General features: G+C 32.2%; 5 protein-coding genes across 8 annotated transcripts in view; 1 reads left to right on the forward strand and 4 right to left on the reverse strand.

The window, feature by feature from the left end:
• Positions 1-5,776, reverse strand: part of LOC100741956 (UBA-like domain-containing protein 2) — a 90,003-nt gene extending 84,227 nt beyond the window's left edge. Inside the window, exon 1 of one of the 3 annotated variants that reach the window (XR_004462690.1) lies at positions 5,438-5,776. Coding sequence is in view for 2 of the 3 variants with exons in the window: in XM_003493495.4 (XP_003493543.1) it covers positions 5,438-5,545 (108 nt within the window). In the remaining variant the exon portion in view is untranslated. The remainder of the gene's footprint in view (positions 1-5,437) is intronic. The other 2 variants (XM_003493495.4, XM_024371171.2) reach the window with 2 other exon arrangements.
• A 1,399-nt stretch (positions 5,777-7,175) lies between these two features.
• Positions 7,176-9,101, reverse strand: LOC100742077 (DTW domain-containing protein 1). The gene is made up of 4 exons (XM_003493496.4): positions 8,603-9,101; positions 8,172-8,312; positions 7,917-8,100; positions 7,176-7,545 (listed from the first exon to the last, which is right to left on the reverse strand). The coding sequence occupies exons 1-4, from the start codon at positions 8,834-8,836 to the stop codon at positions 7,202-7,204; spliced, it is 903 nt and encodes a 300-aa protein (XP_003493544.1). The 5' UTR covers positions 8,837-9,101; the 3' UTR covers positions 7,176-7,201.
• Positions 9,102-32,783: 23,682 nt separating this feature from the next.
• On the forward strand, positions 32,784-111,791 carry LOC100742199 (diuretic hormone 44). Of its 2 annotated transcripts, XM_003493497.4 has the most exons (4): positions 32,784-33,165; positions 100,577-100,753; positions 109,288-109,695; positions 110,759-111,791. In XM_003493497.4, the coding sequence occupies exons 2-4, from the start codon at positions 100,607-100,609 to the stop codon at positions 110,786-110,788; spliced, it is 585 nt and encodes a 194-aa protein (XP_003493545.1). In that variant the 5' UTR covers positions 32,784-33,165; positions 100,577-100,606; the 3' UTR covers positions 110,789-111,791. The 2 variants fall into 2 exon arrangements, with proteins under 2 accessions (XP_003493545.1, XP_012247162.1); XM_012391739.3 differs by lacking the exons at positions 32,784-33,165; positions 100,577-100,753 and adding an exon at positions 106,810-106,962.
• An 854-nt stretch (positions 111,792-112,645) lies between these two features.
• Positions 112,646-116,119, reverse strand: LOC100742324 (F-box-like/WD repeat-containing protein TBL1XR1). Its single transcript, XM_003493498.4, has 6 exons — positions 115,919-116,119; positions 115,312-115,599; positions 114,252-114,598; positions 113,835-114,179; positions 113,370-113,738; positions 112,646-113,285 (listed from the first exon to the last, which is right to left on the reverse strand). The coding sequence occupies exons 1-6, from the start codon at positions 115,974-115,976 to the stop codon at positions 113,154-113,156; spliced, it is 1,539 nt and encodes a 512-aa protein (XP_003493546.1). The 5' UTR covers positions 115,977-116,119; the 3' UTR covers positions 112,646-113,153.
• Positions 116,120-116,736: 617 nt separating this feature from the next.
• Positions 116,737-120,723, reverse strand: LOC100742449 (protein crooked neck). Its single transcript, XM_003493499.4, has 14 exons — positions 120,492-120,723; positions 120,291-120,380; positions 119,973-120,133; positions 119,646-119,842; positions 119,275-119,576; positions 119,091-119,205; positions 118,825-119,000; positions 118,641-118,741; positions 118,461-118,572; positions 118,245-118,391; positions 118,049-118,125; positions 117,860-117,977; positions 117,524-117,784; positions 116,737-117,447 (listed from the first exon to the last, which is right to left on the reverse strand). The coding sequence occupies exons 1-14, from the start codon at positions 120,525-120,527 to the stop codon at positions 117,292-117,294; spliced, it is 2,049 nt and encodes a 682-aa protein (XP_003493547.1). The 5' UTR covers positions 120,528-120,723; the 3' UTR covers positions 116,737-117,291.
• Positions 120,724-124,328: the final 3,605 nt, after the last annotated feature.

Below are 124,328 nucleotides of genomic sequence, written 5' to 3' on the forward strand. Positions count from 1 at the left end.
AATATTTACTTAATCGTACATTACCAAAACTGCTAAAAATGGATATACAATAGTTGTGCAGTTATCTATATATTCATTTATCTACATTTCGTGTATTATTGTATTTTATTATCTTACCATATTTAAACCAAAATCAGATATAATAAAAAAAATGTCATTACAGCACGATCAAATTTTAAATATTGTCAGTCGATAATTCATGCTATATAATATTATAGATTATTTTCTTTTGTCATATAATAACCCAAACCATATAATAAGACCTAATTGAAACCAAAGTCATTAATAATAAAGAATCTAATTACCTGACACAGTCAGATTTTAGATATGATAACTAGATAATTCTGCTGATTTCATAAATTATTTACATTTGTCATATAATCACAAAAAGCTTTTTAGAATTGTTACATAAAGTATATATTTACAGTATAGTATAGCAATTATTTGTTACAAAAAGAATGATTTTACAAGAATAAATTTCAAGCTCGAAATATAAAAGTGAATTTTTCCATACCAGACGTCATTTACGAGAAAATTGGCTTTAAATAATTGTCTGATAAGTGTCATTTAATCCCGTTGTAAACCGGTATTTTACTTGTGTTTAAGTTTATTCTATCGGATAATGGAGAACATGCAATAAAAGATGATAAGAAATTTTATTACTTTGTAAGAAGGGAAATTTCATTTCATAACAATTTAATTCGAAGGATGCAGTTGTGTATTTAACAGTGCGAGGAACAGTTTCGAAAATAATAGAATTTATTCTCTATCAATGTCCTGCTTCATCGTATGTCCTCGGTTACTTAATATGTACGTAGTAGAAAACAAATATAAGTTAAGATGTCACGACATAGCAATATCCGGTAGCATTTAGCAGTTAAATATTTGAAGTCAATTTTTTTGAAAACAGAATTTCCTGTAAAAACATTTCATTCTATATCTTCACCATTTCTCTTCTTGTAAAGAGATAAAATATCAACTAGAAAATAATAACCCTGGATGCTAGTCATTCTGACTGTTTTCATTTTTGTCTTCTGTATTGTTTTGATATTCTTAGCCTTACGTTTCTGATGTTCAATGACTGTTCTTATTTTTGCAGAAATATTATGTATAAGTAATATAAAAATTTCGTATGGCTCTTTATAATACTGTGTAACTCTGAAGTTATGTGTCCATATGTAATTTATGTTCTTTCTTAGGTTTATTTTATATGTTTATTATTGTTACATTATATTTGATTGGTATAGTATTATTACACACATCCAAATTAAAATGAAAAAGCCGTAATTAACATATATGGCAATTTCTTTCCTCATAAGCATGCAATATTCTGGCTTGTTAAGAAGTTTTGGAGAATTAAGAGATTATAAAACAATTATGGACAAATTTTTATTTGTGTATAATGCAAATTAAAAAGCACATTGTATCCATATATTTTATCGTAGGTTCTCCTTATTAACATATAGTCATCTTTCTTGTAATTTAATATAAACTTTCTACATATGCAATTCTAAATAAGGCTCATTTATTATTTCAATCCCTGAAAATTATGTAACTGAAAATGATTTATTATTCATACTGTTCATTCGATACTTCAATAAAAAAAAATAGTTACTCTTCTATAACTGGGAATGTTTTAAATTGACTATTTACAGTTACATCAATTATTTATAATAGTTAATTGTCATTATATATATATATATATATATATATCATAGTTAATAGATAATTATTAATATTATTTTGTTTGCTTATGAAAGAAACACGAATAGCTTTTGTCTCTCTGTATAAAATCAGAATTAGGTAATAAATAAATTATTTAATAATAGTACAACGGTATGATAGTAGATTATAAAAATATACTGACAAATAAATAAGATAAAATTTAAAAATCATGAATACGTACTTCTACTATACACGACATTTTAAAGTGTTAATTAATTAAAAACTATCGAAAACAAAACATCGAGCGCGATATTTAACAAAAACACGCGCGTTTAAAATCAAGAAAATCGGTTAAAATTACTGACAACGAGAAGAATAAAATTCACGAGATTCTAACGTTAAATGGATCTGAAATGCAGAAAGCTTTTAGCAAAGAAGTACTCTGCTAATGCTCACTACGGATAAGATACTAATTGCTGAAAGTCTATCCTATCGTACTTCCTCGTATTATATATTGATCGTGTGAAAGTATGAGAAACGCACCAACTAAACACAACGAGATATTGACAGCATGTTTTACATTATCAAAGTATACAGACATCTTTTCTATCTTGTCTCGTCAAAACATACTATAAAGTTTTTCCTTAATCCCACAAAATTTACAACGATGGCTTCACCGAGTATCATTTTTATCAGATTTCTCTATTATCGAGAATAATTGTGTAACCTTAAAACACAAGTCATATTAATCCGTACCGCTAGAACACGGATGAAGGGTAATAGACAATTGATGCTAAATAAGATATAATGCTGTAGTAATATACACGGTGTTCTAGATTTTTCCGGTTAATACGACGAATAGCACGCAAATTTTATATATTTTGTCCTGGCAGCCGCAATAGATTAAAATATACTTACTACACCATAAAAATTAATTTTTGCAAAATATTATATTATGCTTGTGCAGGTTTTTCCTAACAATGTTACATTGTTGAACATATTGTTAGGCCATGAAATTTATTTTATTCTATTGAAAATTAAAATTTATTAATTAATTAAAATTCTAAAAATTTAGTAAACGTAGCTCACCGATGATCACCGTGACAATTGACGTCCATATGTTCTATAAATATAAACGAAAGTCACTGGAAAAATACATGGCGAGTCACATTTTCAGTGTTCTGCGATGGAGCGAAATCAAAATTATTATTCAAATGTCATGTTGTAAAATCTCTTTTTTATTTTCGGATTAAATATGTACATGAAAACTATAGAAAACAATTACAGAAAGCCTACAGAATCATAAATGATAAATGATAAGACACATTTTTGGTATTTTATAACGAAGCAATTACAAAATTCCATTATTCTCTAATCTTATTATTCAAAATTCATATAACAAAATCTACTTTTTTTTTTGTTGATTTTGGAATTAAATACGTATATGTAAACTACAAGGAACGTGGAAGCAATTTTAAAATTCAGTTTATTGTTAATCAAACTCATGTTATTAAAATTGTCTGTTTTTTTTGTTTTGAAACTAAACGTGTGTGTTTTCCATCCACCTAAAAATTTTCAAAATATCGCTCGTCGTAATAATACAGGAATTGAAGATATTACAATGTTTCTTGCCTTAAAAAATATATCTTTGGCTCCTAGAAAAGTTCGTCGACTTATCAGCTATGTTTAAAAGATTTACATTTTTCAATTTAACAGGTTGAGTTTATTTCCAGTCAGATAAAAAAAAATCATTGTTAATACGTATGATTTTTCATTTCAATTTTATGTTAAAATTCTTCTCGAGATATTAATTCTTTTTATTTGTTGAACAAACAGCAAGGTTAGGATATAAAAATTCAAAATGGAAGGGAATAATAACCAGTTTCCGCCTGCTGTGATATTTTCATCTTCGAATCATACACGATTTTTTATTTCAATACGTAAAGAACTTTGGAAGAAAATGTATGTCAAATAGGGATTAATACGTGCGATAAACTGATTGGTAGAATTGGTGTCTCATTTATTGAGATGAAACAAAATTAAAACGAACTTCGTACGGTAATAAATATATACAATTTTTCAGCTCTGACAATCGTACACACATACAAATAGTGAATATTTTAAAACCGACTATTAATAGATAATGATTACATTTAATATCAACTTATTCTTCTCTTTATGTTTCCTTGATATTTCGTATTTTTGCGAATTGATGTTACATTTTACAAATGTATTACGTAATTTATTTAAAAAAATAAAACATGTGTAATAAATAGAAGATTCTTAAATAATAAAATTATTATATCCAAAAGAATTAATCGTCAAAATTTTTAAGAAAAATTTTAATATGAAATTGGTATGAGACCACATGAATATTAAGAATGATTTTTTAATATTTTCTTCAACATATAAACTTCCTCGCAGTACAAAAGCTTCGAAATATTTATATTTGTATAAAATATTTTTATTCGCTATGCTCACACAGCACACTGACGAAGGTTGCCCGGTAAAATCTGGAGTAGAATCACCCCCATCTTATTTGTACCATCGATATTGGTACACCCTATATTTATGTTATATCTATATACCACATGAAAGTTAATGTAGATTTTTTATTGCAACGAACGACGAACGAAAGAATTAATCTACAAGTATATTTACAGTTAAAACACATATAGGTTGCGTTATGCTTGTAAACCTTACGTATAAAGGTCGTTAACACAGTATACAAAGCATATACATAGTAAATGCATAGATAGGTTAAATGTAATCTAATTTCCATAAATCGAAGGAGGCTTTTAGTACAAACGAATAGCTCGTAAATCGATAGACCTGGAAAGGTTGTACTGAAAAGATAATTATTGTTCGCGATCGCCACACGCGATGTCAGCATTGTTCTCATTGTTAATGGCCAAGTCCGTTTACAGAGTCGGTTTGAAGAAATCGAGTGTGATATAGATACATGACCCTATTTTAAACCAGCGAAAACTTTACGTATGATGAATGCGCGGTTGCAACGATGTTCAATGAATAAAAGCCAAGTCTAAAACTAGATTCGTACCTGAATACAGTTTACGATAGCGTACATCCGTAAATGAAAACAAACAAACATATTAGAAAAGCGTTAACCCTCTATAACACCATGTAACTTTCAATATAGCAATAATTTCATTTTTAACTATATTTGTAACTAATTTGCGACTTCAAAATTACAAATTGTTTTCTCCATAATAAACTCTTTGAAAATTGTAAAATCATTGCTTATGTATATCTGGAGGCTGATATTTATTGGCTCCCGTTTACATAAATTTTGTTACACTCACGAAAAAGATTCGAATTATAGTCAGTTAACCTAAAAATATCGTGCGCATAACCTTGACAGGGTTTCAGAGCAATCTCATCACAACAATAACGAACAAAACCTCTTAGCAACATCGTATGATTTTTATGAATGGACTTCATCCTGTGTGATAGTAAATGTGCTCACTGACTCACTCCACTCGCTGATCCTTGTGTATTATTGAACAAATGTTAACGCGACGATACGCGAGAGTCAACAACGGAGCATCGTTCGATCAGATTCGATCGACATTTTTAATCGAATGCATGTTAATACGTAATAGTTACGGATGAAATGAACGTTAGTGCCGCTTGTACGATCGGCCATTTTCGCTGCTTTGTTTACGTAGGAAGTATCGAGCCGCGATGGGCATAAATATGGTGAAGTTCAGAATGTTTCTCGTAAAAATGATGCGGAAGCTGGTTCCCTTACCTCAAATTGCCAATGCGCCGCTTGTAGCAACTGTTTCGCTTGCTCCCTGGCACAACCTGCAGCCAGCACAAATTGATTGATCATCACCTGCTCGCGTAGGGTGTCCATTTTTTCGTCACGTTTTAAACCAGAAGACGGGAAATACCGAAAGAAAAGAAGACCGCTCGCGAGACACTATGCTACGGTACAGCCTTCCGTGTTAGCAGGTTTTGACTCCGGCTCTCCCGAGCTTTTCGTTTAAACGCGAGTGCGGCCTACGAGCGGCAACCAGAGTCTTGTTTTGAAAACTAAACTCATCGCAGACGGGTGACGGGCACCGCGGGTTGCGAAACGTAAGAGACGAGGATGCTGTGACGTCACTAGCAGCTATTCAAGAGTCAGCGTGCTGCCTCCCGTGTGTTTGGGAGCATTCTCTTTCTCGTACATACTCCCTGTTTTCATTGTTTATTTTCAAACATAATAAACAATTCAACACGCCACAGGCTCGATGAACAGATTCTTATATTTGCAGCTCGTTTCGCATTTTTCCGATATTATTGCATTTGCCTCGAGATAAAAAGCGTGCGCGTATTTTCAAATTTTTCAGGGAAGCTTTAACGCAGAAATAGATAACATAATTTTATGTTTGATTTGCTGGAAATACCTGTAGGTCACCCACCTCTTTGTTCGAGAAATATCATTTCCTTAATGTTTTGAATGCCGTTTGCCATGTTTTTGGATTTACCACGATTGTTTATTAAGGACATATTTTAACAATAATATATATATGCATTTGTTATCTAATTTGTCGAAAGTTATCAAGTAGTATTTTCCAAAAAAGGGAATACATTTGTTCAATAATATCAGTACGAAAAAATTTAAAAATTCGATATAACCTAAAGTAATTTAAAAAATTTACATACGTTATTTTATATTTGCATTTTTAATTTAAATAATTGCAGTGTTTGACTTTCAAAAATAAATTATATAATTAATGTTTGTTCACATTGCATGGGATTTTAAATAGTTCTAAATGGTTAATGATATATATATATATATATTTTGCAATATATTACTTTACTATTTTATATAACAGTTTGTATTATATATATGTATATATATGTATATATATATATATATATATATATATATATATATATATATATATATATATATATATATATATATATATATATATATATATATATATATATATATATATATATATATATATATATATATATATATATATATATATATATATATATATATATATATATATATATATATATATATATATATATATATATATATATATATATATATATATATATATATATATATATATATATATATATATATATATATATATATATATATATATATATATATATATATATATATATATATATATATATATATATATATATATATATATATATATATATATATATATATATATATATATATATATATATATATATATATATATATATATATATATATATATATATATATATATATATATATATATATATATATATATATATATATATATATATATATATATATATATATATATATATATATATATATATATGATCATTAGTTTATTAACCTGTAATCTCACATTATAAAACCAGTTATTGTAAAGGACTGATTCATTTAATGATTATGTTTTTAAGGTTGAAAATAAAGATCATGGAAATGATGCTAATCTTTTTTATTAATAGAGTTATGAGATATTTAATATTTTTCCTTATAAAAATTTTTATTATCACAGAATTATATTAATGATCTCTTATATGCCAATAATTTATCATGATCATACATAGTATGAATTTTCTCATACATATATTTAAAAAAATATAAAAGATCATCGTATTGACCTATATATCTTTGATCTATTTCAGGTAACTCGTTCACATTTTGATATATTGTATTATTTGTGGAATTTTCTTCAGTATGTTTTACGTTAGCATATCCTTGTATTGCACCAAATGCACATATATGCAATTCTACTAAAAACTGATGAATTGCCTCAATTGTGGCTAAATACCATCGTGGACTCTTTTTTTGATGACGCCAAAATTGTGATATTCTTGATTTTAAAATGATACATTTCAAATCTGTAAATTAATAATACATATCATGTGAAATATTATTTTAATTTTTTTATATTCTTAACATGATAGAAAAGAAATACATATAAATTAACTCAATTTCACAAATTATCAGCTTTGTTACTTCTGAGAATGAAGTGTTATGAGTAACATTCCTAAATATTTTTTATTTTGAGAGGAATACTAAAAATAACAAAAATGTAAATTGTTATATATATCATTCAAAAGTTATAGAAATATATATGGTTGCGTTTGTCTTAATGTTTTGTTATGTATAATATTATATAGACCCTGATAATTTTACCTATTATTTTATGCACCTAAATGATAGGATTATTGATAATAATGAGATGATTATTACTTATTTATTTATTTACCTCGTAATCGTTGATCATTATAAATAATTTTTGTTTGATGCCACGTGCTATCAATAAAGATAGCTTTTTTTATAGGAAATGCATTCTTTATTGTCTTCGTAATTGTTTTATTATCCTCTTCAACTTTCTTTATGAATAAGGAATCCACAGGTATACCCGTAGGGCTAGGAAAAATTAAAACAGTCTAAGGGGTAATATTATTTAGACTTATTAGTAAAAAATAAGACGATTCAAAATACAATATTGTTATCATACCTCTTCTTTGTTTAATATTTCTGGAAAATTAGGATATGTAAAAATTCTCACATCTTCTGGAGCAAGTATAGCTGCATGAATTGCAGTACTTTTTCCATCAATTTCACGTGCATGTTTAATGATATCGATTTTAATAGGTAACTGAAAATAGAATATTGTCTATCCATATTTAGATAATTTAAATGCATATTAAATAGATTACAAGTTGAAAATTATAATGGTATATATTAAGTTTTAGATAATTTGGATTTAGCCATTAAAAGAATCATCTCTTTAATTCCATAATTAATTTATTCTCAGCTACAATATGTTTTCATGATGTAAAAGAATATAATGAATTTTTTATAATTATAAATATAGAGTACTTTATGAAAAATAGCAGTGAACTCATTTACACCATTATGATTCTCAACCTGCCAAATAATTAATACCTTTATTGTTGGAAAATACTCCTTGCTAATAACAGGTATGTAACATGAATAACAAAAAAATTTTCTTGATCTATTACAACGTTCACATATCTTCCTACCTTCTATTGTATTCAAAATTTGCGCATTAGTAATTTTTAGATGATGAAAAGGTGCCTTATCAATTACTTTCTGCTCTTCCTCTAAAGTTAAAGTCTTTTTGATATTATCTGTATCGGCTACATTAGTTTTTTCCATATTCTCAATGACACGAGTAATTCTAATTCAAATTACACTTGATGTTGTTATTCTAAAACTCGACATAACTATTGATATAAACTAATGGCAGTTAGGTTACTAAGCACAGATTGTGTGTTCATGTATTAGAAATGAATTAATTTCTGATTACTAACTATATGGTCCATCTATTGTACAAAGTTTGTATCGCTTTGGTTCACTGGGTAACTACAGTTGTTGACAGATCACAGACGAGGTAATAGACACAGATTGGGTAGAGAATAGACCTGACATGCGATGATACAATTTGTAATGTTTTTTCGTACCCTACGTTCTAAAGGATCAGTGTTTGAGAGTCATCTTACCGTTCTTGTGTCACATGCGGCATTATCGATTAAGTATAGTAGTGGCTTGAATCACAGATGAGTTTAAATTAAATCTAAATTGTAAATTAATACACATCAATCATTAGATATCAAACTTTAAAAATTCGTTGCTTAAATCAAATTCCTTGGCATACAATATTTTAATTTTGCGCGCGTCTTTAAACGATAGCGAAACTATTTCGTTCTAGCCAATTAAGTCATTGTATTGTTGACTTTTATCGAATATTATCAGGCTCGTTTAACTAATATATTCTTGTTCGTACTTTGTTAGGTATTGTTATATCGAAATTCTATAGTTTATAGAAATTCCTGTGTTCGTTGGTTGCCGACTGTCCCTTTAGATTAAGTGTTAGTGTTACCAGTAGCAATTGTAGTGTAAGCTTCTGGGACAGAATTTAAGCTTAATTATCCTTTTATTTTGACAGAATTGGTTCAATTTTATGGATTAATTCTAAAGTTTTGGTTATGTTTTGCACTCATTACTGGTTAAGTATGGAGATGATTTCGAGAAAATAGAGATGTATAGATGGTAACAATTCGATGACATTTCCTGTAAAACATTTGGTAACGTTTGATTTATTTTAACAAAGATGGAGGTATGTATATGATTATATTTACGTATAATACATATCTAATTAATACGTTCACTGCGTACGACGACGTGCATTCGCATCACATTAAAGTTGTTCGAGAAAGCGATCCAAGATATATTCGATTTGGATAATAATAATTTATTATTATTGCTTACTATCAACCCGATCTGAAAGAACTGAGCGGCTTGAAAGAATCGGGTAGCTCATACGATCTGAGTAGGTCGTTCGTCTTTCATAGCAGTTCTTAACCTGTAGTCCGCGCATCCCCATCCGCGCATCCTCGCTTATTACTACATTATTGGAATAAAAAATATTTATATTATTTTATAGTATATGTATTTATTTATTAAATACATCTACATATTTTGTCACATTGTGAATTTAAATTTTGAGTTACGTCTTGGGGATCCGTGACAATACAAAATTATTATTTGGAATTCGTGATAAACAAGAGGCTAAGAATACAGTCGGAACGCAATAAAACTGGAAAACATTAAGAGTACAGAAATTAGAATTCTATACTAATTACTGTAATATTGCAATTATAATACAAGATGTCTTATTTTATCCCTTGTACTACCGACCTTAGTCATTGCTCGTATACAATTTCATAGAAAAATTTAGTTTTAATTCAAACCATTACTTAATCGATAATGTCGCAAGTGATACGATAATGGTAAAAGAATCAGGCGACTTTCAAAATGTAGGACACGAATAAGCATTGCATATCGTATGTCAGGTCTATTTTGTACCTCGAAAAACAATTTGAGACTCTGAGTTTCTCGAGATACAAAGTTCCATATAATTTCCTACTTATTTTGTATCTAGTCAATGCAGATACCTCCTTTAATGATTATTGTCACAAGATGGCGCGCCAGTATCAAACCATGCTTGCAGAAACAAGTCGTTTCTTTTAACTTTATATAAAAGTTTATATATTCTGTATATAGGGCTTTTATATAAGAATACTTGTTAGTATGTAGGAATATTTGTTATATATAATATGTAAATTCTTATATATTGTATGTATTGTATAAAATATTTTGAAATTTTATTACTAGTACATGCAATGAAATACGATTATCACGATCATATGGGGTAGATTTGAAGTTATAAATGTTTGCACCAAATATTTTGTATTTTTATATATATATATATATATATATATATATACACATATATATATATATATTCAGACTTGTTTTAAACTTTATGAATCAACTAAACTTTCAAGTTGCGATATGATTCATATAACACACATAATAGGTATATTTATGAAAGGTTTCTACAAGTCCTCGAATACTTTCGTGCGCAACTGTATGTAAAAACGGTTTACAATTAAACTTTTTAATTATTACATAACATCGATCCCCATATTTATGAATTTTACATCTTTTATCTGTCACGGAATTATTTTAGGTACCTATGTTTTATAAAGTTTGTAATTTGCACGTCTGCAAAATAAATAGTAGAAAACGAATAATAGCGGCCTTAATGAATATATGGAAATGAATAGAAGAATCGATTTTAATTAAAGATTGAAGATTGACGTAAGAAAGTTAATTGTATATAGATTTCTATAAACGTATCTCAAGTTGTAATTTGTAAATTCTTTCATTTTGTATTTATCTTCTAATTGAAATCTTTTCGTTGATGCACGTGTACATATATATATTGGCGTTTGATGAAATGGAAAGCCAATTATTATCTTCGTTTTTCAATAATTAGCTAATGAGAAAATGGATTTCTAAGAAAAGGTGGAAATGGGCGTCATCGCTGTTCCCTTCTAATTTAACTTTTCTTTGATCCGCAAAATTAATTGAATTATTCTTTAGTCTCTCATTACTCCATATTCTTCACTGATAAAATCACGTAGTTACTCGATCTACTGTTAATGAAATGGAGAAACTTCGATTGAATTGCAAAAACTTTTATATGTCCTTGTCATAGGCTTGCACGTTCTAAATATAGGATTTTTATAATACAAGTGTACAATTTCATTGTGTCATGTAGGTACAATTGCATCATTCATTTACATGTAATTGCATCATATATGTATATGTATATGTACTTATATACAACGATTGAACAAAATAATGGAAACACGTGTTACGTTTCATATATGTCATATATGTGTATATATATGTATGTGATATATAAGAGGTGTTTCCACTATTTTTTCCAACCTTTGTACATAGCTACGTACATAATACGATTTAGAGTTACATAATATTAGAGAATACATAATGTTATATTATAATATGTATATATATTATTTATTATAGATATATTATATTATATAGTTTATATATATAAATTATTATTGTATATATTATTATATAATTATAATAATTAATTATAATTATAATATATAATTATAATAATAAATAGTATGAGCGGTATTGTGTCGCGAAATATCTCATCGGTAGTTGCAAAAGGTAGTTAAAGGTTAGAGAATACTTGAAATAAATAATTCAAAATTAAATTAAATCGTGCGTTGAATTAAACTGTGAAGCTACGTTTTGTTTCTCTATTGCAAGTCTCGTTTCTTATTTTATTATTATTTGCTACCTTACAAAATTACCACGTAAAATCATTCTTTTTATGTGCATTCTTATACGTATGATGTAAATAATATCTAAGAAAGAAATATATAAAAGTATGTATATATGAGGAATAAGGAATGAAACTTTCTCATACGTTTAATAAAATGCACACAATTAATTCGCTTTGTACTATAACAAGAAGCAGATCTTAGTCAGCGTAGTATGCAAAGCCTTATATTATTAACACTGATTAATAATATTCTCCTTCATTAATTTTGCCATAGTAGGAAAATCTGAAATCATTTATAAAGCTTATCGTTGCACCTAAATTTAGCAAATCGTACAATTTAACTTTTATACTAACGTATAAAACGTGCAAATAACTTTTTTCGTAAATCATGGTATATCGCCGTTTTATTTAAAACAATTAAAACACACGAAGAAAAGCAATATGCAATATGTATAGAATAATAGCCAAAAGATAATTAAATATCTATTTCATTTAGGAAAATAAAACGATGCCTGCGTAAAATGAAAGTCGTAGATATGTATTAAACCTGTGTATAAATTCTAAGATATGAAATCTGAACATAACTCCTCTGTTTACGATCATTTTTATACGATCGTATTTCTTGAATTATTTCTTGAATATTAAGGTCAATAATTTCCTTTTTTTTCTTTGTATAATTAAACTATCAACTTCTTATCACTTTTTAACGAAAACAAGATCAGAAGACCATGCACATTTTTAATTTAGAAAGTTTAGGAACAAACCTGCTTTGAATATGATAATACATAGACGTGACATATAATTTATTTTCAAACGGACTTTACAAATGTTTATATCGATGATAAATACGACTGATTATATATCGCGTTTGCAAGCTATAATGACAATAAATAAACTGTAATAAGTGTAATAACAAAATATGTAATAAGCGAAATTATTCGTCGTAAATAGCCTCATCAAAAGAATGATGATAATTTTTCAGATCCTTTGTCTTGCTCAATGAACTTCATTGGATTTTCCGTGGAATATAATGTAATATCGGGGAAACTCTTTCTTTCATGCACAAAATTACGATAACAAAAGTGGAATTAATAAAAATTTGTCTGAACAATGAGTGATTGTAAATGGGAAAAATCTGTGCGGATGTGTGCGACACAGATATCAATTAGAATTTTTTGACAGTCGTTGCATTTAATTAAACGAGTCCAATTTATTTTTATATTGTTTGCAGATTCGCATTAGACCCAGTTCGTTTCTATCGCGTCTCTTTTTTTTTTGTCACCAGTTATCGTTCTAACTAACTGCAGTATCGCAAATTGATATTTCAGTTATTAAACTCGGATTGGGATTATATAAACAAAAACGAATAACAGAAACAAATATTTTGTTAATAGTACACTTTGTTCCACTTTTTCATAGCAAATAAATAGTTTCTTTGTCTCTTTTACTTTTCTATGGTTTAAAAAATCGTTATAACAACATGCGTAATATCATCGAGATAATAAAAATTTATACATATTTGACAATAGATATAATGAAACAAACAAACATAATAGAATAATGAAACAACTCGACTATATTGTGATATTCTATTATTTTATATTATAAATTAATTTTTTCGTTATACGACCGGTACGTTAGTCGATTGGCACGTTCCTCAAATTTCATCTTTTGGTAATCTCCTTTGCTTATTTCGCAATTAGTCCAGTAAACGAAATGCGATAGATTTTGAATATTTGTAAAATAATATCGTTTTTTATAATTTTTTATTTTTATATTGCCCTACGTGTAACATGCGTAGCAGTAGCGTCAAAGAAAGTGGCTGTAAGTGGGGATTGAACTTGGTCCAAATTCTTCTGATGCCACCCAGCTAAAATTCAACATTAGTATGCTAATAACGTCACTAGGACAACAAGCCCACGCAGTGTACCTGTTTCGCGTAAAAACAAGCGTTCGTAGGCAGATCGTTTGAGAGTCACGCAAATTTCTGGAGCGGCGACCTAACAAGTGTTATTCGTGATATCCACCGAATAAATTAACATCGGAATTCGTATCATTGACAATAGATGGATTTCGCGATCATTTAACTCTCATGCTTCGGAGAATATAAGATCTTTGTAAGATCTATTTCGCTATTAAAATACAGAAATTTCATAATCGTCCGTACATCATCGTTCATAAATACTCGGACATTGGTCCGGTTGATGGATCGTAACAGTATTTATATTTCACCAAAGTGTAAAAATTGGTAAATCAACCCACTCATATTTCTTGGAAGAATTATGTGATATACGTAAATACGAAAGCTACTGTAAATCATTTCATCCTACACGGCGATAAATTTTCTGCTGCTAGATCATACTTCAATATTAACCCCTTTTCTAAAAGATGCTTTGAAAAAACTGCCATCCAACGTAACGATTGCTATGATTTTTCAAACCAATCTTCGCGGCCAGTCTCTGCGAAAAATTAAAAAACTTGAAATAAGTTGCTAATAGTAATCTATCGTAGTAGTAGTGTATTGTTGCTGATGCGACTTCAAGCAATTAATTTAAAAAATTAACGATATATTTTACTATTTATTATATGGTTTTCTATGTTGAAAATAAGATTTACATGTATCTACAAACATGTACAATATATGGGTGGAGAAAATAATATGCGATTCATTAAACGCATACACTACTAAATACGTTTATTATTTGCATTAATTAGCATTAATTGCTTTAATTGCATTAATTTCGAAAGTCCTCCTACCAGTTTTGGTCGTATAATTCAGAGACAAAAGAACCTCGTGATAAATAGCAAAATAATTTTACGAAATTTGACAGTTACAAAAATTACGTTGGTCGTACTATTGCATATCTGTGGCGGCTCTCGACATATCGGTTGTTAAGAATCTACCTGATCATACGTGATATTTTACGTAACTATATTGCTTATGAAGGATAAAATCGTTGCAATTTTATTTATTCGTAATTTCTTAATTAATATACGTTTCGTTAAAAATAAATCAGTGTTCAGATAATTTTGAACGATACTGTAAGTATAATACCTCTACTAACTACAACATTTTCAAAAGACAGATTTGAAAGAAACGTGTTTAGTTTCTCACCATTGACGAGATTTCTTGTTTTTGATTATTCACTTAAATAGATAGATGAGAGTTATAGAATAAGAGTTAAATAATTATAGTTGGATGGATAAACAGTAGGTCGATATTTAAATAAATGTATATATCGATAGGATGTATGATTGTGAGTGCAAGACAAAATAAGAATAAATAACTGCTTAAACGAATAATACTATTATTACAAGTTTTTCAAATATTTCTCAAATCTCAAATCGATAGTGTACATGCAGAAAGGATTTTACATGCAAAAAGCTGTATGAATGTGAAAATACATATATACAAATGTTATACATAAATGAAAATACATGTGTTGTCAAAAATAAGCAAATATCCGAATGCAATAGTACCTATGTACGTGTGATATATCGACATATATGTGAAAGGTGTAGTCGGATGATTTTCGATTCTCATACTTTGAGTGCACATGACATAGAATAAAGAAGAGTTTTGCGAACAGGGATTAAATACCGAATACATTGAACATGGAATTCTAAAAGAACGCGAGATACCTACGTCAAGGAGGTAGGCTATGTGAGTAATTATCCTCGTCCGAGTTAATTACATCAATCAATCAAATATTATCCAAAGTTCTGATTAATATCTCCTATATTTGAGCAATGCCTCCGGCTGAATGCTACCACCGTCATTACGTCTTCGACTGGATATTAATTAACTCTAAACTTAAGTGTAATTAAAATTTTCTCATTATAATTGTTTCGAATAAATTGTTTCGAAACGAGGAAACTGAAAAAGCCGCGTTAAAGCAACGAAATTAGAGGAAGAATTAGAAGTTCTTAAAATCTTGCATGTTAATGAAATAAAAATTCAGATTTTCCTTAAAAACGAGTAATTCGTCGCTAAAAATTATTCAAATTAAATACAATCTAATTAAAATACATAATATGTTGAAGAAATTACGCTCGAGTAAAGTTTCATTTTAGGAAAGATGTTTCCTATGCACACATTGTAAATATAAAATATTATAATAAATACCGTAATATTAGAGATGCATCGTGCATATTGTTTTAAACTTCTATAAAACTTTGTTTTAAAGTTCTATAAAAATGTTCACTTTATTTACTTTCTGCTGAACATCAAACACGCCTCAACATAAACGATATATTTTAACTTTTTGACAATAATCGATCAACGCAACATTATCTTGTAGTTTTTCCAAAGCGTGTAGACACTCTCTGTCACTGCTGAAGAAGAAATTCTCGCCTCGAAGCAGAACGAGCCGAGTGATCGATCCCTTTTGTTCCAACGTTCTCTCGATAAAGTTCACGGAATAACGGGAATACAGTTAGAGCACAGATTTATTCAACCATACTTCTATTGCAAGCCTCCTTAATTTATTTTGTCTTGGCATTTATGTAGAATTTTATCGTTAGCGTTAGCGTTCATTCAACGACAAATTAAAGTAGCTGTATATTTTACAATTTAACGGAAGATAGTACAATGCGATACAACACAACACGACACGGTACAACTCAGCACGGTTTAATAAGATTCAACGCGTTTTAAAACAACTCTGTGAAATGTGTCTCATTGTAGCGACTCTTCATTTACAGCTAACTGTTATATACACGTTAAAATGTATACAGAGATTACAAGTTATTTAGTAAATATATATATTCAGTAAATATATATTGCAGAGATCATAAAAGTCTTAAAATCAAAAAGACGATTATCCACGATATTAACCCTTTGCACTCCTATGTCGAGTGTGACTCGACATCAGTTTTTATCTCAAGACCTCCTTTGTCGCGTCCCACTCGACATTCTTTCACGTCCATCTTTTTTTGCGAAACGTGCGGAAGAAAACCAGGATTACATCCTGCAAATTGCTTCATGATATATCATACACTTAACAATTACAAAATACAACAATAGTGTGAATAAAACTGGTATTTAAGTGAATTTGTTTCTTCCTATATGTATTTAAATTGTCTTATTTTTAGTTAAAGTAAATTTCAAATGAAACACTTAAAAGCGTTAGGAGCTGCTGGTAACGAAATTGAAATAAAATTCGGAGTGAAAAGGGTCAAGATAAAAAAGCTAGTTACAAGTAAAATAGAAATTTTGTTGCGACAATTATTTGGATAAAAAGTCATTTCGACAATGCCAACAATTCTGCCAAGGGGTACAATTATTTAAATCTATGCTGTGGTGTTAATGTTTAAAGAAATGTTATCCGAATACGTAAAAAATATAGAACTTCATTAAAATAAATACCATTTATAATTATCAATTAATAATACGTTAGGGCTACTAGAGATCAAATTTGCGAGTTTCAAAATTTCTTGTATTCTTCAACCGTTAAAAATATATACGTGCTTTTGACAAAATTGTGTGGCAAAAAGTGACTGATCTGCTGCATTTGCTTTGAAAATCTTTAATACTCATTGTGTGCTTAAAGCGATTGTTCACACCGTACACTAACTTTACGAATATTGTTATTGTATGCGGAATGCCCAGCACGATACGCATGCTGCTTCCACTGAAAAAATCGAATACAGGGTTTTATACACGGGAGATATATCGAGCTGGGTTTTGACCGACTGACCGATTGGGCAGCTCTCAAGAAGCCGACCTCCGAACGACTTTGAAAGTGGCCACAAACGACTAGGATACTTGGTTTCCCTCCTCGAAATTGTGAAACTTTTGTTTCAAATATTCATTCCTAAAATGTCTAGTTTTCTAGAGATAATCGAATTTTTCAAACGAATATCACGTATATGTACGTCATACATGCTTTGAGTTAAGTCTATCGAGTTTATCGTTGAGTTGAGCCCAGTTTCGTACGTGTTTGAGCAATTTTCAGTTATTCGGTTAAAGCTAGTGCGCAAATTCCGCAGATTCTTCCGTGCGTGTTCATGGCGGGTTCAGCTTCGATTTTCATCCTCACGCTTTTGTTCAACTGTATCCCTTTAATGAAAGTCGATGCTTCCAACGAAATCTTTCATTTTATCGATTTTCGGCTAACAACTCTAATTACGTTTATTATTTTTAATCGGGCTTTATTTCAGGGGGGAACTTCAATTGCGCCGAAGTCGACCTCTCGAGTAATTTAACGTAATCTAGGAGCTCAGACGTACATTATTGTTTACGGCGTAACCTCTTAAACGTTTCTCCGATAATTCATTTTTGCATAATTTAGTCGTTGCTAATGCTTTTTGTTGAGAACAAAGGGCTCGTTCAGGCTGGACGACTTACTCGTATTAGTTGAACGAACGAGTCGAAATCGTTCTACCAGCGTGAATTTATTATCTCGAAATGTTGAACATGTTCGAATAAAATTTTATACACTGACGAATAAATCGAATTCGATCGAATAAGTGTTTGTCCGAACGAGGATTTATTCGAATGAGGAATTATTCGTGTAAGAATTAACCTTAACAAAAATTTCATCGAATAATTTATTCAGATAAAAATTTATTCGGATAAAATTATATATTATGCATAAATATTTTTGTGTTACACGGAGGATTTTGATTGCAAGATATTGAAAGTGAAATACATATTCGAGCTTCGTTAGCCAATTGTTGTAATATTGCCTTTTGTAATTAACTTTTTACAAATGCCACAGTAGAAAGTTCCCGTTTCTTGGTAAAATAATCATTTGGTAAATTAATACTATAAATTGCACCGGTTTAGTGTGTACTTGTACAAAATTAAATGGAAAGAACAATTATTCGTATTATTATTCGAATGATTCTACGAACAATTATTCGAATAAATATAGAAAATAATTTGTTACCAGTAACGAATGATCATTGCCCAGATAACATATTAAACTAACATGAATTTATTCGCACGATTATCTCAGATAGATCGTCGCCTTAGTTCTTAACTTCTCTAACTCCACTGTTCAAAAAAATTAATTACTCAATAATTTATTATTTAAATACAAAATATTATTAAAAAAATTAAATATTTCAATTAACTAACTCGCATATGTCTCGTTGGCATAAAGAATGTAAAATCATAATATCATGAAAATTCTTTTTTCATTTCAACTCCATACAATAATATCAATGTTCATAAATTTTTAATTCACATCGCGATCAGTTTAATCAGAACCAATGCAGGTGGAGCAGTCACGAACTACGGCGACGAAATATTCATTCGAGTCAATTCGAATAACATCCAAGTCCGAGTGCTGGTATATTTGTTCGCAATGTTTTTTAATCAAATAACACTCTAATTCTATCGTAGCACGATCATAATCGTATCGTGCTAAAATTCTCAAGTGTAAATACACTTAATGATGGATAATCGTTCGCTAGAACACCTCCATTTCACCCAAGATCCCCCGATGTCAAGATGAAATCGATGGCCATAGAGCATCATCCAATAACCCGAGGACATCGTTCGAACGGCTCGCTTCCATCGGGTAGTTCGACGAACGAATTCGCGCATTGATTACGCTTGATCAACCCGATCGAGATTAAGGGAAAGCGTCGTTGTGTACAGAAGTAAGTGCTAAAATTGCAATTTTCGTTTACAGGGTACTTGAACGCGATTGAAGAAACGTCGATTAATACGATCCTTGGTCTTGGAAAAAAAAGGAAGAAGAAGACAAGACAAGGAGAAGAGAACACAAGTAGAATAAGGGGAGTCGTTTGTTCGTATGACCCTTCGGTTATGTGTTTTTCTCGTGTCTGGACACTTTCCATTTATGTAGTTACGAGTGACATAACATTTTGTATCTACAGTTGGGTGGTAAGGTATGTTTGTACTTTGGAAAAAACAGCGTAAAATATAAAGAAAGATAGAGAGGAAATTGTCGTTTAGGAGGTTAGAAGGAAAAATCAGAAAAAAATATTTTTGTATCTGCAGAAAGAGAAAACGATCAAAGGTTCAGATATATTTCAGATATATTGTAATCTTTTATAATTTGTAGTGATTATGATGTGCAAATTCATACTTTCATGAGTACAATTAAAAAGATGGGACCTAGACGGAGATTTGTCTGGCAGATATGTGCGAGTAAAAATACTATACTTTGGATATTTTATATATTGTGTACATTATGTAATATGTTCCACGGGCTTTCGCACTTTCAAATTTCGCATAAATGCATAAACGTCCGTGTTCTGGATACGTTATAGTTCCCAAGCCCATCTTTGACTTTCAATCGTCTTTTGCCTTGAAATCTATAGTGAGATACAAAAATATCGTAACATGGTTTAAATTTATTATTGTATTTACATACTGATTAAACAGGCCCAATTATATCAAATTTCGTATCATTCTATTATCTTCATATGCTCACGAAAATGTTATACCGTGGAAATGTGTTTGTCTGTTTTCAGTGAGTTGGCAAACATATTTTTTATTTCAAGAGATCGGAAAACATTTGCAGAAAGTGTTAGTTCATGATCGATAGATATAACAAAACTGACAGAAGTGTTCTTCGGTCTGAACGTGTCTTTCGAGATAGGAAACTTCACCTATTTTGTTCCTTTCGTCGTCTTTCGTCACACGAGTATTTCGAGAATCTTTTTACAATCTACAGTGGATACGAAAAGTATTTGCGCGCGATTGTATTTATATGTGCGTTATAATAAAACTTTTTGGAATTTCAATTGTATTTTAAGGCGCATGAATATCTGTTTTTCGTCATCAAGGCACCAGTACTCTAATGCCTTAGTACTCGCCCAGTGAATAACAATGATCTTTGGTTCAATCGGAGGACGATTATTTTTCAAATCACACGAAACTTCACATACTTGCACTGGGTTAATTAGTATTAAATATAGATTGCATGATAAATGATGTAGAAATACATTCTGTACTTTCACGTGACTACAAGAATGCGACGCTGCGAAACTGCAGTGTATAGAAACTGACAAGAAGACTTCATTGGAAAATAAAGTTACACGCCGATGATTCTCGTATCCACCGTATACAACAGCATGTCCAGACGTAACGCTTAGATGCACGGGCATCTACTTTCTCTAATAAGCTTGGCATCTTACATCGCACCCTACCATCCAATAACGTTCAAAGTGCCCAGTGGCCAGCTATAGCATAGCTGTCGTTACGTTCAAGTAAAGTCGTTATTTTCCATTTTCTTAATTGCTAAGTAGGCAATCGTTGGCCTTTAACACGACACACGAGCTCGTCGCCCAGAGTACAGCAGAATCGAAATTTGTTTTACGCCTTTTCCAGAGGAATTCCCTCTCGTATCCAGGGGCCATTAAAACGATACAGGCGCACAGAAACGGCAACAGGCGTCGGCTCGGTCGAATAGTCGCTCTACCGAGGCCGGGAATTAGTTGACAGACCGGGGTCTAGACGTTAAGAGCACTATTAGCAGCAGTGACGGTTGAGATGGTGTCGCCACAACGACAAAGTCGCACATTGATGACGAGCTCTAATTGCTTTAGGATGGAATTTCTCGGTGGACCTGCGGGTAAAAACGTTGACGATACAGCGGTACCGAGTAGATTTTATCGTCCCTTCATTGGATTACAGTGGAATTAGCCACCTCATCGACCACCAAACGCGTATTTCTACGAATCGATCTCAGTTCCTGTTTACTGATTTTCACGTGGCCCGCTCATTTCTCCGAGTGAGCCCCAGTTGTTGTTTGTCCTTCGTTGGGAAATCTGTTAGTTGCTCGTAATCTGGTTTGGAGTTGATACAAGACGTAGAAGCTAATACGCAGATAATATTTTACTTCTTCTCCAATTCAACGTACGGCCAGTGAAAAGAACTCACATATACCAGACGTGAAACTTTTCGATATAATCTTTTAGGATATAGCTATTAAGTATTTCGATCGCTTATATATTATTTCTATCGTTTTCATCGATATGTACTGACTGTAGGGTTTGGTTTGCGTTGGAAGATTTCAATTGTTATCTCCACTATTGAAGTTATTAATTAAATGTTACAGCAAAAACGATAACGATTTTCGATGACACATTAAGACACGTATTGTTAAGACGTTACAGTTTATTCGCTTTCATATTTATTAAGAAAAAAGAAGTGGAAAAATATAAAATAGAATGTCACGAAAATTACATACATCTGTCACATTTACATAAAGCCATAAAAGTAATAGGTTTAATATTAATATCTTATAGGCTCACCATTGCATAAGTATCAATAACGTTGTCAAGCTTTTGTTATTTCCTTAACAGAAATGAATTTTTCATAGAAGAAATGAAAGATTTTGTATTTTCTGATATAATTTTGTGCCAAGATTTTTCTCAATTAAATGTTTCGATTCTCCGAAACTCCCTGAAATTGTAAACAGACTTTGGAATAATCGATGCAGACGAATGGTTACGCATCTGGTAGCCTATGAATGCGCTAGGTTGATGACAATCGAATAATAAAATGGAGTGTAGAATATTATATTATGTTGTCCGAAAAGTTTCTTTCGTTTCATATAATAGATGATGATAATAGATGATAATAGATAATAGATAGTGATAATAGATGACAAAAAATTTCTGTTTTATATTATTTTATTGAATTAAGTATGATCCATTTCGTTCTATTTCTATTATTATGTTCGTGCATAATTCAATAAACTAATATAAAACAAAAAATGTTGTGCGTCTATTATTTCCTTATAAAAGGAAAGAAACATTTCCAACAACCTAATACCTTCGTATCAACTCTCAAATGAAATTACCACGCGTGTTTCAGAGAAATTTCAATCAGATCTAGCGAGTTTATAATCTGATGTATACACGTGTACTGATAAGTAGACTGCGGATTATTATGCATTCATAGAGAAAGTGCAGAATTGCACAGAATGCGCGTGATATAAAAAGTGTATAAAATATCCAAGCGTAGCGCTTCCTACAGTACTTTGTAGCCAAAGCAATTTCCTAACAAGGTTTTGCTTTTCAAATTATACTTTTAAAAATATGAATTTATATAAAAATCTACAGTCTACCAATAACAAATTCTTTAATCAAATATTCGCAGTGTTCGTTTCTTTCTCATTATTATCAATTATAAACAATATTTATCCATATTATTAGTTTTGCAACATTGCAACTAACGCGAATAACGACTGTGTAATATTTCTCAAGATGAAAATAGAAAAGTGAATGAACTTTACGCTGTGCGATTTAGTTTTACCAATGACAAGCTTTAAGAAATTTGTCCATTTATTTTTAATCTATTACTAATAAAACCTACACAAAATCCTTTCTACCTTTAGCAAAACGAAATCCTTTCAGCAAAATTTACCTACAAACATTCGCAAAAAGCTCTATTGACCTGTAAACAGCTGTGTACGTTGAACGAAGTTTGTAAACAATCTCTTTGAGCAAAAATGTGGGCTGTAATTGCATTTTTTTCTTGCTTTTCTTTTTGCGAAAATAAGTGCATTGCTGTGGCTCGTAAACTCTTACGTATTTTCGACGAAGCCTGCGATCAATATTTTTGAGTGAAATTATGCTTTGGTAATTGAATCCTTCTCGTAATTGTGAAACGAAATGTTTTATTTACGATTTAGTAGATTCATATCATAAACAGTTATGCGCGTCGAACGAAATTTGTAAACATTCGTTTTGAAGAAAAATATGGGCTATAATACAACTTCCTCTTTAAATCAATTGCTATGGCCCGGAAATGCTTACGTATTCTTGACGAAGTCTACGTATGCATCTTTGATGATATAGACACAGCGATACACGAAAATATTATGTTTGTGTGTTTAGCGCAGAAAACTTCTGTGTATATATTTTATGTGCCAAATAAAACATTTCGAAATTTTATTAGCACCGTAAAGAGACACAATTGTCACGATCACACTGATGAAAATTGTAACTAACTTGAGAATGTGTTTATACGCAGTAGGAAAATTACATATACGTAGTAGGACTTTTTTCATATTCTTCGTAGATTTTTTATTTTTAACGGAAAGAAAAGAAGAAGGGAAAATTGTATTTCGAATTAAAACTTCAAATAAACGTTATCTCTAAAAGAAGTCAATGTCTTTAAAGTCGACGATAGAGAAAAACTAAAGCTATTCAAATGTCACAAAAATCAATTGGTCTTTTGTTTCTGTGAAACGATAGATGAATTTTCGTTCTGCGTTCGTGTCCGATAAAAATGTCTAACTTTGCATTATTTTACGATATTTCTAAATATGATTTATGAAACTGTTATACACGTGCTCCATTTTGAACGATAAAAAAATTTATTTGAGAACTATATTTATTTTTGCCAGGAAAACATCTAAAAAATTGCAAGAATCTATAAATGTACGTTCTTCTACCATTTTTAAATAAAATTTATGGGATCGTTAGACTTATACATACATTTGAATGGTAAAAAACATGTATGTTATATTTGTATTTGTCGAAAGAAGCTTTATCAAAAGACTATTTCGCAAATAGATATATCTTCTGACATCTTTAGATGTATGTAAAATTCAACAAAATGAATTGAACGATCTTGAATATTTATTTGCTTTCAAGTTATACAAATTTGAATATAAGTTTCATATTAATGTATCTGTATACGTATAAAACTAATTACTATTGTATAAATGTCGCGTCTTAAATGTTATTGTAGATAGTATGACTATTAACATTTATCTTCTGCGAAAATTTCAAGGTACGTTTCTTCCTTGCATCTAATAACATATTGTTGATAATATATCTGAAAATTGATTTTCTGCAAAAGACGAAAAATTTGACTTATTGTGCTAATGTATACCCACTTTTCTTAGTATTAATCATTTATATTATATCATTCGTACATCGTTTATATGTTTGTAGAGGATGTTTGGTTAAGTTATTGTTTAAATGATGAGATAACTCGCTGTTGTAACCGTCAAATATATCTGAAAAATGAGAAATAAATTAATACAGACAATAATCGCTCGTACTAACGGATTCGCTAAAGACAGTGTATAATCGCTAATATAATCGCTGATAACTCGTTGGTAAGTGATAGATACTCGTTGATAACTCTAGCTCATATGCCGCTACATGTTAATCATTTAAAGAACATCTCTTGTAATCGCCGAGAAAAATTAAAGAAACAAATAACTGTTATTAAAAAAAAAAAAAAGAGGATCAATTGCATCAATAAAAATGGCAAATATCTTGAGTAACGTCTCAAATATTTCAAAATTGGTTGAAAGAATCTCGAGATTAAATTGCTCGGTTCTAATTTGTTAAAAATCTCGTCTCAAATTTTGATTTGCGTTCTGCGTTTGACGCGAATCGATGTAGCGTGCATATCATAAAGCTACATGTCAATTCCTATCCGAGACACATTGAACATGTTAAACTTCGTTTCGCTTCTATATGAAATTTCAAATCGCTCACTTCCTTCCATGCGGTTAATAGTAGAACTGTGATAAAATTGATTTATTATTAACAATACGTTTTCCATTCAATTATTGGAAATCCATATTTCTTTATCGAAATAAAGCGTACGATTTTTGAATGCACATTGCCGCACACTTTAGTCGATTAACTGTGAAACGAGATGCTTTACATACTATCACTATGATTTATTACCGCAACGGATTAGTGCTAAAAATAGTATCCGCTCTTCGTTCATTTTTGCACGATAAGCTGAATTCATAAAATAGATGTTACAACATCATTCGTCATCTTAGCGTGTTGACGTATTTTCTGATCTTCATTTCACGGTGCAGATGACTAACCAACGTGACAAGTACCGTGCGTATATAATCGGATTTATTCAGAGGAATTTATTGTTCCTACGCGTATGATTATTAAGAATAATGATTTTTTCTAAGCACTGTTCGACGACTGAAAGCCGCAGCTGAGTAACAACTGACAATGAAACATAGGTGTGACTGCAGAGTGTTTGTGATTTCGCCTAATTTATTTTCTCCAATTATAAACACACTACATTGGCACCTATCCAAAAGAAAAGAAAAAAAAAGAAGAAAGCGAAGTCCATTCACTCGTACTAACATCGCAATTAACGTAAATAACATAATTTAAAAAGCTCAGCGACGCAATTGAAACTATTTAATAAAATAGTTTTTAAAGCAGAATACGTTTCTTTCGAGATTTTCTGACGCTTTCACGCAGCCCCACTTGCGTAAGGCAACTCCTTAACTATGCAAAATAAAAAAAACATTCCTTAGATGAAATTTGTTAAGTTTGATAACCTTTGTGGAGTATTGAAAAATTAATATGCCATCCATAACAAAAAATGTCATCTCTAAGAATTTCACCCCTATAACGTCTTACAACCTACAATGTTAGCTCCTCTGCACCATACAACATCTGAAAATTTCAATGTGATATTTCCAGTGACCTCGAAGAGAACAGCTTCTGACACTTTATCTGCTCCACCCTGTACACTGTCCACTCTGAATTAGCGAAGTCGAATTGACATAAAAATTAAAGCATTGTATTGTATTATATTTGTTTACTGTATTATTAGCTTTATCTGGAGCCTATACCTGTTACGATTTCTCGAGTATCTGCGCTATTGTGCACCTTTGATACATTTTGCATAGTATACATAGTACACTAGTACTTGGTATACTTGGTCTATTCCTTAAAGCTGAATCTTAACCCTTCGTTTGCAATCTTATTTTTATCACAGATTTTTGTAGGTTTTTGTGCTTTAAAAAGACCCGAAAAATTTTCCTACGTTCTTCCAAGTTTTTAGAATATCATCCAACGTTGCTACATGTTACCGTAGGTTTTTTTCAAGCAAAGCAAAATTTAGATAAAAATATGGAAGGAATGAAAAATTGCTTCAAATTGCTGGTCGAAAACTATAGCTATGCAGTTTATTACATAGCTGGTATGTATGAGTCTTTGATATTTCGTTCTTCTACTTGTCCAAGCGGAAAGCTCTCAACTTTGTGCTTCCCTTTGCGAGGTCCGTCAGTTGCATATTTGTTTCTCGATTTTTATCGTTATTATCTCTTTCCTTTCCTTGTTTCTCAATGCAATTGATCCGAGTTCCATGTACATTGTGTCGTCGCTTAGTATGTGTTCTTTATTTTCTGTTTCTCCGATGCATAATTGACATGCTACGCTCCCTTCTATTTTACATTTCAGTGCATGTTCCACCGTCGTTGTCCAACCTAATTTCTTTTTAGCTAATTTTCCCTGTGCACTCTTTCTATCGACAGTGGAATATTTCAAGTTGGGTATTTTGTTGTTTCTATGGATGCTATAGCCTCAATTTTTTCGTCGTCTCTCTGTATGGAAACTTCGTTGCTCCATTTTTGTCGTCTTCTCATAGTTTTTTTATGGTTTGCTGTGCGTATAAAAATTAAAGTAACGTTATTCGTTTCTTACGAAACACCGTAGATCCATCTACTACTACTAAATTACGAATTTTTATGCATTTGAAGGAGAAATTTAAAGATACGAAAGTGCACAGAAAGCACACAATACGCAAGAACATATAAAATGACGAAGGTAGTCGTTGCAATATTTAGCGAGTGAAATAAATAAAAAATAAAATTAGATTTCCTTTCTTTAGAAATCTTCGTGAAAATACGAATTTGAATAAATACAAAGTTTTGGAAGAAGAGATACACGATAAATAAATATAACCTTTGGTTACTACGAAAAATCGACGTCTGGAAATACGAGGATGAAAAATGTTAAATGACTAAAAGGATGACGATCAACTGGAAGCTTTAATAGTAATTGCGTCTGATACACGTTAAAGTATATGGGATGTGCATAAATTAAATCCGCATCATACAGCAGTTTGTTCTGTCAATTAAAACGTACAGGCGAAATTAAAAGTTGCATAAATTATCCACAAACCTACGAAACGTACTATTTAAATGTTCATTACGGGCAACGATAAAGAGAAAAGTTGTAAAAGACGACCTTCGCTATTTTCTTCGCTATTCCGACCATCTGCAATTTTTTTTCAACATTTTTTTCGTCCAGCGAAATAATCCTTCTAACTTCTGGAAAAAACTCAAGTCGTTTGGTCCAATTTTAAAAAAGTTTCTTGGTGTCTATATGGTGTCCAACTATTACTGTCATTGTCTGTTATCATCACAACGGTATATCTATAGTAATATGCAATGATACAGTAAAATTGATTTCCTTTTTAACTACAGTAAAAACTGTTTGGTAGAAATTCTTTTAAATTGGATTGAAATTATTTTGCAATGACGAAATTAGAATCTCTAAGAGTTACGTTAGATAAGGAAGATTGTTAAAAAGCAGTAACGAAACTGCCACGGTTAATTTAAACAATGGTACATTTAAAATCGATGCATTAAATTTTGTAATGACTTGTTGACATAAAGAGACGACTAGTGCTGGTTTTAATTCAGTATCAATTACAGCCACTATGAATCGATCAAAGCATGGAGATTCTCGAAAACGGTGTAACACCAATGTATTTTGATTGTGAATCGTTGTACAAGATCTTGGTAAATATCGGTAATATTTCATACGTTTCAGAGACTCTGAATTCCCATACGTGTTTGATATAACTCTAAATGAATCTCTTTTTCAGATATAATTAATCGGTTATCCTGTAATAGGCGAGACTTCTCAATTAACTTCATTAGCGAAAGTTCCATGCCAGGACAGATGTTGGATTTTCATAATAAGCGCTACCGGTTAATGTGTACAGCGTGCAAATAGTTAAATTACAGATTCGTCATGCGTAACGTGATTTAGAAATTACGTGAAATTAAAGTTAGACGCCCGTTTACTGTCACGATAGATTATGTCAGTCGTGAGTACTGTTGCAACAGGAATATGTTCGATTGGGTTCAACATATTCCGAAACGTTTCAATTACGTATAGATTTTTATGAACGGTACTAAGTGTTTTATGCACGTGATCTTTGAAAAGTCGAATTTTCATTCGAGTATTCTGTTCATTCTGTTACGTATGATATTTCATATATTTTCATTCAAGAGAATGTGCAGCATATTAAAACCAATCTACAAAAATTAAGTTTGACATTATAGGAAGTTTGTTACACTTTCATAAGAATTTACAAGTCTACGTATATCGTACTATTACATTGAACTGTAGTAGAAAAATGTAAGCTATCTTTTTACATTTATAAATTACTATTTATATACTAATTACTGATCGATAACAAGTGCTTCGTACTCTCTAAATTACGTTTAACAGTTATTTTATCGAATAAAATAACCGATCGGTACCATAGTGTAACGATAAACCGCGAGTTTGTGTAACCATGCGAAATGGAATACAGGTAAATGTGGAACGGTAAACAAACAATCGAAATTTGCTATTGGCCATCTCCGATAGAATCGAGAAATAATGTGCTAATGAGATCAATGACAAATAAAAGCATTTGCACAAAAGGATTGCGCAGTGAAACTTCATTAAACTTCGTTCAAACAGTTTGTAACAGAGGCAAACACTTTTATAAAAAAACAAATGAGAAGGTTAAACCTCGTTAGAGCGCAAAGATTTTTTATCGATTTCTGTACTTGACGATAGATAGAACTCGAATTTCCAGGTTTGAATACTTTCAAAAAAGTTATCCTTTCGGTCAAAAAATTGTACAATGTTTCTCGTAAAGTGTTAACATTTATATAGCGATTTATTAATTCTTCTGTTATTATCGATACGCATATCTAACAAAGTAAAGTGAACAGTGACTTCTTAACATTTTTAGCTAATAAATAGATACACGGTTCTTCGAGAAAAAGGAAGATTGGGGATAATTTAATCCATTAAGGACGAAACAGCAAAGTAGTGCGTGGAAGTGGCGTAAAAGTTGCGCGAAGGGAAAATTGTTGAAAAACACGGATAAAGTAACGCATAACGTTTCATCAAAACATGAAAACTCTATTAGTATAATAGACATCTTGTACAAGTCCACCGCGCGAAAAACAGAATTAAAACAGAAGATTCAATTCTGTACAGTGATTGAGAGATAATTGCAAACGAAATATTCTAATCGCATTTCACTCGTAATATCTGTTGAAAATCTTCGAGTTTGAAGATATTTGAAAATTGGTAGAACGATTCGAAGAATATGTGACTCGTTTATTGGAGAAGTACAAACCACTAAATAAAGTAAAAGCATGGACAAATGTCTACAATTTGAAAGAAAAAAAGTGTTATAAATATTTCATTTTCTCTAAAATTCACGAAGATGTGCCATCCAGATGAAGAACTAAATAGTAACGAAAAATATTAAAAGATATTAAATATATCTTTGGAGTGGGGATAGATAAACGACCATAATTTAAGAAACTTGTTAAACAAATCATGAACGCAAAAAAGTTTCTGTAATTAAAAATAATTATGTATTATGTATTGCTACAAATACTTCGATTTCTTTAAAAAAGAATAATATTTTTAGTGGAGGAAGAAGTAATGACAAATGTGACAAATGAAATTGCAACTAAACTTGCAATTCTTCCCTCACAATAATAAAACAGAATTGAAAAAACGAAACTCAATAATGTAATAAACAATTATAAATCCAAATTTAATTGTGTAATAAATAATTGCAAATGAAGCGTTCGAGTCGAATCAGAATTTTGTATATTCGTTATAAATCTTCAAGTTTGAAAATACTCGAACATTGGTAGGAAGATCGAAAAAATGTCTGTTTTTATGTTTGTAAATTTTACGTTCGCCGTCATTCAAAAATATAATATTTAGACACTTGCTCGTTTTTAATAGAAGGTATGACAATAGCAAATATATTATAATTTAATAAAAAAGAAAAGAATATCCGTTCATAGGCGCTATGAAACAAATTTAAAAAATAAAAAATTCGACAGCATGCAGTTATGCTAAATACAATACAATACAATACAAATAATACAAATAAATACAATACAAATTCAAATGCAGCACCATCTCTGTATTTGTTACTTTCTGTAAGAAAGAAGATACGTAAACAATTTCTTCATAGCAATAATATTTAATTTTACAAAAGATTTTTAACAAAGAGTTGTCCTATTTTCACGTAACACTAATATTCGAACACTTGTCCACGTTCGTCAATCTAGCGATTCTTGAAAACAATATGCGCTATGAAATAGATTTATTTCGTATAATTATTTAGTATAATTAACGGCAGAAGAGAAATTGGCTTCAATATCTTTATATTGTACCAAGAAATTTAACACGTCGAGAAAAGGAAAGAATACTGGTTTTGGTAAAAGACAATTTCGGACTTATCGTGGAAAAAGGGTAGAAGTTATTATGAAATTGCTAAATTATTGCTATTAATCATAGAAATATTAGAAGAAAAGTAAAAGTCCACATGGAATTTAAGAAACAAAGACAATATCCTTTTCGTTAAAACGAATTATACAATTAATTGTTATTATTAGGAAGGAATTGTTTACGCATTTTCGAGTTACAACATTCTCGTAGAATAAGCAACGCGATATTTAAATCACCCTTTTTGTATACGAAACAACAAACACAGAGATTGTGCTGTGTCCGAATATTAATCCGATTGATTGTGCATCGACTTTCACGTAAAAACTTGAAATAAGAATAAATGCAAAAATTGATAGAAGCAATTATTCTGATCTTAATAAAAATTGGGAAGTTAAGAACTACAAAGCTTAATTACAATTGCTAGACAGCGAGTGTTTACGCGAATTTACATTTCTATGAACGCAATCGAAGAAAAAGAACCAAAGCAAAAATTTGTCTGACTCGTTAGATGTCACGTTGCAATCGATAATATATTTTGAATACTTTGCACGCTTACTTTGCACATTACAGTGACTGCAAAAAGCGTCTCTCCACCACTCTACTTATCGTTGCACCTTATACTTAATTAGATGCTATATAATAAATTCATGCAGCTATAATAAATTCTCTATTGTTTAACAATATTTCCGTACGATCGGAGAAATTTGACGCTGCACGAGTGAAACAATAGAACCTAATAAAAAAGCGTTTCATTGCAAAAAAGGAATGCTCACTTACAGATACTTTTTCACTATGATACAATCAGTCTAAGTACGCGTGTTTTCCACATTCTCATAACGTTAGATTTGCCATAAATACGTAAATATCTAGCGGTCGATTGTTTCTATAATTGTGCTACAATTATATCGAAATGAAATGTTAATATGGAAATATCGCGTGGGCGAGACGTCGACCATTTAACAAGTCAATTATCATCGAGCGGCTGTTAATTTCAGCACCGGGTCCTTAATCCTGATCGAAGAGGATCAAGGGTCATAGGGGAGGTGAGTGTGGAAACGGGCGAAGGGACAAATCGGTTTGTAGGGCCAACAGCTCCTCTCTATGGCAAGCCGTGTCGAGCGTAGTCGAGCCGAGCCGGCACGGTCGGCTATAAAAGCCCTCTCGCACCGAGCCCTCAACGTCACACGTCGTTAGCACTCTGCACGGTGAGGAACTCCTGCGTACCACCTGTTATCCGTGGAAGAAACAGTTCGGTTATCTTCCACCCGAGTATAATCGTAATCGAGCTGCGTTGCAGCAAACATCGTACATTATCGGCTGTTTGCAAAGGATCGGAACTCGCTTTGTCAGGATCAAGCAAATCGATAAACGAAAATCTCCCCCGTAGCCGCTGTCGACTAAAACGCCTGTTTACTTGGAGTCATTCCTTCGATTTTCTTCTTCTTCTTTTTCTTCTTCGTCGCCTCTGTCTCCGGCAGAAGATTTTTATCTGTGACGAGAGGACCTTGGACCCATCGGACAGGAATTGCACGATCGCTTTCTAATTTTCGAGGTAAGCGTTCAATTTTATCTTTCTCATATCCGCCTCTCTTTATCGTGTTCTCGGTTGGCGCTCGTTTTGGCGGGACAAGGACGGTGAAAATCGACAGACGCGATAGGAGAAGTGAGTGTTGTCGTTCGTTGCGGTTACGAGTGTTTTGCGGTGGTTGCCTCCATAATCTCTGTCTCGTCCTTCGCCGCGTTCGTTAGTCGGGTCCTCCAGCAATTACCACGTTACGAATATTACGCACGCCTCGCCGTGGGGTTGAAGATTACAGTGTGATACGCGATCTCCAGATTAGTAGGAGATTACGGGCAAACGATACCATTCGAAGTTACGTTATTCTTTCCGCGTGGTTAGGGTTAGATAGTGATTCGTTGGAACGGGGATTTGGCGATGTCTCGCTCCACGGAACAGATAAGTGCGGCAATAAAGTGACAGATGCGGAAAATAAGAAGATTGATAAGGCTGATTAAGGAATTAAAGAGATTGGAAAGTTATAGTTCGGCTGAACTGGCAGAGAAGTGTTCGCGGGATACAGGCGTTTAATCCTTCTCGATGATAACGACATTGCAAAGAACGACGATCAATTATGCAGTTTCGAGTCGTGGCGGTCAAGTAAATCGATAGCATATAAGGTAAACGCAAAAGCGAAAGTATCGAAGGTATCGTGTTCCTCCTCTTCTCTTCTTTTCCTTTTTTTTCTTCCGAATCGCTTCGTCGAAAACGCATTATTTTTGACCTTTGAGAATTTACTTTGCTTCACTGTTGCTCACGGTCAAACTGTACGCTCAAACAGTGATTCATACACCGAAAACGTCACATTTCGTCACAATTTACGTATTAACGTAGCAATTCTTCAAACAAGCGAAGATCATGCGTACCGAAATAGTTCGACTATCCGTTTTCCGCATCTTACGAACGTCTCGCTTCTCCCGTACCTGTTAAGTTAACGTCAGAGGTTAACGATCAACCGTGCACCATTCGCGTGATATCGCGTTGCGTTGCGTGTTTGGAATAAACCATTCTTGCTGCAACGTGGGTAATACCGCGCACCGCCAACTCGTCACATTAATTAGCTCATTCCTTCGCTGTCAAAATGAAATACGGAAGCCGAAAATGATCCACGGAACGCCGCATTCGGCTTTTAATTTTCTCTTCTTAACCGTTTTTCAGGAAATTCTGAAACTATTCGTTGAACGTGTACGTCGCGAAGTGAACGAAATGCGCTGTTCCATCCATTAATCGTAGGAAACGGGTATGACTTTTCGCGTTCCTGCGATTTTCCAGGTTTCGCTTATTGATCGTTTAATTGTGTATTGAACGCGACACGAAGTAACACGTTTGAGATTATGCTTTCTCTTCTATTAGAAATTGGTAGGCTGAAACTAATTGGAAAATAGACTGCTTTTTATTTTTCCACTTTTACTATTGTTCGTTGTGGTTGTTGAATAAGCAGATCTTATATTATTATATTAATGTATATTTTAATGATTTATTTAGTTACTTTGTACATTTTAATTTGTACTTACATATTTTAAAATAATATTACACAAAAATAGTATTAAATATGTTATAAAGTGTATTAAAATATAAGTAAATATTAAAAAATACATATGTTTCGATACTTTCGTATTTTAACGATTATTTTATTTTTTTGAATTTATGTTCTAATATAATTCGTCACACATTTGGAACGATTTTTGCACGGCATATCTTAAAACGTGGAATGAATAATCCAGTGTTGAAAACACCATGGAAATTGTTAAAGAATAAAAAAATGTTAGTCCTTCAATCAACGATAAAATTTTCTTCGTAATGCACGTAGGTCCGTGTTCGCAAATAAATAATTGATATATGTATGTCGACGGTTCATTATTCATGCTTAATTATGATGACAATTGTTGATAATTTTTAATGATTTGTATACTGTGAGAAAAATTACAGAATAGCGTGGCACAGTTGGTTTTGTATATTTTTACATAAATTTGTAGGCAGCTGTAGAATTTTTCTAAGAATAACAATAACGTTCGTACTCGGGTAACAAAAATTTCCTACAACTTAATTAAATAGAAATATGATTTCACCACGTCGTGTTCGTTGCTCAAACTTATTTCCTACTATTTCTATGCAATCGGGAGTAGAAACTGTTGCACAAACAACAAGAATTATAGTCATTCGAATTTCTATTTATTAATTCGACAATATCGTAATTTTATTAAACTTTGTTATGGTTCTCAGTTTTTTTTATTCATCAATTCTTCCATCGGCTTTTATTTATTTAAAAACTACTATAATTTACAAACAAAATAATTTATAAAAACTTAGTAATATCTATATTATTTTATACATAATTCATATCGATATTTCCTTTAACGTTATATTTAAAGTCTCCAAAATTCTTTAGTCTCGTATGGCGAATTGAGAATAAAAATTATTGTTAAATTGCCGATTTTTGTGGAAATTCGTATTTTTATAAAGCCTGGAAGATAAGTAAAAATTCTGTATCGTTCTCTAAATATTGCAACGAGAAATTTATTCTGGAATTTTGATATATTTTTACATTCTACGTACACTTTGCATATCATTGTGCATCTAACTTATTATGAATGCATAAAGATCTGTAGCCTAATTATTATACACGAAGCCCTCAGATTATTTTCGGCACGGCGTAAAGAAAATACATACTGCAAAACGTTGAAAATCGATCACAGATAAGATTTTAAAAATAAGATCGCAAACAAGATATACAATTTGCACTATTAGAATAAAATAAAAAAGTACAAGTGACATAGAATGACTAAAGTACACTTGTTAATATCAACAAAGTGAATCATTGCACCATAATATCCGAATTTTAGTACAGTTTTATTTCGTACAATTTAGTGCAGTTACTATCTTTGATGTTGTCCAGTAACTGAAAGTATCCATACACACGTCGACATCCTTTATGAACGTATTACGTATATTATACGAAACATTTTGAAATTTTATTAGTAAGCTACAACTATCATGATTATATTGTTTCGAAATTTTAAACGATTCTGAAAATGTACAAAAAAGAGTTCTGGAAAATTGCAAAAAATTGCAATTTTGCAAATCTGCAAAAATAGAAAAGTACAAGTATCTATATATATTTTGCAGAGACTACAAAAGTATTCGACGAACACATATAGCAGAATTTTTTTATTGATATATTAATAATTGTTTCGGAACGTTTTAAAATATTATTTGCAGTATACGAAACATTTTGAAATATTATTTGCATTGTACAAAATATTTTGAAGTTTCATTAACGCTGTAATGACGACTATCGTGACTATATCGATCGAATTTTAAACGATTCTGGAAATGTATACGGTAGTTGTAAGATATTTGGAACAAATATACGTAGTGAAATATGCGTTAAGAAGAAATGGAAATATAAAATTCTTAATTATTGATTGCAACAAGTGTACAACAGCGAAATTACATCAGTACCTGCATTTTGCAAAGATCACAAAACTGTTTAAACAGGCAATCCGCGATATTAATAAACCTCGCGGTATTCAGTGCGATCATTTTTCACGCTTGTTGTGTACTTAAAGCGATTATTCACACTGTACATCAATTTTGTACTAAATATCAAGCTCGTAATAAATATCTTGCAACTTGCGTGTATACTTTCGGACTGGCTACAAATTTTGCCAACATAATCGTGAAAGTCTCGTTACAGCGCTAATGAAATTTCAAATTTTTTTACATAACACGATATAAATATAAGAATGTTTTAATAAACGTACGAATACTTTTGCCAGCCACCGTATGCGAGAAACAACGTAAGACTTTCTAGAATATTGCAAATATCTCTATACGCATATTTTTTTCCATTTTGTAAATAATTTCTTATCGGTAAAGACAACATATTAGCGAACTGTAAATTCTTATCGCTAAATCCTTAGTTATTCGTAGACTTTTCTCTCCTTTTTTTTTTTTTTTTTTAATATCTGTCCTGAACAAATTTAATATCTGTCCTAAACTTAAACGAGAATTGAATTTTTCAACGTGGAACGTTCTGTATTCTCATGTGCAATAAGTTTAGAAATTCTATCACGATGTAAGACTACGTTTTGATAGTAATCGAAGGAAAGACGATTCGCCCAAGTAAATACAAGAATTATATAAACCGTGTTTATCATAAATAGTCGCGATTCCTTCTTTCTTTTTGCGATTGCATTTAGACCCGACGGGACTAGGGACCTAGCTTTGATTCCTGTGGGTATCGAGGATATTGGATTTCCTCCATATTGCACCGCGAAACTATTCGTGCCGCCTTCGTGCGTTGCTTGACGCGTGCACGCAGCTCTGTTATTTTACGTTGATTCGTTGCCCCATTTAAATGTCAATTCAAAGATCTGTGACATACGGATGAATCCGAATGACGAAATAAAAATATCATTTTTCCTGCATGAGTGGTCTTTCTATCGAGATACGACTTCGACGATGACGCCTTCTAAAAGTGGAAAAAGCGTAGCTTTTATTTATATTTTTTTTACACCCTACCAATGATATGCTTATACTGTTTTTGGTTTAGTATTAAAAATATGGTATAAAATGTTTTTCAAATAAGAAAATGCTTTTGCGAATGTTTATAACGAAACAGTTAACGATAGCTTTTAGGTAAACTCTTGATTTAGTGTAGGAAATATTGTGTGTAGGGACTATTTCGTACGTTTTGTTTTTTGTTTTTATATTGTCACTTTTATGAATATTTAGAATAAGATAGTTAAAAATTGGATAAAAAGATGTAGTTCTCACTTTTTACATCTACATGGCATGAAAAATTTCGTATAACGTGGGATATTTCGTATATTTTTTTAAATGGGTGCACAATTTTACAAAAACTTTTATCAGTGTTTTTATAAACATTTCTTTAAACGTGAGTTAGTATGATCGTGTTAAGAAAATATCAGAAAAATAAGTTTATCACACTTCAACAGGTTATTGTTCGTGTAAATACATATCACCTTTAAACATCGAAGGTTAATAATTTCTACTTGCTACTATTCTCAATTATTGCTATGATACGATGAATCAGTATAATAAAATTTCTCGTGAGAAATTGCAGATGAATCAAATTGCAATGATCTTATTCTTCAGAATCACCATAATTACGTTTGAAAGTGTATTATAATTAATTCATTTAATTAAAGTAATTTAATCTGATCAAATAGATTTTTGGAAGGCAATATGCAATAATAAAACTGATCCTAGGAAATGAAATCTAAACTCCAAAGGACTATGTTGCATACAAATATAACTATTTACTATACATACATTTCTACAAATACATATTTATGTATTGAAAGTACACAAACATTGGCATTATCGATAATATCCGAATATATTTAATGATAATATTGATCGTTTCGTTTCTACATTCCAACCATTCGTAGCGTTTCTTACAGTTACTAATTTATCATTAATTTCTACACTTTGGTTAAATTTACATGCTGTAAATCTGCAGCGTCTGACCAAAGTGTCCAGACATTTCTAACTAATTACGTGTCAGTAATTGATCCGTTACATATATTCCTGGTCATTTCTCCATTAACTTCTTTATTGGGTTGGCAACTAGTGATTGCGGAATTTGTCATTAGGTGGTAATGACAAAGAAATGGCGAGGAAAATATGTAACCGATCAATTACTGACACATAATTAGTTAGAAATGTCTGGACACTTTGGACATTAGGTGGTAATGACAAAATCCGCAATCACTTAGTTGCCAACCCAATATTTCTTTTTTTCCTATAAAACCACTGTCGTAATCCATTGTCTGAAACACTCAAAAGGCGATAATTTATGAAACGACATAACGTTATTCGTTTTAGAAGATTTGTAAGGTTTTAGAACGCGGCCTAACATTGTACCTTTCACTTTACTCGAGCAGATTAAAATAAAACGCAGTGCATTTGGTGCAAAAGCTCCATTTTTATTACATCGCGTATACACCGTTAAACCAGGGATAAACGTCTCTCGTGTACTAAAATTGCTCTATTCAGGCAACAAAACGATCAACCAGATAGAATTTCTTACGTGTCAGAGCAGCAATGGCTATCTTATGTTATTTCTGTCGGTCATAAAAGCAAAGTTGGAAGAAAAGCGTTAAGGATTTACAAGGATCAGGTATTCTTCTTTCATCCCTGTCCCCTTGTTCCTCGTCCAAGGGATACACATAACTATCGATCTGCTGGAGCTCTTAATATGCCACAACGAGTTCAGAACTCGTCGTGTTCAGAACTTCGCTAAATCTACCGTCAGCGACCATATGAAAAACAATTATCGTTCTCTTCCAATCTACAAATCAAATTCATCTCCTGGCTGGTTGAGGGTGAAACTTCAATTTCGAGGCTCCTGTTACGCTCGGGTATTTAAAAAACGAACGGAGGAGAAGCAAATGAAACGACGGGGTATTCAAGCGGAAAAACTTACGCTATACTTGCACCGCGATTCGGAGCGCGTAATTGGAAATTCAACTCTGTTCGACGTAATACGTCAACCGGAAATTAAGAGATTCTTCGGACGAACGTAAAGGTAAAGATGCGGGCAAACTCGAGCTTTCCTCCCTCGAGTTGCGTCGTTCTGTCTTCTTCCTGGAAGCGCAGCGATATGGCTCTGGGGACGGTGCATTTCGATCTTGCAGTTCCGCTCACGAATTACAAGCTTCCTTTCGTTGAACTTGATTGAAAGTTTTGAACGCGACGCGATGAGTCGGCTATATATAGACTATATATATTCCTATATATTCGTTTTAAGCCTCTCAGTGCAGCGTTTCCGGCGCCGCGCATCCGATCGGCTGATCGTTAATTCAATTTCTTTCGTATCTCAATCCGGTTGATCGCCGGCAATCGAGAACCCGTCGAAAGTTTCGAACGGTACGTCAGCCATCGATTTTCCATCGGAAACGCTTCTCGAGATCGGCTATAGAATATCGCCGATTGTTTCGCGTCGACAATGGCGAGCCGTTGACAGCTCTTGCCTTAACAAAATTATCGCTATCTGTATTGCCGTAAACTAGATTAAACGCTTTCATTAATATTGCGTCCTGGGTCAACGGGCTGTCGTTAAATTCACACCAATCGTTCCGTTTGTAAGTACAATGGCTGGAAAAAGTGCTCGCACCTGTTCTTACTTTTTGATGAATTTTTTTCCACCTGTTTGATATATAAGCGTGGAACTGAACACTTGAAAGAGACTTATACAGGCTGTTTCATAACACGTGGGACCAACGATATCGGGAGTGAGCAAAGGATACAAAAATGGAAAGATGGAAAATGTTCGTGCGAATATGTGTCGTGTTTGACGTTGTTTCAAAGTTACAGACACTTTTGCGTTACAATAACCCGACAACTTATCTTCATTGAAGGTGTTCGAAATGGCTAGAACATCATTCCATGCACAATGAAATTTTTGCAAAATTCTTTGCGAAATTCTTGTAATGGTCGTTTGGAGCATCTTCCGTGAAGATAAGAAGTTGCGCGTTATCGAAACACAAAAGTGGCCATAAGTTTGAAGCAGGGTCAGATAAGACGCGTATTTGTGATATGAATTTTGTTCATTGTTTTTGTGTTGCCTGAAGCGGCTGCCACGTGTTATGAAATAGCCTGTACAAAGAGGAGAGACGCCGAGGAAGATTAATCACGAGATGAAGATGAGCGGAAAGCATCCTTAAGCGAAATTTTGGGAGAATCAGGAGAAGCGATTAAAATGATTTTTCTGAATGTTTCCAGACGAAAAGCAAATACTGGGGTCATGGGTGAGTATAAAAATAATTTTTAATCGTCTTCTAATTAAACAAATTTAAGTTAAATTCGACTCGTGGTTTATTGATGTAAAAAAAAGAGGACAAATACACCGAATTGACTAACATTAAGTGGCGTTTCTTCATCGTCAGATATAAATACTCTGTTCATGTTGAAAATCAGCTTCATCTTTGACCTCGGTGGATTGTATTTGACTTTTTTATCAGGCTCTACATATACATATACATATTTTCGTATTATCAAATTTTTGGAGCCATATGAAATTAGGTACACTGGCATCTAATGATATGGGATTTAATAAACTTGGACATAATTAATTAGATAATATGTGAATGTTATGATACGTTATAATATATAAATATTAAATATAATTATACATTCGACTACTACATTAATCCTTTGGCTTCAAACAAGTCCGAATCTGACTCGCCTGGCTGACTATAATTTAAATAAATAATGGTAATAATTAATCTCAATTAAATCGCACATCAAGGGCTTGATATATTAAATGTTACGATACAATATGTTATAATATAACGTGTAAATACTTTTTCTAACCACTGCAGTTCGCGTAAAATTAACGTGCTAACAATTAACAAATTGTTGATTTCGGAAAAGAAGGACGGTATCTCGGTTCGATTTTTTCGATATTTTTTTTTTTCACAATCGAATAAAGAAATTTTTTTGAACTTTCACGATGTCTTTTGGATAAAATATTTGTGGTTCCTCAGATTTCGATGGTATTTTTGATAACACGTGGCACTTCGTTCTGACATTTCGTGAACACAAAACACAGCATACTATCAAGAACACTGAACAAAAGAATTTAGTTTCGACATTTCACTCAACTTTGTGTTAGTTTCCCAATAAATGTAATTGGCAATGTACTTGTCAATGTATTATATCACTTGCCATTGCACTATAACGATATTGCAATTTCTATATATATAGAATATATAGCTAATATCGTTATATGCTTAAATAGATATAGATATTATATAGATTTTATTCGTACGATACGCTATTCTGGTATTATTTTTGCAAGCACCAGGTAATTGCGTGAAACTTCTTGCGTGATCTTTATCGCGAAAGCTAAAATAAAACAACTGTTCATGACAAGTTTGAGTAACGTATTGTATAACGTATTGTAACGGCTATAATAAAGCTGTGCGGGATTTATGATAAGGGTAAAACGTGGAAGCATTAAAGGTACAGTTTGTGTTATCCAGTGAATTCAGAATGAAGAGAATCTTTTTCGCAGTTATTTTAAATATGATACTTACAATAAACTGTATAAAAAGGAAATGTATAAAAAAAGGAACGAAATATCTTCTCGTGGAAGAGCAATCGTGTACAACGTTTTAAATTTTGCTTGAAAATATTTGTCACATTTGTCCATTTACCTTTAACTTTCTTGTATATTCACCGGATTTTTGGAAATTAACACGCGTTCCTCTAGTTCTTTTTCGAACGTATCCTTTGTTCCTTTGATTGGTATATTGTTCGATGAAATTTTAATTCCTTTGATGCAACAAGTACAGCGCTGTGGTTTAGTTTTTCGTTTGCAGCAGGTTGTAGCGAATATCGTGGAATAGCATTGCCACTATTGTTATTCGTATTGGATTTTTCGCTCTTTTTCATGCATTCTTGTGACTTTTTAAGTTATTTTACAACAACAGTGGATCAACTTCTGAAAATTTCTCTTTTTCCTACTATCGTGTGCAAGCTCGCTTTAGTAAACACAATGTGCAATTTTTAGCGTAAACAAAGTGCAATTTTTTTAATTGATCCGTAGCGCAAACGTAAAAAGTGTTCGTTAATCCAAACTGAAAAACAATTTCGATAGAAAGCATCAAAAATCGTGTCGAAAACAGAAATTTTTAAACACACGTTATACGAAAGTTTTTTAAACTTCATTAGTATCGTGATCGCTATCATGACTATATCAGCAAAATTTGTGACAAATCAGAAAATATAAGCTTTAAAATATTTATCACCGAGATATCTACGCTTTTATATATTCAAAACGATTCATTTTTTATTTTCCTATACCATTCGTATACAATTTTTTACAAGCTATTTGCAGCAAACGATTTACAATTTCTACGTACGTTTTCAGATTGGTTTCGAACCAATTCGAACAAATTTTACAAAACGCAAATAATATATTGATGAAAGTTCTTTAATAACTGTAGAAATTTAACTGTAGAAACACTAATAACATTTGGTAATATGTAACGATGTCAACAGTAACAAAGAATGTATCATCAAGTTGTAACATGAAAATTTAAAAATGTCGAAATATAAATAATGCACAGATTCCAAAATATCGCGGTAGAATCAATAAGAAATATCGAAACGTTACGTGTAAATTGAAACGTAAAACTGGGATCCAATTTAAATAGATTTTGCACATTTATTTCGAAATTCTAACCAGTAAATAAAATACGAAACAGTTAGATGGTTAATAATTTAGGTTCCAGCGAACGTAACTGAAAAATATAACAAAAGGAAGCAGGTGCAAGCGATACCGTTCGTTAATATTATCCAATGATATCTAGTAACCAGTGGCTCGTAAGAATCTACAACGGTGCGGCTGTAGCAACGAAAGTATTAGGTTGTCCGGAAAGTGTCTTTCTCTTCCAGACACGTCTTTTACAACGACGCATCTTTATACAAACATGAAACCTAATCTGTCGAACGTTGTGATCTTTATTTTGATAAAATAAAATGGATCATACGTAATTCGATAAAATTATTATTTTATTATTATTATTAAAATTAATTATTAAAATTATTATTATATAAAATTGTCATTATTAAAACAGAAAATATTGTGAATCCATTTCCTTATAAAACGAAAGAAACTTTTCGGACGACCTAATAGAAAAGATCAATACGGTTTGAAAAAGTAATATCATTAATAAGGGTAATTATTATATAAAACTCTATCGATCGGTATTGTATTGCAAACGAGAAAATGACGGTTTCCAGATAAATATATATAAATTTAATATCGGCGATAATAAAGCGAGGGCTTTTAAGGGCAAACCGCCACTTCCAGTAACATTATTACCAATAACAACCGATATCCAGTGACACCTGCTAACATCATAACCGATAATAACGCATTATCGAGCTTTAGCGTTCAAAATATTAGAATACGAATAATATTAATATCCACAAACATTAAAATATAAATGGTACAAAAAAACAAAAAAAAAGAAATCCAGAAATAGCAAAACATAAACAAAGATGGAAACGTTGCGCCTAAGTTAAAGCGCGAAGCTACGCTGAAAATCAAACAGGTTTCAGCGATTCTGGAATTCTAGCTCGCAAATAGATCACGAAACGAGTAGACGATTAATAATTTGGGCGATACGCGTGTAGCGCGCGCCGGTAACAGCCAGACAGAAGAGAGAAACGTTATCGAGCTACCAGTTATTATGCTTAATAATGGAATAGGAATAGCCATGTTACGATCGGCTAACTGGTTCTCGAGATAGGCCGGTAATTAGTCTTGCGAGAGGCGATCGCGCGTTCCGTGTCTGGGAATTTATCATTACGTTGGACGTGTAAAGTATAAATCACGCAGCGTGTCTGCAGATTCGCGTTCAATGAGCAGAGAAAGAATCGCGGCGACAACGATCGTCGATAAATCCGCGTAAAATTAGAAGCAATTACGCGGCTACTGGCAAAAATCGCTCGGTTATCGCGGTGACCGGCGCCGAAGAGCTGAAATCGTTATCGTGGTGTTCGTCGTGGAAACGCACTTGGTCGCCGCGGCCCGTTGTAATTTTCAGTCGCGGCATTGCTCTCTGCGATAAAACCGTGCAGTTCAATACGAAACGACAACTATGATTGAAGGTCGGGACAGCAGCTCTCGATAACGAGTTGAAGAACTCGGAAAAAGAAAGATTACTGCGTGCCACGTGACTGGGTCAACGTTTCGCACACGGTGTCGAGAAGAAATTGGGCCGCAATATTCGAGCTGCTTTTATTTGTGGGATCGGTCAACTAGACGAAACAAAGAGTAGAGGAAATTGATGAAATGACAGTGGTTCGTGAACGTATTCGAACGCTTATCGCAGTATTTTTTATTATATTTTATACAGGATGGTTGGTAACTGGTGGTACAAGCGGAAAGGGGGTGATTCTACGCGAAAAAAGAAGTCGAAAATATAGAATAAAAATTTTTCGTTTGAGGCTTTGTTTTCGAGAAAATCGACTTTGAATTTTCGCTCGGTACGCGTGCACTTTATCACGTCTCGTTATAACGGATCTCACTGTAGATCGTTGTCTCGATGGAAAAATTAAAAAAAAATTTTTTTTTAATTTTTATTCTATATTTTCTATATATTCTATATTTCGCGTAGAATCACACCCTTTCCGCTTGTACCACCAGTTACCAACCACCCTGTATATTATTATATTTACATGCGTTACACGAAACGTTTTGAAATGTTATTTTCTGTGCCAGTACTTTTGCCAGCCACAGCATCTGCTAGATATATTCATGTAATCGGAAATAAATTTTTATCGAGGTTGCAAATGCTCTAATTACTGGGAAAATATTTCTGCTACAATGCAACCTTGATTAATGGAAGGATCGATTATCGGAATGTTGATTAGTGGGAAAATTAAGAATAAGTGTGCGCGAGAAAGAGGAAAATGAGAGTAGAAATAAACAGAGATCGTTAAATCCTTATTCAAAAACCTGTCGTTCCTGTGTGTCTAATATTAATATTTGTAAAATAGTTAGAAAGAGTAAAGGATTTGAATGAAAGAAATGGGAACTATGAGAACAAAGTTTCAGCATGCGTGATAATTAGCTCGGACAATCAAGGTTCTCGATTGAGCGCTATACTGCACTCTAATCAATCATTAATGAAAGAAACAGTGTAAACAAAATATTACGTGGTTCCTCCTGCATAATTGAACTTCATCTATCAGTAGCGATCTTACACGATGGAAAGAAAGTTGATAGTGACATTGAAAAAATTCTGCAGGTAAATTTTGTAGATTAAGTATCATCCAGTTATCCTATTTAACGTAAAATTGTACAATTATTAAAAAATGTATAAAAAAGATCTATAATCTACGATCTATCATTTGTCAACTAATTAATTTTTATTGCTAGACTGCGGATACTCACGGAAATTTGTATCTTTCGGAATATATAATAATACAAAATTGAACCTAGAAATTGGTTTGCTTATTACATAAATATTACAAGTAGCTTGGATATTTCGTATATTTTGACGTATTATACGCATTTCTACGTGTTCAAATTTCCTTTCATTTAAATGCATAAAAGTCTGCAATCTAATTACATCTTAGTAAATTATCATGCAAGAGAACCCTGAAATACTTACTCTGATAAATCCAGAAAGCGACACATTAAAACAACTGCCAGATGACTAAATTCCTTTAGAATTTAGTGCTTATCTTTCAACCGCGTAAATTTAAATCCAGCTTTTATTGTACATTATGCAAAGTAACGAGTAGATCTCGTTACAATGCAGAGTACTAAATGAATTATTCATCGGAGACGTTATCAAATACCTTCTGAAGAATTAAGATCTCCTTGAAGATTCGTTGCTTAAGATCGTAAAGGGTGTGAACAATTTCCCTCAAAAATTCCCCTGCCCCTTTCAGCCAAGCAACCTTCACAAAAGCGATAACCGCGGAGAAAAGAGGCGGTAGAAAGTGGCAGCGCATTCAAACGAAGATTCGAGTTCATTCTTATCGACCACTGAAAGCTATTTAATGATCGTACACGAGTCGAGTTCGCGCGATTACCGCGTGAACTCCATTTCCGATTACGTAGGAACGCATCGAAATCGCGAGGAAATTTTTTCGTGCTCGGCTACACCTGGCTACGCTTTTAGCTACCGCACAAGCGCAACTTTTCATTTCGTAATGTATGTTTGAACGTAGAAAGTGGTTGGCGCAATAATAGTAACGTCGTCGAGGTTAACTTCGCTACTTATTGGTTTGTCAATGTGTACACTGGTATTCGTAAATATTAGGACACCCCTTGGTTCCATAAGGTTCGATAATAAATTGAAGGGCTCGCAAGGAAAATCACTTTTCCTCGTGTTTGCCTCTCTTCAGAAAAACGAAAGAATACTCCGGCATTTCTAATTTCCTCTTGATACGCTCCAATTTTTCTAAATGATCGTTGTAACTTCGTTCGAACAATTCCACGATTTCAGAGCGGTCTTGCATTTCTAGCGTAGCGAACAATTTTCGATACTGAATTAACGTTATTTTTTGTATTTGTTTACTTTTGTAAACAATTTGATTTTATTAGGAATTATCTTATAATACGCAATAGGTAGCCAAATATGGAACACTGACATTAGATACGATATGGGAACGAAGAAAAAGTAGCTTTATCGTTCTTATCGATTAAGACACTTTGGCTATAAAATCACATTTCTAAAGAATTAATGAAATAAATAGCCACTCGCAATAATCTACATGCAAGTGTCAAACTCTGCACTAGCACATTTATCATGCGTCCAGAATCCGCATATTCAAGCAAGAAAAAAGTTCTTAGCGAAATAAACGGTTGTCAGAGTAAATGACAGCCTATTAACCGTTTAACAGATATTTGTTTGTCAGGTTTACAAAAAATGGCACCGTTTCACATTTGCTCATTTTCCTTTACATTCTATATGATTCTTGTAAGTGTATCTGTAAATTCCTGATTCTTGAATATAAATCACGAAAAAGTTTAGTAAATTCTTTTATCTCGACATTTACATCTTCATGATTTATAACTTTTCCACGACGTAATGATACGATATTAGTATGTCGTATGAATGTTGAGACTGATATAGAATAATATGACATTATTTCCATAAACGATGAAGTCGTAGAGATCAGGATAAAAGTATTTATTGCAAATTTTTTCGTAATAAGTTAAGATATAGATCATTGTTTTATGATATTGATTACTCCTTATCGTTTAAAAAGCAAGAAAATTTGACATGAAAAATTAAAAAAAAATTGGTCAGCAGCTCATCAATTAGTTTAATTCTACCGCGATTCTCGAATTTTTATATCTTCATCCTGCTCTCGTTTCGGTAAACAAAATTTTTCACACCTTCTTCAAATATTTTTAAATGTTTTTTTCAATTTAATGAAAAATGAACGAAACGTACCAATATTTTAACACTAAATTATCAAGTCAGAAATCAACTATTTTTGAATTGATCGAACGATGATCTTGCATTTACGAAGAATTGCAATTCAAAGATTTGTAAAAACTATTTGCAAGAGTTACAAGAGGAATGTTATAAGTTAGAGATCGTGTCGACTGAATCCAAATCGAAATTCGTGTAAACAAGAAATTTAGAATTAAACAACAGCAAATATAATAAGAATATTAAATAATACCGTTCGCGTAATTATCTACCATCTGATGATATTAACGAATCGACAAGTGACAAGTTATAATAGACAAGCGTAACACCAATGTATCTCACATGTTTGCGCTCATTTTTTCCAACTTTCCGATCACGCGTCGGATAAATGCCAAGTAACGTCTTTTGTTCCTCGAGAGACGCTCGAGTAATAAATTTTCGTTCGCAAGAAGGTGCAAAACTGAGCATTTTTTCAGCATCCTAATCTCAGTGATATAACACCAGTTAAATCGTGCGAGTCAAGCCAAACGATAAAATTTTACTTGACATTTTCTCCTTGCTTTCACACGCGACCTAACTCGTTTACTTCACTACTTTGCAAACTCAATTTTCTGAAAGATGAAATTTCTAAGGCAATTTCGATTTTCGTTCTAATCGCAATATTTTCCTCGCCCACGCTATTTTTTCAAGACAGGTCGGTACACCACGTTAATATTAGCCCGTACACACCTCTACGTTCGCATCAATTCCGTGCGTAGCAACTTGTAATTCCCGCGTGTACCTTGCAAGACGTGTTTATGAATTTTCCATGCAAAAGCCATACGTTTAGACGCTTTTACGAGTGCACAGTCCCGCGTCTCGCGTGCATGCAAATAACGCGACCGAAGGAATATTTCAAAATGTCACGACACACTGGGACACGTATTCGTTAACACGCGCTGCTACCTGTCTTTCGAGCGTACCACTTACGGTTGTAAAAATTTCGTTGGTCGCGGACGACGGAGAGGCGACACGGGATTTGGCTGACCGTTAAGCAAACGGGTTAAAGGTTTATTGGTCGTCAGCCGGTAACGTGGAAAAATCGTGGCACTACGTCGTTGAATCTAATCCGCTGGAATGGCAACTACATCTATCGCGCGTTGTAAAGGGCTCATATCGCGAATATATTTTATGATAAACTTTTGTCATTTAAGCTGGATGGCGCACTTTGAACTTTGCAATGTCGAAACTCTGTGCTTGACAATTTTGATGGCTCTCGCGACATCAGAAGTTGAACGAAAATTGATCTCTGTTATCCTGACGAGAGTTTCGAGTGGAAACGGGCGTATTGTTTCGAGGATGGGAATAAGACTCGGAGTGTACTAACCAGTCTGTACTGACAAATCAGCGCTATATCAAAGGAAGATCGTTGCTTGTATATCTACTCCTGTACTTTTGTAATATTATCGAATTAACTTTCTTACTTATGTTCGTAACCGGCTTATTACCTGAGCTTGTAAATGGCGATGGCCTAACAAAAGAATAATTATAACGCAAAATACTCAAAGAAGTACATATTAGGTACGGAACAAAGCAGGAAAAAAGTCTTGAGATTCGTAAAATCAGCAGCTCTATGGGATGAAATCTAGAGACAGGAAATATACCATCGCTAGTGACTGTATTGTTGATGCGACATTAAAGAATGAAAGAAGAAGAAGAAGAATGATGATAATAATAATGATAATAACAAATAATATTTCAGCTACTGTCAGGGGCATAAGAAAAATTACTGAAAGGGATTTAAATGGTTTGCATTTGGTGGTAAATAAATAAAAAAATCCTGTGAAGATGATTTTGACAGCTTTTTCAGGGCCATTAACTCTTTTTTTTAATGGAGCCACATACTTTTTGATGCGCCAGTGCATGTGCTTTTTTATTCTCTACAAAAAATATTGAGACAATTGTATATATCTGAAACTAATTAGGTTAGGAGATATTTTAACTTCAATCTTGTTGAACTTACCTATAGAAACCACGGAAAACATGAACACAGGAATACTGTTTTTCCATATTTCCTTGGCTTTTTCTACGATATGCCTAACAAAATCAAAGTTAGAATATCTTTTAAACTAATCGTTTGTACATACAATCATCTCAATGCCCTTTTGTATAAAATAAAATAGCATCGATTGACGCGTAAGAAGTCTCAATTTAAAAAGTGTCAATGATCTTGGGAAAGCTGTCAAAATAAGCTTCGCAGGTTCTATCAGGTATTCCATAAAAATTTCAATATACGATACATGTTGGCATAAATTGAGGTAGAATTTAAAATATACGTATGTAGGAATGTTATATTATAAATTAACAGAAAAAACAGTACGACAAACACAATATCGTTGCACTCTCACAAAATCGAATAAAATATCGCGTTTCACGAATTCGTTTCTCACTAATTCTACGTCACAGCAACACGATGAACTTCTCTCGACCACGAATAATTCAACTCTGACGCTCATTTTTCCCTTAACAAACCTTGGTAACGCTCACAACACTCCTTGACAACATTAACATATCTTGACAACGTTTATAAACAATCAGCCACGTCTTTCCCTGACGTCACACCATCCCACACGTATGATATGTAATTTTATGAGTTTATCGATATGATCAGACCGCGAATAAATCGACTTCATCATCGTTGCAAGTCGATATTTGCTGTTTCGTAATTCGCTCAAACAATGAAAACACGTCTTTCGTATATAGTGTACGGAAGAAATTGCGAACACGTACCCTATATAAAGCCATAAGATATAACTTGACGATATTGTTTGTGCTGAAAATTTCGTCTACGGAAAACTGTTTTTCTTTAAATATAGCTATATCGAATGTAAGCAGCTGGTAACAATGTGCCCTGGGTCATCGATGTATATCGTGAAATATATTATTCGATTACTATGTTATTGTCGTCTTTCCTCTTAAGTTTCTTTTGTGTGGTTGCGGATGGAAAATAGCGACAAAAGGTGGAAATACCTCAGAAATAAGAGGTAATATTTCCTGTAATGTCTGCATTCACTTCTGTGTACTTGCGTTTGTGCATGTGCGTGTGTGATAAAGAAAAATTTATTATACCCATAAATATAGTCGTGGGAAGCCAAATCGGTTGATACTGATGCACATAGCCAATCATAAAAGTCTACGTGCATTAATTAAACTTTTTACATTCGACTTAATCAAAAGAAGATAAAAAGGTGCTTTGTCATAAGATCATTTATATTTACAGTGGCTCGTGCAAAAGTATTCCTATACTTGCCATAGTAAGCTTTTATGTTTACGTCATCAATATACAGAGTGCCCACGCAATTGGGACAGGTTGTATTTCCTAAACGGTTAGAGATAGAAAAAGCTAAAGGTTCTCTGAATTATTTCGGTCTCTTTGCAAGTGTTCCGGAGTATCTATGTTATGTTCCACTACAAGACTGAAATAATCCAGAGAACTTTTAGCTTCGATAACTTCCTAATGAATAAGTTTAGGGCATAGGTATGTTAGTACTTTTATGTAGAGCACAAGAAATTGCATCGATTGGTACAGTCAAAAATAAAGATCTCCATTTAAAAAGCAAGATGCAGTTGCATTTTTCTGATGCACCGATGCACAAAAATGCATATAATTAGTTGCATATTACGCACTGCCTGATACCATTTAACTTCTACTTAGGACAACTTTTTCTATTCCTAACTCTTTACGAGATATAGCCTGTTCCAGTTGCGCGAAACACGCTGTATATATACACTGTATACAGAAAAGTATTTTGAAATTTTATTGACACTACAGCGAAACGCGACTGCTACGAATTATATCGGCAATCGAATCCAATCTAAAAATATACATACAAGTTGCAAGATATTTTCTACGAAATTATATTTAGTAAAAAGATAATACACGGTATAAATAAACGTCTTAAGCCTATAGTACGCTGTACAATCCAGAAACTCTGTTATAGTAATTTTTTCACTCCATCGTTGTACCAATTTAGAGAAGCGATGTATTATTTTTCTGTTATGATTCTAAACACATAATTGGCTGGTTTATGCACGTTTCTATTGCGTTACTTTGAATCCTCCTTACCTTGTATCGTAGGCATTATATTTTGTGACAGGAAACGCAAAAAAAAAAGGAAGAAATTATATTTCGATAGACATCACCAAAATACACGTAGTCGCTAAATATCTACGGTTCTGCTATTCAAACAAGTTTTTCTAGCTTTTGCTTATTCCACGCTTTGTATGAATAAAATAGACCAAGGTAGAAGAAGATGTCCGAAGAGACACAGACACGCGAGGTAAAAGCGAAGGAGTCAGCAGGATTAAAGATGATCCTACTAAATAATGACACTTGCTAATGTCGCGGACGATTGCCCTTTAGATATTCTTGTGATCTATGCAAAATGTGTTTGTATTAAATATTTCGCAATTTTTGTATATATTTTTCCAATCGTATCAAATTTTCTTGATATAATCACGATAACTGAACGTTACTATAACGCTAATGAAATTTTGCAGTGTTTCTCGTATAACACACGCAACATGTTCATAAAGAGTGTTCGAATACTTTCGCGAACTTGTTCGTATGTAGCTTTCTGCAATATTGTCCGTGCGCGTATGATGTGAAACTATGCGACTGATAGTGCATCAATGTCCACGTCAAAGATGAAGCAGTTGCTTTCATACATGCGTTTCGTGTTTTATCATATGGAAAGGAGGAAAACTCAAGGAGCAGATATTTCCCTTCAGTTCGTAGAAAACCAGCGATCGCCTTGCTTTATCGAGTCAGACGACGAAATTAATGAAGGGTAGGGAAATTGCGTACCATTATGACGCAATTTCATAGTTCTCGTGGAATCGCTCCTCGCTGACAAGTCGAAGCAAAAAACGAATATAGTTCACGTAAATTGAGTTAGAGATACAGAACTAATAATCGCGCGCAAATTCTTTTTAAGTTAAATTTCTTTATCTTCGCTAAAGAAAAGGTAAATCACCAAACAGTATCTAGTGCAATAAAAAGCATCGATCGACATAACAATCGGGCCGTGAGAATAACAAACTTTTTTTTACCCTTGTTCTCTTTTAAAAATCACATCTAAATTTTGTATTAACTTCCGATAATATTAATTACCTTCGTTATAGCTATATCTTTTCTTCTAGATAACCATCTGTTAATTTACGATTTCTTGGATAGTCAAACGTTAGGTAAATCTTTTTAATGCTTTGACGAGTTAACACGATGATACCCTGCTATTGGATCGTATCCGATTTTAGGCAAGCAGTTTGTTTTTAGGATGTTATCTCTACTGAGATTTCGAAATGTTTTGTACGGTACACATAAACAAGTTTCAGAAGCGAATACTTCCGCGAGCTACTGTACGCGATAAAATCAATGTACCGCAACCTTGCGACAGAGAGTATTTAACACTAGAACTACTGATAGTTAACACGAAGCTATTTCTACCAAAGCCAGTGAAACTGACTGGTGTCTAAAAAATACGTAATAATAGAATATTTTTATATTTATTAATTCATTACTCTTTTACAGGAGGAATTCCATGTTATATAGTACTTTTTTGGCATTATTAATCCATCTGAACCAGTCATTTTGACTGGTGTGGTAGTTCTAGTGTTAATAAGAAAATATTAATAGTATTACTTTACAGTGAGCGAACGCACGAATCAGTTTAATGTTGCGTAACGACAGTAACATTTTATAGCTTTTAATAGCTTTATCGATATACATACGTAAACGTTCGAGCGTATCAATGGCATTTACATGAGCACGCGTGAAACGTCGCGAGTCTCGCTTGGAATTTCGTTTTGTGCGAGTTTGACTACAACGTGTTTCAATGTAACTTTGCCTGAGATCGTTTGTGGCAAAGTTCCTGAAATTTTTGGGGTAACGTCGTGATTGCAAGAAGAAATATTCGAGTGTTTCGCATTATCACGCCTGCTACGCAGTGAAATTTTTCGCCAAAATTAATGCAACATCGACGTAACTAAGAACTTGTAATTATCAATTTTCCAAATTATCCTAAACTTTCCTAGTTATCCGTTCGGATAAAGAAATTTCAAGTTGAGAAAAATATTTCCTCCAAAAGCTTGTCCTCCTTCCGCTTCTCCTCTTATCCAATTTATCGTTACGATAAAAAATATATGTTCTAATTTATACGTTCTTAATTAAAAGAAAGTTACAAAGTCGCTTTTATTCTTTAACCGTCCGGTGGGATTCTCGCTAGATTTGTAATCTTAGAAATCAGCTTACAAATTTTCAGCGGTTGGAAATGAAGAAATTTCGAAAGTGAGGGAAGGAGGAATAGACTCTGGCGTTGAATGAATTTTCATAATCTCTGGCAATTTACATTAAGTACAAGACGTCCAGGTGTAATTATCCTTTACAAAGGACGATCTTGGAGAGGTCTATCGAGACACGTGTAATTGTTCGAACGCCTCCAGTCTATGTTACAGGCCATTACCGAAGCTCTCTTAATTTCCTAACTTAATCCGAGAACGATTTACACGCGCCGCGTGAAACATTTCACCCTAATGACAAAGTACGGTGAAATGTAAGATAAAAACAAACTCAGCAGGTTTTGGTTTAATTAGAAGTAATTTTCTCCAACCCGTTTAATTTATTTGTACATAAGTATTTATATGCAATACACTAATACACATTAATACACAACTACACAGATGCAATTTTAATACTTCTAATCAATTGAAATATAATAATTCATTGAAAAAGGTATATTTTCTATGGTTATTTCCTGATAATGGATATTACTATCGTTTATCTTTATTTTATTTCAAGTAGAATAAGATGTTGCATATTATGCATAGAATGTTTCTTATATTTTGCCAATTTTACATTTTATATTTATTTAATTGTAATCTGCTTAATAATAATCTCTATAACTTTGTGGAATGAATTGAATGTTTTGGAATCGGAAATTTTTCATTTTAATTGTTATATATATTTCACTAGAATTAATACTTTTCATAGAAAAATGTTTCGAATGTAGAAAGAAATAATTATAATATTACTTCAACATATTTATTAGCCGATAAATTCGAATTCAATTCTATTATATTCAAGATAAAAATTATATCCAAAGTATAATATTTTAGAGACCATGATAGACATTTCGGTAATCATATTCGAGATTAAAGTTTGTCTTTTTATTAAATTATATTACACAATACCGATCATATTTTAATAATATAATTAAACATATAACATTTTTGGCAAATGTCTGAATTACATTTAATTTATAATCTTGACGATAATTGTTTTGAACGGTTATTTGATTTAAACATAATCGTAGAAATGGATATAATGGCAGAAATTCGTGTCTTTAGTGTTGTTTAAGTTTGTGAAACTGAGTGATATAACAGCTATCTATTTTGTTAAGAATATTGCAACGTATATGAAAGTTTGATCTTTTGGGACTCTTCATGCAGAAATCTTTCTTCTAGTGGAAATACTAAATAACGAAAATCACGTCCTCTCTATCATATTATCTATATATAATACTTATCTTATAGGTAATTAAGTAAATGATTGTAAAAACGATGAGTAGCTTCGGTAGTATTAATTATTTGATGTTTGGTGATTCTTAAAATAGAATCCTGAAATTCAATTTCTACGTAAATTCGTAAATACGTTATAAAATGACGTGGGAATTTCACAAATTGTATAATCAAAGTATTAAAATTGTCTATACGGCTATAAAATGATTTATGCAATTAAAATTGTATAATTAAACGATTTAATTAGTAATTAAAATTATACAATTTACGAAATTGTATAATTAACTAACTTGTTAAAATGTCCGATTTTCCCTCTATTCGTGACAAACTTTTTCCTTTTACGCAATTTTTACGTTAAAAATAATGACGTGTTTTAACGATTTGATACAATCGTAGCAATCATGATAATTCCATTGTTCAATATCTGACTTTTTATTTAGAACTTTATAAACGCCATTGCAAATTATATCATCCCCTGTCTTTTATTTCTTTACTGAATTTTCCATTTATAATGTTTACTAGGAAGCACTATTCCAATTTATACATTTTTATCAATAATTTTTACAATAGTCATTTATATTTTAAATATCATAGTAGGAAAATTAATATTGTACGTTTGGTTGCTTATTTAGGATTTTAAAAAATGTAATTGCAATACTATACGTATTATTTTCTGCGCTATATTCTTCTTATAGAATTTATTATAAAATTACGTTGCGAATTTAAATGGAACTTTCCAAGTCACTCTTTATTTGCAATATGTTAGAATATTTACAAAAAAGCAACCATTTAAGACAGAACCATTTTCAATTTGTATATCTGTTAATTAATAATTTACAATACTCTCTGGTATCTTAACTATTGATTGAGCATCGACATTAATTAACCAGAGACTGATTTGGAATTTTAATAACGTCGTTATAAGTTATGTTATCTTCTTCATTGTATTCGCATCGTACATTTTGTTCCCAGCTATAACTACTTACGAATTCAATGGTCATCGCTTATAACAGATCCAAATATCACAAGGGGATACAAGTTTAATATATCTTGTGCAATCATAAGTTGGCAACTGAAATTTATACGAAATTTATACGCTTTATCGTACATATATTTCATCGAAATTTGTCGAATAATAAAGTTTCTTAGCGTACTCTTTGCGTCGTTTCTTTTTATATTTTCGGTTCAAAAACTATATTAATGTGAAAATGTGACTACCATAGAAATTTATCGAAATGTTTGTGAAGTCCCTTACCGTATCATCTACATCACCCTTTGTAGTATTTTCAACTCGAAAATTCTATTAGCTTGCAAACGTGGATAATGGAAATGTAAAGAGGGATATCAGTAGTATTACATTTAACTAACAAAAGGAACTGTCTGTTATAAATTGATATTTAACGTTAAATATATGACGTATATTCATGCGTTTCAAATATTTTTTATCGTAATTGTATTTATATCAACGCGCATAGAACTCTCATTCTACAAAACAAGATTAATTTACCTGGTTAATTTATCTTATAAGACACTTTGTGTATCAAAGAAACGTGCGATGATATTGTTATTAATCGTAAAATATTATTTAAGAGATGCGTGACGAAATTTGGTTCGATGAATTCTCGTTTCGTGAGTCATTCGTAGAAATATTTTGCAAAAAAAGAAAATTTCTCACATGGATACGTGTATGTCTCTTTTTTTTTAACGTAATTGCCTAGTATATTTATCCGTATCTTGTAATATTTTCTGAAATATTCTTTAGTCAGAGAAAATGATATTTAAACAATCTTTTCGTTTCCGTAGAAACAATTTACAAAATCATTTCCTCAGATCGATACATGTGTTCCTTTCTATCTTAGAGTAAATATGCAATACATTTATCTATGCTTTTTAATACGTTTTTAGATAGATTTTCTCCAGAAAAATATGATATTTACATGATTCGAATAAAAAGAAGAGGATTTTTCGTTTTCCTGATATTCGTTTCTCTTTTTTCGAACCAACGAAGATCTCGCAGAATGAACGTCGAACGAGATTTATGGGACGTTAAACGGAATAACGTTCTAACAGCCGGAAGTAAATCAAAGGATAAACGAAGGGAAGAAACAAATCGAGCAAATTTTACGTTGTATGGTTGAGCATTGTAGTGCTGTTGTATTGAACCATTATTATTTCCCATGACTATTCATATTTTTATTAAACACGATAAAAACACCATAAGACAACATAATAAATGTGCTGCTCTTATTGTCACAAGACAGACAAATGTATTTGTTAATCCTTCGATAGAGTTAGAAAATAACGAGGGATTTAGAACGAACGATTTAAAAAATAAATATCGTTTTATTCTTAAGACTCGTTGCATTTCTCTGATGTGAATCCCTTTAGATTTAGCTTCATTGAGTCATTAATACTTACACGGTGCAATAAAGTAATGCAGAATTCGAAATGAAAGATCTGAATAGTAATAACTATTTCTGGTCTCTGGATTCTATTGGACTCTGGATTCTTATTTCGTCCGTATGAAAGCTGTCCTTTGGTTAACGATGGTTCTGTCTTGCATCGATTAACTATGAAACTGAACAAATGATAGTCTTATAGGCATCGAGAAATTATTAACTTATATTGTCAAAATCTGTATTCACGTCATTTTATGATTTTACGAACTTTAATCTATTAAATGATATTTAATTTGATCACTGTGCTACATACCTATTAGATAGTAACTCGTTTGCCTTCCAAACTTTGCTATTGACAAACCTGACTAGAACGAACTAACTTCCAATGAATTCTATTTTATCGCGTTATTACGTTTTTTGATGGAATACGGAAATCAAATTCTCGGACATTTATTAGGTCATCGGGACGTGCAGCAATAACGTGATCCATCTCTCTATGAAAATACGGCGACGCACCTATCGTGTCTAATATCCACCTGTATCATCATTCAAAAATCTGGAAGCATGGAATACTTTTAGAAAATGGACATATCTAAATTATGACACATGTTTAAATACAAGTTCATTTTATATAGTTTATTACGTATCTATTAGGAGGATAATGGCAGCTATTAAAATAGTTGCACTATTATTTGTCCGAATTCATATTTTTATGAACACAATTAAAAAAATGGAACCGTAATAGAAATATATTTTATCTACTAAATATTATAACGATTAATACACTAGGAACATTTTATACAGTTTTCCATATTACGTACTTTCAAATTTCCCTTTAATGGGTAAATAATTCATTTGCATTTTAAGTGATTTAATTGTTACAAATATATTCATAACTTAACTTATAGCTACTGTAACCAGAATTTTTTCTCCTTTCTTTGACAAAAAATTATAAATAATTAGAATTTCTTTCATTTATCTCGATATAACATCTAAAAACTATAAACGAGATATCCTTTCTCCGAAGTATAAACGTGACGAGCACACATTTTTGCTTTATCGTTAATTTTTATGAAATACGTTGCAGTCGAAAAAAGTAGCCGAATTTACTATTTATAACAGAAATCTCAGAAATTAAATGCCAGCATTTGCGAATAAAATTCTTAGAATAATCGTGTGACTTCTTATACGTGTCTAAATTCAAAAAGAGTATGACACGAGTCGTTGGGAACGTGACAAAATTTAATAAATTTGGAATTTCAAGAAAATTAAGATAATTTAACCTCGGTTTGTAAAATTTCAGGCTGATCACTTTTTATTACAAAAGAAACGGAAACACAAGCAAAAGAAGAATATGTGCACGGCAAACGGATAATTTATAAATTTAAACGTAGTTGCGCGTTTAAAATGGGAGGCTAATTTCAATTTATTCAATTCGCTGTTTTATTTCATACGCACTTTTTCAAAAAAGTCCCTCGATTATAGCTGAAACATATCGCGAACAAACAGATGAAACAATTCGCGTTAGCGAATAAATATAATTCAATCCTATCACACGATTATACAAAACTTTTTGCGCGGAAAACGATTGTACAAAACCTGAAAGATTCAAATAGGAAATTCTATCGCGTTCTCTCTGTTTCTATCCTGGTTCTGTATGCACGATTTTTAATTATTACGAGCATTCTAGTTTCACTTTGAACAAATTTCATAATCTACCTCACACATTCGCGAAGCATTGCTCGTCGCGAAATTAAATGTAATCTCTTATACGTTCGATTACTATCATTTTTAATAGAATCAAATGTATTACAATCGTTTATGATATAATTTACTAATCTAATTTCTTTATAATAGTTTCGTAACAAGAAAAGTTAGTAATAAACATTCTGTCTGATATTAGGATGTTCATATCATCGTATATATGCGTACGCGCAGACACAGAATAGAAGAAAACCTATCATGTCGAATATATCATTCAGAATATGTAATACTCTGTCTTTCTGCATGACCCTTGTTATAATAAATGATTGTGAAAAAGAAAAGTTTTCGATACGTTTGTCAGAAATTTGTCAGGATACCTTTATTCCCTGGAGGTTTTGGAGCGCCGATTGACCCCTCACAGTCAGCATACCAAAAGCTTATCGTTGCCTTTCCCGTTTCGTGACCAGATCGTTTAGGCAGTTTCTAATCTTTGGCATTGTGACTTTGGATCGCTTGCTACCAGTAAACTATCTCACGCCTCTTCTAAATAGTCGTATTATGGACACTTCACAGTAGGGCGACTTCGGGTCACCGATTATCCCCACTTTCCAAACATTCGTTGGAGTACCCTGCCGTGGTCCTTACCGAGTCCTCGATAAATTACGGGGAGGCTAAATAGCTGCGGGCTATCTGCCGTAACGTGATTAAGCAAATGCGTAGCCGCTAACACGTACATCGATTGTTCGAAATCTCTTACATATGAGGCTATTTGTATTCGAAAACAGTTAATTTGAAAGATACTTCTATTTAGTTTTGTCAAATTAGCATGTGGAACGATTTTACCTTCACTTCTGATGTTTCTCGTTTGTGTGTTTAGAGATATTTTTAATGATTGTCTTAAGAACAATTTTTCACGATAATGACGGATAACGTGTTAACACTTTGACTGCCACGCCAAAATCACATGTTTCGCTCAGGACGCCACGGGAGTATTTTCATTATTCTAGGCATATAATAGCAAAATAATAATAAATTGACGATGTAAGACAACATTCTTCCTCAATGGACCGTTTATCTTATTGGTGGCCACGGGTGATCACCGTGGTACCTTGGTAACAGTTGATAGCGACATATTATAACAAAGCTTCGTTTATTTCAACAAACCATTCGCATTCGTTATTTCGTCGTAAGCAAAACGTCCAGAATATATTGTTGAAACGTGTAGAAGATATTAGTAAACGGTATTTGCTCATTCTATATATAATAGTAAGGTATGTTCACACTTCTAACTTCAATTATGTGATTAAAAAGCAACATTTACGATTATTTTCTAAGCTGTGTTTACATTATTTTCTAAGCTGTGTTTATAACAATATTCATAGATTACCCTTCAATGATATGGATGCAAACATAGTGCACCATTAGATGCAAGATTTGTTCTCATTTTTTTTTCTTTTTATCGATGTTCTAATAAAAATGTTTAATTGTTCAATGAACCACTTTTTATTTTAAAGTATCTTCTATTTATCTGTTATATTAAAAATCCTCTAACTATCAATTTTCATTCAATTTTTACAATTGTAAGTAGTTGAAGCGCTCCGATTACCAATGGCCACCGTGGCGTCACAGGAGAAGCCGTGGCCAGTCATATATGACCAACGTGGCAGTCAAAGTGTTAATAACAGTGTAACAAAGCCAATATAGCAGAACCTGCTATTGTTTAATCACGCTCCGGTCTCTTTGTTAGTCATGCACAAAGCGGAAATAATCGAATTTGATTTTTATCACGCACTTGTGTGTACGTAATGATGCAACAAACGATAGCGGACTGTGAAACTTCCTACAGTAGTCGCGTAAATTTTCACGCTCGTATTAGATAAGGGTTAAGCAATCATTCCACTCGCACGTACGAAGATATTAGGCTAAACGTATTAGAAAAATAGGGGATGGCCAGAAATAGCAAAGACGAGCATCGGGAAATAAATATTGCAGCTGACAAGGTTCATAAGAAAGTCTGAAACTAAGGGCTTTGCACCTGAAAAAGTAAATCCAAGTGCAATATCAATTACTGAGTTGGCAACTAAGTGATTGCGGATTTTACAATACCACCTATTGACAATCACTTAATTGTCAACCCAATACAATGTTTCAAACGCAGCCAAAGTACCAGAGAAACCACGATCAAACAAAAATATGATGATATAATGCCGTGATACAGCGATATATTATAGTATTAGGTATGCTTTAACATCGAGAACATACTGTGACGGAGAAATATATTATGGTTTGGCTTTAACAGTGTACACGTGTGTCTGTGTTGTCTAGAAACACGTAAGTACCTCGAAAGCTATGGATGCTACAGAAAAATGTTTGAAACAAATGTCATACGGTTTCGGAGATGATATATCGTGTTTATTTTACCTTGCAATTGCTTTTCGTTAGTTTTTAAAATTTTTATTTCTTAATTTTTTAAATTTAAATTTATGTTTTTAAATGGGAACTATATTCTTGTTTTGGATATTCTTTTGGTCGACGGTGAAATATTTTCAAAACACTATTTATTTGTATTTTTCGCATAAACCACTATCGAGATATCAAATATGAAACTCGATATGCCGGCGGCATTGACGTTATCCAATGCAGTGTATACGTCAGACTTTGTGCATCGTGGTGACCCTAAAAAGAGACGATTGCGCGCGTATTAAATACTATTCCTTTCGCTTGTCCTTCTGCGCGTTTAACATTGAAAAAGATGCGATTTTTCATCCTTTTTAGGAATTAATATCTCGATAATGATTTATGCAAAAAATGCAAGCAAGGGATATTTTGAAAATGTTTTGGTATTGGCTACAGAAATGTATAAGAGAAAAATATAGTTCCCGTTTAAAAATATTATCGTGACCTTCGTAGGGCTTTTCGAGGTAATTGCAAGGTGAAGTAAATATCTGCACGATAGGTCTTCCTCGAAATCGTAAAACATTTGTTTCAAATATCTTTTTGTACCGCACATAATTCTTGAAATCTACGCGTGTTTCCAGATAAAGCGGACATACATAATAAATGAATAAAACATATGGCAATTTGAAGTAAAAATATATTATAATATAGCAATTCGAGACTCAGCGTATAAGTTAGAAAAATTAGATTGGAAACATTGCGATATATAGCTAGGTAACATGTTAAAAAGCGAACGTAATCCCGCTAAACGTGCACTTATTTAAACAGAGATTGTACTAGGCGTTAATACTACAATAAATACTACACGTACGCACATACGTGACATGATCTGATAAAAGGAAGTTAGCGTACAAAAGTGACTTTTCGAGATACGTAAACGCTTTTAAAATATACGTTTCGTAGCGGAGTTCTCTGTTTCACTTGCAACTATCCACAGGTCCTGAAGAAGAAAAAAGCGAAAGGTACTTCTCCTGTTGCTTAAGAAAGAAAATAACACATTTTCTCATTCTTTAAATGTTTCGTAATTTTCATTAACGTAACAAATAATAGTCTACTTTCTTAATAAATCTTAGTTGAGCGAAGTTAATAATTATTCCATGAAACATATACTTCATTCTTTTACCCATAAGAGAAACATTAAAATCAACGTGAAAATCAATCTTGTCACGCTTTGATCTCTTTCAGCCGAAGAACATGTATTCGCATGTATTCGCATGTACTATTTTTAGATTAGAACTGTGAACCTTGGGAACCTCGATGCTTCTGTAAATAAAAAATATTTCCAAGTTTGACTAACAAACGACGATGAAATACTTTAAGTAAACTGACATCGCGCGTTCCAATAAATCAATCCTATACAAGCAAGTGTCCTCCTCCCGTATCTTCGCCTGCACGTCCAAAGTACATGTATAGATCGTGAATGAAATCCTGTCGTGAATGAGAAATTGATGAATTTATACGAGCAAGTGACAGCAGTAGGTAATCTCGAATTCCTGCCGAAAGCCAGTACCGCGGTATACAGGGTGCTTCAGAATCATGTGGCAAGACTTTGGTATGACACTTTACTCTTCCTAGGGATGAAGGACCATACACTGGTTCGTCAAGCTATTTGAATTTTTATCGTAGAAAATTTTTATATGAATATTGCATGCATTATATAAAACGCTTTTAAATTTTACTAGGATCGTAATCGGACACCACAGTGGTAATTATATGTGTGAAATTGGAAACCAGTTTGTAAATGTATATGGAAGGTAGAAGAAATTTATTTATGAAAAAATTAACACAAAAAAATATGTTGATCATATACCTAATAAGTATTAAATATGATTCCGCTGAATATCAAGGCTTATTAATATAATTAACTCTTAAGTACTTTTGTGACTCTTTCGACGTATATTTATATTTGTATTAAATAGCTTGTCATTTCTCTATATATTTCCAAATTTGTTTCAAACTTTATCTATATAATCCTGATAGTCGAGTTTCATAAAGTTGCTAATTAAATTTCAAAATGTTTCGAATATCACGTACAATGTATTCATAAAGGCTACCGAATACTTTCGTAAGTCTGTTTACGCACTGCTGGTCATAGATTAGGACACTTAGCAAACATTCAGTATAAATCAGATTCTTCTGACTGCTTTTACTTTCTAATTATTTTATTATAAATTTGTTATTTCACTCACATTAATGCGTCCTGTAACGTAAGATATTAAATAATCTAAAATTTGTCTTACTGTCTTTACTGTCGACAGTGTACGTCCAGAAACATTTGCTTTTCGAAATATGGACATTTTCTGTTTGCCTCAAAATTTTCATAACAATTACCGTTCTTAATAACAATTACGATCAATTGCACGGTCTGTCTTCCGATTTAACTCCTGTAGTGTTTTCATTTGTGGAGGCATCTGAAAAGTTCAGTTTATGATAATAGTAACACTGTCCATAGTGTGACAATACCAAAAAATCGGATTATTGCCGCGTGTGACGAAATTCGGAGTACGTTTGGAATTTGGAAGACTACAGAAAGTCTTCGACAGCCTCTGAGACATCAATGTATTGTTTGCATACATTATAGCGGAAGAAGAATCTATTCAGTAATTTTTTTAACAAATTACCAAATTAATCAAAATGATCGGTACAAGATCTCTTGCTTTTGCAGATAAAGTAAAGGACTTCATTCGTTTGAACTTGTCGGGGGACAAACAATTTATATAATCGGAATTCATATAATAGGGGCTCATCAATTCTCCGCACTGCCTATTATTTTTCGTTCGCACAATGGAAGCTCACGTTCAGAAACTAAATGAATTCAGTGAACAAAAGTTCGGTTATTAACTAAAATTTCGTTGGAATAAATGAAGTTCAGGCAAATGGAGTTCTATTGTGTTAAAAACGTGCAACTATATTTAGCAATATTAATGATTATTTTCATTGAGACAGTAACATGATTACGTATATCTACCGATCGATCTCTGTATCCTAATCAATTAGCTTCGAGAAATTGGAGCTATAATAGAAGCTTAGAAATATATCAAAAATATAAATAATTAAAAAATTAAACGAGTGCGATTTAATTATATACAAATATATTATAATAAATTATAAGAAATATTAAAGCTAAATAATAGAATAAATTAACAGAAATATTAAAATTAAATAATTAAACAAGTAAATCTGCAAAGTTCGTATTTGGGTAAGAAATAACACAGAGCTAAGATACGAGGATCTCTTAAAACACATATAATAAGATAAAATTCACTTGTATATTTTTGTATGTGTTTTTTTTATTATTAGATTATCCGGAAAGTGTCTTTCTTTCGCAAACGTGTTTTCAACAGCGCACCTTCATACAAACGTGAAACCAAGTCTGTGAAATGTCTCGGTACTTATCTCAACAAAATAAAATAGATCTTACGTAATTCGACAAAATAATGTAAAACAGAAAACGTTGTGCGTCTATTATTTCCTCATAAAACGAAAGAATCTCTTCGGACAACCTAATACACTCGAAATTGCAATGGGTGGAGCCTGCTACGATAAACAGACACATACGTATATATACCTATTTATCTTCGTTCTAGTAATTCTAATTAATTGTATACAACTTATTTAGGTATAAATCAACGATTGGTAGTTGCAGTATTAACCATTCGCGAAATACTCAAACGCGGACAAAAGGAAAAATTTATATTTTCCACGGAAGAGTTTCCGGACTTAAGTTTATTTGATCTTTTTTCCCATCCTCACGGAGGGTAAAATGTACTTTACAACGAAAGCCGAGTTGCGCCTATTTCTGAAGCAATCTGTACATCGCGGAACGTGAAAAATTGATATGAAACGAGCCAGATTACACTCGCAGTTATTTGTATTATGCTACATGCTAGTCGGAAATGAGCATTTCAAACGTGCGCTGCATCAATGCATGCTATGCTATGAACGTGACTAAACTCAGTTTGCCGAATGACGCAACGAATCAACCTTTCTAAATCGTATTTTATACACCGTATCGTAATTTCGCCTTTTTCTCGCGCTGCAGCCGGCGCGCACGCCTTCACCCTCCTTCGGCTCATTCGCTTTTCCATGAAAAACAAAGCGGCCAAGAGACGACAACGAATTGGCGCATAAACAGTATGAACGTGTAGAGAGGAGAAACAAAAAGAAAAAAGAAAGAGGTTCAAAGCGACAAAAAGTGTTTAACGTGACGTAGTGTAGCGAACAGTAGCCGACCGGTTTTCTCGCTAAATTAAATTCATTCACGTACGAGGGCTGCTAACTGCAAACCCGTAAAATGCCATTCCGAAATTAGATCACGAGATTGCGTGTCAGCAGTTGGATCATGAATGAATCTTTTTTCCGGGATGCTTGCTTGCTCATCAACGAACACGGTCTCGCACAGGATTGAGGAAGTGAATGGGTCACGAACGCTCGAATGACAATCCTTAAATCCACTTGCTGTATAACGACCTACTATTGACCAAGCAACGATTGAAGGGTCGCATGCGAGAAATAGGCAGCTCCGTTTTTTACCTATCTTATGGACTGATTGAACTGAAAGAAGCTGTTTAAAAAATTAAGGAATAATGAATAATTAAGATATTCCTTCTTATCGATGTGTTAATTGTGGCTGATAAGTGCATTCTGTTTCGTAGTAAAATTTTCAATCTTTAGAGTATTTCTGTAGCAATCAATAAATTTTGGAGTCACCTGGTTCTCGTATCAGAATTATCGCTGCATCCGCGTAGCTCCATTTCCATTGCAACACGAAAAAAAATTATGATACGTATATGGATCTCACACAGTAATGCTGGCTTATCTTTTCTCTTAAACATGTTATAAGTTCTTAGTTTCGACAAAAAATGGAGCTGCCTGGTTCTTGCATCCAATTTCAGGTGCGTGAACTAGTACGTAGATCTTCTTGTAATTTTCATTTCTTTTATTTTGTCTCGAATATGTTTCTACCAGTTTAATTTATTATCTAAGCACAGTTCGAGATATTTAACGGTGCTTAATTATGGAATTTCTTGGTTACTCTGAAAGCTTACTCTGGGAGTTGGTCCTTTATCGAGGGTGTAAGTGATGTGCAAACATCTGTCTGAATTGATTTTAATTTTGTTGGATTCCGTCTAGCTTTCTATCTTCTATAAATGATCTTGTAGAATTATTGCTGTAGTTCCGACTTTTTTGTCCGTATCGTCGGTAAAAGTATAAATATGTAAGTGTTTGTTGTTGGTATACCTGAAACGGGCGAGAAGTATAAAATATCCAGTGCTGAATGATATAAATTACTCTTAAAAATTTGGTCGTTTTGCGTATATTTGCGGTAATAGTATGGCCTGAAATTTTCAGATAAATAGAAAATTAACCAGTTAACATTTTACTTCGAGCGTGATTCTGGCACGAGCCAAAACTGTTCAGCCTTGTGACAATCTAATAAAATTCAATGTTTTGGTCAAAAAGATGTATATGTCTTTTTATGTTGTAAAATACTTCCGTTTATGATACAAAGCGTGAAAAACCATGTTTCGAATGTATCTTGGAATATTAATAAATTTTCGTCTATAGAAAGATTTTGTTTCGGCGTAATTGTTGGCAAGAATTCACCACTGATACGCTAGAACACGTGGCAAATTTTGTATAGTTTCGGATTTAAATGATCTTTTTGTATTTCTGCGTTGTTGTCTGTAAAACGAAAGCAACTCCCCTCAATGGTCGAAAATTAGAAAAGAAACAACATATTGTTCGGGTTGCGATACAATTGTGTACCCCACGTTTCAAGATTTATCACGTACGACGTAATCATTAAAAAATAGCGTGTGCTTGTAAAGTGTAAAAAGTTGTTTATCGGATATGGAATTATTTATATGGAATTATTATCGGATATTTTCTAACATAAAACTGCACCTCCTTTTGGCCGAAATTCATAATTCGGACAGTTGTGTGAGATTAATGACTTGGAGCAATACTTACTCTCCAATTAAGTCAATAAATTATAAATCTAAAATTTAAAAAATTAACGTTGACAAATTTTACTTATTTAACTATATATTACATTTAATATTATTACATACATTATTTTCCTTACAATCGATTTGCAAGTATATCATGTTCACTTACTGTTTAAAATAATGTCGATGATCTTCCTGTTAGTAGAAGAAAACTATCTTCCATCTGATTTATAGGTATAAAAATAAATAATCTGATGATAAAAAGTTTCCCAAGGGGTAATATATTACATGTCGAAGAGAATGCAATAATTCAATGATTTGGAAGGATGTGCTACAAAAGATTGATTATATTTAGCCTCATCTATCTTTTAGCGTTACGCTAACATTTTTTTTTTTATATTACTGAAATGATACGATCGTCGAAATACTTTTGTCATATATTCAAAAGATATATTTACTATCATAATTTATTAATTTTAATTATTTTCAATACAAACTTCATTTTATTAAAATTTTACATTAATTAATTATTATGACATCATTAACATTAAAAATTGCAACACTATAGTGAAAGGCGTCTGCCCAGTGCTGCACATCGTAAATTCATAAAATTTGTTTCAAAAAGAGAAAAAAAGATATTGCTACATCAAATGACATTTTTCGTATCACGTAGAAAGTTGTATGCTTTCTATCAGCTGCGCTATAAAATATTACAGTTTTAGAACATTTGTCATAATTTGTTCAGCAAAATAACCGAAAAATTTAATACATATACTTTTTCATATATCTTTCTCTTTGATCTCTTCGATACAAATTTTATATTTTAATCGTTCCTACATGATTAATGTTAGTACCGGTATGTGGTCACGCGAGCGTTGAAATAAAGGACGTTATGTACGATGAAGATTGCAGGGCTTGTCGTAGCATAACATTGCAATGCATATGAGCAGTCGTCAGTAATAATACGAACTAGGTATGTCCATCAAATTTTACGCCCTCCAACGGAACAACGAATGTTACACGGTATACGTTGTGACATAATAGGACGTATACCACGGAAAAATCTTATGACTTTCCACCTACCAGTGAATTCAGAATGAAAGAACTACAGAATGTATTGAAGAATGCTCTGTCCAATCTGCGGTGCCCTTGGCGAACGAAAACGAAAAGGATTGATAATTTTTTGAGATGTTTATATTTTGAGGTGTTTAAATTTTGAGATGTTAAAATTTCAGAACGGGAGGTCACGTGCACCAGGCTTCTTTTGCGTTTCGTTCAAACTGCAGATATTTTAACTTTACAAAGGAACGTTAGACAACGTCATATCTTAGCACTTCGTTAGCAGGCTAATAAAGCTATAAAATCCTAGCGTAATCAGTTGATGTCAGGAATGATTTCAGTATATCGCTGACTCACGTACTGTATTTTATCACAATGTGTCATCGTAATACTACATAATAGCGTGGATAAACACAGATAGTATCGCGCGTCAATTGTGTTTCTAAGGATTTGACCACGCAACTGATGAATTAACGTCTTTATGACTACTATCTTTAGTAAAACGATGGATACTTTTTATCCTTCCTGATCTACTACTAAATCAATCGATTCGTAAAACGATAACTGGGCCATATGGTGGCTCGGGAAATTATTCGTACACTTGTTCATTTCTTTTACAAATATATTACGTGTTTTACGCGAAACATTCTGAAATTTCATTGGCATTGTAATGACACTCAACTACCATGATCACGATTGGCAAAGTTTCAAACGATTCTCGAAGTGTGATGACACTCGCACATGACAAAGGTATTTAAACAGCTAATCGTCCACCATATTAACACGTCATAGTATTCAATGGGACCATCTTTAACGCAAATAGGTCAAACTTTTCGCTTTCGCTTACAGACGTTTCACATCGCCTCAAGCCTGACTCAACAAGTGTCTGAATTAAATAGAACTACTTGATGCTTAATACATTAAAACTGTAGCTATAGTATACATGTTATCAAAGCTTATTTTATGGACATCTCTACGAACGATAAAATGATACTAATTCTTATAACCTGACAGAAAGGAATTATTCATATGAAAAATTGCAACAAAGCCTTGATTGTTCAAATTAATTATGATACACGCTGTTCGACAAAACGAATGTTATACAGTAGTTCACAAAAGTACTCGAATATTTATCGCAGAATTTTCTTATGTAAATATTATGTAGCTACGTCATATGAAATTTGTGAAATTTTCTTAGCTTTGTAATGGCATTCATCTATCGTCATTGTAACAGCAAAATTTGCAACAAATTCGAAAATGTATACAGAAGTTATAAGACATTTATTGCAAACATACACTCAGTGAAAAATTAGTATACAGCATGTATAGTAACTTCAAACATGCAGTTAGTGCTAAAGATGATCTCATGACATATTGTGGCTTATTAATAAAACGAATATTTGATTGTTTAGATATTTTATACTACTTCACATTACTTTACTTTATTTTAAATGTTTTCAATATTTTTGGTGATCTTGGCAAAGAGTATGCTTCCAGTAAATATCTTCCAACTCCTATAATACATATACATACATATATACATATACATTTTCAGAATCGTTTCAAATTTTAATCAATATAATCGCGATATTCGTATCTCATTACGGTGCTAATGGAACTTCAAAATATTTTGTACGACACACACAAACAGCATCTAGGAGTATTCTAATATTTTCGTGAGCTGCTGTAGATCCAGGAAAAAAGAGTTCATAAATTTAGAACATTGGGTACCAAACGGCCCAGTATCACGCCATTGCCTACCAACGCGAACGACGATTTAGCGAATGTCAACTGCTTCTTCGCGCTTCAAACACAACGCCGTTTGAATATGCTTGCCATGTTTTTCCTGCGAACGATGCACTAGATTGAGCAATTTTTCTCTGTAATATTTTTTTTCCAGCTTGCACTCGGGGACAACAGAAATAACGATAGACAGATACTTCAATTTCAATAACTGTCAACTGTGAAATGTTCAACTAGTTCTTTGATAATTAGCAAAGCTGTTGAAATTATAATTTTGCAAATATTTGTTAAACCGAATATAGCTACGTGCCAAATTATAAGTCTCTTGCGGTTACATAATTCATACTATGTCCAGAATTGAATTGAGGATATTAATATACAAGGATAATTAAACCGCAAACACAGTGGAATGCCTTCATTTTTGTTTTGTTTGTATTTGATAGACTTTTATTTTATTAATTATTTTTCATTTTTTATCATTTTCATACTTATTAATTACTTGTTCGTTATTTATATTTTTGTCAATTATTTCTCGTTTATTCGTGTTCGTTATTCTCATTAGTAATAACACATTATATTAACACATTCACGACTACGTTTATTATGTCTGATAATTGTAACATTTCTCTGTTCCGGTTATAGATATGCGTTCGTTTTTAAACTTGAAGACTCTTTCAATTTTGCTGCTATTTCCGATCGTCTATTAGCTGCGAATGTCCTGTAATATCTGATTCTTATTAAAGATTAAAACTGCAAATTTTCTATAATATCTGACTTTATTAAAAATTAAATCTGTCTGCGTACTCGCAACTTTGACGACTTCATTTTCACATTTTTCTTGGGTTCTATGCTTCGAAATGGTATTTCGAGAATTTTGATATCTGTGTCAGATTATCCACAGTTCATTGAAAGAGGGATAAAACAAACACGACGGCGACTAAACATTGTGTGCATTGATTCATTACACAAATTACGTATAGTATTAAATATTAACTGAATTATATTTTTGAATTAGTAGTATAAAATACTATAATTCATTTATTTATTAATATTTAGATATAATTTGTTTTATTTAATTAAAATATTTTGAATGTTTTCGATATTTATAATAAATTGTGTTTAATTTTGTTGAAATATACAAACATTGTACTGTATTTTTGAGGGGTTATACAGTATAATAATATTGTAGTTAGTGCATTGTTTTTTGTGTCAAAATATATTTGTAATAAATATTTATAATAATAAATGTTTTTAGTTTATATGAGGTAATCAAGAGGAAGATGCCTAATACTTCTTATTAAATTTATGAAAAATTTAACACACATGTTCCTATGAAATCAACAAACTTTATTCGTCTAAATCAAATGCTACGAAACGAACATCAGTGAATTAACATAATTAACAATTAAATGTTGACCCACAAAATCGAAAATTTTTCCCACAGACAATCAGGTTTATCTTATCGTTTAATAATCTCATTGCGTAAAAATCAATTTTTCTTATTAACTGTAGCCATAATGAGGAATAAAATTGTTGAAAATGTTTGTATCTGTAATTTTGTTGCAAACTTAAAGATTCACATGATAGAGGAAGATATATGTACGAAATATCCGAAGTAGAGTACTCGTCGTAATATTTAGTAGATGAAACAAATCTTTTATTTTCAGATTTCATCGCTTGATTTGTGTTCGTAAAAATATAAATTTACATAATATTCGCGGGGCCTTGATATCAATGGCTTAGTGCATGTACAAATATCAATAATTTTTGGAAAAACAATTTAAAAGATTTAGTGTTAATAATAAAATAAATATTTTTCGCATTGTATTCATTTTTATCAATGTTGTCATAAAATTGGTTACAAACTGAGCATTGATCCTTTTTAGGAATGTAAAATGACAAAAGTGGGTCACGGTCCATGAAAGTATCCCTAGATACGCCAAATGCGTATCACGTGAAATGAAATCTCACGCGTGATGACGTTTAACAGTTAACGTAACTGTATGTGAAACGTATGGTAAAAATACGCGAGATATGGTAACAAATGTCTACGATGAATTTAAAATAAAACACATAAGCGTGAATGCCTTTGGTTTGAAAATCGGAAGTAGGGAATTTGAACTCGTCAAATAACACGATTAAAACTATGTTCGCTAAATAATATTCGAATATAAGGTGAATTTCGTTGGTTGCCAGGTTTCAGCAAATATTTAATTTCTAGCTGCGATATAAAGTCCAAGCTCGTAAATGAAAATTAATTTTGTCCCTTTACCTTTTTCGTTGCGTCAACGTCGTAACGTTTAATCATTGCAAGTTATGCACAAGTTAATACGAGTCCTTAGATATCCCTATTAGTTGCTGTAAAAAGAACAGTCCCGGTAGAACAATTTGTCCCATTATAATAGATCAGACACTTAATTTACCTTTCAAAGATCCTTGTTGTTTCCAAGGGACGTTTCCCGGTCTGTATTTAATTTCTTAATTCGTTATTCAACGCCCCCGCGCTATAATCTATATTGCATTATTAAATACTGCTTTCTGCATTTGCAGCTTTCATTTGCAACCTACTGCTTTCATTTACAGATACTACAGGGCTTTTCGTTTAACGCGTTTTCCATAAATATCTTAAAAATTATTGATATAACGAATGTCTTCGAGGTAAACGTTCACCGTGGCTCGTAAAAATACTCCCGCACTTACGATGGAAAACTATTTTTATACTTTGTGACATACTCTGTAACGTTTCTCAATGTTACAATTTAATATCAAAATTAAATGAGAAGAAAGTTTTTGTATGGAATTAGACTGCATATTGCATTCTGAAAGTGTCCTTCAATTCTTAAACGAGAAGCTTCCCAGATTCGATACTTTCATGTTCTAAATCAATACAAAATTGTTATATATATAAAGCGTTTTTATATGTAATTATTTGTATTAGTTGTCAAATTTATAGTAAATGTCACTTAAATACATGGGATAGTATCTTTTCCGACAGAGATTTTCCCGCTAGAACAATGTCTTTCCTTTAGAGGAATAATTTGCATGAAAGGCATCTCGTTCGATGTATTCTCTGAAAACAAGCAAACCAACTTTCTGAAGTAATTCTAGAGAGTTTTCATTTTGGGTTGCTAAGGATTGTAGATCAAAGGGATAAGGAAAATACAGTAGAAATGCAAAGAAATAAGACAGAATAACGAGTGCTTGGATAAACTTATTTCTTGCACAGATTATGCGTCAGTTTATCCAGACACTCGTTATTATGTTCTACTCCTTACTTTCTGTCGTAGTTTTTTCTTCCTTTGATGCAGAATTCTCAACAGCGCCTGACGAAAACTTCTTAGAATTACTTCACCAACTTATCTTCAAAGAATTCATTAGAAAAACTTCCTGCTTGTATTAATTCAATATATCGATGGTAGATAATTTACATAAACAAATTGTTGCTTATTGTCGAGTCTGTTCGCAGTTATTATAAAGTATTACTGAAAAGTCGAAAAAATCACGTTTGACGACATGTTATTTTACTATCGTAACATTTATCGTAACGTAACGATTGTAATAGAAAATGAAATAGGAAGTGGAAATGATATAAATCGAAAGTAACAATTTATCGAAATTTATTATTTATTATAATTTATATTTTTCACATTTATTACAATTTATTCATTTAACAAATTAATCCGTTAGTTTACAGTTTGTATAAACATTCGTGGAAATCAAAGCGGGCTTGGATATGATTTTACTTAAGATAAAAGTGAGAAATAACAATTTGAAATGATTAAATAGTTTAAGTAGGAAAGATTTATTTCTGCCAATATTAATATTTTTAGTGTGAGACTAACGTTGGAAAAGGAACTTCGTTCAGGATAAATAAATCTATGATGAGATAATTCGGATTTTAATATTAAAATATAAGGATGGCATAGACGTGGAAAATGAGGCGAAATAATTTTGGCAAAAAATGGTTTAGATAGATATCCCGTAATGTATAGGTAGAAGACACAAAATTCAATTTTTTTTTTTTTTTTTTTTTTTTTTTTTTTTTTTTTTTTTTTTTTTTTTTTTTTTTTTTTTTTTAATGAACATCAAACTTTTCTCATTAAAAAACTTGTAGATAATATCAGAACAAATTTAATCGCGTTATATAACGTGAACTCCAAACGACTTCTTCTTTCAATGCCGCTTCTGACGAATTAGTTGAATAGATATTTTTTAAAATATTAAGTCATTACTAATACGGCTTTTTCATTATTAGATGCAAATAAACAACTGTCTGTCGATAATTAATCAGCAGATTGCAGATTCCTATGTATTTGTGGGAAATTTCAAAACGCAAGAATGAACAGAACGCGCATTATATGGGAAAATACATTGAATATTCAAAATACAATGGTCTTTACAATATGTAGTGTACAAAACAGTTTTCTATAACTTTTATTTTTTTATCTAGTAATCGATAGTAAAATATCGTTTTTCATTTTCTATGATTGTTTGCCAACTTTCTATCAGGTTTTCTATTCTCTTTTCATAAAACTATCGTTTTATATTCAATGCTTTTAATGATTTCTACATTAACATGGTAATTTAAAATAAAAGAAATATCGTGTAATAATATATATATATATGTATATATATATATATATATATATATCATATATGATAGAAACACTATATTATTTCACACAATACTATTGTGCAGAAAAATTTCTTAGCACGAAATATCTACAAGAACAGAATGTTATTTGTCCTACTATTTAGTAACGCGATAATTATTAAATTCAGAATTAATGGAAGAACGAATGCCAAAAATAAATACTTACGTCTGTTTTGGTTTCAAGACAAAATACGAAAGTACACAGATGGAACTAAACAATAATTCTGTAGATTATTCGACGTGTCAAGTTTCTAAACTTGACAAAGATACATTGAGAGCCAAGTTCTTGTTAAATTAGGAAACTCCTGCTCAGTGGAAGAGCCGTACGATGTACGCGACGTATGTACGTCCGCAGCATAACAGACGGTTAAGATATTTCGACGTCTGACGATAAATGTACTCATACTACTTCCTCGTATGAATTTCAATGCCACATGATATACAATGCGATGCGATACGAGTCATATACATTGAATCTTATCATCACGAATACATTGAAACTCTTTCGATTTATTCAACAGTTGCGTTGACCAAGCGAATTGATGGATTTGAAACTTTAATAATATTCTCATTTCAGTCGTTATTTAATTACTTTTGGTTTTAGTTGGGAAAATACCTTCTTTGTTTCTGTGAGTTTATATCAGGTCGTCCAAAAAGTTTCTTTTGTTTTATAAAGAAATAATAGATGCACAACATTTTTCGTTTTATATTATTTTATCGAATTACGTATGTAGTATCGTAAATATAATATTATAACGATGATTTATTTACGATGAATGGATTGTACAGATGTTGATTAATCACAATAACGTATTATGGTCTAGACAACGCAATCGTTAATTTGTAACTCTTGTCACAACGGATCCTACGCTCTCTCTTTCTCTCTCACTCGGACCACACTCTCACGACAACGCTGGCAACACTCTCACTTCTTGATTTGCACTCTCTGACTCCTAAAAATGGTACTGCTCACCCTTCAATCTTTTTTGTCTTCTCTCGGAGACGACCCCCCACTACGCTCGAATCACGCTGTCGTTGGCGATTATGATCGCGTATGCACCTTCCTTGTGTATGTGAAAAAAACGGACCGAAGGTGAATCGACGTTTCTGGAACCATACACTGATCGCTACATTGTATGCATTTCGCCGGTCCTATACGACGATCTGTCTATGGCACTGCATTATACTATCCCGATATCTTTTAGGTCCTTTGTCTACGATACTACACGTATAATCCATTTTGTTCTATCAAAATAAAAATCACAACGTTCGACAGATTAGGTTTCATATTTGTATAAAAATGCATCGTTGTAAAAGACGTGTCTGTAAAAGAAAGACACTTCTCGGACAACCTAATATAAATGAAAAACGAAGTTAAATTTGATAATATATTTTTGTGAATTTATGAAAAACAGTTTATTATTGAGCGATAGTCAAGAAGCGGAGTTGTCTGTTTATTACCGCAATCTTTTCAGTTGTTAAAACTTTGACTTACTACGATTCTTAACTCATCACATGAAGATAAGAAGAAAAATATAGTAAAACGCATTTTTCACAAATGAATAGATTTTTAATTCAAAACGCTCTTAATTAGTTCCATATTATTAAAATTTATTTGATTTGGAAAATACATAAACCTTTTCTCATTCTCTTAAGAATTACAAAATAATCGTCATTATGTATGCTCGTGTTTTTTCGCCAGCTGTATAAAAAATAGTCACTTTTCAGACTATGCATGTTTAAAGAATAGATTAGATCGTATAAGAAACTGTGACTTTTTCTTAGTAATTTTATTTTGTATGTATTAAAGCACTTCCTTCCAGCTACGAGTTAAGATGATAATCAGAAAATTCAGCTGAGAAATGTACTTATTATAACGTTTCCTATCTATAATCTTCGTTATCGTATTTATATTTTTTCATATATATTTCATATAAGCCTTGCCATTCTATATATCTTTCTCTAATTTTGAAAATATCGTTCCCAAAATTGAAAAAGAGAAAATAAAATACATTTATCTTTATACAATACAAATACGAAGATTTAAATTATAATGGCGTGGTAAATATTTCATATGCATACGTTCATCAATTTTTATTACTTGCTGCTATTTATCATTTAAATACATTTCGTAAAAATATCGAAATCATATTTGAGTAATCAGTTGACATACGCATGACGAGCATGACACGTTATATTACTGTATTTCATGTAATATCAGAAATAACTGAAGAAATGGAAAATAAGCAATGAAAATGTAACAGTCATTTACTTCACGCCTCGCATTTATATTATCTTTCATCTTTTTATTTCATATTCACTAGCCCTTAACCAGTTGGCTGTTTTTGACGAGTATACTCGTCATGAAGAAATGGCAATATTTTGTTTTACGACGAGCCTTGTCGGTGATAAAATTAAAAAATGAAATTGTCATTTCGTTAGAACTTAATTCTTAATTTATTTTTTGTGATACATTTTATGTACACATTTTTCAAAGTTTTCAAATAAATCGCAACAGCTAACTGGTTAATCTACTTTATCAAATATATAATTCTGTTGGAATAATAATTTACGAAGAATATCTTAAAATAAAAAACAAAAACATAGAATGAAAGAAATGGAATTTTTAATTATTTAAGTTAACCTTAAGTTAATCTTTTTTATTGTTAAATCAAAAAATAACTTTTAATACATAAATAACTTTTTTCTATTTAATCTTTTAAAAATATTGTTATACAATTAAAGTGCCTTAATCAGTGAGAATAATAAAACTAATTTTTTGTTTCTTTTTCATAAAAATATTGATATCAAACATTTTATATTTGTATCTATTTCATATTAAGTGGAATTTATGTTTTCTTAATGTTACTTCCATACTGAAAGTTGCCTATAACGGAGATACGCGCATCTTTACATAAATATGTGATTGAATACCCACAAAATACCCACTTTATTTATTGCAATTGATTTTATAAGAATGACATTTTGAAAACAAAATGGTAGAAGAGAGATGGGATGAAAGCAAGATATATTGTTTCATTTGTTTCAAGCAAGATATATCAAACACCAAAGGTCCACTCTGTCTTTAACTGATAACATTGAAAAGAATATAAATAACATCGAAACTACTGACTCTCTCTCTCTATATATATTCACCTGTCTTATTTTTTGCTTTCTAAAATAGTGTACTTTGTACTTTTCATAAATTGATTGTATTCAATGATTCAGTGTAATAAGACAGGATAATATTAACATATGCTTCTTTGCTTAATATTATTTCTTTAGATACCAAAACCATAATAGCCGAACAAAATTTACATGAAACTTACATACTGATTTTTAAAGAACAAGGATAATTATTAAATTAAATAGCAACGAATAATCCTTGGATCAAAAGTAAGATATCAAATATTATTGATTCACAGTAAAATAAAATATACATATGAAACAGCCGCCGTGAAAGATAATTAAGAAATTTTCTAACTACAGAATTTTGCGATTCAATGACCCAAATGGCCCATAGAACGCAAAGTATAGTTAAATAATACGCAATACTGCGATTTATATTTCATCGAACTCGATGGCAATGACATTATGCGTTTGATCTTTCCGTTATTACGTTCCGTGGTCGATCGATGAATCACTTAATTGGTTCGAATTATTCATGTGAATAATTACCATTTCTATACGTTCGTCGCGAACATCGCATCATATTGTGTCGCGAGTGCCTATTAATCTGCGCCGATAGTTCAATCATGGTTCTGTGTTCTCATCGAAAAAAGTTCGATCCAATACTCGAGATGACGTGAAGTGATTGCAAAATGAGATTTGCTCGTCCAGGGAAATTGCGGTTAGAACGAGGACTAAAGATCACACGGGGGAAACGCGTGGTCAAAGAAACACGTGCTCACCCAGCAGCGTTTTTAATTTGCTCTCGCAAATTGCACATACAAATTCCTATTAAACGCACACGCATGTACGATATCGGGTAAAAATCTTACATCACTAGTGTTGATGGTCGGCCTGTGCGGTAATTAAATCTATTTCGGAAATGTCTCATTTGAATTCAAATTCATAATGAATGGGAAATTTTTCTAAAGTTTTCCTATTTATGTATGCCTTTTGCTTATATTTTTCCAATGAAGCGTTTTGAGCAGATTGGAACAATTCATTTTTACAGTATCAATTTCTTTGTAGCTATGACAATATAAAGTTACTAAGAATGTGACACGAGATTGAGTATATTCGAGTCTAATTAATTAATATATAAATATTATAATAATCTGAGATATTTGACATCTGAACGAAACTGTAACAATTTCTGTTGTGCCAGAAAAGGAGTCTATAATCTAATACGTAAGAAACAATCTTTTTACTAAATATTCATAATGTTTGTTTCCCTTCCATTTTAATTATTAAATAATACGATTATAAACAATATATGTCCATTGCAGTTAACATTTTCGTAACATAGCAGAAAATATAACATCGAAGTACGTACGAATTTATTACATAAACTGAGGTTGCCATTATTGAAACATCATAATTGATTCACGTAGGTGTATAACGAACATAATGTATTATAATATTTGACACAATATCAAAGTCACATGGAAAGTTCGTTGCAAAAATGTAACAATCAATTTTATGAACCGTATTTATGTTACCTTTCATCTTTGTACTTAATTTCAATGCATATTATTAAATATATTACATGTATTATTTGAATAATATTTGAAAGAAATATTTTTAAAATATTAATTTGTTTCCGAAATGTATTCTCATCATTACACGTACCAGCACATTATATCGTACAATTGTAGACCTGCACAAAAATAAATGAACAGGCAGTGGAAGTAAATATGAATGAGGAATAATCGAACTACTACTACTACTAGTATTGTATATTTAACTTTTATTTATTATATATTCTCATAGTATATAGATTATTCAGTAAATAATTAAACTTCGTTGATATTTCCACTACGTGTCCATTTATTTTTGTCTATGACTATATAATACAATTTAGTTTAGACCTTCTGGAATAGAACTGAATCTCAACACACACGTTAAAGAAATAATCATTCGATCAAGATCTTTCTATGAATCGCAAATGACACTTTAATTCGCTTCGATGGAATCATTTAAAGTTGATAATACAAATTCTTAAGAGACATTTACAACAATGAATTTTAATCAGATCCGCATGAGCAACGCTGAAAGGAAATTAGGAGAAGAAAAGTCAATTTTCCATTATGTAAATCAGATCGTCGTTGGTCGTTGTTTCGTGAAAGTCGTAAACGACATTCAGATCTCTTTTGAGTAAGCAATTTTAATGAATTAATTTAGGGTTTGGCGCGTTATCGATAAATCGATATGCCGAATTAATCTTACTCTTACTCTTCCGTTGTCGATAAATTTCCGGTGGCCCTAACCTTGACAGGCCTTGGGATAATTATCGTATCGATTGCGGTTTCCCATATCGGTAATTAATTATTATACAATTTCTGTATATGAAAACGCGAAATGTATAGAAGTGCACAAATTATTGAATTTAATTTATATTTTCGTTCATTTTCGGCAGAGCTACGAGAAAATTGGATATTCCGTAATTGGGTTTTCTAAATTGGGGGTGTTTTATAATATTGTAGGACCGTATTAATTGCGATGAAATGGATTTTTCCTGCTAATTATTGTTGCAATCATCGTTATTTTTGGATGAATTTCAAATATCTATTTATAATTTCTTATACGCCTACATTGGATTACACAGAAATTTTTATCGCGTCGTGTTTCGAAAAACGTGATTGTAGCTCTACGATACATCTATGCAATAACGAAAATAATATAATAATGTAAATTGAGGGAACAGAAAGCATGAATGAAACGTGGAGTGAACGCAACGTTTCTTCTTAATGAGTTAATCAGATTTAATCTTCGTTAGAATTCATAATTATAAATTCCAAATACGCTCGTTATTTATAATGCAACTTCTGTTACCTGTCCATTCGCGCGTTCAGTTTAATTATTTTCACATCATATTTCATATCTGAACTATACTGGAGTACATGCACTGGCTACAGAAAATATTTCCACAGCGTTCTATTTACTATCGGATTTATATACTACATACTCAATTAGCACCAAGTATGATACGTTTCGTATCATTTGATAATACTCTCGCACGAGGATAAAAATGTAATATTTCTAAAATGAAATTGATAGAAACGGAGTCCAAAAGAAACACGCTTCGTTGGAAGATAAAGGTATGAGCAAATACCTTTTGTAGCTGCTGTGTTTCGTCCAGGGCCGGCGTGACCTTTTGCGGGGCCGAGATCAAAAATTTTGCGGGGCCTGAATACACATTGAAATCCTACACTTAAATTTTACAACGAGGAATTATTTATTTACAAATGCTGTTACATATTATATATTTTTATAAGCAGTTTTCTAAACAAATCCAAGTAATAATTTTTCGCATGCATAATTCGCTTTCAAGGGGCAAAAAATTCAATGAAAGTAGAAAATCTGTAATCATGTATGACTTTTGCAAAAAGCTATTGATATAGTTTAATTTCTCTAAAAAGTACATTTCTCTGAAAGCGCCTGGATTTTTTTTATCTAAAATAGTTTCCAGGATATGAGGACTTTACGGAGTTATACTGAACTTTCATGATTTTTCTCACTCCTTTAAACTGAATCACCGCTACTAAAAAAATGACATCTGTTAATGGTATTATCATTCTGTAAAAAGTTAATCAAAATCGGTGTTTTTTAATTGGGTAATTTTCGTAAACCGCGGGGCCTCTCAAAACACGGGGCCAGGTTCCGACGAACGCGCTGAACCTGCCTTGCGCCGGCCCTGTTTCGTCCAAAGGAACAGAACGTGAGGATTCTCGTAGCTAATTTTACGACAACAGCTTTCGAAGACAAGAGGCTACTTTTGAGCCAGGACATTAACACTTAGAATTGTTCCTTTTAGCAATGGTAATGACGCTTTTAATTTTTTGTGTCTTCTTTATGTTCAATCTTCTATTTCCTTTCTTCAACCAACTCAGCGGTTTTCGAAGCCTCGCGACAAGAAAATGCACATTTCTACGTTCTTCTCGTGGACGCTTGATCGTCTCAGGGCTGGTCCATTTTTCAGAATCAATCGTCTAATATCTCTTTTGGCGAATGATAAGTATAGGTACCTCTATATGTGGACGGTGTAAGTACCAAGTAGACTAGAGATTTTATGCGTTTGTAGGAAATTGGCATACGATGCGTATAATATACAAAGATATATAAAGTATTGAACAGAATAGAGTATGTTTTTATTCTTATAAATTCTATTAATTAGTTGATCAATTAGAATTCTATTTGTTCGAACGAAATTTTAGTTAAACCTGATTAACCGAACTTCCGCGGTTTAAATTCATTTATCTGAACGTGAGCTCCTATTATGCGAATGGAATATGGAGATAACAGGTATGTCGGTGAGCTCCTATTACATGAACTTTAATTACGTGTATAATAAATTTCAAATAAAATATATTTAGATTCCATTTTCTTAATTATGTTCAAGAAAATGCAAGGTGTCTCTGCCTTTTTAGGCAAAATAACGCCAACATGTTCTACGAGTAAAAATAAGAGAAGAACGTCGTATAATAAAATTGATATTCAAAAATGTTGTGCTAATAAGATTATAACAAAAGCGTGAAACAAACACGGACTGGTTTTCGTTCGGTTCGGTACAAAGACAGATTTCCTTTCAGAGTATCGTTTGTTCTTATAAATACAGCACTCGTATGGATTGTCCAAAAAGTAATTCCGTTTTTTTCATTCAAACGTCGTTGGTGGTATTTTTAAGCAGCCAACTTTATTCTACACGATTTTATTTTAATGAAATCATTATACATTTTGACAACTGACATTTTAAGTTTTATATACGAAAAACGTTTTCGAATTTGCCAAGTCAAAAATGGAAAACCAAAGTGAGCATTTTCGTCCTTGACTTTCTTATTGTCGTAAAGCATAAAAATGCGGTACAAACAAGAAAAAAATTGTACGCCATGTACGGAGAGACTGTATTGACTAAACGCCAATGTCAGAATTGCTTTCCGAAATTTCGATCTCAAAGTTGCATCACGTTCTGCAAGGCCGATTGAGGCTGATGAAGACCAAATAAAGGCATTGGTGCACGCAAATCGTTACGTAACAACACGGGAAATTGCTGGCAGGTTGAATTTACATAACCGAATAAAACTATTTTTTTCCCCATCAAAAAAATCCACTTCTATATCCGTGGAAAAACGAAATTACTTTTCGAACAACCCGATATTGAAAATTGAATTTATTACATTGCGAATGTCTGGTTAATCTCTTTCAATTTCGACGAACGCGGCGTAAATCCTTTGGCAATTCCTCGCGTGTATTAACTTTTACCTGATGAACATTGTTCTTCTAACGTTCACCAAATGTCCAGAAAAAGAAATCCAGTGGAGTGATTTTGAGAAAAATGAATTTTAATATTTAACAACCAGGCACCGATTTCGCAATTATCACATTTTCGAAATATAACACGTTATCTTCAGTTTCAATGCGGATGCGGCTTTCTTATTTAATATACATATAGATAAACTGTCTTTCTGCTACCTGGCAGCAACGACTTGACTTAAGCGTTTGTGATTTAAAGTTACAGATACGCTCTTTCGACTTAACCCGACAGCATTGAAGATAACGCTTGTTTAATGCGTATTTTTGTTCTAATTTTTTAATAAAGCAATAGTACATATATTAATGCAGAATATTTTAGATATCCGCCGTCAGCGAACACCACAATGCACGTGCAATTTAAGCGTAAAGAAGTTTGATTAAAATGCAAAGTAAAGAAGATTTCGAAACTGTTCGGTATAATCTCTGTCGAATTAAGACGGCCGATAATCTGTCGAAGTTAATTTTCATAACGCCAAGATATTCCAAGGCAGCTGCAGATTTACTACGCGGCATCTGTGGTTCCACCGACCGTGAAAAATTTCCCGATGTTCGCCACCAAAGTAATTTGCATACAGAGTGAATTTCCCCTGTACTTCCTACGTCTTTCTCAATTCATACCACCTACGATGGGCCAAATGTTTGCGCAACTCTTTTAACAGATACACGTCGCATATGAAGTAATAAGCATTGTAGATTTTATGATTTTATGATAAAAATTTTGCGACATGTCGTCCAACGTGTCAGGCGTTCAGAGAAAATTGTATCAAACTTTAAAAGTGTACAACCCTGTGTGTATTATTCTTTTGCAACTTTCGGATAATAAAACGTTCACTTTTCTGATATTCAGTCTCGTTCCCTGAAACAGAGATTAAGATCTAAGAGCCCCATATCTTTTTCATCGCTAAAACATATACGAAAACTGAAATATTTTTTATTTTCGTTTACTTAAATATTTAAGTATAATATTTAACTGGAATATTTTATTTATTTGAATATGGCCTGAGAAAGTATTATATGTTTGATAATTAATTATTGTTAGTTACAATTTATGTGATTATTATTTTCTTATTGTACATGTGCTATCATTAATTCTTAAAATAAAGCAATTTTTTTTGTTATACACTAAACCTCATAATATTTTTAATTATTTTCAACGAACCGCATATTCTGAGCTCATAATGTTTTGATATTATACGTTACAGACGAAAAATTTTACACGCGTCATTGAGAAATTAAAGATAGCACACTTGGGCTATCTTTTTGACGAGGAGTGTAGTGGAAAATTATCAAAATCTTTAAGAGTCATTATTTTATGCGAAACATTACAGTATAGTGGACCCTCTGTCCACTAACCGGACCAACATTCGATTTTATAACAATAATCTCCTTAATTCGACGTAACAAAATTAATTCTCCTCTCGTCTGTAATTATCTATCGCATTTTTCGATCACGATTTCCACCAATTTTGACGTTTATATCATTACTGTATTTCCTGTTATTTGTTCCCATGCATGCTATAGATAATTTTATAATACGGATTCGAATTTTCAACAGGCTTCTTGAATTGTTTAGTCTGGTTTATCTTCAATCTGTTTGTTAGAGGATTTAGATTAGAAATCTTTCGATATCAACTTCACTGTCTCGAAGTCAACTGAAACTTACTGTATTACTTGAAAACTCCGAAAAGAAAGTTGACATACAAAATGTACTATAATCGTCTTAAAGCTCTTCTTGATTCAGTTTCAAGCTCTCCGTTATCCGAGGCAAAGAAATTTTTCGGCCCGCTATCAACACAACAATTTAAGCTGATCACATTTTGTGATCAACTCTGTATACGTGCATTTTACTCATAAAAACTTTTCCTTAGGATCGTTTTCTTTCAATAAAATTTGAAAGCTACGGTCAATTTTTTCCGATGGTACCACATATTTTGTCATATATTCATCGATTCATCTCGGCATTTCCGATACAAAAAATATTAATCTATTTATATCGAGAAGCTATCAACTTAGCAGATATCTTTAATTCGTCAAAAATATCAGTATACAGTATGAATAATAGTCTTAAATATACAATTAATGTCAAAGACGATCTTACTATATAACGAGGCTCATTAATATAGCGAATAGTTCACTGTTCAGGTCTTTCGATGGTCTTCGCGAAGCGTATGCTTTCAACAAGTAAATTTCTAACTTCTATATATACATTTTCAGATCCGTTTTGAATTTTACCAATATAATAAATTTTATAAAAATATAATAAATTTTCATGCTCGTGGTAGGTAAGGGTTAAGCAAGCGTTCCACTCGCACGTACGAAGACATTAGGTTAAACGTATTAGAAAAATAGGGGATAGCCAGAAATAGCAAAGACGAGCATCGGGAAATAAGTATTGCAACTGGCAAGATTCATAAAAGAAAATCTAAAGCTAAGGGCTTTGCGCCTGAAAAAGTAAATCCAAATGCAATATCAATTACTGGGTTGGCAACTAAGTGATTGCGGATTTTACAATACCATCTATTGACAAAATCCGCAATCACTTAGTTGCCAACCCAATATATCATCTCGCGGCGTTGTAACGACTTTGGCAAAGTATCTGCGCGATATTTAAAAGTGAGCAATGGAGCAGGAAGTTAGCGAGTTCGTTATAAGAATTTATTAGTTGACACGTTTCACGAATAGAATTATCGAAGTTGGAATCGAAATTGTGCTTGTAAGATAAATAAGTGAGAAAGGTCAGAGCACTCTATGCGACCATTAAATAAATTGAAAAGGAACACAAAGAACGGGAGAAGCTTCTAGGTCGTGGTTGCCAGATGAACGTGCAATACATAGAACGTAAAATATGGTTTAATTAGCGTTATTTCGACGGAAGGAGGTCGTTTCGCTCACGAAATTCCACGTTTAATTATTTTGTTGGTCACCTTATGGCGAAAGCACATCTCCTCTATCGTTGGACGTTATTTAAACGAGGCATCCGGTACAAAGCGGATGGAACGTGGAAATCCGCTTTAATAACCTCAAAACGCAGACCAGATCTAAAGTTTCGCAATTTTCTACGTAGATACGCGAGAAAGTTAATTTACTCGTCCAGAATTAATGAATTAACAGACGCAGAATGACAAAATAAGGTATGTTTAACTTGCAGTATAGTGTGCTGTGGCATGCTACATACACAGGGTGTCCAGTTCTAATCGATCCACGCAAATATCTTCTAAATGATCTTAAATATCTTGTAACGATCACAAATCTTATTTATATGTACGTACTGTGGCGGATGAAAAGAGAGTCGTGCGTTTCGTACCGGGACTACCGGTGGACTCGTCAGTAAGGCTATGCCCGGTAGTCCCTGCCTTAGACGTAGAGGAAGTCTCGCTAGGTGCGGTATTTGTATCAATCGCTCGTATATTCGACCGCTAGCGAGTTAGACAGACTCGTTGTCGTCGTAGCCCTCTAGTGTTGGCGTTGGTACCAGCGGACCGCCCGGGAGGTGTTGCGCCGCGTTGACGCCACAGTACCCTGGAAATTTCAAGCTGGCCTTCGCTTTTTTTAAATGGAAAGATACATTTTTTGTATACCGTTCAATGCGGTTTTTAACACTCTACGAAAATACATCAAGGCACTCGAATCTGAAAATGTTTACCTTAGAACATATTTCAATGTTTTTCATGAAATTGTGTGTGTGAGAGACAAGGAGAATGTAAATATAAAAAACACTTGCGTTGTCTTTCCTTGTCTTTCATACGGTAAGTTGTACAAGATCAAAGATAAAATATTTTTTCAACTAATCATTTCTCGGTGTTGAAGTAGAAAAAAGGTATTAGAAAAAGAACGGGTAGCGTATTGGTGAAGGAATGTCTAAAAGAAAGAGAAAAGACAATTGGGAAAATTATGACGAAGAATATAACAAAGACAGAGTGAGTGAGAGGAAAATATTGGTGAAGGAGTGTCTGAAAGAAAGGGAAGAGACAATTGGGAAAATTAGAACAAAGAATATAGCAAAGACAGATAGACAGTCAAACATAGAGGAAAATATCTGTGAATGGAAAATCTAAGGCAACAGAATATATACAGGGTGGTTGGTAACTGGTGGTACAAGCGGAAAGGGGGTGATTCTACGCGAAAAAAGAAGTCGAAAATATAGAATAAAAATTTTTCGTTTGGGGCTTTGTTTTCGAGAAAATCGACTTTAAATTTTCGCTCGGTACGCGTGCACGTTATCACATCTCGTTATAACGGATCTCACTGTAGATCGTTGTCTCGATGGAAAAATTAAAAAAAAAAAGAAAAAACTTTTTTTTTACGTGGAGGGAACGTTCATAGGCACCGGCGCTCTCCGGGGAGAGGGTACGGGGTAGTACCGGAAAAAAAACCTTTTTTTTACGTGGGGAAATCTTCATCCACACCTTATCTCATCGCACGGGGCGGGACAAGGGTGTCGGATTTTTATCTGCTAAAACCCCACGGGCGGGGCTAGGTGTATAGTCAGCACGAGTGAGTGACCGAAATCTCCGGGGGTACTTCCCAAACACTCATAGAAAGCACAACAACATAATAGGCAGGGGGGAGGCAGGAAACCCACTTGCCCGTTGTATATACTTCTAAGATGATATTTGGTTTTCCACCTTTGCAAATATGCCCAGGAGTGGTTTTGAACGCGCGACATATTACTACCGCATACGCCCTTTACGAGCGTAGCTAGCGAACCCGCCGAGTATTTATTAGTTGTTCACTCATTACTATCTCCATCAAGTTGTCCGTATACTAGAGTTTTCAGTGTTGCTACAACAGACACGTGTTTTACAGCTGTTGACCCAAGATGGTTACGTAAACTTTTTTTAATTATAGAATGTCCTAAAAGGCCACGTGCATATTGTCCATCGAAATTTCCCACCCTTCTTGGCCCGTCAGTACTTTTATTGTTTTCCATCTGTAGTTCATTGGAATTTCTCCAACAGTTTTTCCACGATACTACAAAGATGAAATTACAACATGATCACTTGTTATTTTAACAGATCTGTCAGTTATTACTATAAAAATAAATTCTTCATTATGTCAGCAGGTGGTATGGCCCAATCCATATCATAAATAGCATCGCAAACTTTGTTGCTCTAAAAATTACATCGATTGTACGTAAATGAAAACATGTATCATAATTTGAGATCAAATCCATCTTGAATAGTGATATATTACTACTAATATTAATAAGTTAGTAAGTTACAAGTTTCAGGTCACAAAATACTTTTTATAATTTTACAATTTTATACCACATGGAATAATCAGTTGACTTTTAATTCGTAAAATTTACATATACAACGTTATTTGTTTTACTACCAATCTTGCTTAGTTTTTTATTATAATACCGATAACCTGTAAGATCAAAAATTTTATTCGTCACATTAAATTCATTCTACACGAAAGCGCAATAAATGAGAAAAAGTCACTCTGTTCTTGTCCTTCTTGCGACATTAATTAATCACCATATCGTAATATTATCATTAGACACTGACTAAAAATCTCAAATAAAATCGTCGTTTGTACTATTCCGTACTATTGTACTCGAAAATACATGTAGCGATCGAATAGAAACGAAAAGCAGTGGCAACTTTCAACGTCATCTCTTTCCCAAACCAACAGTATAAATATACCTGCATAAGCATACAGCACAAATAGAAGCCTTTTCAGACGGAGTTCATAGAGAATAGATCTATCGTGGAAAGCTTGTAGATACTCAAACATAGTATTATCGAACTTATGCAGAATTATAAGAAAATCATGTACTGCAACAGTCGGTTCACTGTTCCGGCAAATCTCCAATCAAATAATAAATTAGAAAATTCGATACTAAAAATTTCAAAATTTCTGACCACGAAAATTAGAACAAAGAATATAGCAAAGACAGACAGTCAAACATAGAGGAAAATATCTGTGAATGGAAAATCTAAGGCAACAGAATATATACAGGGTGGTTGGTAACTGGTGGTACAAGCGGAAAGGGGGTGATTCTACGCGAAAAAAGTAGTCGAAAATATAGAATAAAAATTTTTCGTTTGAGGCTTTGTTTTCGAGGAAATCGACTTTAAATTTTCGCTCGATACGCGTGCATTTTATCACGTCTCGTTATAACGGATCTCACTGTAGATCGTTGTCTCGATGGAAAAATTAAAAAAAAAAATTAAAAAAAATTTTTATTCTATATTTTCGATTTCTTTTTTCGCATAGAATCACCCCCTTTCCGCTTGTACCACCGGTTACCAACCACCCTGTATATACCAACTATATTAATATTTACTACGTATAATATGGAAAAATATACAAAATATCCAAAGTAGAGCACTCGTTGTAATATTTGGATTAGGATAGGTATCAAATGTTGATACGTATACGAGTTTCATTTATTCGTTCTATTCATAAAAATAAGAATTTACATAAGCATGCAATCTAGGCAGCAAGAAAAATGACGGACCATTATCAAAGGTTGGTCCTTTCGTTAGAGAACCGTGTTATTTTGTCACGTTCCGTTGCCAAATGTGCCGTAAACGATACTCCGCTCTGATTTCCACCAGTTACCAGCCACCCTGTATATCTAAAATTCTGAATGAAAGGGACAAAGAGTTGCGATACCAGGTGCTATAGAATAAAGTCATGAACGTTAAATACAATAAGAGATATACGTAAATGTATATGAACAGTGGAAAGGGCAGGGCATCTAGAGAGGGAGGAAAGCGGAGACAGGCAAGGATTAATCGCGAGTGTAAGGTGTGGATACGCGGAGGAGGGAAACCGGTATTGGTTGGAGGACGAGAAAAAGGAAATGTGTTCTTTGTAAAATAGAAATAGGTACGTTAAAACGCTTATTAGACAACTACTGTGTCTGGTGTGTGTATCGAGTGAGAAGGAAATAGTGGAAGGCAGGAGAAATGAGGCAAGTTCGTTAAGATCCATAGAAAAACAGCGTAAAAGTACGAGGAACAGTTGAAGCCAAATGTGAACGTGTAATATATTATAGCTTTTATAGAGATATGTTTTCATTTATTTTGTGATTATGTGCTAAGAGAAATTATAATTTACGTAGGTATATACAGAGTGAGTTGAAAATCAGTCTCCACGATTTTTCTGGGTTTTTCGATAGTGGGGGAAAAAATGTTTCCAACGAAAATTGATCAGCTTTCGATCGATTACAGATTCCAATAATACATAGGAGAACGTATATGAACTTTATCATTGACTTTTAACGGAAATATGATTGTCCACGATTTGTCCTCATTTGTCCAACTAAAATTTTCGTTTGACCATCCTGCAAAAAGTTCTGATCTTTAAATAACTAGTTGATCAAACAAAAATGAGAATCACATATCAAATTTTAAACTATAATTGTATCCTTAGTTATAGGATACCTTGTTATATCCTCACAATAATCGCTTGTTCTATACTCCATTGAAAAATATTTATTTTTAATTTTCCAGTAGGTAGAGATAGACAGAAGTTAATCCAAGATCTAAACGTGACTTGTTGCATAGCATGTATGATATTAAGTAGTACGGAATATAATAGAAGAACTAATAATTAGATTTTTTATGCAAATTGTCATATCTTTATAAACATAATTTAGTAATAGCGCCTAACTGTAAACAGATAAAATTGAAATAGAAATATACCTGTCAGAAATTACAACTAATATTCTATTTTACGTATTCTTTTATATTGTATTCGTTCTGTGAATTTTTGCATCTTTAAATTTTATGCAAACGCATTAAAATCTGCAGTCTACTAACGTAATACGAAAAATTTAAATATGTAATGTAATGTTTCGCAAATATAATACGTAAAATTACTCCTTTCACTGCTCAATCTGTAATAGGTAATACGTTCTACAAAATGCGCGTTTATTATACAGAACTCATAAATTTACGGATTCAGCACCGGGCGTTTTATCACGAGAATATGTATTCGACAGTGAGATGGTTAATTAAAGCGATCGAGAGGCATGGACAAACGAAAGAAATTTTCGACTTGTTTTTCATGTATTAGGTTGTTCGAAAAGTGTCTTTCTTTTATAGACACGTCTTTTACAACGATACATCTTTATACAAACATGAAACCTAATCTGTCGAACGTTGTGATCCTTATTTTGATAGAACAAAATGGATCATACGTAATTCGATAAAATAATATAAAACGGAAAATGTTGTGTATCTACTATTTCCTTATAAAACGAAAGAAACTTTTCAGACGACCTAATAGAATCAGCCTTTTTCACTTGTACCATCGGTTACAGCACGTCCTTTGTAAACTATTTTTACGCGTTTATTCTATCTATTTTGAAGCTTCATCTTGCACAAATGCCAAATTTTGACCGATTCATAGTTTTTTTGACAATTTGAATCAATCACTACGTTTCAATATTTCTATTACGAACGAAGATGTAAAACAAGATTTCATTTGTCCGAACCCCATCCATTGGAACGAAATTTTATTTAGTGTCCGATTAGCTGAATATGAATCCAATTATTTGGGCGAAACACGAATCCGGTTGTTTGAACGAAAACTCGTAGATAATAGGGAGAATCAGTGAATTCCTACGATACGAACGATCCAGTTACATGAACAATTTATCCTCTGACGTGTTCGAATCAATCCTATTGTGATATCAATAGATTGTGATATTAATGGGTATCAATTCTACTGTGTACAATTCTGGACAATGAAAGCACGAAGCTTTGGTATTAAAGGCTTGTTTCTCTTAACGTTAATTTTTAGAACTCTTAGAACGATCAAAGAATATTTATTAATACTTTACATAAATTTTTGTACGCAGTATGTGTTCCTTTAGCTTAAGGTATTTGTAACGCAGTTTGATTTTAATTGGTAAAAGTGCATAGATTCGCAAGATTTGCTTTTCTATTGAAGTATGAATATAAAATACAATATGCATATAACGAATTAAAACTATTTTAAAATAGAAATGCCTGTCGATCATCTATTTTTCATCGACGTAACAATTTTGATAGAGAATCACAGATCGAAATATTATTAAATATTGTTAAATAGTTGTCTTTACCAACAAGTTTGGCCCATAGAAGATTATTTCGATATTTTTGTATATTCTTTCAAAAGTTCTAAATACATCGATACTGTTCAAAAATATATTCAAACACGGTCACTTACTTATTTTCAATAGCTGGAATATCTAACTATGTATAGTAAATTATGATTCGATTAAATTAATTCTCTAAATACGCAAGCAATACGCAAATAATTATCCTTTGAGTAAAGCAAATGATTTCTCTTTGAATTATTTCATAATTTAGCTACTAAATGAAATGACTTTGCATGTTATTTGGTACTTTGTATTTGGTTAAACATTTTCTGAAATTATCTCTCAAATAGTTTCTCACTCTGTTACATTAGCGTCGTCAACTACGTTAGAAATACACATTTCCTCGTATAATCTCAAACGCGTATTATTCAAAAATAATTGAAATTTCTAACAATTCTGAAAGTAAACGTTGTCACGTTGTAAAATAATTCGGTTATTTTGATCGTGATTGAAACGTGAAATACACAAACGTAAATTTACCACATTCGAGCAATAAGCCATAGATACACAAGTTTTTTCTTATTTGCGCGGATATAAAGATAGAGTTTATTATAATATTATTATATATTTATTATAATATTTCATTCTTTGTCGTGAAAAAGAAAGCGCTCCCGCATCATCCTTTCGAGATTAAGCACGTTTTTTGCTCGTTAAAGGGTCGCTTAGCGCAACTATAGAAATTACACGCTCTACAAAGGTCCGAAGTACGTTCCAGTTGGAACACCTTTGTAAAATCTCATTGTTAATCGATAAAGCTGTGCCGTTTTCCGGCGAATATCGTGCGCTCCTTCTGTTTCTGATCTATCCATCTGCGAATAATTTCACGCCTGTTGCCTCGTGGAATATTTTCCTATTCCCCATTCTTTCTTCCTCTATTCTGGCTGTCGTCAGCCAGCACGTAATTAAAGTCCTCTGCAGAGAGTTGTACGGTGAAGAAGGGTCTCTTTTAACCCTGCGGAGGCACATTGGTTCGCGGTATATCTAAGGGGCAGGACAGAGCATTTTTTATTTGAAATTAAATTAAACGAATACATAAAATGAGGAAATAATTACACCAATAACAAAATAATTGCCTGCAGGCTAACCTCAACGTGTTATTTGAGAAATAAATTACTACAAAATAACGTATACATCTATTGGCGTGAAATATTCACTTTTGAAACAACTGGACAGTTGAAATATTTGATCAGATGATACAGCATAGAAATTAAAAAGTACGAGAGGAATATTATGTATCTAAACTGTGACATCAGAATTTTGAAGTAGAAATTCTGTGTGCCATCAATAAACAACTACATTTTCTCTTAGTGGAACCAAAAGACAAATATCTATGTTCGTATCTGGTAAATTAACAAATATTATTCAAATAGCATTAACCTTTTGCACTCCTATGTCGAGTGTGACTCGACATCAGTTTTTATCTCAGGAGCTCCTTTGTCGAGACCCACTCGACATTCTTCCTTGTCCACTTTTTTTTATGAAACATGCGAAAGAAAACCAGGAGTGCATCCTGGAAATTGTTTCAAGATATAGCATACACTTAAAAATTATAAAATACAACAATAATGTGAATAAAACTGAATTTGTTTTTTCCTTTATTTATTTAAATTGTCTTATTTTTTAGTTAAAGTGAATTTCAAATAAAACACTTAAAAGAGTCGGGAGCTGGTGATAACGAAATTGAAATAAAATTCGAAGTGCAAAGGGTTAAGATAAAAAAGCTAATTACAAATAAAATACAAATTTTGTTCCAACGATTATTTGAATGAAAAGTCATTTCGACAATGCCAACAATTCTGCCAAGGAATACAGTTGTTTAAATCTATGCTGCGGTATTAATTTTTAGAGAAATGTTATCCAAATATGTAAAAAATGTAGAATTTCATTAAAATAAATATCATCTATAATTATCAATTAATAAAACGTTAGGGCTACTAGAGATCAAATTTACGAGTTTCAAAATTTCTTGTTTTCTCCAACCGTTAAAAATACATACGTGCTTTTGACAAAATTGTGTGGCAAAAAGTGACTGATCTGCTGCATTTGCTCTCCATGCTGCGTTGCAGTTCTATGCTCGTTCGTGACACGTAAACGTATACGTTTTTGAATTGATTCGAAGATCGCAATTATGCATTAACTTTTGTACGATAAGGAGAACTTTACATATTATACGACAGTTATTTCTACACAGAATTAAATATATTATTGCGGCTTGCGACAGAATCGTTGCCAATTTTGCGAAATGCCTCAAGAAATCATCCTTAACGAAGATCTAACCACTACAAATCTTGACCGTAAACAACAAATAATATTAGACAGACTTAGAATTCTCCACATCAGATTTATTTTATTTATTTACATTTATAATTGCCAAATTATCGTTAACGCGTTCCTTTAAGTGCCGTCCTAAGTTTATATCGTCTCGTTGTAAATATTATCATTCGCTAACCCTACAAAAACGTCATTGTATCAAGTATTATTTTTACCTATTAGTTTCTCTCTAATTTATATATTTCACTAACATTTCTGTGCTGTTGCTATAAATTGGCCAAAGTGACTGAATACTTACGGTAGACAATGTATCTCGTTATCTATACACAATATGTTAAAACGAGAAAGCTAGAATAACAGCAGAGCTGATTACACCTTGTCCATAAACCTGGAAAGTTGTACCGATACAAAGTGTAAATCTGTGTACCCTTCGCCACATTATAATCGTCTTGTTCGCCACGGCTCATTGTCATTGTCCTTTAAAACAGCGCACAAGCATCGACATTATCAATGGGCAGCTATGATTCGTAAACAGGACAATGAAAATGATAGTGCCGTGGCTGGTACACAATAACGAAACACGATTCAATAACAGATATAACTTATCACAAACTTTGCAACATTACCATTTTCATGCAACCTCGAAATAGTCGACATTACAGAGTGTTTCCGCACTGACTGCACAAAGGGGCGAAAATGGTTCAATCTACGTGAAAGGCTACGAAAATGTAGAATGATTTTTTTTTGTAGACTGCCATAAATATGTCCTGTAAATATGCCCTATGTAACTATTTGTAAACATATGGACACTTTGATTGATATGTGCTAGTAATATTAATAGACGAATGTTGGTGAAATATTTAAATTTGACGAATTAAAGTTAAAATATCTCAGCTTGCGATTTTTCAATATAAATAGATTACTTTTTTATAGAGAATTGTCCAGCTAGATAAACTAATGCTATAATATAAATATAAGCTGCCATTTAAAGAGCCACATCATTTTAATATCTCAATAATATCTCAATATAAAAAATATAAAGTATTAAAGAATCAAACTATGTTTAATTATTATAGCTACATAATCAACTCAATGAACACCTTTTAAGGATAATAATTATGACCTTGTCGCGCAATGGTCAAAATACATAGAATCTATCGAATATTTAACCAACCACGTTGAAAATTTCACTAAAAATTTAGTCGTTCCATCTACAACGATCTAATATGACATATTATGTTAGATAAATAGCAAATTGTTGGTTATTCAAATTATTACTCATTCAAGTATCACGAAGAATGCAAACGTATTTGCATCGACATTGCACCTTGATAAGCATGATGTTTTAATGTCCATTAGAAGACAAATGATTAGCAAAGTGGAAAAATCTTATCAACTGAATGGAACCTCCAACAAGACACATTTAACACATTTTGAGGAAAAACGGTTTTTAAGTTACACTGTTCCATAAATAAGTCGCCGATTTTTATGCACATTCGTATTCCTCAGAATGTAATTGAAAACGTAGAATCACCTCAGAAAATTGTATCACGCATCAATTATTACGCAATGCATCGTACTTTGGATATTTTATATATCTTCCCACGTTATACACATTCTGCACAATTCTACGCTTCCAAATTCTCTATTGACGCATAAAAATCCGCGATGCATCCATAAGCTACAACTACCTAACATATTTCTCGTCTCATATGTTCAGCGTTACATCGTATTCTCTAACGAAACCTAATCTGCGACCTGTGTGTATCGAAAATTAAAAAACGATCGACGAAACACTTATTGGTAATTGAACTTGCAGAAAAATGCGCTATAAACCTTGCTCGAGGTTCCCATCCAGTCGTTCTATCTACCTAGAAACCATTTCCGTTACCTGATACTAACATTCGTTGTCGAATTTTCCTTTCTCTCGTATTAGTCTCGAACAGTTCTTCGATTACCTCTCGTTCGACTATTAATTACCACCTTCCGAGTACGTTCGTAGATTACAAACTGCACCAGAGATTAAAAGTACAAAGATAAAAAGATAGAAACAAGGAAGCAGAGATTGGAGCGAGCTGTTTGTGCAGGTGACGAACCAGCGTAATTAAAGAGCGGAACGGCCACCCTAAATTACCGGGCGTAGATTAAGCCGCCGGTGTTAATGAACTCGTCCGTGACGACGCTGCTGACGACATCGTAACAATCGCCGACGACTATATCGGCACATCGACCCAAATTCATTCGCCATCGAACTTGACCTTCTCGTTTATCGCTCCTGCGTCGCGTTCTTCTTGCTATAAATAAGACGTTGGACGAGCAACTGCACGAACGCACTTATCTCTGGCAGTACAACGGTAACTACAAGATTTCATGAAATTAAAGAGCATTTTACGAATCGTTTTCAAGACGTAAACGGTATCGGTATATTTGGTAATCTTGATAGAGAGTTAAGTAAATCAAAATGTTCCCTTCTTGCTATGTATATAAACGTCTTTGTAGTGCTCATAATTTGCGATAGTTAAGCTTCGATATCCTAAAGCTTTTCTCGCGCTTTCTTTTATCGATTTACGCTGTTAGAGTGCGCATGTAACGATTTATTGCTCATATAGGGCGTCAGAAATTGGATGATTCGTGCTAAGTACTAAAATCGTGGGAAGAGAAAATGAACGTGGTTTGGGTATGTGTACGATAGCGTGCATTATGACGGGAAGAAGTTAATGGCACTTCCATCAGAGGAGGGTGCCAAGAGGACGAAGACCTTTCGGTCAGATGTTAACAGAACAAACAGGCGTGGTTAGAAAGTATCTCCATACCTGAAATCTAATGTCGCGAATGACTGAAATCAAGACTGAAAAAAAAAGGCTTTGATTAGCGGGTTGCTTCGAATTGATTATTTTAATATGTCCGTAGCAAAGATTGGAAGATTCTTGCTACGAACATATTATAATATCGTTTGAATAATCGAACCTTGGCCCATCTTCGACCGATCGATAAAAAGATTACTAAATGTTTCTAATCCTTTTTAAAAATCAACGAACAATTACTTAACAAAAATCTAACCGCTGCAGATATCGGGCGTAAACAACGCTTAGTATTAAACAGGTTTAGAATTGGTCATACTAAATTTATACATGTACATTTAATTTTTAACCCAAGCTATCGTTATCAATTTTTTTAACAAAATATTCGCCATATTCTATAAATGTTGTTAGTTTGGTATATTTGTAATTCTAGACCATTATAAAGCATTCAGTTCCTGTTTCTTTTCTTTATAGAGTGGATAGTTTACCAGTATTGAAATGTAATTTACACTTATAGATTAAAATTGGACACCTTGTATATAGGTAATGATACAACAACGTAATTAAACAATTAAATAAATAGTTTAATAATATACAACTAGACATTAACTATACATGATATATAATTATAGATGATTATAGATTATATCAACTGTATAATATGACGAATATTTTATTTATAAAATATACTAAATAGTAAATAGTAAAATATACTAAATAATAATTCTCTGATTATTCTGCAAAAAAGAAAACACGAGTAAGGTTCATTCTTGTTATAAACCATTCATTATTAATATTATTAATATACGTAATTCTTTGCTTTAATTTTCTGCTAAACATACTTTTCACGGGCATTAAAAGCCTTTTTATGAGACACGAAATGAGACATGAAAATTCCAGGACTGCAGCAAAAAATATAACAGATACATAAAAGACTTGTCGAAAAATCTACGCACGTCCGACTTAATCGGATAAACAGTTGGTTATTTTTCAAGTGGCCATTCGATACGATCGGAATGCGATATCAGCCGATCTAAATGTCAGTGAAAATCGTGGCCAGTATCGAGCGAAGGGGAAAGTTGTTCGGAAAAATAAAACTGGAATGTTCGTTTGCGTTTTTCTAATCGTGCGTAATATTCCGCGAAATATTTCGTAAAACGTTGCAAATACGAATTCGGCTTGATCCTTTGACGTTATCGACTTTTATCTTTGAATTCGTTCTTGAAGTGGTTATTGTATACAGATAAATAAAATGGAATAGTCCATTTGAACAGACAAATTCCTTATTTCATTACTCCTTCCTAATGCAATGAAATTATTGTTACAAGTTATTATACTCTCTTTCTAGAAAATATTTGTACGAAATTTCAATTATAGCAACGATATTTCATGTGTTAAAATTGGATGAAACATCTTGTACAGTACATGAAGTTTATATCATCCTTTCCTCGTTCTTGGAGATTTTCTTTTTTCTCTTATTAAAGATAATTTTCTTTTTCACTTATTAAAGATAGGAGAAATTTTCGAAACGTTTCTAGGCAAACGAACTTCCTGTAACAAATTAAAATTTTTTATTCATTTTAATTCTTCTCGGGATCTAAAGGTGTTAATTCATTCATATTTCTATACTATTTTCTACAAAATTAATGTGCATACTAAATGCAGGAATTAGAGAGATAGCGTCAGTATTGGACGAAGCAAAATTATTATTCGTCATTTGTCTACAGCTTTGAATAATTTTTATCCACCATGGAACTTTTCTTTTAAATATTCATAAGGGACTTTATATTTAGCGATGTTAGTAAAAAAGGCAGTTTCAGTTAAAATTTGATTGAAATTGCTTCAGTTTTTTGAAAGGGGATAAGTGAGAAAAATCGATATTTAACAGAATTTTTAAATTAAATTTAAATATTAAATATTTTAGAAATTTAACAGAACCTTTTACCTACGTGTCTGGATAATTGAAAATTGGATACATCAACAAACAAATTAAAATGTTATTTATCTCTTTTTATCCTCTTCAAAATTTCCAAAATATTACTCCTCGTCGTGATTTTAATAAAAAATTGAGTAAACCAAAATTTTTTTTCTTTCCACCTATTAAAACCTTGATCGTATTGATAATTTGCGATGGTTAAGCCTTAACATTCAAAAGCTCTCTTGGTTAGACATCTGGTCGCTATAGTAAACACGTTTTACATAATAAATTTAATAAAACACTTTGAAAATTGTTTCCTATGAAATGATTACCAGGCTTATAGTGTTTAATGAAAATTTACCTTTACTCTGTTTCAGATACATTCGTTTCCTGTGCTTGCAGACACAATGACGCTTATGAGCCTGCTTCTATCTCTATTATTTGTCGCTATGACTAAATGTCAACCCATATCCTACGTGTACGATGAAAGAGAATTGTCTCGGGATAATCATCCTCTCCTACTTCTCGTCGATCACCGAATTCCAGACTTAGAGGTACGATATTCTCACGCTATGAAAATGCAATTTGCACGAAATAGCTGTAGGAAAAATATATGAGAAAGATTATAATAAGTATGATAGCTGATGCAAAAAAGTATTCGTACACGTTATTATTCTTCAATGAAACGTTCTTTTATTAAATTCCACGGTTCCCTACGAAAGTATTCGAATATTTACCACAGAACTTACTTATGTAGATATCAGATGTACATTGTACGGGACTTTTTGAAATTTTGTTAGCGCTGTAACGAGACACGGCTCTCGCGATTATAACAATAAAGTTTAAAACCAATCCGAAAATGTATATAGGAATTACAAGATATTTGTTGCAAACATACACATAGTGAAATATTAATTTACAATATAAGCTGCGGTGTTGAATATTCATATTAAACTACATATTCATGGTTTATTACTACAGTGAATGATTGACTATTTAATTAAATATTTTGGTGACCTTGGCGAAGTGTATGCTCGCGATAAGTATCTTGCAACTTCTCTACACACATTTTCGGATTCGTCTGAAATTTTACCGTTATAATCGCGTTAGTTGTGCCTCGTTATGAGGGGCCCAGTGTGTCGCTCACACCGATTCCCGGGCCCCTCTCGATCGCAGCCGGGACGGTCATCATGGAGGTTTTAGTCTGGAAATTCTGGAAAATCTGGAAATTCTCACTGAAAATTGACAACAAGACGATAGTAATATTATGCAAGTGAATTAAGGAGATAAATATTGAAATAACAAAGTTATTATATAACATAATTTATGATAAAACGAACAGGACTCTTTTTACGTTCTATCCTTTTATAGTCGATAATTTATCAGATAATAGGATTATGGTCATTGTAAAATAAAGTGGAATAAAAATCTCAGCACCTGTTAAATAAGAAACAAACTTATCTATTAAACGTACGATATTACACGTATTAATTCGATAAATAAACTGCGGACATTTATGCAAATCCATATTTTTATAAATACAGATAGATGAAACCTACACTACAGTGCACAAATATTTGGACACTCGATGCGATTCAATTGAAAGATTGTGGTACAGATGAACGCTACTTAAAATTAATAGAACTATAATAGATTGAAGCGTTAAATGTCAATGACTATAAGCAAACGCTTGGAACGTTGAGTATGATTGACATACTTTTTCTCAAAAGTGGATTTAAATATCGAAATGTGGAAGTTGTTCTATCGATTCTGATTCTCGCGCAAAATATAGCCCGTGATAAAATAAACAATAAGGTTTCTACATCTTATCCGTTTAGATTGGATAATTTTACGACACAATTGAAATAACATCATCGTGAAATCATTTGGTATAAAGAAGGTCAAGTGATGCGATGCTTTTGCAAAATTTACCATTCTAGTTTAAAAACGCTGAGATTTATAATAAATTAGTTCCTCCCCGTAAAATATTCCCTCTCCGTTAGTAGAAAAATATTCATTTTAAGAAAAAAATTAATCATTGTTCGAAATACCCCACCAACTTACTAAAATATCGAAGACGGTTATGTATCGGAATATTCCCTTAAAAAGTTGTAGTAGAAAATATAATAATAGCAGAATGTTTAATTTGCGGAGTGATCCGGAAAATATGGAAAAATGTGAAAATACAAATGGTAGAAAAACGTGCTAAGTTGCTTTAAACATAAAAGTTTCTTAGTAAAAACGAAACAAAATTTTCATTTTAACTTTCCAGAAAGCATTTCGTCTATTTTCGTTCAAACTTGCTTCGAAACTTCGAGAAAAAAAGGTTCACTGGACAAAAGAATTGTAAATCGATCAAATGGCATTTAAAATCTTCTTTTCAAAATGTACTAACTATCGTTGAATGGACAATTAAATGTCTCTTACGAGACCATGTGTTTCCTTCTCCTCGTGTTTCTAACGTGAATCTATTAATTAAATTATTCTATTATTATTTCATTACATCAAGTCGTTAATTCTTTGCAATAAAACTTCCCAGCGAATTTGCCTGGGTTAAATATTTTTTTACAACTCGAACAACGCAGAAATAGACAATGAAATCTGGGCGCGTGCTGAAGTTCAAGATCCACGAACCTAACCCGCCGAGCCTAACCCCAACCTAACCTCTATCTATCAGATATTAGCTGGACGTGAAATGATTACGATATATCCTTTCACGAATCTCTCGCCTGGAGTCGCACGGATAGAATCAAACGTTAAACGTCACAATCGTTTTCCCGTTTCATGGACCACCTTAATAAACAGATTATTGAAAAACTCTCTGTTTCGCGTTCCAAAGCGGACAATAACATGGTTGTTGTTCTGCAACAACAGAGAAATTATTCGCGGGTGAGACGTGAAAAGGATAACACGCTCGTTAAATTTCATCGTCGAGAGGTTTGTAATTGGAAATGGAATCGGAAATTCGTTCGACCATGATTTCCGACCATTCTTTCTCTCCATTAATCAAACACAATGTGCTAGTGTACTCGCATCTATAAACACGCCACTACTGTTCAAACGTATCTGGACGTTTCGCTGGAGTTGTAATATATAAATTAAATTTGAATATTAATCGGCCGAATTTGATCAGAATATATGAATTGGCGATGGATTAGTAATTAAAAGTGCCATTTACTCTCTACGGAATCGGCAGAAAAATGGAATAAATGGTTCATTAAAAGATTAAATAGGGAAAAGTAAATTTGTATATTCATTGGAAACTACATACGTTTAGTATAATATCGCTTGCAACCAGACGGCTGTAGTTTTCAAAATTCTCGCGTCAAAGACAAAGAGATTCGTTAGTTAAACCGTTAGAGATAATGTAGATAATTTGAATAACACAAAATTGTCGAATAATCGAAGATTCCAAATAAAATTCCAAACACCCGGAATTTTTAATCTTCACGCATATTTCTATTCATATACCTCTCATAGCATATTCTCATAACATATAATAACTATTCATAACATATTCCTATGTGAAAACAACGCAGGCCAATTAATTGGTTATAATTGATTTATTCAACTTGCGCGTGTGAACGTCGCATTAGCATTCCTCAAGGCATCTTTTCTTTCTATTCTTCTTGTTGCATGAATTTAATTAAAACTCGTCTCCTTGTCGAAGCCGGTGATTGTTACCAGACAACAACGCACTTTTGCCAGATGTTCTTAATTAATTACCTCCCATATTGTGTAAACGATAGAGGATCTATTTGGAGCGAGCCGACAATGTTTGGGCCAGAGCAATAGATACATCGAACGAGGAATAAGTGCTATATATCTGTAAGGAGAGAACATCGAGCTCCTGGATCCCTGGTCCCGATGAAACTCTCGAGTTACGTACACGACAAGCTTCGATTTCAATACAAACTATACAGACAGATATACAGTCGATCACGAAAGTCTACGTACATGATGGCTCACGAAAGTATCCGAACACGCTTAGAAGCTAGATATAGTATGCACAGTGTTTTCTACTTTTTCCGGTTTAACTTTAGGAGCGCGATTTACAAGTGAAAATAAGGAAAAATGTTTTAAAGATGAAGTTTTGTTGCAAACGCTTTATTGGAAGGTTGCGAGGCAATATTGGACGCAGCGCGAAGTACGTACGTAGAGTGCAATTTCGTTATCACTGGATACAAAAAATTGTAGTACGAAGAGTAACTATAGAGAAAGAATAAACACAATTTATAACTTAGTTACCGTTAGTCGGTAATTAAGTAACTTGGCAAGTTAGCAAAGTACGGAAGTCGAATATACAGGAAAATTTCAAACTTCTCACAGACGTAGTCCGTGTGATACCAATAACGGGACAGTTTCTTTTCTCAGCTAAAGAACGGTCCTAGGGGTGAAAACACCTTCCCCCAAAGAAATCTTCACTTTTCATATCATCATGAATATTTCAGTAAGAAACTACATAAGATACAGGGGGAAAAGTTAAATTAAAAGTTGCAGAACTTGCAAATAATTTTTCTTCGGTATTATCGTATTCTTAAATACGACATTCACCCCCTGAGGTAATGACGCTAGAATATTTGACACTTGTAGAACGTCCTTCGTATTATTCGAATATTTTTGTCCATCTGTTAGTTCGGATAAGGCAGGCTCTATTGTACTGGCAGGTGGCTTTGCGCCGGGGCACTCGGTATATTTCACGAACGAATTCTTCTTTTTGTCAGCTCTTTATAACGGCTTGTAAATTACGAAAAAGCGAAGGAAGCGTGTGAAATTTGAAGAATGGCTGAAGGCAAAGTATTCCGAGGTACTAGTACATGCGCGTAAGTAAATGCTGTGGCCCTCTTCCGGTACGCGCCCCTAGACTTTTTCTTTATATTCTTGAACGCATTTTCCGTAAAAGTGGCAATAAAAGCTGGGAAATATCCGAGTGTGGGTAGGGTAGAAAACTGCGGCCTGCACATACGAGCACCGTCGAATTCCTTTCTTTCATTCTGCTCTTTTTTCTTTTTTCTTTTTTTTTTTTACTCCCACGGATATGCTCAATATAACTCTACCCTCGATCCGCTTAAACAATGATTTACAATGTTTTTTTTTCACCGCCACTTCAGCCGCGATATTGCCACATCGCCGAAGCGATGATCGAATTTTATCTTTTATCCAACACCGTTCAGTTAACTTTCACGACAGACATTCGCGTGTGACTTAGGTGCGCAATATTTTAATATTCATAAAATTCTTCTCGCTGCTATTCTGATATTACGCTTCGCAGTCATAACTAAAAATGCATTTGTCTGAAGAAAAAAAATCCTGCTTTTTGTCACGCATTTTCGAAAGGAAGATGCCATCTATTTTAAAAGGCGGAGAGACATTAGACCTAGCGCGTATAAATGAGCGATCAGTCGTTAATCAGCGGATGGCTAATCTTTAGGCAAATTTATACTTTTGTGGAGACTATATAAGAAATAGAAGTTGAATAGAGATACGTTTTAGCTGCCAGAAATTATAACAGATTGGTATTCTACTATAGATAGGTTATATAATTATATATATTCTGTGTATTTTTGCATCTTCGAATTTTGTATAATTGCATTCACAGTCCGTTAACTAGTAATTAATTTTATTTACAGCCTTCTCAAGTTACTTTTCTATTAAATTAAAGAAGCTTGTGAACAACGTTGTTTATCAATATTATGTTTTATTATTTATCTAGTATTTATGTAGTATATATAGTATTTAGTATTTATATACTTCTAGAAATGAAAATAACGATCAAGTTATTATATTTTAGTTGGTTGATATCTATTTGAAAATTTCCCATGAGTAAGCACAAAAAGTCCGCTATCTATTTACGATAAAACCACATCTCGCAAAAAATATGCGTATTCAGATGCTTTTGTGCAGTAGTATATTTTTGAAGACTTTGTAGTTTGACTACAATTTTGGAAAAATGAAAAAAATGACCGGCTGTAAAAGTTAAAATATAAAAACAATTATGTGTATACAGACTGCATTCTACGTCAGCAACAACTGAAGATTTTAGAAAGAGATACTACATCAGCAACTACGAATTAGCGTTAACATTCTTCCTTTTTATACGATGTTGCATCTATTCAGTTCATTCGCAGTATAGCAAATTGAAGTTACCGCTTGCGTCAAGACACAGCGCCATCTAATTTACTAAAAATCCTCTTAAGGAATTGATTGCAGATACCGTTGAATGAATAAGAAGATATCTGCATATTTAGAATAGGTTGGATAAAATGTTCATGTGCTTTTGAACAGATGTCTTTGCATCGTTTTGCTACGTAATTATGAATTTTTCCAACCAAGTCATACCACCACCATCATACCACCACCATCATAAGTCATACACCAAGTCATTCAAAAGTTTATTGTCAACAATTGCAATGAGTGAACCGAATATCTGACGACAAATCGCGTATATCTCCATTTTTCTCCGGGTATATCGCATATCGCTCATTTCCGCAACAATCAAACGAAAACGAGTTTGAATGTCTGAACTGTTATATGTAGTTTCGTAATGATGCGATAGCGACACAACTGCCCTCTCATAGCAAATTTTTGAACTTCACTTGTAGGATTCCACCAGCAGAAGTACAAGGAAGAACAGCTTTTCCTGTTTTTCGAAAACTACAAATTTCGAGTTATGCTGCAACAAATGAGCGATATAAGTCTTACGACTGAAAATTATGGATTTAAACTGGAAAATTATGAAGCGTCGCCCATATTCATCGATTTGGTACCATCAGACTATCGCTTCTTTAGATCCTTAGAAAATTATCTAAATGGCAAAAGATTCAGAACCTACGAAGTGCACAATATGCTTCAAGAGTATTTCTCGTCTAAACCACAAAAATTCTACCTAGATGATACCCAAAAGCTTGTGGGACGATGAGACAGTAATAGAGACTAATGGACATTTTATTATTGATTCAATATTTAATAACTGAAGTTCTCCAAATAGAATTCAGTGGAATGTATAAACGCACGAATTTGTCGTTAAATTTTTATGCAATAAGTAGTTATAAACATAATGCGTGAGAAGATTTATACTTGTTTTTCTTATTTTAATAGCAGTATTTTACGTCATCCAGCTATAAATTTCAGTTTATTACAACCAACGTCCAGTTTTAAAAATGTGAAAAAGTCCGTAGATTAGAAAAGCAACAAGTACCTCTTATTGCTCTCGATGAATATTACGGGCCACTTAAAGTCTTAGATCTCAGTTTTATTACCCTGTATACCAATGATAGATCAGCTTAAAAACTACATATTTATCAAAATTTAAATCATTTATTTAATAACATATTACAATCATGTATTAAAATTAATATATGTATATGTATGATTTAAATATCCAGTTTTAAATGTCACGATTTAGATCAATCACAGCTATGCAAATGTTTAAAAAATTAAATGCTAAGTACTTATGAAATAGTAAAATTAATAATAGTCATACAATTCTACGTAAATTTAGAAATCAGCGTTACAACTTAATTATCTAGAAATAAAAAGCTTTTCGAACGTCGATTTGTTATCGCGTATTAATTTTGAAAAGTCGATCTGAACGCAATGTATGCAAACATCCTGACATACATATGATTGTAATAATCAAATTATTAGACCTTTCATCTGCAGCTGTAGAAGCTAAATTAAAATTAATAATGATAAGAATATAGGCAATGTAAATACGAATAATAATAATGTATGTACATTATAACTACACGCACATCATATATTACATTCGACTATTTATTTTCAGTTATAATCTTTCATTATTTTGTAAATGGAAAATCCAAATATTTTCCTACTGAAATGAGACAGGTATACACGTGAGAATGTCTTTCATTTTAATCACATTTGGAAGAAATTGTACGTTTTCCCCTGGCAAAGTAGGAATTAAGTGCTCCATAAAAGCAAACGCAAGGATCGTATAAAAATACTTCCGTTTTTTACATAGGGTAAAGCTGATCCATTACCCGAACAAATGGGTTTTTAACGGTCTTGGGAATTGTAAACGAAAAAACCACGTCTTACGAAACGTCGGTGATACGTAATTATTAAAAGTTCTTAAGGTTATCAGTAGTAACAACGTTTCCTTAATAGATTAATTAATTCAAAAATTTAAAAAAGAATAAACTAATTCTTTTCGCTTTTCAAAATAAAAAAACTCGTCGTTTGGTCCAATTAAAAAAAAAGTGATTACGTTTTAAAGGGTTTCTGAATGTCAATGCAACCAACTCTATGTAAATCATTCCTTCTTATACAAAGTAACAAATACAAAGACACTGCTGTGCCCGAGTATTAATGCGAGTAATTCTACTTATTGTAAAATATAACGATTCTCAACATGGAAGTAGCAAAGACAATCTAGATACATGTCTAGAAGGAAGGATGAAGGGTAAAGACGGAAGAATGATTGCAAGGATTTACGCGTGGAAATGAGATGAGTATTGGAAAAAGAGTGGAAGCAGGAAGTGCCGAATTTGTGGAGGACATAAAATATGTATCTGAAATATGAAATGTGACAGGATTATTTTTAAAAAAAACAGGATTAAATTACGGAGGTAGATGCAGTGGTTGTTCTGGGGGCACAAGATCCGAGGCCCGAGATTCTGTGAGAAATTGAGAAGGAAAAAGAAAGGGCTAGTGGGGAGAAGGGAGAACAGGAGAGGGAAGAAAGACTCTATATAATTTTATATTATATTTTTGTATTTTTATATTCTATATTGCCATAGACATTTCGTATTTTATTTTTCTGTTTGGACCTATATATCGTTGAAGCTTAAACACTGCGAGACTATAAAAGGCATAAACAAGGAATATAAGAAGTACCATTGTAAGGCTAAATTTAAATTGCAGGTTTTAAGACTAAATGTTAAGTATATTAAATAGGCTGATTCATATGTTAAGCTAGACGGTTGGATAGGTAGACGTTAAGGGTATACCAAAAAAATATGTAACTGAAATTCCGTCCTAACCTAGAGAGGAGGGACTGTGAAATATAAATGAACATTAAATGGAAAATAAAATAAATCGGAGATAACGATTTCATAATTTTCAGAATGAAATGTTCGACTCGGGAAACGATCCTGAATCAACGGTAGTCCGGACGAAACGATTGGAATCAAAACGCATTGGATCGTTGTCGATCGTGAATTCCTTGGACGTGTTACGACAGAGAGTTCTTCTTGAACTTGCCCGGCGTAAAGCTTTGCAGGATCAACAGCAAATTGACGCAAATCGACGTATTTTAAAAACTATCGGAAAAAGATCATTACCGCTTTACAACAAAGATGTGCCCAAAGCTATCGACTCAAGAATAAGAAACGGAATTGATTATGTCTTCGAACAGGAAGAGAAGAGCCACGATCGAGACGTGGTGCCAGAAAGGATCCCTGACAGAATGCAGAACTGGCTACGAAATGACGATTCCGCTTTTCGAGAAAGACAAGACGATCAAATGCGAAGGGTAATTATTCTGTTCGTTCGTTTTCGTAAATTTAATTCTTCATAAATGTACAGTGCCTCGCGAAAGTATTTGTACACTTACCACACGAAACTTTTACATCTATACCGTGCGTGTTATATGAAAACATGTTGAAATTTTATTAGCACTGTGATGAGACGCGACTGCCATGATTATATTGGTAAAATTTAAAACCAATCTGAAAATATACATAGAGATTGCAAGATATTTACTGTAAACTTATATTTGGAAAGAAATTAATATACAGTATCGACTAGTATAGTTAAGTATGTGTATAATAAGTATCAAAGATGTATAGTGAGGCTTGTTAATATTCCGGCTAATTGCCTGTTTAAGTACTTTTTGTGATCTATGTAAAATATATATTTGTATTCAATTTCCTTTAACTAACTGTACACATTTCCAAAATCGTTTAAAATTTTATCGATATAATCACCATAGTTGTGATAAATATTGTATCAGATAATTGAATCGCATGATTATGATCATTAATAACAATAGCAAAGAAAACAACCGTTTAATTGAATTTGACGCTGGAAGGGAGCACTTATTAACAAAGTCAACGGTGCTTGAAATGTTTACTATGTTAGTGGTATTACCTGTACGTGGTAATTAGAATAGACCATCAAAATATTTACAGTAGAAATAACTTTTCCGATTATACATATCGTCGAAATTTTAAAATTTCTGAAATTTATGAATGGAAGTTCCATGCCATATAGATAGGAAGAAAATTATTTTCTTGGTAAAGTCAAATAACAAATATCTACATTTCAAATAAAATAACAAGTAATAAAATAAGTTATTTTTCAAATACACCGTTGCTTAAATAACATCACCTAAGATAAAGCGACAGAGCAAATAACAAATAAAATAAAAATTTTATTCGAATGATTATTTGAATAAAATTATTTTTAAATTGCCCAGCTCTGGCCTGTACGTTGGATTAATGCTTCTTATTTTTTAATTTTATTTTAGATATTGACATAGAATAGCATTTTAAAAATATTATCTCGTAAAAAGTAAATAAAATCTCTGTTTTCAGATCCAAGCAAATGAGCTACGTTTGCTGTAATCAACACAAAGGAAGATCAAGTCACAATACACTATCGCTATATTACGATTTTTTATCTAACAAGCTAATGGATTGCATATAGTTTATCTATTATTCGTCATATTCCTCAGGTTTTATCATATATATATACATATAATACATACATGTATCTATACATTTTGTGCTGTGCAAAATTCATAATTTAATATCGCGTTTCATTCATGAATTATACGTAGATTATTCATGTGTCAAGCGTAAAGTAAATATTAGCGCATGAAGTTACCAGTAGTGCAAAAAGTTTAACAATCAGAATATAACAGTATTTTCTCCTATCTCTTTTATTTAAGTTTTAGTCGTCTTAATTCTAAGTAATTTTGTAGCATCCAGAAGAGGAGGGAAATAGAAATACCATGTGAAACATATGATATCAATTTCCTTGTCTATACTCGTACTTTTTTCTTCTCTATACTAATCATACAAAACGATTTAACTTTAGCTCTCGGACTAGACGTTTTACTATTTTCTATTTCTTCCTTTTCAATAGCGCAAAAAAACACGAAACAAAACAGTATTATGCGTTGTGATCCCTTAAAGTCTGCCCAACCAGTAAACCCCAGACAGAAGACATTTTATATCCAATTTTGGATATAATTTAATGTAAATGTTTCTTCGTATTAGTATTAAGTTTTACGAACACGACGATAGAAATGTTTTAAAGTATTTTATTATTATAATTATTTTGAAATACGACTCTTAATTAAAATTAACTGCGAAGATATGCAAAGGAAAAACAAATTGTATTTATCTATTGTACAGTAAAATTTCTTGAACAATCAAGTATTCATGTAATAGTTTGGTAATTATTTCAAGCCGAACTTAGACGTTATTTACAAATATAGATCCAAATGGCTGTAAATTTAATGTAATGTAATTATTTAAATATATAGATCAAACGCTTTCTTCTCAACAAATTTCACTCGTGAAAGAAATAAATGTAGTTAAGAATAAATGTTCCACAGAACTATCTCTTAAATACCTTTATTTTATGTAGATTATTTCCTTTCTATTTTCATTTACGTTGCTTTCTTTACGATTATATTCCTTATTTTTATAACACCCTCAGAGATAGCGGTCTAGTGAATTTATATATTTATTAATAAATACTGCATTAGAGGCGTGTATTCTAAATAATCGGTGAATAGTTCCTTTCATGTGCACCACAGATTAATAGATGTGCTATATTTTTCACCGAATTGCGTTTATGTCTACGTAAAACATCGAGGCGTGATTTATTTTTGAAATACATTCATTTTAGTCATATGATTTTACGCTAAATTAAAGACGCAATGCAAATAAATGTCTTTGAACATAATAAGATTATACAAAATTCATAATAAAAAAAACTTGTTGATTTTAATTATGTTATTTCGTAAAATACGTACTCTTTCAATTTCATTTGTTTTATTTTACTTGCATTTATCTTATATTTTATATTAAAAATCAGAAATTGATCTTTGCGGTTATTTTAAAAATACAATGATTAATGCTTACGATGTTTACGTTAATGTTAGAAAATAAATGTAATTAAATTTTATTATTATTTATATGTCGTATTATATAACCTATTGTTGAAGAAATGTGTAAGAAATTTTAAAAATGTATGTAACATAAATAGATTTTATTTATTTGAAAAACACGTACAATATCGTTTATTTATTTTCGTTTTAGATCTCCGTTTTTATCGGTTTAGTTACATAATGAATAATTGAAATAAAATAAAATTAATTTAAATAAGATTTGTTGTGTACTCTAATTGTACCTCTTTCACTTAATGAAATATAATAAAATGTAATAAGAATAAATGAAATGGTTGTGCAGTTTTTTTAAAAAGACTCATTTTATTCCTTATTATTACCGATGTTTCATATAATGCTTAATATTATCATTAAAATTATATATATCCCATCCACATAGTGAATGAATAATATTTTTTTCTAGAAATATAATATCTGTCAAGCTGTTCCAAATTTTACAGAGTATTATTGAAAATATTAATGTACAATACTTTTTATAAACATTTGTAATAAAACCCTAGTGAAATAGCTAAAAGAAACCACATTTTTTATTTTATATTTATATTCAAATCTTCTTCAATTCGTAACTTACTGAACGTATCTCAATTTTAATTTTAATTTTATGTATAAATAATTAATGTACTATGAAACTATACTCAACAAGCACAAGTAAATCAAGTAATTGTAAAATGTGGCTAATATTCCGGGTAATAAAGAGTTCAATGAAAAATAAAGAATAAAACAAGAATTACCGAAGGTAACTTAAAATCATAGGTCCAGGAAATGAAATATAATCTATTGTTCATTTGCGATCACATTTTACGAAGGTCTAGAACAAACACACTGCCATCAGACGCAGAAGCACCGACTTTGTCTCCTCGACTATTCCAACATACTTCAAAAATTCCTCCAGTTCCTTGATAACTATGTACCAATTGACCATTCTGCACAATTAAATATATAAGAAAATATATATAATATGAACCTTCTATTAAATATACCAAACAAAAGAAGAATAGCTATCTTACCTGCGTAGACCATATATGAACACATTTGTCAAAACTTCCACTAGCAAGAAATTTGCCATCTGGACTAAATGCTACGCTATACACTGGCTCTGTGTGTTTCGTAAGTCTGTGTATACATGCACCTCTTTCTACATCCCATAACCTTACAGTAGAATCGAATGATGCACTAGCTAAAGTTAGATTCATATTTGGATTGTGAGTTCCAGGCCCAGTTGGGGACCATTTAATAGTATATATTTCTTTGCTATGAGCTTGTAAATCATGTACCCACGTATCTTGTTTCATAGACCAAATTTTAAGACTCATATCATCTGAACAACTAGCCAATAAGTTACCTTGAGGGTCCCATTTTATAGCATTAACTTCATTCTACAATTAAAGGAAAAACAAACTCTTTAAATTGAATCAAATTGAATTAATTGAATTAAATTGAATCAAAGAATATAATTATTTCTGTATACATACTGTATGACCTTGGAAGCTCTTAATTGGTTTGTCAACATTAAGTTTGCATACGTGTATGCATTGGTCAGTAGAACAACTAGCAAATGATGTATTTGTTTGCCAATCAACATCCAAGGCAGGTGCACAATGAAAGCTAAATTGTTGAGTACATTGCCCACTTTCTGCATCCCATATAATTGTTGTTTTGTCAACTCCAGCACTTAATATGTAGTTACCACGTTTATTCCATTTTAATGCAAAGATTGGACCTTTGTGTTGACCTAATGTGGATGCTAATTTACCATCTGTCTTCCAAATTCGTGCATAACCATCATAACTTCCTGTTGCTAATAAGGTACCATCACACTAAAATAAGTAACCAAATTATATTAGTTTCCTTTTTTCAACGTTGTAACTTAAGAGAAATAATCATTTTACCTTCCAATCTAATGAAGTAACATCTTTGTTGCTTGGCACTTCGGTACCACCTTTTTGTATGCAGTGACGAAGAACAAGCTGATTTGGAGCTTGTGAACTACCAGACATATCCCAAATACGAGCTGTGCTATCTCCTGAACCAGAAGCCAAAAGATCAGTTGTTGGATTCCATGCACATATGAAAACTTCCGATTCATGACCACGTAATATTGTAGCTTTAGTGTCTGGAATTTCAACAGCGCTAGCATTAGTTCCCCTGCTTGAACCTTGTTGTTGTTCATCTACTTCCATTTCTGTCCTATCTCCTCCTCTCTCATTTGTGCCTACACCTTCATTGGAGGTAACAACTGAAAACAGGTTAGTAAATTAATAACAATTACCAAATGGAAAGTTTTCTCTCCTTCTTGTATTTATATACGTAATCTGAAATAAAGAAATTCTGTTTTCAAAAAATAATATGTTAATATTAAATAACAAACTCTTTCATTACCTTCATATTATTTTATAGAATTAAAATATTATTTTATACTTGTGTTATACAATTAAATTAATAAAAACTGATCTCTTTTTAAAACTACAGTCTGTATAAACTTTAACAATATTCTTATTCTTATTCTTTATATGATATTACAGTATATATATAAAGTAATTTGTAAATAGTAAACCTTTGTAATTCTTGTCCTTATTCTTCATTCCAGATCACACATATATTAATAATATTGTTTGCTCCTAGCTTTCCGACATGTTATAAATGTAACAGTGAGCGTTATTTTGCTATATCAGTACATAATTTAACATTACAAAACAAATTTTTTAATTTATTAGTACAGTATAATAAATATATTTTACTTTAATATTCTATGACTGTTATAACAAAAATATTTGCTCATAACAAGTCCGACAGCTAAAGCAGTCCATTAATGTACCTGGTATAATAAGGAGGTCTATAAAACTTAAGTCTAGTCTTAGACCAGGGTGTGCCAGGATAACAATTTTTGGTTTCAAAATATAACACATAAAATATAACATGAATAAAAATTAATATAATAAGTCAAATTACCTTCCTCTCCATTTGTATCTTGTACTTCTGTCTTCACCTGTTGTTTTTGCTGATTAATTTGATTTTGTCTTGATGCCACAACATCTGGCATAACAGCATCAATAAGAGATAAGGATTCCACCATTCTTTGTTCAGTACCATCTTCGCCTATTGATATTTCTGCTTCTGTGTACTGTAACCCTTTCTGTAGAATTGATAAAAGTGCTGCTGGTGGTACTAATGCTCCATTTATGTTACTCTGTGATATATGTGATTCTATGCCAAATGTGTATGCGGAGTGTTGAAATCCTATAAAAAAAAACCACACAGAGATTAATTTGCATCTTTTATATAATCTACAGTACAACTTTTATACAATAAACTTAAGAAATAACTTAGTAATCAACGTCATGGATATGCTTTTATTTGTGCTCAAATAACCTCTCTAAATCACGTTTGATCTATAATTTGTAATATATTATTGACCAATATGATATTATTAATTGCAAATATTATTGTGAAATGTATATATACATAATATAAGTAACAAATGTGTACAAACAATAGCAAATTCAAAATTTTCCAAAATTATTTGAAAAGAGGTTACGTAGTACTCCAAAAAATATACCAGATTCTTGAAGGTATCGGTAAACCAAGAAATTGACTTCATCGCTAGAGAAGCTCATCGTTCTTTACTTTCAAGATACTAGCACAACATATTTATTGAAAGTTGCGCCTAAAAATCACTTTGACTCACGTCGGACGCCGAGATTGCCGCGTCGAAGCCACTCTACAAGTCACAGACACATTACACATGAGACCTCACCATTGGCCAAAAAATACGAACAACAGTGTGTTCTATAGAGATACGTAACTAACTTCAATGTAATCTCTTCATTTAAAGTAACGAGACGATACTTCGAACGAGATCAATTAGATTTCATGTATTATTGTCAAATGGATTATGTAAAAAATATACAGTGGCTCATGGAAGTATTTTTTATGAGCATATTACGTATGTTATACGAAATATCTCGAAATTCCAGTAGTAGTGTAATGATAACTTACTATCGTGATTATATTAATAAAATTTGAAACGATCCTGAAAACATACAAAAATAGCAAGTTATTTAGTATAAGTATATGTTTTGTAGAGATCAAAGAGATGTTTATTAAATATTCATCAATTTATCAATATTTCATTTATAAATTTATAAATTTCATAAATTTATCAGTCATTCATAATATGTAATTCGATTCATTCATAACATATAATTCATAACATTCATAATATATATAATATTATCTTTAATATTTATTATACATATATATGTGATTATTCTATACGTTTATCTGAATATATATTTTGAAATCTTTTAATAGTTCTAAACTAAGCGAGTTATACAATTCTATGTTATTAAAATAGGAATAATTACATAATTTAAATTATTTTTTATTCCTCATATTGTTTATATTTTCCTTAAGAATCTTACAAATTTCTTACGCATTTAGACCACGGTTTTATATGCCACATGCAAATATCTCAAGATTATATGATAGGAACTGTATGATTATTAAGATTGCTGAATTTGTTTTGTCACATTCTACAAAGATATCGAAAAATGAGGTTCTATTTCTAAAAATGACCATGAAATGATCAAATACTGTAACTTTGTCCTGAAAACATTTTTCGTGCAACAATAAATAAGGCAAAAATTTAGATGATCTCACTTAACTGAGCCACTTTATATAAATTCTATATAGTTACAAAAATGACCAAGATTTAATACATTATATTATGATTTTTTAAATTATAAACTTAGTATCTCTTAGTATGTCTAGTATAGAGTGAACTAAGTAGAATCTTAAAATTTGAAAAAAAGGAATTGATGCTCTTAAAAAAATTAAAAGCTAATTAATATTTTTATTTACAGTGAAAAAATCAAACATTAATTTATTTACAAGAACAGTACATTGTTTCTAAATAAAAAAAATATTTTTCTAACTATTGGAATCTATCTGATTATTTTCATTTTTGTCATTCATTTCTTTCTGTTTCATCCAAGCTTTAGCAGATGCCAAGAATTTAAGATTAGGTCTCTGTGATTCATCTTCTGGGAAAACAAAATCAAATACTTCTTCCCAACCATCATCACTCTAAAAACAAAAATTACATATGTGAACAAATGTTTTTTTAAAAATAACTTTTAAGTAATACAATAAATTTATTCACCCCATCTTCTCCAACAATACGTCTTCTACGTTTAATCCTTCGGGGCATTTTTTCCATAATTTTAGCTCGAGTGTCATCATCTCCTTTCTCACTTTCAAAATCTCTCCATGCTTCTAAAAGCAATGCTCTACTTTCTTTATCACCGTTCGATCTAAGTGCATCGTTTCCACGTTCAAAAATTCTTCTTGCCAGCACAACATTATCCAGACCATCCTCAGTTGTCGAATTAGCTAATTCAAACTTAGCATAGGCAATCCAAACCTAGATGTCATGATTTATATTTAATAACACATAATCTAAATTAAATATCTTGTATTTAATTATAATCAATCTTACTTTAACATGAAGTGTACGTTCCAATAATCTTTCGAATAATTGCCTTGCGTTTTCTGTTTCATCTTGTGATATTTCAAAATCAATATATGATTTCCATAAGAGTTCTGGCATATCCAATCTATAAATTAAAGTAATGATACAATATCAGATTACGGTAATATAAATTACTTATACTTTTAAATACTTTACCTTGGCTGCGATATAGCTAATTCGTAAATAGCTCGTGCTCGTTCTACATCGCCCAAAAGCGTTTCTAACTCTGCGAACTATGTACAAAAATATTACCAAGAATGATTTTTATACACATTTAACCATTGAAATAATAATAAATAATAAACTGATGAATAATAAAAATAAATAAAAATAATAAAATAATAAATTATACCTTCATCCATGTAGTACAATTTTCTGGTCCAAATTCGAGGAATTTTTCATATAAAATTCTACATCTATCAAATTCTCTCAATTGTATTTCTAAATCAATGTATCCACGATATAATTTATCTCTAGGACAAATACCCAATGCCATACCCTATAATCAATTAAAATAATTTTCAATGCGGTGTCACAACTTATAAATTTTTGTAAAATTATTACTTACTAATTTTTTTCTAGCTGCTGTGAGATTTTTCTGTCTTATTTCAAAATACGCATAAAATAACCAGATTTTAGAGAAAGTGAAATGTTTGTGAGGAATTAATTCTAAGCAAGCTCTGAAAACACATAAACACATTAATCAAAATAAAACATCTTCTATGGTAATTTTTAAGGTACTAATTACTTATAGACTTGTCTGCATCTTTCTATATCTTCAGTATCAAGTTCCTCAAAAAGAGCATAATTTATCCAAAGATAAATATATCTTCTCCAAAATAGCTTTTCCTATGAAAAACGATATCCTTATACTAACATTTATTTACGATATATGTACAAAATGCTAAATATATTTAATACATCTCTCTTACTTTAGTTGGTGGTACATTGGCTATCGCACGTTCGTAAGTTTCCCTAATGACATCCACATTCCCTTCTGATTCTACTAATCTCAAGTAATCGAACCAGGCATCATAATTAGAAGGATTTTCTTTCACTTCTTGCTCGTATTGATATTTTCGTTTACTTACTATTACATCTTCAATACCTATAAATAATAATACAACATGATTGTATGCATAAATATATATTTATAAAATATTATTCAGTATGATAAATCAAAAATAAATTATAATACCTGAACGATCTCCATATTTTTTCTCATGTATTGTGTATGCTTTATAAATTTCCTGTGTTTTCTCTTTTGGAATATGATCTAATGCATACTTATAAATTACTCTGGCTCGATCATGCTACAACAAAATAATATAACATGCGTTAAATTAAACTGTGCGAAAAAAATAATTTTGGTCCTTCCTTACTTCTCTTTGTCCTTCCTCAAACTTTGCAAATGCAATAAATAGCCTTTCATCCAAATTTTCGTCGCCATAAAAATCAATGGCGCGTTCATAAACATTGCGAGCACCATTAATAAAACCATGAGATTCTTCAAATCGTGCATATTTTATCCAGTGCTTAACATCAGGATGTACCATTACAAAACGTTCATAAATTTGTCTAGCTCTCTGAATTTCCTTATATCTCAATTCAAATTTGATGTATGTTTGCCATGCCTGTTCATCAGGTTCCCATTCCATCCATCTTTCAAATACCTGACGTGCTCCTAAATAAATATTTCAATCAATAAATAGTCAATATACTATGTTAGATTAAAATTAAAAGAAGGATTTACCAGCAATATTTTCTAACATTTCTTCCATATAAGTGTATTTATACCAAAATTGATTTGCTCTAGGTAATATAGTAACAGCACGGTCCCATAAATTTCTGGCATGATTTACTTGACGATTTCGCATTTCCATTTCTGTGTATTTGAGCCATAATGTAATGTTTCTATGGTCAACATCTAAAGCACGTTCATATATGGATCTAAAATTCATAAATAATACAATTAATACTTTTATAATTAATACAAAATAATAATAATGTTGTTTATTTTTTACAAAAAAAAACATTAATCATAAATATATAATCATGATGACTTTAATATATTTCATACCTTGCTCGTTGTATCTGCTTTTGACTTTCTTCCCATTGAGCATATTTTATCCAATTTGAAATCACCATACGATTTTTACGAATATTATCTTCAAAAGCTTTACGTTTCCGATGTTGATAATCAGCTAACTCATGAGGATCAGAAATCTTTTGTTTTGGTGGCTGAAGTAATAGAAATATATATAAATATTCATTATATATCAACTTTTCAGCTGTTCAGCTTCACATATATTAAAATTTATATACGGATAAAAATTACATAAAATTAATAAAAATAATGAATGATCAAAATTGAATAAATAAATGCAAATATACTTACTGGTGGTAAGATTTCTAGGTCCCGTTCTTTTGCCTCCCGCAAAAGTTGCTCTGCTGTTATTTGAATTTCAGCAGGTGCTTTATTTTTAACCTAGAATAAAATATAGTTAAAATAATTTGATATAATATAAAAATTATTTCATTCTCATATATTACATTATATGATTTATATGTGTACTAAATATTTAAAAGTGTTACATACCTTTGCCACTTTTGGCATTTTCTGTGATTTTTCCATGATATTAAATTTAGTCCAATTCTTTCTACACAATAAATATTTTAGAAATATTTTTATCCTCCTGGTTAATTCAATTTTTATAATATATTTATGACAAAGAACAATGTATATTTTTTAAACTAACCATGATCTAAGAATAGCAGGTCCAAATACTATTTCATGGGAATTTTTATACAATACATCGATAATATTTATAATTATTATTGATATTTACAATTATTTTTAATTATTAAAACGTACTTTAGTAAACAAATATCAAATGGAAGGGCTAGGTATAACCAGCTATAACCAATATATAACCATCGATTAAGACAAGATAAAAGAGAATAGATGTGACACTAAACGGGATTTTGTGTCTCAGGTTCTGAAATACCGACCTACAAAAATATCATGTAGCGGTACATAATGATAAGAGTTCGCGACTGTGCGTGGTTTATTTTACCAGCTTAGTATTGGAGAAGTCACTGTACGTGGTTGCAGCTTCGGCCTGTTTAGTAGTTTAATTCAATCACAGATATATTTCTATAGATTTCCTCTTTGATATAAAATAGATAGAACATGCAATACTTTTTCGTACTTTTAGTTATTGGTACATATTACAATATTATATGCACGATCATGTATACATATACTCAGATTACATACAGATCCAGCAACGGTGAAGAATGTTATTATTTTAATTTGATTTGTTTTGATGTATTTTAGTTCTCTTATAAGCTACATATTACTACCATGGTACTACCACAAAATTCTTTCAGGTCAATACGCGGTCTTTTTTGACAGATCTTCACTGATTCGAAAATGTAGAATTATCTTCCAAAGCTACTACGAATAATTTTTTGATACTCTGTACATGTACGTACTACAAAAGTATTAAAAGTATATTTGATTTAAATTGCACTCTTTTACAGGAAATATTTTGAGATTTAAGAATTTCGTTGATGCTTTAAGCATTGACTAAGGAGAGGATAGACGTGGCATTAAATAGAAATTTGTTTCAGTTTCTCTAATGTCGACGAGGAAAAAAATCAGAGTACATATTTCTTACGCCCTCTGTTATTTAATACGGTGAACGTAGGACTTATGATCAACTTAATCATCAAATGCGATGAAGAGATAAGCCTCGATTACATGCAATTCTATACACAATAAATAATATCGGCCGGTACTGATAAACTTCAACTTGGTTTATATGTCTCGCATCGTACATCACCCAGAATATAATGAATCGAGGTTAACGAAAAGAAACGAATAAAATCTAGTTCACTTATGTGAATTATTTCAAAGCTATATTCAATTCGACGGGCAGAAACGGGATAACATGAGCGGAAATGGGATAAAAAGTGTAAGGAAATGCGAAGTTCGAATACCTGGTTCGACCGCCTGTTTTTCGTTACCTTCGGATATGAGAAAAAGAAAGCGTCAATATTAAAGGTGCCGTAAATTAATCCCTCATCCGCATGGTGTGTGGACCAGCGGTCCCAACGTCTTGCGATTGTGATTGCCTGGGTTCCGTCATGCTGGGTTCTAGTGAGAGATAGCGAAATCACTTAAGGATGTTGAAAGGGACCCTCTCCCTCGCTAGCGCACAGGCTGACGAGCTTTGACCTTCTTCGCGGCTGTGACGCCGAGGGTACCCAAGCATTCTTTGCACAATCGTCACAGTGAACAAACGTAAAATTAAAATCATGCGAGTTCGTCATTTTTCGAGTTTGCAGAACATGCTACAAACAGGATTATCGTGAATTCGCTTTTAATGCTTCTTATAAACAGATGAAAACATGAACAAATGGGAGAAAACGGGAGGACGCTGGTGAAAATGGGCAGAAACGGGAGAAATCTCGCGAAAACAAGAGGAAACCGACAGAGACGCTAACCCGTCTATACAATGGATCCCCAGTCAACACTTGTTAAAATTTTTTATGTACATATTATATACATTCACACATGCTATATGTATATTTGCTTTTCAAATTAAAGTAAATGTAGGAACTGTTTTCACTGAAGGAATATCATTTAAATGTTTAAATAACGGATAAATGCAAATTATTTAAATTCACCAATAAAGGTTCAATTAAAAACATAAAGTATGATACAAATTTTTTTTGTTTTAGATATGTTTTTTCTAAATGTGTATTTTATACATATATTTAATATAAAAAAAGAAAATCTCTACTGGAATTCGAACCAACTTTTTTCAGATGGGTAAAATAAATCTGTGCGCTTATCTCCTAAAATTGTTACATTTGTTGGCAAACATAAGTATTAATATATCTATTTGTTATATTTATTAATTTTATTAGATAATTATAACAAATTTTACCTTATATAGTGTTTCTCGTTACAAAGCATATACGATACTGTTACGCTGTTACGTGAACGTAGTCTTAATGATCTTAGTCTAGAAAAGTCGATATATACATTTGGCACGTAATTTGAATCGTCAATCAAGTATGTTTTGAAAGATAGCATGTATTTGAAGACTGTCTGATGGTTCGGCACGTAGTACAGCGATAGGAAAGTTAGAACTCGGGAATAGAAATGCTTTGTTTAGCAAAATTGAAGGCCTCCTCAACAGGTTGCTTCTTCCGAATTTATAAATATATACCTATTTTTCTTTACGTCATAATTTTCAATTTAAAATTTGTTTACTATCGCTTTCTATAAATTGATCGCTATTACTTACTTTTCTGAACTGAACGTGTTTCTAGGATAAACTACACTTTAGGGGCCGTGAAATTATTGATATTTCTATTTGCAATCTTATTTTAACGTGTTTTGACAAAATCAAGTTTTAAAGCGCGGGATGCACTAATTCAAAAGTTATGCGTATATAAAATCGAACATTTTTAACATATTTTACAGGTTATTTTGATGTCACGCAGGCTTCTAACCATGCATGATTAGTCGACACAAATGAGCATGCAAATGTTCACCTCTTCCGCTTCCCTTATTCAAAGATATACTGCTTGCGTATTGCCTCTATCAAAGATCGCATGCCACCAATTTGATACACTTTGCAATATGGCTGCCACAGAAATTCGCATAGGCGGTCGGAAGAGTGTCACTATCGTGAAAGTGGTCTTTTCCTCGCATTCAACCCTTTGGTCTCCAATTAAATTGTATCTTCTGACTATGGATCCCATCACTAGCTGTAATTAGACGAATGAAAAGTAATTCAAATCTAATTCAAATTTCATTGTAGCTTCCACACTGTAATTCACTGTTTTATGAATGAATCATTCTGCAACGAGACCCGCGTAACTTCGAAAACAGTCTGTGTGGATCTTGCTGCTGGCGGCAACATGTTTCTGTATACGGAAATTAACATCGTCGTTTCGTTATTCTCAACCATCACCATTCTACAATTGATATTTCTGATATCATCTAACATTCAGTGTTCTTCCACCCTTCTGCGGTCATTATATTTCCGCTTTCCAAATTTTACTGCATCATTCTGTTAAATAATATAAAAATAATAATAATAATATTAAAATGGAAAAATAAGTAATATAAGAATATAAGGATATAAGGAACATGCACAACGCCCGAACATCCACATTTGGATATCTCTCACAATTTTGGTTACCCGGCTTGCATTTTCTTTTTTTTTTTTATTAACATGGAAGAAATCCGCACGGACACCAGGCCACTTCTGGGGAAAAGTGGCGTGGTAGAGCCGGACTGCAACCGATTAAAACCTCCACGATGACCGTCCCGGCTGCGATCGAGAGGGGTCCGGGAACCGGTGTAAGCGACACACTCCTCTCCCCCCCCCCGCGCACAATACATCACCAAATG

This window comes from Bombus impatiens, unplaced genomic scaffold (genome assembly GCF_000188095.3).
Source record: "Bombus impatiens unplaced genomic scaffold, BIMP_2.2 scf_1162, whole genome shotgun sequence".
In the NCBI taxonomy this organism is placed as follows: Eukaryota; Metazoa; Arthropoda; class Insecta; order Hymenoptera; family Apidae; genus Bombus; species Bombus impatiens.

What these genes read in the sequence shown, in the direction of transcription:
- LOC100742077 (XM_003493496.4), bottom strand. Translation starts at nt 8,836, where the DNA reads ATGGAAAAAACTAATGTAGCCGATACAGATAATATCAAAAAGACTTTA. An exon ending in AGTATTTTCCAACAATAAAG is followed by an intron (nt 8,313 to 8,602) that starts GTATTAATTATT and finishes TTCTATTTTCAG; the next exon opens with TTACCTATTAAAATCGATAT. An exon ending in TAATGATCAACGATTACGAG is followed by an intron (nt 7,546 to 7,916) that starts GTAAATAAATAA and finishes ATTAATTTACAG; the next exon opens with ATTTGAAATGTATCATTTTA.
- LOC100742199 (XM_003493497.4), top strand. Translation starts at nt 100,607, where the DNA reads ATGACGCTTATGAGCCTGCTTCTATCTCTATTATTTGTCGCTATGACT. An exon ending in ACCGAATTCCAGACTTAGAG is followed by an intron (nt 100,754 to 109,287) that starts GTACGATATTCT and finishes CATAATTTTCAG; the next exon opens with AATGAAATGTTCGACTCGGG. An exon ending in AAGACGATCAAATGCGAAGG is followed by an intron (nt 109,696 to 110,758) that starts GTAATTATTCTG and finishes CTCTGTTTTCAG; the next exon opens with ATCCAAGCAAATGAGCTACG.
- LOC100742324 (XM_003493498.4), bottom strand. Translation starts at nt 115,976, where the DNA reads ATGAGCTTCTCTAGCGATGAAGTCAATTTCTTGGTTTACCGATACCTT. An exon ending in CCGATACCTTCAAGAATCTG is followed by an intron (nt 115,600 to 115,918) that starts GTATATTTTTTG and finishes TTTTTTTTATAG; the next exon opens with GATTTCAACACTCCGCATAC. An exon ending in TTACTTCATTAGATTGGAAG is followed by an intron (nt 114,180 to 114,251) that starts GTAAAATGATTA and finishes TACTTATTTTAG; the next exon opens with TGTGATGGTACCTTATTAGC.
- LOC100742449 (XM_003493499.4), bottom strand. Translation starts at nt 120,527, where the DNA reads ATGGAAAAATCACAGAAAATGCCAAAAGTGGCAAAG. An exon ending in CCAATGTACCACCAACTAAA is followed by an intron (nt 118,742 to 118,824) that starts GTAAGAGAGATG and finishes CGTTTTTCATAG; the next exon opens with GAAAAGCTATTTTGGAGAAG. An exon ending in ATTGTACTACATGGATGAAG is followed by an intron (nt 118,126 to 118,244) that starts GTATAATTTATT and finishes TTTTGTACATAG; the next exon opens with TTCGCAGAGTTAGAAACGCT.